At 42.2% G+C, this 115,376-nt stretch overlaps 2 protein-coding genes and 2 long non-coding RNA genes across 12 annotated transcripts; 2 read left to right on the top strand and 2 right to left on the bottom strand.

Moving 5' to 3' along the window:
- The first annotated feature begins 6,770 nt into the window (after positions 1 to 6,770).
- On the top strand, positions 6,771 to 14,271 carry LOC146403589 (uncharacterized). Its single transcript, XR_014804515.1, has 2 exons — positions 6,771 to 10,929; positions 11,151 to 14,271. It is a non-coding gene; the product is annotated as an uncharacterized LOC146403589 (long non-coding RNA).
- A 7,925-nt stretch (positions 14,272 to 22,196) lies between these two features.
- POC1B (POC1 centriolar protein B) lies at positions 22,197 to 112,720 on the bottom strand. 8 transcript variants are annotated; one of them, XM_084957614.1, is made up of 12 exons: positions 112,632 to 112,718; positions 111,554 to 111,638; positions 91,254 to 91,425; positions 85,870 to 86,049; positions 70,166 to 70,273; positions 69,929 to 70,044; positions 68,461 to 68,594; positions 65,826 to 65,894; positions 64,989 to 65,141; positions 57,210 to 57,290; positions 27,310 to 27,528; positions 22,197 to 23,629 (listed from the first exon to the last, which is right to left on the bottom strand). In XM_084957614.1, exons 3-12 carry the CDS (start codon positions 91,397 to 91,399, stop codon positions 23,525 to 23,527), a joined length of 1,311 nt encoding a protein of 436 aa, XP_084813740.1. In that variant the 5' UTR covers positions 91,400 to 91,425; positions 111,554 to 111,638; positions 112,632 to 112,718; the 3' UTR covers positions 22,197 to 23,524. The 8 variants fall into 8 exon arrangements, with proteins under 8 accessions (XP_084813740.1, XP_020948433.1, XP_084813739.1 ...); XM_021092774.2 differs by lacking the exon at positions 112,632 to 112,718 and adding an exon at positions 112,305 to 112,444; XM_084957613.1 differs by lacking the exons at positions 57,210 to 57,290; positions 112,632 to 112,718 and adding an exon at positions 112,305 to 112,444.
- LOC146403588 (uncharacterized) lies at positions 23,415 to 27,291 on the top strand. Of its 2 annotated transcripts, none has more exons than XR_014804514.1 (5): positions 23,415 to 23,792; positions 24,040 to 24,221; positions 24,656 to 24,796; positions 26,649 to 26,804; positions 27,089 to 27,291. It is a non-coding gene; the product is annotated as an uncharacterized LOC146403588 (long non-coding RNA). The 2 variants fall into 2 exon arrangements; XR_014804513.1 differs by having other exon boundaries at positions 26,936 to 27,291.
- GALNT4 (polypeptide N-acetylgalactosaminyltransferase 4) lies at positions 105,614 to 111,226 on the bottom strand. The gene has a single exon (XM_003360733.6). The coding sequence runs from the start codon at positions 110,970 to 110,972 to the stop codon at positions 109,224 to 109,226; it is 1,749 nt and encodes a 582-aa protein (XP_003360781.2). The 5' UTR covers positions 110,973 to 111,226; the 3' UTR covers positions 105,614 to 109,223.
- Positions 112,721 to 115,376: the final 2,656 nt, after the last annotated feature.

Genomic DNA, 115,376 nt, shown 5'->3' with positions numbered 1-115,376 from the left:
AGGCTTGTTGATTGGGTCCTAATGGAGTCTACAACCTAAAGGTATAAAAGATAGGATTAAGATGAAATTATATAAAAATTGGTACATTTATTTTGAATTAATATTGCAGTGCAGTATTGGTGGCTTACAATGTTATATCAGTTTCAGGTGTAAAGAAAGGTGATTCAGTTATTTATTTGTAATAGATCTATCCCTTTTCAGATTCTTTTCACACATAGGTTATTAGAGACTGTTGACTAGAGTTCCTTATCCTATATAGAAAGTTCTCACTGATTATTTTATAGGTAGTAGTGTGTATATGTCACTCCCAAACTCCAAATTTATCTCCCTTCCTATACCTTTCATCTTGGGTGACTATAAGTTTGTTTTCTAAGTCTGTGAATCTGTTTCTGTTTTGCAAATAAGTTTATATCACTTTTTTTAGATTCCACGTATAGGTAGTATCATACAATGTTGGTCTTCTCTGTCTAACTTACTTAATATGATCATTTCTAAGACCATCCATGTGGCTGAAAATGGCATTATTTAATTCATTTTTATGGCTAAGTAATATTCCATTGTATATATGTAGCACATTTTAAATACATTTTTCTGTCTGTGGACATTTAGTTTACTCCCCTGTTTTGATCATTGTAATAGGACTGCAATGAACATAGGAGTGCATTTATCTTTTTGAATTATGGTTTTTGTCTGGATAGATGCCCAGGAGTGGAATTGGTAGATTATATGGCAGTTACATTTTTAGTTTTTTGAGGAACTTTCATACTAATTTCCATAGTGGTCGTACCAATTTACATTCCCACCAACAGTGTAAGAGGGTTCCCTTTTCTCTGCACCCACTCCAGCATTTACTATTTATAGACTGTTTTATAAAATTTAAAACTTTTTCTGGGATGCATGTATCTACTCGAATTATGGTTGGAAATGGGTGTTGGATTTTGTCAAAATCTGTTTCTGCATCTAATTGAGATAATCATATGGTTTTGACTCTTTAATTTGTTAATGTGGTCTGTCATACTGATTGACGTGCTGATACTGAAAAGTCTTTGCATCAGTGGGATAAATCGCACATGATTATGGTGTATAATCCCTTTAATGTATTGTTAGGTTTGGTTTTCATACTTGTGTTCATCAATGACATTGGCTTATAATCTTTTTTGTCGTAACTTTGTCTAGTTTTGGTATCAGGGTAATGGTGGCCTCATGGAATGAGTTTGGGTGCATTCCTTCCTCTGCAGCTTTTTGGAATAGTTGCAGAAGGATAGGTATTAACTCTCCTTTGTGTTCCCCTCCCCTTTTTTTTTAAGCTTTATTGAAGTATAGTTGATTTACAATGTTGCGATAATTTCTGCTGCACAAGTGATTCGGTTGTACAAATACACACATCCATTCTTTTTCAGAGTCTTTTCCCATATAGATTATCACAGAATTTTGGGAAGAGTTCCCTGTGCTGTGCAGTAGGTTCCCACTGGCCAGTCACTTCATATACTGCAGTGTGCAAGGCCAATCCCAAACCCTCAGTCCTTCCCTTCCCCCATCCCCCACCAATCCCCTTTGGTAAACATAGTAAGTTTGTTGTCAAAGTCTCTGAGTCTGTTCCTGTTTTACAAATAAGTTCATTTGAATCTATTTTTTTTAATTCCGCATATAAATGATACCATATGATGTTTGTCTTTCACTGTCAACCTCACTTAGTATGATAATCTCTAGGTTCATCCATGTTACTGCAGTTGGCATTATTTCATTCTTTTTTATGGCTACTGTTCCATTGTATATATGTACCTCATCTTTTTTGTCCATTCCCCTGTTGATGGGCTTTAGGTTTCTGCCCTCTCTTGGCTATTGTGAATACAGCTGCAATGAACATTGGGGTGCATGTCTTTTTTCAAAACAGATTTCTCCAGATAAACGCCCAAGAGTAAGATTGCTGGATCATAGGGTACTTCTATTTTTAGTTTTTTTGAGGAACCTCCATACTGTTTTCCATGTAGTTGTATCACTTTACATCCCACCAACAGTGCAGGAGGGTTCCCTTTCTCTACATCCTCTCCAACATTATTGTTTATAGACTTTTTATGATGGCCAGTCTGAATGGTGTACGGTGATGTGTCTTTGTAGTTTTGATTTGCATTTTGTAATTAGCGATGTTGAACACCTTTTTCTTTCTTTCTTTCTTTCTTTCTTTTTTTTTTTGGCATCTGTGTGTCGTCTTTGGAGAAATGTCTATTTAGATCTTCTGCCCATTTTTTTACTGGGTGCTTTTTGTTTGACATTGAGCTGAATGAGCTGTTTGTATATTTGAAAGATTAATCCCTTGTCAGTTGCATCATTTGCAAATATTTTCTCCCATTCTGTGGGTTGTCTCTTCATTTTTTTATGGGTTCTTCTGCTGCGCAAAAGGTTTTGGCTTTAATTAGGTTTCATTTGTGTATTTTTTATTTTATTGTCATTACTCTGGGAGGTAGATCTGAGAAGGAATTGCTGTGGTTTCTGTCAGAGTGTTTGGCCTATGTCAGAGAGTGTTTGGCCTGTGTTTTCCTCTGTTTTATAGTATCCAGTCTTAACATTTAGATCTTTAATCCATTTTAAGTTTAATTTGTATATGGTGTTAAGAGAGTGTTCTGATTTTGTTCTTTAGCATGTAGCTGTCCAGTTTTTCCAGCACCACTTACTGAAGAGACTGTCTTTTTTCTCCATTTGATATTCTTGCCTCCTAGGTCATACATTAATTGACTATAGGTGCGTGGGTTTATTTCTGGGCTTTCTTTTCTGTGACATTGATCGATGTGTCTGTTTTTTTGTGCCACTACCATACTGTTTTGATGACTGTAGCTTTGTAATATAGTCTGTGGTCTGACTGTACCAGCTCCATTTTTCTTTGTCAGGATTGCTTTGGCTCTTTGGTGTCTTTGGCATTGCCATACAAATTAAAAAAATTTTTTTTTCCAGTTCTTTGAAAAATGCCATTGGTAATTTGATAGGAATTGCATTGAGTCTGCAGATTGCCCTGGGGATTATAGTCATTCTGACAATTTTGATTCCTCTAATCTAAGAACGTGGTATGTCTTTCCATCTGTTTTTATCAACTATGATTTCATTCATCAGTATCTTACACTTTTTGGAGTACATGTCTTTTGTCTCTTTGGGTAGGTTTATTCATAGGTATTTTATTTTTTTGATGTGATGGTAAATGGGATTGTTCCCCCAATTTCTCTTTCTGATCTTTTGTCTGTATATAGAAATGCGATTGATTTCTGTGTGTTAATTTTGTACCCTGCAGCTTTGCCAAGTTCATTGATGAGCTCTAACAGTTGTCTGGTAATATCTTTAGGATTGTCAGGTCCAGTATCGTGTCCTCTGCAAACAGTGATAGTTTTATCTCTTCCTTTCCAGTCTGGATTCCTTTTATTTCTTTTTCTGCTCTGATGACTATGGATAGGACTTCGAAAACTATGTTGAATGGAAATGATGAGAGTGGACATTCTTGTCTTGTTCCTGATCTTAGCAGGAATTCTTTCAGCTTTTCCCCATTGAGAATAATGTTAGCTGTGGGTTTGTCATATATGGCTTTTGTTATGTTGAGGTGGGTTCCTTCTTTGACAACTTTATGGAGGGTTTTTATGAGAAATGAGTATTGGGTGTGTCAAAAACTTTTTCTGAATCTGTGGAGATGATCATACAGTTTTGGTTCTCTAATTTGTTTTGTGTAGCACACTGATTGATTTGTGGATATTTTTTCTTAAATTGTTATTTCCTCAATAGGTTTTTTTTCCTACTGTACAGCATGGTGACCCAGTTATACATACATGTAAACATGCTATTTTCTCACATTATCATGCTCCATCATAAGTGACTAGACATAGTTCCCAGTGCTACACAGCAGGATCTCATTTCTAACCCATTCCTAAGGAAATAGTTTGCATCTATTAACCCCAAGCTCCCAATCTACCTCAATCCCTCTCCCTCCCCCTTGGCAACCACAAGTCTATTCTCTAAGTCCTTGATTTTCTTGTCTGTGGAAAGGTTCATTTGTGCTGTATATTAGATTGCAGATATAAGTGATATGATATTTTTCTTTCTCTTTCTGACTTACTTCACTCAGTATGAGAGTCTCTAGTTCCATCCATGTTGCTGTAAATGGCATTATGTCATTCTTTTTTATGGCTGAGTAGTATTCCATTGTGTATATATACCACATCTTCCGAATCCAATCATCTGTCGATGGACATTTGGATTGTTTCCATGTCTTGGCTATTGTGAATAGTGCTGCAGTGAACATGCAGGTGCATGTGTCTTTTTTAAGGAAGGTTTTGTCTGGATATATGCCCAAGAGTGGATTGCTGGGTCATACAGTAGTTCTATGTATAGATTTCTAAGGTACCTCCATACTGTTCTCTGTAGTGGTTGTACCAGCTTACCTTCCCACCAACAGTGCAGGAGGGTTCCCTTTTCTCCACACCCCTTCCAGCATTTGTTATTTGCGGACTTTTAATAAGGGTAATTCTGACTGGTGTGAGGTGGTATCTCGTGGTAGTTTTGATTTGCATTTCTCTATGAATAATTTTTTCATGTGCTTGTTGGACATCTGTACATCTTCCTTGGAAAAATGTCTATTTGCCCATTTTTCCATTGGGTGGTTGGCTTTTTTGCTGTTGAGTTGTATAAGTTGCTTGTATATTCTAGAGATTAAGCCCTTGTCCATTGCATCATTTGAAACTATTTTCTCCCATTCTGTAAGTTGTCTTTTTGTTTTCTGTATGGTTTCCTTTGCTGTGCAAAAGCTTGTTAGTTTGATTAGGCCCCATTGGTGTATTATTGCTTTTATTTCTGTTGCTTTGGGAGACTGACCTGAGAAAATATTCATAAGGTTTACATCAGAGAATGTTTTTGCCTATGTTCTCTTAAAGGAGTTTAATGGTGTCTTGTCTTATATTTAAGTCATTAAGCCACTTTGAGTTTATTTTCATGCATGGCATGAGGGCATGTTCTAGTTTCATTTATTTGCATGCAGCTGTCCAGGTTTCCCAGCAGTACTTGCTGAAAAGACTTTTTTCCCATTTTATGTTCTTGCCTCCTTTGTCAAAGATTAATTGCCCATAGGTGTCTGGGTTTATTTCTGGGTTCTCTATTCTGTTCCATTTGTCTGTAAGTCTGTTTTAGTACCAATACCACACTGTCTTGATGACTGTGGCTTTGTAATATTGCCTGAAGTCTGGGAGAGTTATGCCTCCTGCTTGGCTTTTGTTTCTCAGAATTGCTTTGGAAATTTTGGGTCTTTTGTGGTTCCCTATAAATTTTTGGATTGTTTGTTCTAGTTCTGTGAAAAATGTCATGGATAATTTGATAAGGATTGCATTGAATCTGTAGATTGCTTTGGGTAGTAGGGCCATTTTTACAATATTAATTTTTCCCACCCAGGAGCATGGAATATCTTTCCATGTCTTTACATCTTCTTTAATTTCCTTGATGAATGTTTTATAGTTCTTGGCATATAAGTCCTTTACCTCCTTGGTCAGGTGTATTCCCAGGTGTTTCATTTTTGGGAGGTGCAAATATTGCATTTTTGTATTCCTTTTCTAATATTTCATTGTTAGTGTACAGAAATGTGACTGATTTCTGGACGTTAATCTTATACCCTGCTACTTTGCTGGATTTGTTGATCAGTTCAAAAGTAGTTTTTGGGGAGTTCCCGTCATGGCAAAGTGATTAACGAATCGAACTAGGAACCATGAGGTTGCGGGTTTGATCCCTGGTCTCGCTCAGTGGGTTAAAGGATCCAGTGTTGCCCTGAGCTGTGGTGTAGGTTACAGATGCGGCTCGGATCCCACATTGCTGTGGCTCTGGCGTAGGCTGGTGGCTGCAGCTCTGATTCGACCCCTAGCCTGGGAACCTCCATATGCCGCAGGAGCAGCCCAAGCAAAAAGCCAAAAAAGAAAAAAAAAGGAATAAAAAAGCCAGAAAGACCAAAAAGAAAACAAAAAAAAAACAAACAAAAAACAGTAGTTTTTGGACTGAGTCCTTAGGGTTTTCTATATATAGTATCATGTCATCTGCATACAGTGACAGTTTTACCTCTTCTCTTCCTATTTGGATGCCTTTTATTTCTTCTTTTTGTCTGATTGTTGTGGCTAAGACTTCCAGTACTACGTTGAATAACAGTAGTGAGAGTGGGCATCCTTGTCTCTTTCCAGATTTTAGTGGGAAGGCTTTCAGCTTTTCTCCATTGAGTATTACATTTGCTGTGAGTTTGTTGTAAATGGCTTTGATTATGTTACGGTATGTTCCCTCTATGCCCACTTTGGTAAGAGTTTTGATCATGAATGGATGTTGTACTTTGTCAAATGCTTTTTCTGCATCTATTGAGATGATCGTGTGGTTTTTGACTCGTCCTTTGTTAATGTGGTGTATGACTTTGTTTTGCGTATGTTGAACCATCCTTGTGCACCTGGGATGAATCCCAAATGGTCATGGTGTATGATCTTTTCTATATGTTGTTGAATTCAGATGGTTAAAATTTTGTTTGAGAATTTTTGCATCTATATTCATCAAAGATGCTGGCCTATAGTTTTCTTTTTTGGTAGTATCTTTGTCTGGTTTTGGAATTAGGGTGATGGTGACATCATAGAATATCTTTGGGAGTGTTCCCTCTTCTTCAACCTTTTGAAAAAGTTTAAGGAGGATGTGTATAAGTTCCCCTTTGTATGTTTGTAGAATTCACCTGTGCAGCCATCTGGTCCTGGACTTTTATTTGTAGCAAGTGTTTTTATGATATATTCAATTTCATTTCTAGTAATCAGTCTGTTCAGTTGATCTATTTCTTCTTGATTCAGTTTTGGCAGGCTGTAAGTCTTGAGAAAGTTGTCCATTTCTTCTAGGTTGTCAAATTTGTTGGCATACAATTGTTCATAGTATTCTCTCATGCTTTTTTTGTATTTCTGCAGTATCTGTTGTGACTTCTCCTTTTTCATTTCTTACTTTATTAGGATTTTTTCTCTCCTCTTCTTGGTGAGTCTAGCCAGAGGTTTGTCAATTTTGTTTACTTTTTCAAAGAACCAGCTCTTGGTTTTAATGATTTCTCCTATTGTTTTTTGAATCTCTGTTTTATTGATTTCCTCTCTGATCTTTATGATTTCCTTCCTTCTGCTGACTTAAGGTTTTGTTTGTTCTTCTTTTTCTAATTCATTTAGGTGTTGGGTTAAATTGTCAATTTGAGATTTTTCTTCTTTTTTGAGAAGGCCTGTATTGCTATGAATTTCCCTCTGAGCACTGCTTTTGCAGCAGCCCATAGATTTTGAGTGGTTGTGTCTTCATTATCATTTGTCTCGAGGTATTTTTTAATATCCTTCTTGATTTCCTCATTGACCCATTGGTTTTTAGTAGCATGTTGTTTAGTCTCCTTGTAGTTAGTGTTTTTTTCTCATTTCTTTTCCTGTGGTTGATTTCTAGTTTCATGCCGTTGTGGTCAGAGAAGATACTTGAAATAATTTCTATACTCTTAAATTTGTTGAGGTTAGCTTTGTGCCCCAGTATGTGATCAATTCTTAAGAATGTTCCATGTGCACTTGAGAAGAATGTATATTCTGTTTTTGGTTTTTTTTGGATGTAATGTCCTGAAAATATCAATTAAGTCTAACTTTTCTATTGTGTCCTTTGGGATCTCTATTGCTTTACTGATTTTCTGTCTAGAGGATCTGTCCATTGATGGGAGTAGGATGTTAAAATCTCCTACTGTGATTGTATTCCCATCAATTTCTCCTTTTATGTCTGTTAGTATTTGTTGGAGGTATCTGGGTGCTCCTATATTAGGGGCATATATATTGACAATTGTAATATCCTCTTCTTGAATGGATCCTTTAACCATTAAATAGTTTCCTTGTCTTTTTTAATGTTTTAAAGTCTTATTTTGTCTGATAAGAGTATTGCAACTCCTACTTTCCTGTCTTGTCCATTGGCATGAAATATCTTTTCCCATCCCCTCACTTTCAATCTATGTGTCCTTTGCCCTAAGGTGAGTCTCTCATCAACAGTGGATTGTAGGCTCTTGCTTTTTCATCCAATCAGCTATTCTATGTCTTTTGATTGGAGCATTCAGTCCATTGATATTTAAGGTGATTATTGATAGATATGTATTTACTGCCATTTTAAACCTTGCTTTCCAGTTGATTCTTTGTTTCTCTTCTGTTTTTTGGTTGGATGGTTTCCATTTATGTTATGCTTGAGTACTTTTTCAGTTTCTCTGAATTTATTGTTTACTTTTGATTTGTGGTTGCCCTGTTTTTTAAGCATGTTAAGCCCTTTCTATATCTGCTTGCTTTTGCCTGATAGTCATATAGGCTCCGACACATCATTAAAAAAATTTTTTTTAAATCTATATTTTCTTACTTTCCTTCCCCACATTGTATGATTTCATTGTCTTTTTGTTTGTTTGTTTGTTTTGTTTTTACTATCTTAATGTTTAGATCTGTATGCTGGCTTATTTAAGTGACTGCTTTCCAACTGTGGTTTCCTCCATTCTAATTCTTCTTTTTCTCTTTTCTCTCTCTCTTTTTTCTTTTTAATTTAGAGAAGCTCTTTTAGTATTGCTTTTAGAATGGATTTAGTATTGCTGTACTCTTTTAGCTTTTGTTTGTTGGAGAAATTCTTTATTTCCTCTTCTATTTTAAATTATATTCTTGCTGGATAGAATATTCTAGGTTGCAGATTTTTTCCTTTCAGCACTTTAAATATATCTTGCCACCTCCTTCTGGCCTGTAGTGTTGGTGTAGAGAAATCAGCTGATAGCCTTATGGGGATTCCCTTATAATTAATGCTTTGCTTTTCTCTTGCTGTCTTTAGAATCCTCTCTTTAACTTTTGCCATTTTTATTATAATATGTCTTGGCATGCCCTGTTTGGGTTCAACTTATTTGGGGCCCTCTGTGCTTCCTGTATCTTGATATCGGTATCCTTTAGATTTGGAAAGTTTTCAAATATGCCATTATTTCTTGAAATATATTTTCAATCCCCTTTTCTTTTTCTTCTCCTTGTGGAATTCCTATTTTGCGTAGATGGGCCTGCTTTATATTATCCCATAGGTCTCTTATATTGCCTTCATTTTTTTTCATTTGGTTTTCTGTCCACTGTCCTGATTGGGTGATTTCCATTATTTTAACTTCCATGTCACTAATTTGTTCCTCTGCATTGTTCATTCTGCTCTTTATTGCCTTTAGCTCAGTTGGTATCTCTACAAATGAATTTTCTCATTTTTCTGTGTTCCTCCTTATGTTTTCTAGTTCCTTTCTAAAGGAATCTGCTTTGATGTTCATATCCTCTCTTAGTTCCTTCAGTATTTTCAATATCTCCCTTTTGAACTCAATGTCTGTCAGACTGCAGAGGTCTGTTTCTTGCCCTTTTTGGAGGTTTTAAGTTCTTCTGCCAGCATTCAGTTGATGTTCTGTGTGAGTAGTTTTACATATAAATGAATGTGCTTTTTTTTTTTTTTTTATGTGTTGTGGGAAAATGTCTGCATGACCTCTTACTCCTCCACCATCTTGCTCTGATTTGTGGATATTGAAAAATCCTTGAATCCCTGGGATAAGTCCCACTTGATTATGGTGTAAGATCCTTTTAAGGTTTTGTTGGCTTAGAATTTTGTTGAGGACTTTTTGTCTAGATTCATCAATGGCATTAGCCTGTAACTTTCTCATTGTATCTTTGTCTTGTTTGAGTATCAGGGTGGTGGGAGCCTCACTGGATAAGGTTGGTAGTATTTGTTTCTTTGCACATTTTTGGATTAGTTTCAGAAGGATAGGTGTTAACTCTTCTCTAAATGTTTGATAGAATTTACCTGTAAATCCATCTGGTCCTGGATATTTGTTTGTTGTATATTTTTTAAATCACAGTTTCAATTTCAGTAGTTGTGATTAGTCTGTTCATATTTTCTATTTCTTCCTGGTTCAGTCTTGGAAGATTATACCTTTTCTTCCAAGTTGTCTGTTTTATTGGCTTATAGTTGCTTGTGATATTCTCTTTGATCCTTGTATTTCCGTAGTGTTGCTTGTAACTTCTCCTTTTTGATTTCTAATTTTATTTGTGCTCATTCCATTTTTTTATGAGTCTGGTTAACAGCTTATCAATTGTATTAATCTTTTCAGAGAACCAGCTTTTTCTATTGTTTTCTTCATCTCAATTTCATTCATTTCTGCTCTGATCTTTATGTCTTCTTTCCTTCTATCCTCAGGTTTTTTTGGGTTTTTTTTTTGTTTGTTTTTTTTTTTTTTTTGTATTTCTGTAGTTGGTTTACATGTAAGTTTAGGTTGTTTTGAGTTTTTTCTTCTTTCCTGTGGTATGCATATATTGATGTAAACTTCCCTCTTAGAACTTCTACTGCCTCATCCCATAGATTTTCGATGGTCCTGTTTTGTTGTCATTAGTCTCTAGGTGTTTTTAAACTTTCTTTTTTGTTTCATCAGCAATTCATTGGTTGGTTGGTAAAATTGTCCTTCAACTGTTGGTGTTGTTTATACTTTTTTCTTGTATTTGATTCCTAATCTCATAGCATTGTGGTAATATGCTTAATATTATTTCAACTTTCTAAAATTTACTGAGGCTTGGTTTATGGCTCAAGATGTGATCTATCTTGGAGAATGTTTCATGTTCATTTGAGAAGAAACTTTCTGCTGCTTTTGGATGAAATGTCCAATAAATATCAATTAAGTCTACCTTGTATAATGTGTCTTTAAATTCTCTTTCTTTATTGATTTTCTATCTGAATGATCTGTCCATTGCTGTAAGTGGAGTGTTACAACTCCCCATTTTTTGTGTGTGTTATTGTTGATTTCTTTTATAGATGTTAGCATTTGCCTTATTTAGGTGCTCCTTTGTTAGGTTCCTATATATTTAGAATTATTATATATTCTTCTCAGCTTGAGTTCACCATGTCCATGAGTTTGTGTCTTTTCTTTTCTTTTTTTTTTTTTTTTACCCTTGCACTCCTAAATTGGAGTGGGAATTTATTTTTATTTTTTTTAAGTGTTTTTTTTTTTTTTTTTTTTTTTTTTCCCACTGTACAGCAAAGGGGTCAGGTTATCCTTACATGTATACATTACAATTACAGTTTTTCCCCCACCCTTTCTTCTGTTGCAACATGAGTATCTAGACATAGTTCTCAAGTGTCTTTTCTGTAGATAGGTTCACTTGTGCCATATATTAGATTCCAGATAAAAGTGATATCATAATTATCATAATGGTATTTGTCTTTTTCTTTCTGACTTACTTCACTTAGTATGAGAACCTCTAGTTCCATCCATGTTGCTGCACATGGCATTATGTTGTTCTTTTTTATGGCTGAGTAGTATTCCATTGTGTGTATATACCCCATCTTATTGATCCATTCATTTGTCGATGGACATTTTAGGTTGTTTCCATGTCTTGGCTACTGTGAATAGTGCTGCTATGAACATGCGGGTGCATGTATCTTTCAATGAAAGTTTTGTCTAGATATATGCCCAGGACACTGATTGCTGGATCATATATTCAGTTGATTGGTGGTTCTATATTCAGTTTTCTAAGGTACCTTCATACTATTTCCATAGTGATTATACCAATTTACATTCCCACCAACAGTGTAGGAAGGTTAGCTTTTCTCCACATACTCTCTAGCATTTGTTATTTGTAGACTTACTAATGATGGCCATTCTGACTGGTGTGAAGTGGTACCTCATTGTAGTTTTGATTGGCATTTTTGTAATAATTAGTGATACTGCATATTTTTTCATGTGCTTGTTGGCCATCTAGTATTTTTTCATGTGCTTATTGGCCATCTAGTATGTCTTCTTTGGAGAAATGTCTATTCAAGTATTCTGTCCATGTTTCAGATGGGTTGTTTGGGGTTTTTTTTGTTTCTGTTTTTGTTTTTTTGCTGTTTGAGATGTATGAGTTGTTAGTATATTTTGGAGATGAAGCCCATTGTCAGTTGCATTATTTGAAACTATTTTCTCCCATTCTGTAGTCTGCCCCCCCCACTGCTGCCTTTTTGTGGTTTCCTTTGCTGCACAAAAGCTTTTAAATCTGATTAGGTCCCATTGGTTTATTTTTGTTGTTATTTCTATTGCCTTGGGAGACTGACATAAGAGAACATTTGTATGGTCACTGTCAGAATGTTTTGCCTACCTTCTCTTCTAGGAATTTTATGGTGTTTGTCTAATGTTTAAGTCTTTAAGCCATTTTTAGTTTATTTTTGTGCATGGTGTGAGGGTGTGTTCTAGTTTCATTGATTTACATGCAGCTGTCTAGTTTTCCCAGCAGTACTTGCTGAAAATACTGTCTTTTTCCCATTTGATATTCTTGTCTCTGTTGTCAAAGATTAATTGACCATAGGCATCTGGGTTTATTTCTGAGTTCTCTATTCTGTCTATTGGTCTGTATGTCTGTTTTTGTACCAGTACCACACTGTCTTGATTACTGTAGCTTTGTTATACTGTCTAAAGTCTGATAGAGTTATGCCTCCTGCTTGATTTTTGTTCCTTAGGATTGTTTTGGCAATTCTGGGTCTTCTGTGGTTCCATATAAATTGTTTGTTCTAGTTGTGTGAAAAATGTCATGGGTAATTGCATAGGGATCACATTGAATCCATAGATTGCTTTTCGTAGTATGGCCATTTTAACAATATTCATTCTTCGAATCTAGAAGTACGCAATATCTTTCCATTTCTTTGAATCTTCTTTAGTTTCATTGATTAATGTTGTATAGTTCTCAGCATATAAATCTTTCACCTCCTTGGTCAGCTTCATTCCTAGGAATTTAATTTTTGGGGGTGCAATGTTAAAAGGTATTGTATTTTTATATTCCTTTTCTAATATTTCATTGTTAGTATACAGAAATGCAACTGATTTCTTAATGTTAATCTTGTATCCTGCACTTTTGCTGAATTCATTGATTTAGATTGATTAGTTTGAGTAGATTATATGTGTCCTGTGGCGAGGACTTCTAATATTATGTTGAATAAAAGTGGTGAGAGCGGGCATCCTTGTCTTGTTCCAGATTTTAGCAGGAAGGCTTTCAGCTTTTCTCCACTGAGTATTATATTTGCTGTCAGTTTGTCATAAATGGTTTTGATTACATTAAGGTATGTTCCCTCTATACCCACTTCAGTAAAAGTTTTGATCATGAATGGATGTTGGACTTTGTCAATGCTTTTTCTGCATCTATTGAGATGATCATGTGGTTTTTAGACTTTTCTTTTGTTAATGTGGTATACGGTGTTGATTGCTTTGCATATGTTGAACCATCCTTGTGACCTTGGGATGAATCCCACTTGCTCATGTTGTATGATCTTTTTTATATATTTTTGGATTTGGTTGGCTAAAATTTTGTTGAGCATGTTTGTGTCTCTAGTCATCAAAGATATTGGCCTATAGTTTTCTTTTTTGGTAATATCTTTGTCTGGTTTTGATATTAGGGTGATGGTGGCTTCATAGAATGTCTTGGGGGTTATTCATTCTTCTTCAACATTTTGGAATAGCTTAAGAAGGATGAGGTATAAGCTCTTCTTTGTATGTTTAGTAGAATTCACCTTTGAAGCCTTTGGTCCTGGACCAGAGTATTTTTATTACATATTCAATTTAGTTTCTAGTGATCAGTCTGTTCAGTTGATCTATTTCTTGTTTCAGTTTGGGGAAGTGAGGGAATGGAAAAATATATTTTATGCGAATTGAAAAGATAGGAAAGTAGGGATTCCAATACTCATAGCAGACAAAATTGACTTTAAAATGAAGGCTATAAAGAAAAAGAAGGACACTATTTAATGATAAAATGATGTATTCAAGAAGAGGATATTACACTCATCAATATATATGCCTGTAATATAGGAGCACCCAAATACCTACAAAAAAAATACTAACAGACACAAAAGGAGAAATTGATGGGAATAGAGTAATACTTAGAGACTTTAACATCCCAGTCATATAAATGGACAGATCCTCCAGACAGAAAATCAGTAAGGTAACAGAGATCCTAAATGACAACAGAAAATTTAGACTTAATTGACATTTTCAGAACATCCAAAAAAAGCAAACTATACATTCTTTTCATGTGAACATGGAACGTTTTCAAGGATTGACCATGTAACTGTGGCTAACCTCAACAAATTTAAGATTAAGAAATTATTTCAACTATCTCCCCTGACCACAATGGCATGAAAGTAGAAATCAACCAAGAAAAAGAAATGAAAAAAATCTGACTACATGGAGACTAAACAACATGGTACTGAAAAACCAACTGGTCAATAAGAAAATCAAAAGAGAAATTTAAAAATACCTCAATACAAATGATAATGAAAACATAACCATTCAAAATCTATGGGATGCTGCAAAAGAAGTTCTTAGAGGGAAATTCATAGTGATATAGGCCATCCTTAAAAAAGAGGAAATATCTCAAATCAACAATTTAACCGACAACCTGAGAGAATTAGAAAAAGAATAACAAAACCTAAAGTCAGCAGAAGGAAGGAAATCATAAAGATCACAGAGGAAGTCAATAAAATAGAGATTCAAAGAACAGTACAAGTCAATAGATTTGTGGTTGCCAAGGGGGAGGGAGGGGGAGTGGGATGGATTGGGAGCTTGGGGTTAATAGGTGCAAACTATTGCTTTTGGAATGGATTAGCCATGAGATCCTGCTGTGTAGCACTGAGAACTATGTCTAGTCACTTATGACAGAGCATGATAATGGGAGAAAAAATAATGTATACATGTATGTATAACTGGGTCACCATGCTGTACAGTGGAAAAAAAATTGCATTGGGGCAATAACAATTAAAAAAATTTTTTTTTTAAGTACAAAAAAAATCAATAAAACCAAGAGCTGGTTCTTTGAAAGGGTAAACAAAAATGACAAACCTCTGGCCAGACTCACCAAGGGGAGAGAAGGAAGTCACATAAACAAAATAAGAAATGAAAAAGGAGAAATCTCAATGGATACTGCAGAAGTACAAAAAAAAAAAAAAAAAACTGTAAGATAATACTATGAAGACTTATAAGCCAACAAATTTGACAACCTAGAAGAAATGGACAACTTTCTAGAGACATACACCCTGCCAAAACTGTTGTAGATTTTTCTTTTCTGCCTAGGGATGTTCCTTCAGTATTTATTGTAAAATTGGTTTGGTGGAGTTGAACTCTCTTAGCTTTTGCTTGTCAGTAAAGCTTTTGGTTTCTCTATCAAATTTGAATGAAAAAGCCTTGCTGGTAGAGCAATTTTGGTGGTCGTATTTTTCCCTTTCATCAATTTAAGTATGTAATTCCACTCCCTTCTGGCCAACAGAATTTCTGCTGAAAAATCAGCTGATAAACTTTGGGGTTTCCGTTGTTATTTGTTGCTTTTCCCTTGTTACTTTTAATACGTTTTCATTGTTGTTAATTTTTGTCAGTGTGATTAATGTGTTTCCACGTGTTCCTCCTTGGGTTTATCCTTTATAGGGCTCTGTGCTTGCTGGACTTGAGTGAGTGTTGCCTTTCCCAGATTAGGGAAGTTTTTAGCTGTAATTTCTTCAAATATTTTCTCTGGCTCTTTCTTTCTCTCTTCTCCTTCTGCAACCCATATTCAGTGAATGTTGGTATGTTTAATGTTTTCTCAGAGGTCTCTTAAGACTATCCTTACTTCTTTTTATTCTTTTTTTTAAGTTATTTTTTATGGCATTTATTTCCACCACTCTCCCTTCCAGCTCACTTAATTGTTTTTCTGCCTCATTCATTCTGCTATTGATTCCTTATAATGTATTTTTTATTTGTTACTGTATTTTTCACCTCTAATGTTATTTAAATCTTCTACTTCGTTAAACACTTATTCTCTGCCAATGCCCCCATCCTTTTTCTAAGATCTTTGATCGTCTCTACTATCATTACTCTGAATTCTTTTTCAGGTAGATTGCCAGTTTCCTCTCACCACTTCACTTATTTGTTCTGGAGTTTTATCTTGTTCCTTTATCTGTACCATATTTCTCTGCCATCTCATTTTGTCTAACTTTCTGTTAGTAGTCTCGTTTCCACAGACTGCAGTGTTTCAGTTATTCTTCCTTCTGGTGTCTGCCCTGTGCTAGATGAGGTTGGTCCAGGGGCTTGTGTTGGCCTCCTGGTGGGAGGGACTGGTACCTGCCCACTTGTGGATGGAGCTGGATCTCATCCCTCTGGCAGTCAGGACCATTCAAGGGATGTGTTTAGAGGCAGCTAGGGGCTCAGGAAGACTTTAGGCAGCCTCTCTGTTGATGGGTGGGGCCGTGTTCCCACCCTGTTCATTGTTTGGCCTGAGGCATCCCTGCAATAGACCCTGTAGGCTGGGTGGGACCAGTATTGTTCCCAAATGGTTACCTCCAGGAGAACTCAAGTAAATCAATATTCCCTGGGGCCTCTGCCCCAGTGTCCTTCCCCTTACAATGAGCCACAACCAGCCCTTGCCTCCCCCAGAAGACCCTCCAAGACCCACAGGTAGGTCTGACCAAGGCTCCTATGGAGTTACTGCTTTTCCTTGGGTCCCAGTGCATGTAAGAACTTTTGTACACCTACCAAGAGTGGAGTCTCTGTTTCCCCCCAGTCCTGTGGTTCTCCTCAAGCCCCACTGGCTTCAAAGCCAAATTGCTCTGGAGGCTCCCAAAGCCAGACCTTCTGCCTGGGAAGCCTGGCATGAGGCTCAGAATTCACTCCTATGGGAGAACCTCTGTAATAGTTATTTTCTAGTTTGTGGGATGCCCATCTGGTGGGTATGGGATTTGAATATACCATGAAAGCACCCCTTGTACTAATCATTGTGGCTCTTTTTTGTCTTAGGATGTGAAATACCTGTTTTGGTAGGGTCTAGTTTTGTTTTTGTTTTTGTTTTGTTTTGTTTTTTGTTTGTTTTTTTTTTTAGGGCTGCACCCATGTCATGAAGTTCTCAGTATAGGAGTCAAATTGGAGCTGTTGCTGCTGGCCCACATCACAGCCACAGCAACATGGGATCTGAGCTGCATCTGCGACCTACACCAGAGCTCATGGCAATGGCAGATCCCTAACCCACTGAGCAAGGCCAGGAATTTTTTTTTTTTTTTTTTTTTTTTGGTCTTTTTTGTTGTTGTTGTTGCTGCTATTTCTTGGGCCGCTCCCGCGGCATATGGAGGTTCCCAGGCTAGGGGTTGAATCAGAGCTGTAGCCACCGGCCTACGCCAGAGCCACAGCAACGCGGGATCCGAGCCGCATCTGCAACCTACACCACAGCTCACGGCAACGCCGGATGGTTAACCCACTGAGCAAGGGCAGGGACCGAACCCGCAACCTCATGGTTGCGCCACGACGGGAACTCCCAAGGCCAGGAATTTAACCCATATCCTCCTGGACACTGGATGAGTTCATTACAACTGAGCCACAATGGGAACTCCAGTTTCTAGTCTTTTTTGTCAATCGTTGTTTGGCAGTGAGTTGTGATTTTGGTGTTTTTGTGAAAGGAGATAAGCTCGAGTCCTTCTAGTCCACCATATTGTCCAGAATCCCACCCAGACTTAGTCATTTTTGCCAACTGGTGGGGGCAAAATGGCTTTCTTTCTAATTGGCTTACCTAGAAAGACTAGTTGATCCTTCTTTGTGAGAGTTTCAATTGAGAACCTTCTGCTCTTTTCTACACAACAGCCATTCTGTGCTCTCTACGCTTCCTGCTTCTTTCAGTTTTCTCCATGTATTTCAATCATATGCAGTCTTCTCACTCTGTAATTGCTACTGATTGAAGTGGGAATGCCACGGTATTCTTTGGTCTTCTTTGCTCCCAGTCTGATTCAGTCTTAGTAAAGCCACAGCTCCTATAGATATAGATCAAGTTTGGAGCATCCTACTTAACAAGGCTACGACGAAGCATTCTTAATACAGGCCAAGTCGGATTATCATGCATAAGGAGTTTGAAGCCAAGTCACATCAAGAGTGCTTGAAGGTCTAAGGTGTCTGGTTTGGAGAGGGGTAAAGGTAGGAAGGATGACTGTAATGTAGAAGAAAGCAGAGCGAGGAGTTCCCATTGTGACTCAATGGGTTAAGGACCTAGTGTTGTCTCTGGAGGATGTGGGTTCAATCCCTGGTTTCTCACAGTGAGTTAAGGAATCTGGCATTGCTGTAAGCTATGGCATAGGTTAACACCTAGCTCAGGAATTTCCATATGCTGCAAGTGCAGCTGTAAAAGGAAAAAAAAAAAAAGAAGAAAGCAAAGTGAGCAAAGAAAGGCCAGCGACAGCAGTTGGTGAGCTGCTCACCAATTGAGGAAGTGTGAGTGGTGGGCAAGGACAAATTCATAGGGAAACAGAAAGCTCTGAAAGATTTATGGAAATGAAGCCCTGAAAAGGGAGTTTTGTGCACAGTCGGGTTGAGGTAGGCTGGTGCAGGACTGGATTTCATTTCTCTCTCTTTTGAGAGAACAGAGTTTTCTTGGGATATTGCTTTTGATGTATGTTTCTTTACCTTGTAAGTGACTTATATTTGCTTTTGAAATATTTTGGTACTTTGGTTAAATGAATAAGTATTGTTTCATAATGACTTACGATCTTATTTGACCAGGTGTTTTGAAATCTTTTTGGTATTTTTGACAAACTTCTCAAATACCAAATTCTAATTGAAGTTCTTTTGACCTCCAGCTAACTCTGGGATGCTTCAAAGGAGCCCTAAGGCATCTCCAGGGAATATTAAACTAATTAAGCCTATTTGGTATGTTAAATTACTTGAAGCATTATCGAATGTTTGGAGGTAAACCTTCGATATACTATAGGGGTAAGTATCATTAATACTGATATTCCAAAATTTGAAATTTCTAAAAATTGTGATATGTCCTGGTATGTTATCAGTCATAATTCTAATTATTATCTTAAAGTATTGTATGTCAGAAATAGCCAAGTTTCTTCTCATTTGCATTATAATCAGATCTTTAGCCATGCCATTTTAAGTCTCTTTGTTGTTTAATCATTGTTTTACTCTGATGCTTTTATAAATTGGTTTTACTCTGATGCTTTTATAAAATGGACATCTTCAAGAAGATTCATAAAAGGACTTTTTCATAAATGTGTGCTGATAACTTTTGTATCATACAACTGAACTTGGGCAGGAATTAACAAAAGTAATTTAAAAACTGATGACTTCAAGCAGATCAACAGGAATTAGTCACAAAGAATTGAATGACTTGATAAGTATGACAATTTTCTGACTCCTGAAATATACTGGCTTTTAATCTTTTCCAGAAAATAGTTCCTCTATGCAAACTATGATCTATAACAAGTTGATAAAGTATACCTTTGTAAATGATGATGATGAAACCTTGGTCTTTTTCTCTCTACCTGATGCTTCCAGAATTTGGCTTCTCTAGCTGGCTCCCCTGTGGACTTGATGGCTTGTTGCAACCAGATTTAAACTAGTTATACGAATCACTGTTGTAATTTGCTCTCTTACTATTTTCAAAGTACTTGTACCTTGTGTTTCTCTCTGACCTACCATGACTTAATGTTACTAACTCTATTACCTGTGTCTTTTCTGTTTTATATGATCATTACTCTCACATTACCCAACATGTAACCAGGCCGCTGACAAAATTAATGATGGTTGAAAGTCTTGAGGCAGCTGATCACACATAATTCTACATAGAATAATGGTAACAGTGTAACTCTAGGTATGGGAAGAAGCAATAAGGGAAAACATTTACTAGATCCTAAGAGACTAGTAAGATGGGTGATGCGGAGAATTTTAGATGATCCATAGAGCCTCATCCAAAAAATGGGCAGATTGAATGGCATATCAGAGTCTTTGCCTGATGTAGGAATGAGCCTTCCTAGCACCATGGGACAAAATTGGTTATGAAATGCATCCCAAACAATGGTCGAATTTAGGACCAAGAGGAAACATTATGGACATAGAATGATGCCTGCCATTTCAGTAAATTAATAATGTTGAGTCCACCAAGCCATGAGCCACTGCAGCCACCCCTGACTGCACTGAGGGGATTCAGGATGGAGGAAAATTGGGTATTGGCCAGATACAGTTAAGGTGAATATCAAAGAAATAATTCAATAAGCCTAGACTATTGTATCTTTACGTAAGTACAAGAGTATTAAGTTCATTAACTTGAGATGTATGGTTTTCTTTAATAGTAATCTTTTGATATTCTGACCACCTATTCCCCCCGTCCCCCTTCTTTTTTGGCTGCCCCAGGACATAAGGGCCAGGGATCAGATCCAGGCCACAGGTGTGCTCTGTCACAGCTGTGGCAATGCCAGATCCTGTTAACCCAGCGTGCTGGGCTGGGGATCGAACTTTCATCCTGGTGCTGCAGAGATGCCGCCAATCCCATCGTGCCAAAGCAGAAACTCCTGTTTGTGGTTTTGATGTCGTGGGCTTTTTTTGTTTTTTTACAAAAACTCTTACATATCCTGACTTCTGTCTTACCTCTTCAGGAAGAGCCTCTCTGAGCTATCTGAGCAGCTGTATCCTGGACTTAAGTCCTCAGTAAGTCCACTGAATGAAACATAATTCTCGAGCTTTTTTTTCCAGTTAGTTTTATTTATTTTTTTGGCTACGCTTGCAGCATGTAGAAGATCCTGGGCCAGGGATCGAACCGGTATCTGACAACGCCAGCTCCCTAACCCACTGAGCCATCAAGGAATTCCCAATTCTCAACTTTGAAGTTGAGCATCTTCTTTTTCAGTTGACAGCTATCTGTTTCACTCCTCCTGGGAACAAGGCACTGTGCTAGGTGGGGAATCTAAAGATGACAGCACTTGTTTTTTGGGAATTCAGGCCACAGCGGAAGAGACAGAACGTAACTGGGTCGTGATCTGTGTTGTACCAGAGCTCTGCAGCGAGTGCATGGAGGGTCACAGCTTCACCGAGGTTGGTCGGGAAGAACACCTCTGGAACGGCAACAGGCGAGCAGGACTGGAAAGTGAGGAGGGATCCCTGGGGACAGAGCTCGGGGCAGAGTAGATGACAAGCACAAATGCCCTCAGGTGGGAGCCATTTTGCTTCTTGAAGGAAAAAAAGGAGACCTCTGTAGCCAGAGGGCAGCGAATGAGGAAGACCCCCCACCACACACACACCAAGGGGGGGGGATGGGGAGGGGAGGTCAAAGATGAAGGCGGAGGGGCCACATCAATACTGTCAAGTCTTGAGCTTTTACACGGAGGAAGATGGGAAAGCCCTGAAAGCTTCTGAGCCCGAGAGCCTCAGAACTATTGTTTTAACACAGGCTTTTCAAGAAGCAGTCTGGCCTGTCGTGCAAGGGTGACAGTGGGAGACAGTTGAGAGGCACTACAGTCATCCAGGTAAGAGACGCTGGTGGCCTGGGCCTTGGTGGCTGATGGAGGTAGGAGAGATGATAAGCTGTTTCTTACATCGCCATACGATGTGCGGAAGGAAGGGCAGGTGGAGGGTGAGACCAAGGCTTCCAGGATGTCTCCAAGGTGTCCAGCCTGAGCACCTCGAGGGAAGGCTAGTTGCCATTAATCACGCTGGGAGGACCAGGGGAAGAGCCGATGGGTGGGTGGTTGCTGCGGGCTGGAGCGCAGCAGAGGTTGGCTTTGGACATACTGAGCCTGCCTTCTAGGCCTTGCAGGTGGAGACATTGCTCGTGCAGTGCAAATAGAGCCAGGACAGACAAGGAGCTGGAATTTGATGAAGACAATACTCAAAAGCTTTAAAAAAAAAAAAAAAGTGTGTGTGTGGGAGGATTATAAAATCACCCTCTTGAAAAACTGTCAAGGCTTTTTTTATATTTATGTCACGACTGTTTTTATATCACTTAGAAAGATGTATGGTTGTAAGAGTATGTGGCAGCTCCATGTGGAGGAAGTGGCTCTAGCTGGTCAGGGGTTTCTAAAGTGTGGGCCTGGGGCCAGTAGCAGCAAATCTCCTGTGAGCTTGTTAGAAATGCAAATTACTGGGCCCCCCAGACAAGACCTGGTGAATCACAGCCTCTAGGGAACAGGGCCCGGGAAACGGTTGGGACGCGCGCTCCAGGGGACTGTTGGGAAGGTTAAAGTCGAAGGAGCTCTGCGAGAAGCTCAGTATTTCTAGATCTTCATCATGGAAAAAGAAACTTTTTTTTTTTTTTTTTTTTAAATGTAAAACGTCTTTATTGTTTGAAGCATAAAAAAAGTAAAAATTGGTATGGTATTTCATTTCTTAGTCTTCTTAGTGAGGTTATAAAAATACAATGCCACTTAGTCTTATATACTCTTGAAACTCTAGAAGTTCACACTTTATATAAAAAGGCACTTAAAACATACAATGAGATGATAAAAAACAAAACCACCTCATAAATACAATTGAAATGGCTTTGGGAAAAACTCTACATGTAGACACCTACATAAACAGGATTTCACTTTTTCTTTTCCCAAACGGAGACAGTATTTCCCCATGTGATGCCTAAAGGCATCAGAAACGCAGACTGCCTTCTCCTACCTTCTGTGCTCTTCATAGAGGTTAAAATGCAAGCTAAATTCCTTTTTCTCCAATTTACTCTCTATTTTGTTTAAGATAAAATTCTTAATTTGTATCCAAGATCTTTTTTGAATGTCTGGCTCATTTTCATTTTGTTTCAAATCACAATTGACTTAAAAAGAAAAAATCGGAGGACAGTGATATAAGTGCTTTTTTAAAGGACTTCTAGGCAGCTCCCAAAATCACTCGAGACATTTTTGAATCATGTGAACACACACATGTGTATGTATTTTTAAATACTGCTCTTGCATTGTCCTGGGTTTTGAGACTTCTAAAATCACACTAACTTAATTTTTGTAACCTGGGATCACAGGTTTGGGTACATGCCAAATCATTCAGTGCGTATTCATCTACGAAAGAAGATACGTGCACTTCACGTTGCTAATGCTTCATTTCTTTCAGGCTGGCCCAAGAATAAACAATGTATACCATGAAATCCAAGCCCACTGTCAAATGTCCTTACGCACGGTGGCTAATGAAAGGAAGTGTATTCTTGCTGTGGTACATCTGTGGTTTGGGAGCCTCATGAGATGGTCTTGCAAAGGCATAATAGGTAAGAAAGGAAGAATTTGAACTGAAAGAAATACAGGTCAGATCATTAACTTATTCTCTGAATAGAAAATGCTGTTTTAAGGTAAGTGAATTACTTCGTACTAAGGGTATTGCTCACTAAGAAATACATTGTTTTAAGGAATTGCCTGAAGATGGTCAATGTGAAATAACAAAATCCAGAGATGTGCTTACTTTTCCAGCGGGATTTGAACTATCAAGAACAACTGACATTTAAAATAATATGGGGGAAATGTAGAGCCACTTGAGTGCTGATGACTTTATTACGGCAGTCATAAATGGAAATGATTTGAGTTGGTCCTCAACATTGATTTGTGTGTTTAAATTAGTCCTTAATTATGTCTTTTCTGCCTTTTGTTCTGTTGCTCACCCTTTGGAGAAATGCCATGATAATTAGCACATGGTTGTGTTGCATGAAGCATCGTGGACTACCTTCCTGAGTATAGGTACATGGGTTCATGTCTCGTGCCTCTGCTCCTTCTTGGCTGTTCAACTCTGCGGTTGGATGGCACTGAAAAGCCTCTGCTGATTTTCAAGGCAGTCTTTGAGCTTATCCTCTGTCAAAGTCAGTCGCTGCTCCAAGATGGACACGGTCTGTAAAAAGGGGGACAGAATCATCAATGCCTGGTGACCTGGACGAGGAGCATAATCTCTGCAGGCAAGAGCCTTTTCAGAACGGGAACGCCCACTCTTGGGCCAGGAGGCTGGCTCAGAAATGAGCCCCAGAACTTGCTCTGCTTCGGCACCCTCTCAAAAGGTAAAAAACGAAGCATTCGAGGAAAGGGGGTGAGAGATCAGGCTTTGAACACATTTCTGAAGTCTGATCTTCTGAAGCATCCATGCCAGGGCAGGGGCCATGTGAGGCATGTGAAGTAGTATCATAGGTAACGTGGAATGGGGGGGCGGCTGGGGATGGAAGGCCACATACCTGCCTCTACTTGGATGGCATCACTGGTTATTCTATCCCAAACAATCCATGATGGACCATCCCTTTTCTACCCCAGGCAGCTGGATACTACTTTTACTTTGAAAATATTGCCACCCACTTCTGCACCCAGAAGTTGACAACAGCACCTCATAAGGTTGTCAGGAAGACTGAATGAAATAAGGCATGTAAATGCTTAAGCTGGTGCCAGCCACACAGGACTTAATGGATCTTTGCAATTCTAACTCCTTTGGCTCCTAAGTGAGTATATGACTACACACCCACCCACCCACACACACACTCATGAATCACCGATTTTAAATTTGGGAAATCAATTGTTTGTGGTATTGGCCATGTCTGTCTTCAGTCTTACATCACTAAGAAACATGTTTTACTATGAAATAGATTCAGGAATTGCGCAGAAAAACACCCTTGGGACCAGCACACAGTTCAAGAACTAGTACTCTAGCGGCCACCCCAGAGTGGCTTGCATGCACCTGCCCCTTCACGGCCACTATACTGACCACTATAATCACCTGTCTGCATGTCATTATGGTTTTACCTTTCAAGTATACATCCCTAGACACTCTAACTTTGTCTAATCCATTGTCAAGACTTGAAATAGCATTTAAAGTGTTGTAACCTACAGATCCCCAGCCTCTCCCTTTGTTTCTTTATCCTTTGTCTGTTGACAGGCTCAGGCCACTTGAGCTGTACAGCCTCCAGCAGTATGGATTTTAGGGATTTCATATTTGAGGTGAATTTGATCTGTTCTTCTTCCCTCTATGTTGGAAGCGAGATTCAGAGGCTTGATAAGACTCAGGTCAGAGCGCTGGGTGAGTCTCCTCTTGAGAGGGCATGATCACAGTAACACTGTTTGATTCTTTCTTGTGTGTGATGTTAGGAGCAACCCAATGCCTACATCTACCGATTCTTGGAAATTGCCAACGGTATTCTAATTCCATCATTTAACAAAAATGTTTTGGGATAATTTACAAATAAGAGACCCTTCTCTCATACATAATTTGGCTACCGGGTGGTACACTTCATATAGGGAAAGCAGGATAGAGGCTTGGTTAGTCAGTAAATTTCAAGATGATGAATTGATTCCCAGCTTCTGAAGGTAATCGGCTTTAAAACAATCATTATCTAATAGCTTTTGATCTCACATTTCATACTATATATAGGTCATGACTCACACATTAATAGCAATGCTAATTTCTCGCATGCCTACTATGTGCCAAGCATTTTGCCTGATACTTTCCATACATCATCACAATTCCACATGCAAAAGCTGTCAATGTGTATATTATCAACGCCTTTAACACTGCTTAACTCCACTTACCTACTACCTTCAATGTAATTTCACTTTATTTCTCATTATAATTCAATACAGATAGTTATACACATTGCAGCGAGGTTAGGAGATGTTTCAGTCATCTGTAGTGCGTGAGTCAGAATTTGTTTATTTTACTTGCTCTTTGCCTTCAGATTCATGCTGTTCCCATTTTGCAAGTGTGCTGTGCCTGCTTTCAACTTGCTTTCATGTGAAGCCAATTCTTCAATATTGTTGTAAATCTTTAATTTTTAAAAAATTTTTAAAGTGATTCATTTAACCTTGAATCAGGTAAAAATAAGACAAAATAGGTCACAAGGCTGACACACTACAGAATGGAAAAGATTTGTTTGGGAGGATTCCCTAAAGAAGACGCAACCCCAAATGTGACAGTGCAGGTGAAGCCAGGGCATGTGGGAAACAGGCCAACCAAACTAAAGCTGGCGAATCGGAGAGAAAAACTGCCTCTAAAGTAAAGGAGTGTCTGATAAACACAAAGCCACCTCCAGCACAATACTGCAAAGTGAAAATTAATGATTTTTTCATTGAACAAATCTTATGACTTCAAAGTCTCACAAAGCATGTTGTCACAATCTTTCTTGACCCACAGCCATGTCCCTTAAGTAAAAAGGTCCTGATCCATACACACACACACACACACATATATGGCCATACCCATGGCATACAGAAGTTGCTGGGGCAGGGACTGAATCTGAGCTGCAGCTTTGACCTACACCACAGCTGTAGCAACAAAGGCTCTAAACTCAAAACAGAATCTTAGGGGACCAGTGCCAGGGTCTCAGTCTATGGAGATGAGAACTGGACATGTGGCTGATTTTTAACTGGCCAGGTGTTTGATTATAATGCATAGCCAGGATTGAGAACAAGAATGAATGATTTCTATGCAAGAGCAATTTCAGCTGGAAAAGCTACTTCAATTTGAAATAATTCTGGAAAACTAATAACTGGGGACAATCCCCTGACAAATATTAGTATCCTCATTGTATTTGCCCAAGAGTAACAATAAGACTTCTTCCAAGGAAACGCTGAATCAGCAGAGCTGGAAGGGTCACCTTTGATGTATACTTTTTTTTAGAGCCTCGCTTGCAGTATATGGAAATTCCCAGGCTCGGGGTCGAATTGGAGCTGGAGCTGCTGGCCTACCCCACAGCCAGATCAGAGTCATATCTACAACCTACACCATAGGTCGCAGCAATGCCGGATCCTTAACCCACTGAGCCTGGCCAGAGATCGAACCCACATTGTGATGGATTCCAGTCAGGTTCATTTCCCCTGAGTTACAAGGGGGAACTCCCTGATATATACATTTTAATAGACTTTTTCCTTCACAGGACATCTGTATTTCCTGACCAAGGGGTGGAAGATCTTTGGTATGTTAGGGTCCATGGTATTCCTTCTTTGCAAAGGTAAACTGCATCAAAGGACTGTGTCACATCCCAAGAGGGAACTGGGAAAACCATCACCTCCAGAAGAATACAGCCATCCACGTAAGCAGCTTTGGGAATGAGGGAAGTTACATACTGGATGTGGAGAATGTATTTGGAGTGGAAACCTAACACTGCCCATATTTCAAAATATTCTAACCAAAATAATTAATCCCAATACGTTTTTCTTACAGCCCTAAAATATTTCTTTGATTATGTCTAAAACTGACTAACTACATTGCATCAAAAAGGGCAAAATATTACTGTCCAGAATCAAGTACACTTAGGAGAATGAAGTACCACCTCAGTTCTTCACAAAGGCTCTCCCACTGCCTTCTGGGCCTCAGGTGCCAGATACAGTACTGCGTGTGTGTGTGTACCACACACGTGTACGTGTATGCCTGTGTCTGGGCTCTGACCTCACCTCCGCAAGATCTACAGCAGCTCCGCAGAGCAAGCTTTGACCTTGGCAAGAAAGAAAAATTGTCCCCTGCTCTGCTACTCCTGCAACCTGCTGTAACCAGGATTGTTTTGTGCATCTTACCCCCAGGTAAGCATGCCAACCCACCTGTGTCAAAACATTGAGCTGTTCCATAATATGCTCCAAGGCGTCGGTCACAGCAAGCGGTATGCTTCTCTGGCTCTCAGAAGGGAGGTCGCTCATGTCTTCTGTTCTCTTTTTTGAGGCTGCAGGTGAACATTCCGATGACATGAGAGAAGGGTTCAAGAAACATCCGCAGGTCTCCTCACTCTTGTCGGGTAGAGTTCTAACAGTGGTTTCTGTTGCCTTTGACACCATAGGGAAAGACGGGAAGCATGATTGTACTTTTCAAGCTTGAAAACATTTACATATATATAAATGCTTATAATATGAAAGTCAAATATATTGTTTATACAACAATAAACAATATACATTATATATATAATTTAAAATATTCCTCTTTTCAAAGCCTAGCTTTCATTTAATTGTTCATTCTCAACTATAAGGAAAAAATGGTTGTTAGATGCTGTCTAATTCTTGATTTTAAGTCACATCCAAGTGGTAGTGAGAATGTGAAGAAACTGGAACTCTCGTGCATTGCTGGTAGGAATATAAAAAGGTCAGCCACTGTGGAAAACAGTTTGGCTATTCCTCAAAAAGTTAAAACACAGGAGTGGAATTGCTAGATCATATGGTAATTCTATCTCCAAAAGAACTGAAAGCAAGAACCTGAGCAGATATTTGTACACCAATATTCATAGTAAAAACAACCCAGTACCCATCCACAGATAAATATATAAACAAAATGTGGTATACACATACAATTGAATATTATTTAACCATAAATGGAATTCTACTAGATGCTGTATGAACCTTGAAAATATTATGCTAATTGAAATAAGACATAAAAACATGCAGTACCAGGAACAGGCAAATCCAGAGAGAGCAGAGGTGACTATGAGCTAGGGGGAGGGGAGAGAGGAATTGTAGAATACAATTGCCTAATGAGTACAGAGTTTCTGTTTGGAAAGATGAAAGAGATTGCCAAACAGATAGTGGTGGTGGTTACACATCGTGAATACACAAGATGAGTACACTGTACACTTAAAAATGAGTAAAATGGTAAATACGGTCAATTTTTCTATGTATTTTACCATAATAAAAAACAAAGTCCTCCAAACATATGGCAATGAAAAATCTGCAAATAAAAAAATCAAGAAAATAACACCATCTATAGCAGCATCAAAAAGAATAAAATGCTAAGGAATAAATTTAACAAAAAGTACAAGACTTACTTAAAGATTGAAATAAATAGATTGAAATAAATAGACATTTCATATTCCATGTTCATGAACCAGAAGACTTAATACTGTTAAGATGGTAGTAGTCCCCCAAATTGATATGTTCAGAGTCAATGTAATGCCTATCTTTTGAAAAAAAATTGACAAGCTGGTCTTAAAATGCATACATAAATGCAAGGAACGCACAAGAGCCAAAATAATATTGAAGGACAAAGTTGGAGCACTCAAAACATTTCCCAGTTTCAAAATTCTCTGCAAAACTACAGTAATCAAGACAATGTAGGACTGGTATAAGGACAGATACATAAATCAATGAATTAAGAGTCTAGAAATAGACCCTTCCATATCTGGTCAAGAGATTTTGGATAAGGTTGCCAAGACAATGAGAAAAGAACAGGTTTTTGTTTGTTTGTCTTTTAAGAAATAGTGCTGGGAAGACTAGATGTTTAAATTCAAAAGAATGGATTTGGGTTCCTACTTCGAGCCACACACAAAATTAACTCATAATTAAGTTTGACCCATGTTAAGAGCTACAACAATAAAAATCTTAGAAGATACAGCCACTATGGAAAACAGTATGGAGGTACCGCAGAAAACGACATATAGAACTACCCCTATGATCCAGCAATCACACTCCTGGGCATATATATCCAGACAAAACTTTCATTCAAAAAGATACATGCACCCCCATATTCACTGCCGCACTATTCACAATAGCTGAGACATGGAAACAACCCAAATAATCATCAACAAAAAGATGGATCAAGAAGATGTGGTACATACACACATGGAATACTACCCAGCCATAAAAAAGGACAAAATAATGCCATTTGCAGCAACATGGATGGAACTAGAGGCTCTCATACTAAGTGAAATAAGTCAGAAAGGGACAAATACCATATGATATCACTTATTTGTGGAATCTAATAGAGGACACAAATGAGCCTATCTACAGAAAAAAAACAAACTCACGAACAGATTTGTGGTTGCCAAGGGGGATGGGGAGGGAGGGGGATGGAGTCGGGGGTGGGGTTAGTAAATGCAAACTATAGCATTTGGAGTGGATAAGCAATGGGATCCTGCTGTATAGCATAGAGAACTGTATCTAAACACTTGTAATGGAACATGATGGAAGAGAATGTGAGAAAAAGAATGTGTGTATATATGTATGTGTGTTTGAGAGAGAGAGACTGGGTCACTTTGCTGTACAGCAGAATTTTTTTTTTTTTGCAGGACCACACCTATGGCATATGCAAGTTCCCAGACTATGGGTCGAATCAGAGCTACGGCTGCCGGCCCACACCACGGCCACAGCAATGTGGGATTCAAGCCACATCTGTGACCTACACCACAGCTCACAGCAACACCAGATCCTTAACCCACTGAACGAGGCCAGGGACCGAACCTGCATCCTCAGGGATCCTAGTCATGTTTGAGCCATGAAGGGAACTCCATGTATAGTGGAAATTGACAACATTGTCAATCAACTATAAAAACAATTTTTTAAAAAAACCTCAGAGAAAACATAGAAGTAAATTTTCCTCACCTTGAATTAGACTGAGCTTCTTAGATTCAACACAAAAAGTACAAATGATGAAATAATAAGTTAGACTTTATCAAAATATAAAATTGCTAATGCTTCAAAAAACAACATCAAGTGTGGGGAAACTGCATAGAATTGGGGGGAATATTTGCAAATCACATATTTGATAAGAGACTTGTGCAAAGAACATATAAAGAACTCTTACAACTTGAAGATTTTTAAAAACATTGGTCAAAAGATCTGAATAGACATTTCTCTAAAGAAGATACACAAATGGCCAACAAGCACATAAGACATGCTCAAAATCAGTCATCAGGGAAATGGAAATAAAAACCACAATGAGATAATACTTCATCTCCACTAAGATGACTAAAATAAAAAAGCTATAACAATTGTTGGTGAAGAGGTAGAGAAATTGGAATCTTTATATTTTGCTGTTGGGATTGTAAGATGATGTGGCTGCTCTGGAAAAGTGTGGTAATTCCTCACAATGTTAAACCTTCAATTATGATAACACAACAATTCCGCTCCGTGGTAATGAAATGAAAACATACGCTCATGTAAAAACTTGTACATGAATATCAGAGCAGCATTATTTATCGTAGCCAATAAAATGGAGACATTTATGCATCAAGATACTGTAGTAATGAGTGGAAAAACAAGCTGGTATTATCTTTACACTGACTATCACTTACCCACAAAAAAGAATGGAATACTGATACATTCTACAAACATGGTGAACCTTGAAAACACGAGGCTAAGTTAAAGAAGCCATAAATAAAAGCCACATATTTTGTGATTCCATGTATGTGAAATGGTCAGAAATCTATGAAGACAGACGGAGATTAGTGCTCGCCAGGGACTAGGAGGAGGGAAGAACGGGCAGAGATTGGTAATGGGTGTGTGGGTAACAAAAATATGCTAAAGCCATTTTTGGAGGAATTAAATATTCTAAAATTAGACAGTAGCGATGGTTGAACAACTTTGCGAATATTCTAAAAAACATTAAATTACACACTTTAAAATGGTGACGATTATAGTATGTAAATTTTATCTCGTTAAAATTATTTTGACAACAAAATCCCAATATATGTATCACAGAAATCAGAGAATTTTTTAAAATTTCAATTATTTTTTCTTTTTTTCTTCTTGGGGCTGCACCCACGGCATATGGAAGTTCCCAGGCCAGGGGCTGAATCAGAGCTGCAGCTGCTCACCTACACCACAGCCACAGCCAGGCCAAAGCCGAGTCCTGTCTGTGACCTACACCACAGCTCACGGCAACACAGGATCCCCCACCCACTGCGGGAGGCCAGGGATCGAACCGGCATCCTCATGGATACTGGTTGGATTTGTTACCGCTGAGCTGCAATGGGAACTCCAATTTTTCATTTCTAGTTATCATGTGGCATAGGAGACTTCCAGACAGAAGTTCCCTCAAACACGGCAAACAGACTTCTGATGATGACGGGATGAAGATAATAGCGGTGACAGCACATACAGAGCTTGCTGCGGACGTGGCACTGATTTGAAGGCTTTATCCATATCAACTGCTTTATCCTCACAATAATCCTACCAGGTATGTTCTGCTGTTGCTCTCATTTCACAAATGAAGAAACAGAGATACAAAGAGACTAACGCGCCCACGCCCACACAGGTAGGACACATGCATGAAACGCCACCAGCTATAAACTAAGAGATGCCGAAGTACTCTGGGTGTTATAACCTTGGGATCAAAGCCACGGTTGATCATCTTCCCAAGCATTTTTTTTAGGAAAATGAAAACGTTCACATTTCCCTCTGTCATAATCTTACCAGTTTATCATTTGTTGAAAACAGTAAGAACAAAATCAAAACCCCCCATTCCCAATTCAAGCTTATTTTAAGACAGGCATAAAGCACGTCTTAGTACCGCTAACCCAGCTGAATGTACCTGCTCAGGTTCCTTTTGTGTGTTCACTCAGTGAATATTTATTGAGCCCCCACAGAAGGGGGAGGCAGGATCCAGGCCCCTGCTCTGCTGATGCTTATGCTCTAGTGCCAGCAGTCATCTGGTAAGGTATCTTTTCTACTTTTCTCCCTCAGAGATTTATCGGTTTTCACTTTTGTCTTATTGCGTACCGGCCTGTGCTGTTCTCTACACCATTCCGGTCTCTGAGCAGACACGCTCTGCACCTCCAATTGTCCACCTTTGTCATGTGCCTAATAATGTTAGGGTCTGAACCTAAAAAACCTGAATGAGAATGACTTTTGGGGTTTGAAATGCTCATTAAAATCCACCCCCCCCAAAAAAAATATCCTATCACTAACACTATGAATTACTCAACCATGTGATGAAGAAAAGCAAAACTAGCATCAGAGATCACAGAAAAGCAAGTTCACATAAAGGATTTTGAAGGCCACTCGTTAGCTGTGCCCAGAGCACTCAAGACGTGCGTATTCAGGTTCTAGGGGGACATAGAAAACAACATACAGCACTTATCTCCCTGCGTCCTGGCTGGTGGCAAACACTGAAATGGAAGCAGTGTAGAAATGAGTATGGAATATATGATGGATTCGCCAAGAAGTCCTGTCTCCCAATCAGTCTGCGTTCCTGATCGCAGGCAGCCTCTCATCCTAAAATAATTTCTGCTCAAAGGACAGACTTTTTTTTTTTTTTTTAAACATTGCTCTGCCTTCCTAGCATAACTGAATGCTTTTAGATCTCCAGATTTCAGCTTAATTGTCGCATCTTCAGAAAAGTAATCCCTGACCTACCCCCAAAGAAGGTGGACTTCCCACTAACATGGCGTCCTCATGTCTTCCTCCGTAACTGATCAGAGGTGTCTTTTTGTATTTGTTCCTTGTCTACTGTTTACCTCCCTAACTAGACTGTGCTGTGCTTTCTCTTCTCACCACCATGCCTGTGGACTTAGAAAGTTGCGTGTTTTTGAATATGTTAACTGCTAACATGCAGAATTTATCACCATTCTTACAGATGGAAACCAAATTCTGCATGGCCAAGATGATCTTTTTTTATACAGATCACAACATACCTAAGTATGTATACACTTGGTCATAAACATCACTGGTCTTATTTCAGTAGCAGCGCTGGCTGTTCATGGGAAAAGGCCTCAACGTAATTAACAAATTGGTCATTGAACCCTGGGGGTTTGCAGTCAGGGTTCTTAGTGAAGAAAGGGCAACAAGAAATAGGCCATGAAAGACTTAAGGCCCTAGATGGTCTAGGAGAGAAAAGATCTCAATACAGCCTTAATAATAGATTTTTTTTGTTTGGGACCAGAAAAAAAAAATTTACTATCGGGGAGATGGGATTAAGATGGCAGAATAGAAGGACTGGAGCTCAACTGCTCTCCTAAAAGCATTTACAACCAAATACTGAGCAATCTTCAACCAAAAATTTGGACCGGAAACTTTCAAAAAGATATCCTACTCCAGAAGACAAAGAGGAGGCCACATCAAGAAGTAGGAGGGGCGATTACATGATATAAGCAACCCCATACCTCCCCGAAGCCCCACAGACTGGAAAGTAACTGGTTCACAGAGACTCACCTACAGGAGTGAGAGTTCTGAGCCCCACATCAAACTCCCATGCATGGGGATCTGGCGCTGGGAGAAAGAGCCCCCAGAGCATCTGGCATTGAAGGCCACTGGGGCTTGTGCGCCTGAGCTCCATGGGACTGGGGGAAACAGAGACCCCCTTCTTAAAAGGCACACACAGACTTTCACATGCACTGGGTCCCAGGGCAAAGCAAAGTCTCCAAAGGAATCTGGGTCAAAGCTGACTGCAGTTCTTGGAGAAGCTCCTGGGAAAACAGGGGTGAATGTGGCTTGTTGTGGGGGAAGACATTGCAAGCAAAGCTCTCGGGAATATTCAGCAGCATGCCTTTCTCTGGAGGTGGCCATTTTAGGAAAATCTGGCCCCACCCATCAGCCCTGGGAAGCCCCAGGCCAAACAACAATCCAGGTGGGATCACAGCCCTGCCCATCAGTAAATAGGCTGCCTAAACACCCCCCAGGCACACAGCCACCTCTAATCTCCACCCAGAGCCAAAGCCCCACCCACCAGAGGGGCAGGCATCAGATCCTCCCATGAGGAAGCCTACAGCAAGCCCCTGTATCAACTTCAGCCACAAGGGGGGCAGACACCAGAAGAGAGGCTACAATTCTATTATCTGTAAAAAGGTCACCACACCAAAAACCTATAAAAATGAAAAGACAAGAGAACTATAACTCAGATGAAGGAGAAAGGAGAAACCCCAGAAAAACTGCTAAGTGACCAGGAGATTCTCAGTCTCCAGGAAAAAGACTTTAGATTGTTGATGCTGAAGATGATGCAAGACATTGGTAATAAACTGAGGCAAAGATGGGTAATTTACAGGAAACGCTGAGCAAAGAGATAAAAGATAGAAAACTTAAGCAAGAAGAGATGCAAAATACAATAATGGAAATAAAAAATTACTATCATATGACACACAGAGATGAATAGAAAGGCAGAGAGAGGGAAAGATACAAGATCTCCATCCCACATTAGCCAATGGATGGATCTATCCTCCTGTTTCACAAAGGTATTGGATCTAGATATTAGCAGATTCTTTCCCACTGACCAAGCCTGCCTTTGCATCCTGTTTGTACAGGGAAAGAGCAATATGAACAGCTTAGGTCATTCATGAAATTTAAAAAAAAAAACTGAAAAGGAAAAATATATTTAAGATTCTGAGTTGTTAAAAGTCTAGCAAATGAGGCTACAGTACCTGCTGCTCCCAATATACTGAGGTTTCCTTCTCCTTCAAAGTTGCTAATGTTCCTCTTTTAGGTGAATGTACTGAATGCTGACACGATGCTAAGCATTTATCAGTGTTAAGTGTGCATAAAACATGATGCCTGCAAGCAAGGAGGATTCTCTATCGTGGGGAGAGAATTAAGACAGAGCAAGACCTAGATTCCCTGCAGTGCCTGGCACATCACTGGAAGTGAATAAATAAGAAACACAAGCAAACAAATGACTGTAGGAGAAGAACAAATGCTTTGGTAGTCCACAAAAGGGAGAAATCACATGTATTCCCTTACCTCTTATTTCTTTGCAGACACTTGGAGTAGGGCAATGATAAAATTTATTGATCCATTTAACAAAAGACAGCCTCTTATGGTAAGCATTGAAGCTGCAACAAAGAACAAGTCAGACATGGTACCTTCCTTCATGGAGCTTACAGTTTTCCAGGGGACCACTTCCTCCAAATGGGTGGCAGAGCAATCACCACCCTGAAGTTCTCCGTGGATACGTCCATGGCTGCCATCTCATAGATGGAAAATACAGCCTTACCACGTGCACAGAATGAATCTGAATGGCTGATGTAACCTTATTACTACAGGTTATAAGGACTTCACTTTCGCTCTGAACATATACAATAGGGAGAAAAATAGAGTTGAAAAAAATCCAGGACCAGATGGCTTCACAGTGAATTCAAACATACAAAAACTTATATTGATCCTTTTCAGACTCTTCCAAAAGATTAAAGAAGAGAGAACATTCCAAAGTACAGTTGATGAAGTCCCCATCACCCTGATACCAAACCACAAAGACTGCCAAAAAGGAAAATTACAGACTAATTTCTTTGATGAATATAGATGCAAAATTCTCACAAAATATTAGCAAACTGAATCCAACAACACAAACCTATCACCTTAAGGTTCTGAAGGTCCAGAAAGATTTTACAGCGTTAAAATCAAAGTGTCAGCAGAGCTGTGTTCCTTTGGAGGCTCTAGGGGTGAATCTGTCCTTTCCTTTTTCAGCTCCTCAAGGCTGGCTACCTGCATGGCTCAAGGCTGCAGCACTCCAACCTCTTCTCCCCCTGTCATACCTTCTTCTCTAACTCCCATGCCTCCCTCCTTCCCCTGTAAGGACCTTTTGTGATTGCACTGGACCACAAATCTAGGATCATCTCCCCATTTCAAAATCCTTAACTTTATCCCATTTGCTAAACCCCTTCTGCCACATAAGGAAACGTATTCACATATTCTGGGGATGAGGCAATGGACATCTTTGTGAACCATTACTCTGCCTCACATAAGAAATGAATATACAAAAGAGACCCTGTTGGGAGTTTCCATCATGGCGCAGCAGAAATGAATCTGACTAAGAACCATGAGGTTGCAGGCCTCGCTCAGTGGGTTAAGGATCCGGCATTGCAATGAGCTGAGGTGTAGGTTGTAGATGCAGCTCAGATCTGGAGTTGCTGTGGCTGGCAGCTGTAGCTTCCATTAGACCCCTAGCCTAGGAACCTCCATGTGCCGTGAGTGAGGCCCTAAAGAGAAAAACAAACAAACAAAACAAAAAACCCCAAAAAAAACCCAAAAGAGACTGTGTTGACATGAGATTATATTCCAATGAATGAAGAAGGAAACTATATAGATTTGTGATGTGAGGTCAGGTAGTAACAAAAGTTATGAAGAAAAATAAAGCTGGGTAAAATGTTACATCATGATTTAGCTCCATTGATGATGTATTTTTGGGGGGGGAGGGGAATGGGTAGAGAGTAAACTTAGGGCATGTTAAGTTTGAGATGCCTATTAGACTTCCAAGGAGAAAAGTCATAAATACAGGTGGAAATATACAATTCTAGATTTCTGTGTAAATCCAGGTTGGGGCAAGGGATATAAATTTGGGAATTAACAGAATTATATAAATTACCAGTTTTTATAAAGGATACAGATGAACTGCCAGGGGAAGAGGTACATAAGGCAAGGTGTGGAAGGGTACCAAGTACAGAAGTTTCCGTTCCCTTATAGTTGGGGGGTTTGGCATATAACTATTTGCAACCATGGGTCTATAATCATTGAAGGCGGAGCCAAAGAGAACGGTTGCAAAGCCTTTAGAAGGCAGGAAGAGAAGGAGCAGGAGAGGTGACTAGTGACCCAGGAGGTAGGAGGGATGCTGGACCAGAAGCCAATTAAGGAAAGAGCTTCTAGGAGGACAGAGTGATCACCAAGACCACATCCTTGTAGGAAGGCTGGTCTGGATGAATCACTGGGACCCTGCCTGGAGGGGAGTGGTGGGGCAAAAGCTTAATGGGAGCGAACTCAGAAGAGTGGAAAGCGAAGAAATGAAGACAGTAAATGCCTTTTGTTTGAGGAGTTCTGCTATAAAGGGAAGCAGAACAATGAGACAGGAGCTGGAAAGGAATGAAGGATCAAATAAAGGCTTTCCTTTTTAAAGATGGGAAACACATCACCAATGTGGGCCGGTGGAAAAGATGAAGCAGCAAGAGAGCAGCGAGGTCACAGGACAGGGAGGAGATAACTACGTGGCGAATGGGCCACTGGGCAGCACCGTGTGACCCTTGGAGTTACAGAAACAAACTAGGGGCGGATCAGTCAGCACGGCTGTCTAGTCAAATTCAGTTGCATGGTTGTGGGTAGCGAGTAGGCAGAAAAATAGATTTAACCAGGCTGAAGTTTTGGGGGTGAGCTCAATGCAGAGAGGAGGGGCAAGGGCATTGCTCGGGTGATGGACTGTAGAATCCAAGCCCAGTAAAGGAGAGGCACATGGACACAGAAGGTGGGCAGTGAAAAGGCGGAGGCTCGTGGGACTGGAGGCCCTCCCGGGGTGATGAGTGGTCGGAACTGGAGTACTAGAGGAAGTGGTGGCCAGTGAGTGGGAGGCTTTACACTGAGCTGACCATTAACACAAAAGATTCAGACAGTCTCCGAGTTCATCTGAGAAGCCTGACCGAGAGAGGAAGGCTGTCTTTTGGAAGTGACTCAGAGCGCTGCCCTGTCTTTGGTTCATTCCTTGAGATCAAAGACAGTGTTAACCAAGGACTGGATGGATTCATCAGAAAAAGAGCGAAAAGAGCCATGGAGTCACCCACATGGGGTTGTCACAGGTCCACAACACAGGGTTCGTTCTCCATTTCTAAAACTTGAGGACGTAAAGGCCGTTGGTCCTGGAGAAGAAAACCGCGTCTCTTCTACCCTGTTTCTGCACAGTAATAGTGTGCGTCCTTGTACACAGAAACCCTCCTACCTGATCAGGTCTGATGGATTTAAAACTATTTCTAGGATAAAATCAGAGAATGTCAAGTGGAATTTGTGTCTCCCAGACTAAATCTGTTGAGCTGAGAAAGGCTTTTGTTTATCCCTTGGGGAAAATCATACATCTTTGTCTCAAAGGGAGAAAAAGAGGCTTTGGGGATAAGGTTTTACTCAGGCTTTGATTTTTTCTTCTTCAAATCAAGTTGGAAATTTCATTTTTGTCAGATGTCTTAAAAAAACAACCCCCCCATTCAACTATCAACTAGAATATCTGAATGATTAATTCAGCGCCCTTGAAAAAGACAGCTGAGGCCACAAATCTGTCTTGGCCTTTAATATTTATTCTCATCTCTAGAGAAGCTTATTAATTTTGAAGCCATGAATAGGTAGGATACAGCTAGCACACATCAAATCTGTACAACAACCTCCTTCCATGTTTCACATCTTATACAATTAGGCAAACATAAACTACGAATCCCTTAAAGGAAGATTTGTCTCCTAAGGCCCTTTGCTGAGTCGAGAATCAGGCGCTGCCCTGGATAAACCTAAGTACAGACCATAATACTCAGTAAACTAGAATGAACTCTCTCTTCTGAGTTACTATAAAACTAAAAGATGCTATTTCCATTATTCTTAGCACTCTAGAAAAAGATAACGACCAATAAAACCTTCTGTAAATTCCAAAAAGAGGACAAGTAGCCATTGCATCTTTTGTGAATCCTGCTGTGCTAACCCCAAAGGCTACAGAGTAAGGGACGCGTTCCTACTATCTCCTTTGTATGGAACTCATCAAGAACAATTTATGCAGCATGCTGAATTGACGAGAGCAGAAATAAACCATTACATATAGTGATACTTCACTGTGTTCAAAAAATCAGCGCGCGTGTGTATGTGTGTGTGAATCTAAATTCTGAGGCAGGTAACAGCTTATATGGTACAATGATGTTTTTAAAAGATAGTTTACATTCAAGTAAGGATTACATCCTTGAAAAAGTTTGACTTGGAAAACCACACTTGGTTTACTTTCACCCACTTTGCGTCTCGGAAGGGCCATCTGTCCACCGTCCAGAAAGCCTCCCCTTCTTTGCATGTACCACGGCCATCAAGCGACATTAGTACAGGCATGAAAAGGAAATGCACGCTTCCCGTGACGCTAACATTTCTGAATGAATCTGTACGTCTCTTTTTATCAAATAACAACTGACCTTTTAAGCTCCAATGATGCTCTGTCAATGAAAAGACAGAAAGGATAATAAGGTAACACTCTCCCCCACCTTAAGAAATAAAGTAGATCCTTTTAGGATCTCTCTCTGCCTTCCCTCTCAGAGGATACCGCCACCTCGACTGCAGTGTCTGTCATCTCAGTCTACGTCCCTTTACTTTCATCACATAGGTAGACACCCCTAAACAGCAGTTTGGTTTTTGCGTGTATTCAAACTTCATGTAAAATAGTAGCATATCAGACCTCGTTAGTATTTTCTGTTAATCGACATTGTTGGATTTGTCCACGGTGTTTCGGGCAAGTCTACTTCACCAATTTTCAATGCCAAATAGTACTCCACTGATGGGCCAGAGGTGGCCTCGCTATCGTTACTGCTCCACAGTGAGCCCTCCTGTGCCTCCCGAACACAGGCGGCGAGTATAAACGTTCAGGCAGAATTCAACCAGATAGTGTCCCAAGTGGTGGAATCGACTTACTCTACAACAGGCAGAGGGAAGTCTCCCCTTTTTCTACAAACTCAACAAGAATTGGTTGTCAGACATTTCAAATTTTAACAAAAATACAGGCGGGAAATGGTATAGCTTTCATTTCATTGTGCATTTCCTTGATTACTGGTAATGGAGCATATTTTATGTCTACATTGATCATTCTTCTGAAAATTGCCTATTTAAGTCCTTTGTCCACTTTTTTCAGTTGGTCCACGTCTCTTTTTTTATAGTTTACATTTATAGGGGCTCCTTTTATATTACGGACACCAAGACCTTGTTGTTTATAAGTGCAACACATCCCCGACTCTGGGGATTGTCTTCATTTTTACTTTATGGGATTTTTAATACAAGTTTTTGTTTTAAATGTAGTTAAATGTATTAACCTTTTTCTTTTATGATTTGCACATTTTATATTTTGCTTAAGCCATCCTTGCCTACCCAGAATACATGAATATGTTCTTTGGTTTTCTTTTTTTTTTTTTTTTTTTCTCCCTCTGGGCCATACCCATGGCATATGGAAATTCCCAGGCCAGGGGTTAAATCGGACCTGTAGCCACCGGCCTAGGCCACAGCCACAGCAACGCGGGAACGTGGGTGAAGTGTGCGTCTGTGACCTACACACTTAACCCACTGGGCAAGGCCAGGGATTGAACCGTGTCCTCATGGGTACCAGGGGGGTTCGTTACAACACAGTACAGCATAGCGATGTAATATTTCTATATATTACAAAACGGTCGTCATGATACGTCCAGTTAACGCCCATCATCATGCGTCATTTACAGAGTGTTTTTCTTGTGATGAGACATTTTAAGATCTACTTTGCTGGCAACTTTCAATATACAAGAGAGTATTAGTAACGCTAGTTGCCATGTTATACACCACAGCCCCATGAATTATTTATTTTATAACTGGAAGTTTGTACCTTATTTATTTTGAAATGATTCTTATTTTTGCAATTGTAGTTGGTTTTCGGTGCTCTGTCAGTTTTCTACTGTTTATAGCAAAGTGATTCTGAAGGGTGGTTTTTCCACATGTAAGCCTTTAACGCATCTGATACTGACTTTGTTTGTGATTAAAAGTTAGAACTTAATTTTTTTTTTCATATAGCTAATTGTCCCAGCCACATGTATTGAACAGTCCATTTAGTGAGTAATATATCTTCCTGGTTCACAAAGTCAGGCCTTGCATATCCTGACCAGCTGCATTTGTGTGTGTCTGCTTATGTGCCCTCCGCTGGGGACTCTGTCTCCCTGTAACGAGACCTGACTCACAGCTGAATGAGTCCCCAGTCTTCACATTTCTTCAAAATTGTCCTGGTTATTTCTGGCCCTTTGCCCTTCCACATACGCCATCATATCAACTTTTTAGGTTTCATTAAAAATCTCACTGGGATGTTTACTGGAATTGCCTTGAGTTTGTAGATTTACTCGGGCACAACTAGTATCTTTATGATATTGAGCTTCCTTATCTACAAATGTAGTATTCAAAAACCCATGGAATATTTAATAAATTTTACGTTATCCCGTCGTGGAGGCCGCTCTAGTACTTTCTGTATCTTTTCAATTTTAGTATAATTGCTGTGAAAGCAACTACACCACCACATTACTGTCATAATAATGTACACAGCCAATCAAACCAACAAGCCAGATTTATCTTCAAAAAACGATTCTCATTATTTTTATGAAACATACCATTATCACAGAATCAGAAGGATTATTTGAAATAAATTTCTGAGAAACTATTTTCTGGGCTTGGCTTGCTTACACTCTGAGATTAGATAATGCCACTCCTTGACCTCTTTATGGGGCTATTTCCTATTCCTCAAAACTCTTTTAAGTGCAAAGTTCGAAAGAAGTGAGCTGTGTTAAAAGTCATGAGATATTTTTTAAAAAATTATACACAAAATAATTCAGGCTTTGCTCACTTGAATAAGACTAGCTTCCTTACTGTTTTAATAATATGAAGAGGCCAATTTTAAGGCAGGAATTCATTCGATCATTTAACAAAGCTACATTCAGAAAACTGGCAAGCTTTACAGAGCATCTTTAGAGGGCAAATATTATACTTATTTATTGTTCTATCCACTGTCTAGCATAATGTGAGCATTCTTGTACGATTAATGATAACTGTGATTACAACAGTAATGCACAGTCACAGCTGGGTACTGAGAACCACTCTTCTACTTATTGTTCATTACATCATTCAAAAAACAGAGAGTGAAAGCTTTCTATGTGACCTCAGGATACACAATGCACTTTATATTAGTTGACTTTAATTAGCATTTGCAAAATAATAAGGTCATTCCTCATTTTCCCCACATAGATACAATTTGCCCCTGTTCTAAACCTCTCTAAAAATTCAGTTTTGCTTCTTAAAGGCAATTAGCATATTTCCCTGCATTTCTGCTATCTGTGATACTGTGTAATTATCCATGCTAGCATATCATAGGGCAGTAAATGAACAGGCATCAAGTCAGCCAGACTTGGGTTTAATTTTGTCTCTTCCAGGTGCTGACTGTGTGACCTTGGGCAAATTACTTGCCTACTCTAAACCTTAGTTTCCTCATCTGTAAAATGAAGACAAGAATACTGGCTACACTGTAAGGTTGTTGTGAGAATACAGGTAAAGAATTTTATCTATAGTTTGTAATCGATCACCTGTTATCAATATCATCACTCCATGTCCTCTCCCCACTGCACTAAAGTCTAATTGCACCTTTCTAGAAGGCAGAAACCACAGGTCACCTTCTTTCAGAAAAGAGATCATACGGTGAGTATCTTCTGTGTGTAAGGCACACACAAAGCAATAACATCTATTGAATTAAAGATATTTCTCTGTCCGTTATATTCAATTAAAAAAAAAATTCTCCTACGTCTGGTGTCTCAAACGAATTAGTATGCTATTTAAGGGCAGGTGGTAGTTCAATTAATAAATGAAACAGTCATACTAAATAAATGCTGAGTAGTAAATGGATAAGCAGATACTGAATATACATTTTAAATGGAAATCACTGTTTAGCAAAGCCAAAACAAAACTTTAAGACATTTTCAGAAGTTTTTAAAAAATAGGTTTCCATTTTCAGGTACCTGAGAAATATATATATATATATATATATATATATATATATATAGAGAGAGAGAGAGAGAGAGAGAGAGAGAGAGAGAGAGAGAGAGTATTTTTAAAAACACTTAGAAAAAGAATGTATACATGTATGTGTGTGTATATATACATTAAGAATGTGTATATACATATATAAAGAATATATATATATATGAAAGACTGGGTCACAGTGCTATACAGCAGAAATTGACACAACACTGTAAATCAACCATAACACAAAAATTAAAACAAAAACAAAACAAAAATGCTTAGTAGACAAAGGCTCATCTGGTCTGATCATTTTAGTGGATGAAAAGTGATTTCCTAATAATAATATAGGAAGCCAATCTAATATCAAGCACTGAAATCTATGAATCTCACCTAAAATATTTAACCCATTCACAAAGATTAAGTAACTGGACATAGTTGAAAACTTATGGTACAAAATCTCCAGGATAAAGAACTTATGAGTAGAAATTCAGTACCAAATACTTCATCATAAATAACTGAAAATAAGATGCCATGTTAGCAGCATTACTGTTTGGTAGATACACTCTATTTTTCTTTCCTACATCTTTGCACGTAGAAAGATACGGGCGTTTTCCTCCTTTCTCATTTTGCTGGTGGAAGACACTCACAAACCAAAGGATAAAAATAATGACTGTGTTTCCAGAGAAAGCCTGACTTTCTTTCCCTCCTTCTTTCTTTCTTTTTTTCTCTCTCCCTCCCTCTTTCTCCTTTCCTTCCCCCCTCCCTCCCTTTTCTTTCTTCTTTCTTTCTTTCTAATTACCATGAGGGAAACGTCAAATAGTATCATAAAGGTATAAAATACTTTTCACAGATGTCATGAGTCAAAGAGAATATGAACTAGATTCTATAACTTTATACAAAGAGTGGTTAAGAATAATAAAGATTTATTTACACGAAAGACACCCACAAAGGAGTAGGCAGAAAATTCTTAAAGAGGAAGCTGTGACCCCATTCAAGCATGTCTGCTCCTTACAACCATGAAAGGCAACCAGTTTTATCTGCTTTGTATTTTAGTCACAGTATTTACCAAATGACCAGCCGTATTCAGTCTTCTAATGATGCTTCCTGATCAATGAGATGAGATTAATGTCAGTCACCTATTTATCACAATCATTACCGTATTTACTGTGAAGCTACAGATGAGGGATCCTCCCGTGGGACCTCAGGGCCTGATCAACGAAAGATTCTCAGATCTCTATGCCTGGACTTGATGCTCCATACCCAAGATCTGTCTCTGTCCCACCTTGGTAAATTATCTCCATTATCTATTCAGGAGCTCCACATTTTGGAGATATTCCAGATTCTTCCCTCTCCTGCTGTGTCTAATTAGTAAAGAGAAATTTAACTTTTTCTTGTCAAGATCTCATGACTCAGTCTCCTCGTCTTCATTGCCTGTGTTAAGATCAAGCACCCCTCACTCCTTATCTGGATTACTATGCTACTTGCCTCCTAATTCTCATGCCTCCAGCCTCACCTCCTCTTAAGCCCTCCTTTCTCACATTTCCAGAGCAACTGTTCTGACATGCAAACTTGCTCTTATCATTCTTTCTCCTGCTTAAAACCTTGCAAGGGCCCTCCTCGAATTCTTAGGGCGAGTGCACACACCTTCTAGTGGCATTCAAGATCATTCACAATCCCGCCTCATCTTCTCGCTCCTGCCTCATCTCTTGCTGTTTCTCAACCCCAGCCAATGCTACAGCCCCCCAGGAATGTCCATGGTTCCTTGCATTCACCACCCCGTTACTAAACTCTGTCCTTGTTCTCCCTATTGTCAGGCAAATTCTTAAAAGAATCAGCTCAAACATCGACCCCTTCTGGGAAGTTATCTCTGATTAAGTTTTCTGTCCCCAAGCCTAATTTTCTATCACTCACACACATGTACATGTGCGTGTGCTCACAAGACACACACACACACACACTCCTTATTTAACCATCCCACTGATGCATTTCCATAGCAACTATTATTAGACTTGGTCTTTCATTTGTACATTCTCTTTGCTTGCTATGTAATAGGTCTGCAGCAAATGCATTGAACAAAAGAAAGAACAATCTATCTCTTTGGTTACCCTGCCCCCTCTACTCACTGTTCAACCCACTTCATACTGGCTTGCATCTGCATTACTCCATCAAAAAAGCTCTCCAAAAGGTAACCAAAAATTTCTGCTATGTTCATCATTTAAAAAATCCTTCTCTTGGCTTTCAGCAACGCTGACACTTCCATCTTCTGGAAACAGTCCTCTCTTGGCTGCCATGATACCACATTCTCCCACTCCCTGCCTGGGCTCCAGCCCTCTTTCCAGTTCCCGGAGTGTAACAAGGTCCCCCCTGCGAGGGAGTCTTTGTACACACAGTCCCCTCCACCTGGAACACTCCAGGACTGCTAATCGTCTCACATCAGCTCCTACTGAAGCTTTAGACCAACGCTGTGCAAACTTCAATGTATACCTGGGGACCTTATTAAAATGCAGGGTCAGATTCAGTAGGTCTGGGGTGGGACCCAGGACTGTGCCTTTCTGATAAGCTCCCAGGTGGTGCTCCGACAAACCATTCATGGACCACATTTTGAACAGCAAGGTTTTATATCTTTGCTCAAATCACTTTTTTGGGAAAACTTTCTCTGATTCCAGCTTACCGACACTCCTGATTGAGTCAAGTGTCCACAATTCATACTGTCACTGTACCGTGTAACCTTCTATACCAGCTTTTGCTTATCATTATAACCGGCATCCATCCTCCTTCCTCCCAACCCCCTACGCCTATCTAGTGCCTGGCACGTTTCATTTTTGAGAAACGAATGAACAAAGTCTATTGAGCCAGCCCCTAACCCAGGCCGAGTCACCTCCCTGCATGATGCTGCACATCACAGGGTTCAGTGCCCTGAGCGCAGCTCCTGCAGAAATCCAGCTCATCTGGGGTTGGTCCTCTGAAAGATTTTCTCTTCCTGCCAAGATCCACTCATTTGGGGTCTGCAGAACTATGGCAGGAGAGTCATTAATTCCATACACAGCCTACCAGTACTCCAGATGTTCTTGTGCCGAGAGGAAAGCAAGCAAATCCTGGTGAAGGTGGTCAGACCCTCACCTCCTGCCCTGGAGTGAGGACTGGCACCAAGAAGGGTAGAAGCAGGGTGAAAAGACAAAAACACGGAGTACATTAAGATCTTCTTCCGTGCAAAATTCATTGTTTAGATTCCCATAAAATTCATTATTTTCTTACATTTAGGAAGATAATTTAGACTAAAAATACTGCAGGGAAAATTATATAAGTTAATGGCTGAATACAATAGCTAGAACATTTGCATGAAATAACTTGTGATGGGGATTATAATGGAAGAGCTTAATTGCATAAAACACATGACACTCAGAATCGCTGCCACGGTTGCTAAGAGAACTGCCTGGAAAAAGTGCCAAAGCAAAAACTAAAAATAAACAAATAAAACGCAGTTTGAGATAAAACCCCATGGATGTCATTTCTCTTGACTACTAACACATGAAAATAGTCATAGCACATAGTAACAGAAGTAACAAGATCTTAATGCTTGATTAAAATACTAATAATATAATACCTTAGAGAAAATTACTGATCTCTAAATAAAAAGTTTCAAATACATTTAAGGGAAGAGGTAATTTATTTTTATTTTTTTAATTTTTATTGTTTAAATTTTTGTATTACTCAATGCATTTATTACATTTATAGTTGCACAATGTTCACCACAATCCAATTTTATAGGCTTTCCATCCCACTAATTTATTTTTAAATAGAAATTTTTTTTCTCAATTCTGTTTGATAAACCTATCAGTATATTCAATGTAAAAATGGTGACATTTTAGAAAACATATTATGTGCTTAAAATTTTTCATGTCATTTAATCGTATATTAGAAAGAGATTGTTCTCCCTGAGTCGGGAGGAAGGGGGTGTGACTCTGAAAGATTAGTCCTTAAAATGTAAAACAGCCATAGTTTCATGGCATTTATAATTCAAAGAATATTTAATGAATTATTATAAACAATTTCTTAAAAAAGAACATAAGTTTTTAAACAGTGTTAAAAGCTTAATTTTTTTTCAGTATTTTTACTGTGTTCTGAATTGTACAGAAAGTACACAGAATTTTCTAAAAGTACAAATCTGGGAGAGTGTATTTCTTGGTCAAATTTTTCAACATTTTAACTGATTTTCCAAAGCACACAACCGTAATTCACTACATCTTAAAATAATGCAGTTCCAGTTCTATTTAAAACAGTAATTATTTTCATTATTTATCATCCTGAAATTTCCTTAAGTTATTAATTATTATCCCTAAAATGCATTTTTCTGAATTTAAAATAACATTTACTCTTGGTACTTTGCCTGATACTAGATGTCATTTAAAATCAATTTTTTAAAACATAATATCAACCCTAAAGAATAGACAAAATAGGGCACAGATTCATTTTAGTGAACCTGTAGCTTCAAACAGAACTTTCCAAGTGAATTACGAGTTATGTCTTTGAAAGTTCTGCCTATGGGGTCAAGGTGTAACACAGCTTTATTATGTAATTACTCCCAAAGAAGCGATGGGAACTGAGTCCAAGGAGCCATGAATTTGGAAGGACCAGATCCCTTGCAACTGTGGGTAGTTGTGATCTGAGCAATAATAATAGCAAGAGAGAAAGGAAGGCTGGAGGAGACAAACTCTGTTCTGCAAATAGGCGCACTGTTGTAAAAAGTGCCTCAAATCACTAGGAAAAAAAAAAAAAACCCAAATAATACAGGTTCAGACATGCTTTTGAGCCTTGCCCACAAGATTTCTAGCCCAATAAACAGAATATTTACCAAGGAAACATAACTCTGTTTAAAAATAAAAGTAAATGGAAAATAGGATTCACTTTATAAAAATCACACTGTAATCAAATGGTGGAAACTGAATTATCACCTATTCCACAAAGGAAATAATGCCGGAACACACCAGAATGAATAGAAATAACACCAAAGAAACCTCATGCACACACATAGTTCTTGCCACAAAGAATACTCTTTCTTAAAAAAATGAACAAAAAAATGAACATTAGTGATAGGGTGAGGGTGGGTTCTCTTCGGGGGAGAAGTAAAAGTAACTAAAAAGACCTGCCAAGGAGGTGAAGCTTCTACTCAATTGGTGTCGACCATCCTAATAATATTCTATAAAGCAAGTTTTTCACTGGCCCAGAATCACATTCAGAACCCCACACACTGGATTTAGTCATCGTTAAACATGGCATGGCTATGTACTCCACCTCTGGATGCACTATGCTTTTATTTGACTAATAGTCTCTTAAAGAACATATGATTTGTGTCGATCTTTTGTTGTGGTTGTCGCAAATAAGGCTGAAATAAACATCCTTGAATAGGAGTTTCTGTCTATACATCTTATTATTTCTTTAGGATGATCACTGAGGATCCAGCAGGAAAACAGAAACCACAACAGTTATTTTAGCAGACGGAATTTAATACAGGGAGCTGGTTAAACAGGTTTGGAAGTCTGCAAAAGCTAAAAGAGAGCACAGAGGTGAGAAGAAATAGTAAACACATGAAGCAACTACACTTCTAGGGCTGAACAAACAAAGGAAAGAGGTTGGTTTGTTAGAAACTTAGACACCCAGAGGCCCCTTGCTGAGTTGAGATGGTTTGTTCCCAGGAGGGAAGAGGAATGTTCATTAAAAAGACATTCTGCAAAGGAAGAGGAAATGCCTGGCATTCCTCTCCTTCTCCCCTTCCACTTAAAACAAACAACAAGTAACTCTTATGTGCTTCAGTAAAATAATCCAAACAAATACATGAAAAGCAAAAGAATGTTGCCACCATAAATGCTGAAACCCACCAAAACTCTGCAGTGATTTGGAAAGCAATGTATCACTATCTCAAGCAGAAGAGAAAGAAAGAAAGAAAGAAAGAAAGACAGACAGACAGACAGACAGACAGAGACAGAAAGACAGACTGACGGGATGAACAAACTATAGGAATTAGGGGGGAAAAGGAAGTCAAATTATACTGGAACATTCTTCAGTTATAAAAGTCATTTCAAGTCAGTCTTATTTTTTAAATGATAGTGGCTGGTGGGTTGGCTGGTTTAAAGCGGCAGAGTCCGGGGTGAGCTCAAGGATGCATGGTTTTGCACACCATATGGTATCTTCTGCTGATGCCTGACTACCTCGGAAAGTAAAAGTGAGGAAACTGAAAGACAGAGATGGAACGAGGCAAGAACCAGCGCTGGGCATCAGCAGCAGCCAGTTCACTCAGATTTTGAGGAGTTTAATCTCTCTGAAGCCCTCATACAATTTACATAACCTGACTTCATAAAGCACAAAGAGCTGACTGAAAAATCCACTTGAGCCGACGTGCTGTCTACTCCCACCAAATAATTAGCTGTCAGGTGGCTAAATAAAGGAGCAAAGCCACCCAGCTTCACCGAACGAGCAGCACCAACTAACTCAGATCCAGATGGGTGTGGATGCACAGAGCAACGGAAAGCCACGCTCACTGCTATCCGTGAACCTGTCGGACCCACACAGGGCATCCAGCGCCCTGGTGAAGCCGCCTCAGGTCAGCAGGAAGCTCATTACAGGCGGACGGGCCAGGAGACAAGCACTTTCCAGAGTCATTTCCTGTGTGAAAAGCCCGCTGCTGTTCCTGCATTCCTCAGGGTGCATTTCTTCTCATCTCAGAGGATGTTGCTCTTCCCCAGGAAGAGGAAGGACCCAGTTGTTGCTGGACGTGTGGGCTGCGGGCTGTCCCGCATTGTCCGCATGCCTGAGCCTCAGCTGTGGGAACTTGGGATGCAGCTGAGATTCCCAGGCCCGGGACGCTCGGATGATGAAGCCCTTTAGAGATACAGTAGCTCAGGAAGGAGGTTGGAAGGCAGGCAGAAATAATACCTGGAACTTCAGCAGCTCCAGTTCCCAGAAACCTGATAATGTTCTAAAGAAACCTGAAAACGCATTTACTCTGATGGGCTCCCAAAGAGCGTGTTTTGTTCTGAAGAGCCTCTCTCTCTCCATTTTATCAAGAAAAGTTTAAGTCCTAAATTACTTTTGTCAACAGGTTGTTATAAAGATCACTTTCACTGCAGAGATATTTAACTTGGACTATGCTTAAAAATTTAATTAGTATAAAATTTTTAGTAAAAGGAAACACTCATTAACATAAGCTTTCTTTCCTCACAACCTTGAAACTTAAAAGGAATGAAGCTCAAATTAGTAAAATTTCAGGAAAAAAAAAGTCATGCTCCTTTAACAGACTAAGAAGTTTTAGTTAGTTGGGTTTTTTTTTTTTTTTTGATAATCCCCAAACACATTTTTTTTTAAAGGTCAGCTATCACATTCACAACTGTTGGTAGTTTTTATACCATATGGGTCAAAAGCAAGGAAGCAACTAATCTGGAAAGAGTCTCTTTCTCTCTAATGCTTTCTCCATTTCTAAAGTAACTTGCATCTGAAAAAATACAAATGCTGTGTTTTCTATTCTAAGTTTATTTTTTCTTATTTACTTCTGTTAATTATCATCTATGTCTTATTTTTTAAATGCTTTCACACTTTAATTACTTCCTTTCAAAGGGCAATGGTATACAGAGTTCCCGTTGTGGCGCAGTGGAAATGAATCCGACTAGGGACCATGAGGTTGCAGGTTTGACCCTGGCCTCGCTCAGTGGGTTAAGGATCCGGCGTTGCCTCGAGCTGTGGTGTAGGTCGCAGACATGGCTGGGATCCAGTGTTGCTGTGGCTGTGGTTTAGGATGGCAGCTGTAGCTCCAACTCAACCCCTAGCCTGGGAACCTCCATATGCCACTAGTCCGGCCCTAAAAAGCAAAAAAAAAAAGCAAAAAACAAAAACAAAAGGCGATGATTTAAAGTTATTTCTCAACCCAGATAAGAATTCCTTTTTTACTCCTACTAAGCATCATAGAGTTAAACTTCACTTTTAGAGTCAATGGATAAAATAAATAAATACATAAATTACTGGACCCCACGTGACACATTCACTATCATTTGCAATTAAGACTAAAAGTAGATGGTACCAGCCATCAGTCAGTCCAGGGGAGGATTTTTATAAAATGCCTCTGTTCATTCTCTTTCAACACTTGGAGTGGGGAACAGGAGAAAAATACGGAGGGCCACTGAACTAACATGTAAAGATCCCATTAAAAGGTCTGTTTCCTAAAGCCTAGTAAGCGACAGCGAAGTGACAAACACATCTAGGTTCAGAAATCATATGCACTAAACCCACAAATCAAATGCTACTTTATAAACTGCTGCAAAGTTTAAAAACCTAAAAAAGAACTTCACCTACTTCCAAATTTAGAGGCTGTTTATATGTCAAGTCAGGAATGCCAGCATACGGAAAAGCAATGTAAGCAGAAGGTTTGTGTGACATGATTTTTGTTGATTTTCCTGGAAAGGTAAAAGGGCTATGTGGGGACAGTACACTGCATATGACCATTTTACACTTTTAAAGTAACACATTTCAGTTTTGAGACATTGAGGTTTGCATACACTGTGTTCTTTCAAGCAAGTCTTTCCAAATCTTTGCTTATATAAGCAGTTGGGAACTGGAATAACTCTCAACTAGTTACGCAATGTTGTCTAGTAACCAGGACGAACTGTTGCCACAACAGCCCTGGAGATATCCTCTCTGTATCTGCAGGTTTACTCTCAGTATGTCCTTATATGTTGTCAATATGTTAATATTTTCAGATAGCATATACAGCCTCCATTTGAAAGTGGTTAACTGTTTTCTTCCTAAAAAAATAGGCTGATGCAACAATATTTCCAAAAAGGAATCCAGGGAACTTTACTGAAAAATGTGAATCTAAAGCACTCAGGAAAGAGAAGTATGTTTCAACACTGTGCCTCTCAGGGTCTTCAGTCTCTTAAGTCAGTTTTCCAGATCCGAGAAAAGAGGACAGCAAAAAAAAAAAAAAAAAAAAGTAAGTCTTTTTTTTCTCTCAGCAGTCCCTCCGGGAAAGTGGTGCAGAGCCAGGAGATAATCTTGGCTGTGCTGAGATTACTCAGGGCTGCACCTTACTGTCCCCAGGGAAAGGAGATAGGGAATCCCACAGCTGGCATCCAATCTGTCAGGAAATCCTCTCGGCCCTGCCCTCAAAATATATCCAGCATCAGATGACTTACCACCACCCCTTCTGCCACCACCCTGGATCAAGCGACTACTGCCTCCTGCCTGATGATTTCATTCGCTTCTGAACGCGTCTCTTCGCTGCCCTCCACACGGCACCCGCCCCAGCTGATTCAGAGCAGAGCCAGCGCGACCCTGTTAGAACACGCATCCGACGTGGCCTCCTGCGCAGGGGACCCTCGGGCTTCCTCCCGCCTCCCAGCACTGCTCCACCGGCCTGGACAGCCTTCCCAGACACTCATCCGACTTGCTCCCTTCACTCCTCCAGTTCCCCACTCGAGTGTCACCTTCCATGGGACTCTCGTCCCAGCCAGGCTCTCGAAGTGCACCACCCTTCTCACCTGACTTTCGTGCTATTATACGTTGTGTTGCTTCTCCCGACTACACTAAATGGTCCATCTTTTTCAATCTGTACTTTGCTTCTTCTCCCCCCACCCCATGAGGATATAGAATGCAGGCTTCTCTGGGGCAGGTTATTTTCTTGTTACTCAAGAAGTACTAACTGGGAGCCAAAAACATGCGTGAGGGAGTGTGTTCCCAGAATCCTACCACCGCTGCTACCCAGTGAGTCAGGCAGTGCGGAGACCCTGCATGAGACGGATGTCCTCGCATTATCGTGGCATGTACTACGTTTTCAGTCACTCCTGAGGCATATACTTATATGTTGCTTTCTTCACCTGGAATTTTCCTATCCAAATCCTACCCATCTCTGGTCAGGTCAAGACTGGTCAAAGGTTTTCTTCCAGAGAGGTCTTCTAGTTTCCTCTAGCCACTTCGAGGCCTTTTCTGAATACTCCCGTGTCAACCTTACATTTGGCAAAATCATGTACACTTGGCATCTAGGATACTGAAACGGCCACTTACTTCTTCTGCTACTATTTCTCCCCGGCTAGGCTGTACGTTTCTTGAGGTCAGGCAGCCAGCCTGACCCCTGTCTTCAGTATCTCACGTAATGCCTCCATGAAGTAGGGCTTAAATATTTTGACTGATGACCTTGACTTTCTTCCATGATGTAACTGCAAATTCTCAGTTTATTGTGAACAATTAATTTAACTGAAAACGATCCCTAATTCTAAAGACAGACATAAACGTTACATTCATACTCTATATGGTTGCCAGCAAGAAAACTAGAACACGCTCTCAAATCTCAGAGAAGAGTCCAAGGTTTGGACAGCCAATCAGAGGAACACTTGCGAGACTGTCCATTTCACTTTGTTCATTTGTAGGACAAATAGTAATAAAATACTTAGGAATAGGGTTTACCTAAGAAAAACAATTTTAATAATCCTAGAGTACTTTAAGTAAATTTTGTTTAGTTGGTATTAAAGAAAACACCACTTTATAGTAGGACACAAGAGAAATCCCTGTCTCGCTTGCCTTTGGAGGAAAGGGGCTGAGGGTGTGGGAAGGTCTGGGATACCCTGTGTAGCCACATCACATGTCGATGCTAAGACCAAATGCCCTTGTACAATTCTGATGACAAAACCTTGGTCTGGAGTCCCCACTGTGGCTCAGCAGAAACGAATCTAAGATCCACGAGGACACAGTTTTGATCCCTTGCCTCGCTCAGTGGGTTAAGGATCTGGCATTGCCATGCGCTGTGGTGTACGCAGGTCGCAGATGTGGCTCAGATCTGGCGTTGCTGTGAGTGTGGTATAGGCCAGCAGCTACAGCTCCGATTCAATCCCTAGCCTGAGAACCTCACAACGTCATGGGTATGGCCCTAAAAACATGGAGAGAGAGAGAGAGAGAAAGCAAGAAAGCAAGCAAGCAAGAAAGCAAGCAAGCAAGAAAGGAAGAAAGAAAGAAAGGAAGAAAGAAAGGAAGGAAGGAAGGAAGGAAGGAAGGAAGGACCCAAAAAACCAAACACCTTGGTCTATTTCTAATAGAATAAATGAAAACATTAAAAGACTCAATGGGAATCTTGAACTAAATAATCTTTGGAAGATCAGTAGATAACAAGTGACAATGTTATTGGAACAAGATTCAGAAATTTGAGATCAACATTTTTAAACTATGTCTATGTGACAGCCAGTACATCCCTTTACAGAAACATTTTTTTTACAACAAAACTTTAAAAATGCAGATTGGTAACAGTTTATTTTGATCCTGAAAGACTGTATCAAATTTCCTGCCTGGCATTAGAGACACAAGTGCACGCCACACAGACAGCAACTGTGACACTGTGTATGCTGGAATGAATTCTCTGTAGTAAGGAGGCATCAGAGCATAGACACCAGTACACACTCATCTCCACATCATCTGGATGTAATATTAAAGCAAGTCCAACAGCAACAGAAGCCAACGATTTCTTCTATCATAACGAACCTGCTTTTATCCCGCAGGAAATTTCACAAATTAAGGTCTAAAGAGTGATCTTTTTCTATCTCATCTTGAAGAAAATGAATTTCTAAGGAAACTTTCTTCCAGTCAACAAAAATCAAACAAACTCCCAAAGTGAAAAGTAGCCACAATAACGAGAACCAAAACCACCTTTAATTACTGCTTTTTTGAGCTTCCAATACGTCTCCAGGTTTTGAATTTATAACCATATGCAAAGTTCAGACCACAATAGTGCTTCATGCCAAAATCGCCTTTACAATGATCCTTGATTTGTTGTGCAGAAGCAAAAGAAAAGCAGCCAATAGTAAGAGGAGATTACAGATTAAGAATTACTTACCACTAGATTAAAAGAAAGGCAAATCTGTACATGACTTCACTTTAGTTTTCTAACCACTTGTCTCTGAGCTAAAGCAAGGATACATACATTGAAAATTCAAAGGAAAGCTCTCTAGATATTATACATAAAAATCTAAATGCACAGTTCCCATTGCAGCTCAATGGAAATGAATCTGACGAGGATCCATGAGGACGCAGGTTCGATCCCTGGCCTCACTCATTAGGATCCAGTGTTGTCCTGAGCTGTGGTGTAGGTTGTGGATGTGGCTCGGATCCCGCGTTGTGTGGCTGTGGGTAGGCCAGGAGCTGCAGCTCTGATTCGACCCGTAGCCTAGGAACCTCCATGTGCCGTGAATGAGGCCCTAAAAAGACCAAAAAAAAAAAAAAAAAAAGAAAGAAAGAAACAAACAAACAAACAAAAAACCCTAAATGCTTTATGAGCATTTATATCTTCAGAAAATGGTATTGGTAAAATAAATAAAATCAGGATTCTCTATGGCTTGCCTGGAGGCAAGCAGCTAAAACAAACAAACAAAAACTACTTTCCTGGGACTCCACTAGCCAAACCAATTTATAGCAAACGAGTTTTTGTTTTCTGCATTTTCTTGTTTGTTTTTATTTTTATGTGGCATCAAGCACACAACTCAAAGGAACCGTGGGGAATCTTTCTGTAATGCTTATATATTGGGTTGAGCTGTGGGAAATCACTGGTGCTGGATTGTTTTTGCCTACAAGCTGGCAATTTCAAATAATTCAGCCTAACGTTATCCCTTATATGGATACTAACTGTCTTCTTTGGTCCTATTATTCTGTTTTGTAACACAACTGCAAACGTGTCATGTGTTTATTATAAGAATTGTCTCCTTGAAATCCCACATACATTGTATGCCTGAGTTAGGGTCGTACAGCGCAGACACTTGACTATGACACTGCTGCATGACCACCCAGGGACAGACACCCTGCTGTCACTTGCTGGGTGGCAGTTATAACCTCCTCCATTGCACACTATGGAGAACACCTGGATCGCTCAGGTCAATGAGGCTTTGCAAAGTTTGAAGGGTTCTGGCGGGGAGAGAGAGTCTCAGAGCACAGAACAAAGGCTTTTGATGATCTCTGATATCTTCTAGGCCAGAAACACCCAAGTGTAGCCTACCAACCACCTCACAAGGAAGCAGCACATCTCAAAACAACCTATCTTTTGCTCCTCTCACTACTGGAACAAAAACGCAACTCACCAGAATTTGTACATTTCAACAGCATGCCTTTTGAGTAGTTCCTCAAACATAAAGGTATGGAGCACCTACTATAAGCCATGCACTGTGGCAAGAATTCAATGTCTAGTTAATTTTTTATGTCATTAAGTTATTAATGCAGGGAAACATTTATAAAGTTATTTTTAAGCACAAAGAATGTAGAGATGAGACCACAGATTCACGTAAGGTCCTAGGTGTCCCCAATGATTCTTGGGCTTCTCTTGGACAATCAGCCCCCACTCGACCCCCTAGCTGATTTCCTGTCTTTGGAACCTCTCACAAGTGATCTAGGAGTCTTCTCTGCTGTGGAATTAACACTGAAAAGACCCTTTAATAAGTAGACTTCTTTCTGGTACACGACAGACTCAAGGTAGGCTAGTCCTCTTCAGAACTCCTCTACACTGAATACAATTCTTGGGATCCACTGCAGAGTCTGCACTGTTGTAATGCCAAGTGTTTGTTGCTTGTTTGTTCTCTTGTTTGGCCATGTATTAATAATTTACCCGACACACTGGACAATGCTGACACCATCCCAGTGGCGTTGCCGAAGACCACACCACTTCTCCCGTTCGATTTAATGTCTGGTTTTGCCCTGACCAGCAGACTCGATGGCAGAAACAATCTGCTTTGCAAGGACTGAGCACAGGCAAAATGAAAAGCTAAACTCTCAATTTCTGAAGACGTTGGATACACTGAGTAAATAAATTATATGTATATAGTTTTTTAGAACAGCATTGCAAGTGTTAAAAATACCTCTTAATTCCTGTATTATCCATCAAGATAGATGAACAAAGAGAAATGACTGCTTTTCTTTCAGGTTCTAAGGAGACTAGACATAAGTTTAGCACCTTTTGAAGGCAATTACCAAAGAAGGAAATCTGCTATGAGACAGCAAGTGAAATGTCACACAGGGCGGGCGGGGGGGGGGGGGGGGGGCGGGAAGCACCTTAGGAAATGTGACAATGAGTATGGATTCCACTGTGCTCAAGGTTGTCCCATTAAAGCTTCTGGAAACTGGCGAAGCTCCCCCTTGTGGCTACTTAGATACACTGTAAATACAACTTTTTGAACAAGGCTTTTTCTATGCTGTCAGGCTATTTAGCCCATTTGTTTTCTTCTCTCCCACATACTTTTTAAGGAAAATAGAATGTGACAAACAATTAAAACACCACTCAAATGCCAAATAAAACTTACTGTAGTAGAATCAAAAGAAAGGATGTCCACAACAGGGGGAGCGGAGGTCTGCAAATCGATTACATCAAGCTTTGGATTAATCTGTGTACACACGTTAAAAAAAACTAATATTAGATTTTTATGCCGTAAGAAACCAGATGCCATCTGTAACAATCTAGGGGGTATTTCCTAATATATTCTAAAACTAAAATATAATGGTATATTCACTAATATGGATACAAAAATTTTCACTAAAATATTAGTCTATCAAGTCTAATATATAAGAAAAGATCATCCTAACCCAGACGAACTTATCCCAGGAATAAAAAGCTGCTTTTACATTAGAAAATAAGTGAGATTCATCTACAAAGGGGTTTTAAAAATAAAATAAAATGACCCACCTCAAAAGATGCAGAAAAAAGTCCTAGCCAGTTCATTAAGATAAGAAAAGGAAATAAAAGCATTAAGAGGTAAGAATTTGAAGAGAAGAAATAGAAATTGTCATTCATATGTAATTATATAAAGACATCTCCACAGAAGCTACTGCTAAATCATTAAAACAAATAAGGCAGTTTACTAGATCCAAAATCAATACAGGAAAACCAAGTGTATGTCTGCATTTCAGTACGCAATTAGAAAATGTAAATTTTTTTAAAAAATCATTTACAATATCATAAAATTTTTAAATACATCAGAAAAAACAAAGATGCATAAGACATCTATGAAAAAAAAATAAAACTCATGTAAAGTCAATAAAGAAGTTTCACAAAAATAGAAGGTTGTACCATAAAGAGCTCAGAAGCAGAGCCCTGTATATACAGAAAAGAAATATAAAAGAAAAGCGATGTCACAAGTCAGAAGAGGAAAGATGATTTTTACCTGAGAAAACTAGCTCAATAAATGATCCCTGCCTAATATTACATACAAAGATGGACAGCAGATAAATTAGATACCTAGAAGTTATTTAAAACTGTAAAATTTATGGGAGTAAATGTAGGAAAATATCTTTCTGGCTTAGGGTAGAGAAAGGCGTCTTAAACAAAAGCTTCGAAAAGGAAAACCAGAAGGCAAAAAAAAAAAAAAAATTGATCCATCTGATTACATTAAAATTAAGGATTTCTGTTTAACAATGGAAACCACAAAGTTAACAATCAGATGATGGAACAGGAAGAGATTCTACGTCTAAAACTGAAAAAGGACAAATAGCTAAAATATATATAAGAAAAACCTACTAATCAACGTGCAAAGAATGGCAATCCCAAGTAAAAATTATAATCTAACAGTTATCTAGACTATGGAGAGATTTTCAGAAACATTAGCAGTAATTAGAAAAGGAAAGATTAAAGCAAAATGCTACTTAATACCCATTAGATTGCAAAAGCTAAAAAGCTTAGTGATGCTGACACTGTTTATAGCAACAAAGTTTGTAATGGCAAAAATGAACACAAATCACAGTCAGAAATCCCTAAATGTTCATCAAGAGTAGAAGAGATTCACAAATCACGAGAATTACTACTGCAGTAAATTCACTGGGATCCTATACAGCAGTGAAAATGAATGAAATTCATATGAATCTCAGGATTTTAGTGTTAAGTGAAAAAGCAGGCTATAGAAAAATATATGCAGTATGATTCTATTTATATAAAGTTTAAGGGAATTCCCATCGTGGCACAGTGGAAATGAATCCGACTTGGAACCATGAGGTTGTGGGTTCAATCCCTGACCTTGCTCAGAGGGTTAAGGATCCGGCGTTGCTGTGAGCTGTGGTGTAGGTCGCAGATGTGGCTCAGATCCTGCATTACTGTGGCTCTGGTGTAGGCTGGCGGCTACAGCTCCAAATAGACCCCTAGCCTGGGAACCTCCATATGCCGTGGGTGCGGCCCTAAAAAGAGAAGAAATAAAATTTTTTTCAAATAAAGTTTAAAATTATCCAAAATGAAAAAATATCTAATCACTGATTTAAACATTTATAGTAAAATTAAAAAGAAAAGCAAGGGAATAACCAACTAGGGTAGCCACTGACTCTGAGGGTGGTTATTTCAGAATTCAGAGAGAAAAAAAAAGAGAGAGAGAGAAAGAAAGAAATCACATGATCACTAATTATTTATTGAACATTATGAATACAAAGATGTAAACAAGGGCAGCTTAAGGAGTGGAACTCGGTATCAAATAAATGGTGCCAAAAGTAAGTGCCCTGGTGAACCTCAAAGGAGAAACTGTTGACTGAACACTTGGTGAGAAAGGCTTCCCATGGAGGAAACGGAGCCTGAGAGAGTTCCTTTTAAAAAGGTTTAGAAAACAAAGAGAGAAACAGAGATGAGGGTACGTGCAGCTCGGGGCATAGAGGCAGAATGCAGACACGATACTTGTGCACAGGGCAGCAGCAAGAGAGGTTGGCGAGGGTCAAATTGTGGGGGTGACGGAACGTGGGAAGGCCCAGAAACACTGGAGGCTCGAATGTGCTCTAAGAAGATTACTCTGACAGGGGCAAGCAGGGTGTCAAGAATAAAGCAGGGAGAACAGTGAGGACAACACTGCAACGGTCAGGGACTGTGGTAAGAAGGGCTGAGCTGATGCTAAGAGGAGTGGAATGATTTAAACAGCACTTATCAGGAGTTCCCCTGTGGCTCAGCTATAATGAATCCGACTAGGATCTATGAGGATGAGGGTTCGATCCCTGGCCTCGCTCAGTGGGTTAAGGATCTGGCGTTGTCACGAGCTGTGGTGTAGGTCGCAGACGTGGCTCGAATCCTGCACTGCTGTGGCTGTGGTGTAGGCCGGCAGCTGTGGCTCCAGTTCAACCCCTAGCCTGGGAACCTCCATATGCTGTGAGTATAGCCCCCAAAAGCAAAACAAACAAACAGGTAGATAGATAGCACTTATCAAGTTTAATGAGTAGAGCTCTAGCTTTGGAAATATTAAGCCTTTTTTATATTTATCCAGCCAGTTGTGTACGAGGGAGAGATGTACACGCCCAATAATTGCCACCCTGCAGTAAAAGAAGGAATCAGAACCATGCAGGACTATCTGCCCAGCCTGCCAGCACTTATGTTTCTGGCCGCTCCTGGAGCTGAACGCACAGCCTCCTTCCTATCAGCTCTGAATCCAGAGTTGAGGCAAAGGTGAAACCTGAGGCCGACTCACTTTTCCTCTCAATCTTGAGCTAGATGGCCAGAGGCTTGTTATTCTCTTTTCTCTACTGCCACCTAGTGTAGACATGAAAGTGTTTCCCAATGAGAAATAGAATCTGGTTTTGCCATCTGAAACGGCAGCTGCTCCAAAGGAATCTAAGTCACATGGAAATGGTCAGCATCTCTCATAGAGAAATCCTTGAGCTTCGATATCTTGCCGAATTGTGGCAGCTGCTGCCACGTGCGTTAAGATGAAGCAGGAAATTACTACTAAGTAAAAGCTTACGGTCTCCTCCATAATGAGCATGTGCTGAGGTAGTGACACGTGCATTAAAGTTCTTTGCAGGCTAACCTCCGAGAATATTAATAGGACCTTCTAGCTCTCCATTTTGATTAAAGGAAAGAACCCTTCACTAACTACAGGGGCCTTGAAACAGAGGAGGCTGCCTTATGGGAAGCTGAGTTCTCCGTCACCCAGCAAGAGATTCATGCATTCAGGCAAGGGAGGGTGGGGGTACATGACCTCACAGATGCCACCCCGCTCTGAGGTTCTGGAGTGTCCATCACGTTGAGGCGTCCATGAGCTCAAACCCTGCTCCTAACAAATGCTGAAGGACAAGAACCATGCCCATCTTGCGCACTGCGGCATGCTCTAAAGCTAGTACAGGGTCCAACACGTATTATCTGCTAACAAGATGAAATTAAATTTTGATTCTAATGAGGCACTGCATCAAGATCGTTGAAGGTACAGAAGAGAACCAGAGTGAATGGGTTGAAATTCTCATACCGCCACTTTAAGATTTAACTCACATGCGCCTCAATTTCTCATGGGATGAAAATGGTACTTATGTGACAGAGTTTTTAGGATGATTTAATGACAGTTTATGTAAGGCAATTAGAATAATGTTGCATATGTTAGATTATTATTACTGCTATTATTATGATAATGTAATCTCTAAAGAACATTTCTAAGGCCCAAAACAATATAGACATATACCACTGCTAGAACTAAAACACAAAATTGGTAGAAGAGTGGTTATTTTTATCATAAATTATGTTTTCACCTTTATAGAAGGTTGAGATAAAAGCTCAATCTCAGAGTCCAAGACTCAAATGGATCGCTTATAGTTTTTAACCATGAACCATGCCCTGACTACTACAAATTATTATTGTTTATATAATAACTATTTGGTTATGTTAAAGGAAGTTTTCCTTCTTGCTGAATATTGTACTGAATTTCCCATGCAATTTACAGACTAAGGTAATCTCAAGTCGCCATTATAAAATTAGGAGCCATCAAAACAGTTACTTTATTAACAAAAGCTTTTTAACTAACCATAACCCCTTCTTACAATATTTTGTAATTCTCCTGCAAGAGCTATTTTAATGCCTTTCTATCATCAAGATCTACCACTATCCCTTAGAATGGCTCTATGGCCTCCCACCAAAATATGCAGAACAGTAGGGCACTGCTGGGAGAAAAGTGACAGACACACACACTAAGTTAGCTCCTCCGGAAGGAAGGAAAGCTGGGTTTTGTCTGGGGGCTGGACTGTGCAGTGTAGCTTGTGACGGTCTGAAGAAGACAAAGTCCGCGTGAACAGGTGACACTCCATTGCACAATCCAGGCAGGGTTAAGACACTTTGTTTGGAAAGTGGGCGTCTTTCCCACAAGAAAGAACCTGCTCTTAGATGTTGATTAAGATGGAGTGCCCGGGCCAGGAGCCTTGCAAAGACTTGAGGTTAGATACGCAGAAAGGAGAGGGGTCGGTCTCACAAGGCCGAAAGGACTTGGTGCTTCTCGCCTTCTTCCCCGGGGCCTTCTTCTCTCATTTATTCTAAAAGCAATTGGGCGCTCACCCGTTCTGTCCATGTAGGAACTGGTGATTTATATTTGTACTCAGCTGGTTCCCAAGGCCCAAGACGTCAGAACCTTCCAACAAGTGGCGTCATTAAGGCTGGCAAACAAGTGGCTTTTGCAAAAGGCTGAACATTTTTACCCAGAAGACTGAGATTATGCAATGCAGATGAGCCTCATAGAAAACATAATAAAAGACAAATCATAGGAATGCTATGTTATCTTCAAACCCAGAAATGAAATACTTGTGGTTACTGTAAAAAGAGTTAAGGTGGCGAAATTAGATCATTTAGACGCCATTTCTTTTCTATCTTCTAGTGATACATTTTTATTCTTTTAATCAAGAATTCTGACCTCAAAAAGAGAGTTGCTAGATTCCAAATATTTCTAAAATAATATATAAGTTGACCTTGACTAAAGCTTTGAAAAAAATCTAACCCATCAAATTTAGTACTTCAAAGTAAAATTTGCTAATCTTAAATCAACACAGTACAACTTCTATTCTGATTCATACTATTCTATTCCAAGTGATTTTAGAAGTAATAGTCTTTTGTCTCGACGAGGGTTTCACAAACATGAATTTGAAGTCTTTAAACATAATTCAATATTTCACGATTACTTATTTATAATATTGAAGATGTTCTCTGTCCAGAAAACTTTACACCCTCGCTTTGTTATAAGAGATTTTAAGGGAAAAACAAAACCAGACAAAACAAAATCCTAGCACTTCTCTGGCATTGCACACCACAAAATCTGAATTTTGACGAAGCTAAGTCATATTGCACACTTAATTTAAGTGGAAAATAAGTATAAAGTTTCCAGGTAGTAACTGATATGTACTGAATGTTCAATACTAGTACTTACTGGGCACCTAGCAAAAACCAAGCCTTCTGCTAAACATTTAAAAATATATATACAGAAAGTGGAGTTGTAAAGAATACGAGTACAATCAGTATCCTGTCAGGACATTGTTCTCATCCCTCTCCTTTACACGAGCCATCCTGAGAGCAGCAAATCATAATTCATTGTTTACGCTTAGGAAGGCAGATTAGTTCCTCTAATCATCTGCCGGGACCAAGGAAAGGGAAAGAAATGGATTACAGCTCTTTAAGAACTGGTCCCTGATCCCTTAGGCCTGGAAACGGAATGATGTATTCTGACATTCGCTTTCTCAGAAGCAACATTTTCTAAAAATTTCTAGGCAGATAAATGACAGATACGACAATTGCTCCTGCGACTTCCTCCCCGTCCCCACTCAGTGAGTATGTGGGGGGGTGCTCAGGATCACTAAGAAAGTATGCAGAGGCTGACTTTCTTAAGGCAACAAAATTCAGTCCAGCATTCAAGATTCCGTGCAGAGAAACGGAGCTGTAATTCTAAGATGAAAAGCCGCACGTTAATGGATTTTTAAAGTGTGTATGTGAAAAATACGGGTCGAGAGTGGCTCTGCACGGCCTGGGTCACCTTGACCTGGCCATACAATGCAACCCAGCTGGTTTTACTGCCTTCTGGAGGCACTGTCAGAGCAGAGCTACTCAGACAACTTGACATTTTTAAGAAGGCTGGGGCTGAGGGTACATCTCAGAGAAAGCGGCCTGAGTCCTCAAGGTGGGGGCCCTGTGATGTCTCCGAAGTTATCACTGAATCCGGAGTGAGGATACAGGCTTCAGCCTACAGCTCTGTCACCTACCTCTCAGCAAAGGCAAGTGGCTGAGCTGATGAGAGGGTAGCAGCAAGGCTGCTGATCAGGCCCAGCTAAGCCACAGAAACAGTAGATAAAAAATACCAAGAGTCAAAAAAAAAAAAAAAAAAAAAAAACCAAGAGTCAATAAAACCTGCTTGGGTAAAACAAGAAAGGACAATGCAAAATAAAATATATTTCATATATGTTTTATATGAATGCATGTGAGCACGGGGAATCAACAAATCACAGGGAATCAACGGACAGGGGAGAGGGAGCCAGAGATCATGAGAAGGGGTCTGGAACCGCAGTGTGAATAACACACTTGAGGCAGCTGTGAACTGCCACTCAGAAATGATATCCTAAGAATTCAAAACATCCACTGTAAAAGCAAAGAAAGACTCTGCCAATGATGGGAAAACATTCAAATGAACAGATAATAGTGATTCCTGGTATCAGCTCTTGCCAAGAGAAAAGAGCCTAAGAAGGGTCATGCAAAATGGAAAGAAACAGACCAACACCAGCTAAATATATGGCAAAAGTGAATTTTTTTTTCTTTGAGGAGAGTAGAACATTTAAATCCATAGGACCTAAGGGAACTGGTCAACAAAAAGTTACAGCTAGGTAAATAATTATTACTTGAAAATATATGTTGGCAAACATACAATGGTCTCAACTATTAGGATAATTGCTTACATCTCTTCTTTTTACCATCCATAGATTTTTTTTTTTCTTCTTCTAGAATAGGGCTTCAAGATACCTATTTCAATAACCGTTATAAAAATTCTGCCCTGTTCTCACAACGGCCATCACAAGAGCTCCCTAAACCCATCGAGAATATGAAGCTTTACCATCTCCGGAGGCCTTAGATTTGATTCCTCATTTCCCATCATTAATAACACAGTCTTAAGTTGTATTTCCTAGTCTTCAAGAAGCAAATATCAGAGACTTTAGCGCGATTACACATTACTCTGTAGTTTTAAGGTACCAGTGAAAGTAACTGTTTCTTCAAGTGCAGCTGCTTTAAAGCGAGACCAGGTCTTACACAGTTAATTTCGAGCATCTGGCTGACCCACAGCCCCAGCGTGTACACTTAAAACTGATGGGACAAATATGCACAAAGTACTCACCTGGACAGTCTCAGTTTTTCCCTCGTGGGGATGTGGTGTTCGTGGGTAGATATCAAGAAGATGTGGCGGTGAATCAAAGTGTAATCTTTTGAGGTTTCTTTTAATAACATCTTTACAATTCAATTCATCAAAGTTAGTCCTCCATAATAAGACCTGTAAGAAATGAATCAGGGTGGCAGTTAGTGATTTGCATGTACACATAGAATTGTCTCTCAAAATAGTCAAGAAGGCTAGATATATGTTCCAACATTATTATGTCTCAATGCTTTTTTTAAGGGTGGTACAGAGAGATTTAGCATTTCAAATTGCCCCCTTTATATACGCTTTAAAATTCGTATTAAGGAAGTAATTTTTTACCTTAAAATCCTCTTTTTTTTCAAGTCCAAAATCTTATTTTTGGCTTCGTTGTCCACCTTATTCAGTGACTATGGCTCTGACTGGCTTTGGTCATTTCAAATAAATGCTGATTTGCCATATAAACAATTTAATTTATCATCCTCAAGAAGGCTAACTAACATTTGAAAAACAAGAAATGAATAGGCAATAATTTAAGTGAAAGGGCCATACCAATGCTGGGCATCCAGTTAAGCATCAGTTTTACGTATAATTAAGTATAAAGATGAGCAAAAGAAAATAAGTGCTATTTTAGTTCCCCAAACCATCAGAACTAGCACTATTTCAGCTATGAAATAGCAGACTTCCTGGCGCTAAATTAAAATACGACCTCATTGATAATCATCTTAACATATATAAAATATTGGTTGCAAAAGTCTTGGCCAAGGTCTCTGACGCCACTCCTCTAACCAAATCAGAGAGGGAGCCGACAGACTTACAAACCTGTGCATCTGCTCCTCCTGAGGTAAACAGCTCTCCGCCTTTTGAAAACGAAACAGTGAAGACAGGCCCCTAAGAAATAAAGGGAGATACAAGAAAAAACTGCTTGGTAATATGTTCTCATGGCCCAGAGGGCTGAGGGAGTATTAATTTTTCATCCTAATTTATACAGATTATTTATGCAATAAATCTGAGAGAACACATCCAGCTACTAGCAACTAAGGCAGACAAAGGAAATCAAAGAGCCAACCCAATTATATTAAAACATGTATATATGATGCTAAATCAAAGAAGAGACTATGAAACAGGAAAAAACACACTTCTCTTCCTTTTAGGACAAGCTTAAGCGTATGTACGTTAGTAAGAATTTTTGTTAAGATGTTCTGGCCTTAGATTCTCTCTATATGCTGCAAATCACTAGTAGAAACACAGCGATAACTCCGTAGGTGCTGTGAGTCTCTATAAACAAAGGTCCGTTCCTGAGCTCCACAGGCTTCACTGTGGGCAACAGCGCGCCGTTCAGTTTCAAGAACAGGACATGGACAGGAGCAGAGCTGTGACGGATGAAAACTGTACCATGACTGTTAGAGTGATGAGCTGGAGTAAGAATGAATGGCTGGAGGCCACTAGGAAGCCGCTAAGATTACCTGTGTGAGAGGGAACCCGAGAAGGTGAAATTGAGCAATGGCTGTAGAGCTGGACGAGTCATCACATGACTTCTAGGTCAATTTTTCAGTCGAGATTAAAGTAATTATTTCTCATCTCAAAAATATTAGGACACTGTTTGTTTTTTTTTTTGCTTTTTGCTTTTTAGGGTGGCACCCACGGCATAAGGAAGTTCCCAGGCTAGGGACTGAATCAGAGCTACAGCCGCCAGCCTACACCACAGTCACAGTAACGCAGGATCTGAGCCGTGTCTGTGACCTACACCACAGCTCATGGCAACACTGGATCCTTAACCCACTGAGCGAGGCCAGGGATTGAACCTGCATCCTCATGGATGCTGGCCAGGTTCGTTAACTGCTGAGCCATGAAGGGAACTCCCGGTATACTGTTTTTAATATGTCCATCTGGTACAAGAAAATTTGGGAGGACAACGTCTTATGTTTTTCAAGTAAACCATCCCACTGACTCAGCTTATTATAGCTTCATCAACACCTTCACCTCCAGCCAAAGGTAAAAAATTCCATCTTCATGTGTAGTGTTTTGTTTTTTTTCTCCTAAATTATTATGTATCTTTTTCTCTATTACTCCGTATTTCTTCCATGGATATTTTCATCCTTGGCCACTGTTACTGGTTGTTTATCCTAAATCCAGGGATACACAAGTACCTGACTGGTTACTATCTATTTCTGCTTCACTCTAACACGGCTGCAGAACAAATGATAAAGCACACAGGAAGTCTGGCAGGATATATGGAGGCAGAAAAAAAAAACCCTTCTCCCCTAGATCACAAAGCCCATTCTATTTCTGGACATAAATAGCTTATACTTGGTTAAAAGGAAGTATCTAGTACATCTCATTTTTATAAAAGAGGATGCATTCTAAAAAATTTAGAGAAGTTTGAATATTTACCCAGAGAGGAAGGATAGTTTTTATACTTTAAAAAGATTTTATTTTTTTAGTTTTTCTTCTATTACATAACATTATTTGCATGTGTGCGCGTGTGCGTGTGTGTGTGCGCACGCGCGTAATTGAACAGGTTCAATAAATAGCACCCCTCTTCCCTACTGTTTTCTAAACCAACTGAGAAATAAGACAAAGAGATATATATATATTTCTTTTTGGTAGGGCCACACACGTGGCATATGGAAGTCCCTAGGCTAGGGGTCAAATCAGAGCTGCAGCTGCTGGCCTACACCACAACCACAGCAATGCGGGATCTAAGCCACATCTGAGACCTACACCACAGCTCACGGCAACACCAGACACTTAACCCACTGAGTGAGGCCAGGGATCGAACCCGCATCTTCATGGAAACTAGTTGGGTTCATAACCCGCTGAGCCACAACGGGAACTCCTCCCCCCCCCCCCATCTTTCTTACTGATGAAGACTTAAAAACAGAGAATGTGGCTTTATATGTGGGCAAATGGGCTTCTAGAACTGAATCTCAGAATGAGTCAGATTTGAGTGCCCGGTCACAGGCAGGACCGGACGGAGGCAGGCCTCCCCATGAGAAATATCAGAGGGAACCAGGGAGGACAGGTTCCCGAGGGCAGAGGGCCCCACTTGTCCAATTTCTCCTTCTAAAGTCACCAAACGGGGTAGCGCAGGGAGGGAGGGAGGCGGCGTGAGAGGCTAAGAATGTCGGAGCTGGTGAGACGCCTCCACGGCTCGGGAAGATCACCAGGAAGGAAAAAACACATCTGTCACCGTTTAACCCCATCTGTGCTGCATACTGATGAAAGTGGCAGTGGAGACTGAGTCAACGGCCACTGAAGACAGACATTCGCTTCGACGAGAATGACATTAAATAATACTGCTAAGGGTGGCTTCCAGAGAAGCAAAAGTAAACAATGAAAAAATTATGATAGCAGCAATATGTTACACTTGCAAAAACAATAAAGCCATCGAATACCATGGATCAAAATGTTTAAATATATATCATTTAGAAAACAAAAATGTTAGTGTCCATACCGTATGTCCTTGAAGTGTATATATGAGCCTTCCTTCTAGGAGATCCAGAATCTTAAGGGTACCATCGGAAGAAGCAGTGATGAGGTAGTTACCCGAAGGATGGAATGACACACAGTTCACTCCACCACTGTGAACTGATGTGTAACATAAAAGCAGAAAGTTCAGAGAATAATACTTAAGTCTAAAGATGCCCCTTAACCCTATTAGCAATTCTAGGTTGAACGCAAGAATCAGTTAGAGGCAATGTCTAGCCAGTACCAAAACTCCATATAGCCCACTTAAAAAAAAGGAAAAAAAAAGTAGTTTCACATCAAATAGCTAAAGCTTCCAGCTCATGAGACAGATAGCTTTACCAATGAGCATGTGTCATGGAAAGACGATCTTATTACCCACTTTCCTACAAAATCCTCAGATACATTAACAGCGTCAGCAGCAACTGATTACACCCCCTCATGTAAGACAGACAACCTAACCGCCAATGAAATGGTTTTTTTCACTCTAAACATTGATGTATTTGTCAATGCAAGTATAACTAATGCTGGATAAATACTAGGGTGAGGCTGTTAAAACCAAGCTCGAGGTGAAGGGAAAGCCCTACGCATGTGACCAGGGGACAAACTCAAGGGTTGTTTGACCCGTTTTGCGTTGGCTGGCGGAGGCCTTCAACTAAATTCAACCACCAATCAATTAATGGCTTGGGAAAAGGGTGAAGAGTATTGGAGGTGTGTTTGGAGAAGGGCAGTCTGGCCAGCTTGAGAAGTCACTTCTGAACCCCATTCTTCCAACAGGAGGCAGTCTAACACAGCGGTCAAAAGTTTGTTCTACAAGGTACTTTGTGAAAATGTACCTTGTAAGCAGAAAGACCCGTGTCGGTTCTAGCAATTATTCGAGCGCGTTTCTTAGTCTCTTGAAGCCTCGATTTCTTTATCTTTGAAATGGAGGTTATAATAATACTTCTCAGGCTGTTGTGAGGATTGAGCAGTGTCTGCTACGGGGTAGATACTGTATTTATTAGGAAGGGACATGTGGATTTAATATCAACCGAATATACACTAAGAAGTCAGTCCGTGCCTCTTTACCCTCACGACATAGGTGGTGTGTAGTTGCACGTCAAGGACTGCAGGGTGCTGTTTACTACCTGTTATAAGCAACTACTTGTAACGCCTTCTGAGGCAATTTCTCTCCTGGGCTTTTCACACAAAGCATAACCAATGTTTGAAAATCTCACGGTAATTTCTTCTATTTTTACAGATCTGTTATCATTTTAAGGTCTTTCCACCGCCCTGTGCACTCTGGCATCTACCCCAACTCGTGGGACCATGTTCCTGCTGGGGGCTGATGTCCTCTAATCCATTCAAAGGCAGCACATCTCTCCTTACAAGGGTCGCACTGAGAAGGTAGCCTGTCGGTGTAAGAACTTCCTCGAGAAGCCCACTCGACAAGTGAATTTTGTTGTGGGCAATGTTACCTTGATAATGCTGGAGTAGTTTGTTCACTCTTATATCCCAGATTTTCACGGTATGATCAGAACCTGCCGAGGCTATGCACGTACCATTAGGGTTAAAATCCACAAAATTGGCAAACCTAGAGGAAAGAGTAAGATGACCTCATGCTTCCATTTCTCTTCCCTCTCATTTCTTTACTTGAATTGTGACAATTCACTGGCAAACGAACCCCCATAAAGGCAAAAAGAGAGAAGACTTACCCTACAAAATCTGAGAAGTTATTAACACACTGCTTATTTGTGGTATCCCAGATTTTAATAGTTTTATCTTCACTACATGACACAATCAGTCTTCCATCAGGTGAAAACCTGCAAAGCATAAAAAAGATAATTTTTGTGGAAGGCTCCTAGCAAGCACAATCCCCCCTACCCCCATCACTATGTAAAAGTCAGGCTGCACATATTAAATACCATTCACCACTGCTGCCAAACTATGCGGCGAAGTCATATTCTGTTACCAACATCTTTCCAACTAAAAATAAGCACAACCAATGATGCTGACAGACCATGAAAAGGATCAAAATACATTTTCTAGACTAACCAAGTTTCTTTTAACCTTTTATTTAAATAATTTAGTCGTATGCTATCTGTCCTAGGTCTGCACAGCTTTCAAGCCAAGTCACCTTGTTTTTTTAAAGGTACTCTTTCTTTCCTTTCTTTCTTTCTTCTACTTCTGTCATTTTCCGGTCTTACCCATGTGACCTAAGAAAGCCTTTATTATTCATCCTGCAGAAACGCTTTTTCTAAGAAAAGGACTGGTGTGCTGAGAATTAAAATTAAATGATATCATCAACAAAAGAACCAACTCCCTAAGCCTGTAACTTCCTGGACTTGGGGAGGCCAGAGAGCTCCGATGGACTGAAAATAGGACAACTCATTTATACAGAATTGAAGTTTCTTCACGGACACACCTATTATCCACGTGCCCCATTAAAAAACATATGAGAAAACTCCCAGGCATCTTGCCTACTGCTTTCATGCCCTCGCTCCCTTTAGGATCCTTTCCAAGGTTCTTTCTCCCCTTAAGGGCTTTTTTAGAATAGAGACAGAAGAGCAGAAGACCAAAGAGAAAATGAAAAATTTTGGTCTATTAGGGAACTATGAAGCGCATGTTGGCTACTAATATTTTAGCAATAACAACAAAAAAATTAAAAAGACAGATTTAGGTCACAGACTGATTATGCTTCAGTTGTATTTGTAGCTTCCCTCTAGGCCCAGATTACTATAAAGTCATCTGCTAAGGGTGTGGATTATAATTGAAGGTTTTTCTTTTTGTTCTCTCTCACGGTCCCCTCCCGAACGCCCTGATCTTAAGGCTGGCCTAAAAATAATTATTCCTAACAAAAACTTTCAATCTGGAATTTATGAATTCACTGTATTTAAAAAGGGACGTGGAAGGATAATTAAGGTCTGTGTGCAATAGTCTTTAAAAATTGAAGAAAATAACCTTGCAAGGAAATCCTGTACACTGGCTAACTGTTCAGCTTGATTTTATAATAACATAACATATTATTGATCTTTTCCTTTAGAATATGTGAGGAAGATTCAAATATGAAAGACAGGATTAGAGAAATGCTCCAAACAGATGAAATTTATTTTGTACAGACCCTAGGGAAGAAAAACCTCTTCAGTATCCCCATGAAAACAAACTTTGCATGATAATTGCAAACAACTAAGGCAAGAAATCAAATTGTTTCTTATTAAACTGTCTTTTAAAAAATTACTTAATGTGAACAGCTAACAGAGAACAGTTCTAAAACATGCCTTGAGTCTTACATTTTAAAGCAATGATGAAAATGCAATCAAGTGGAATGATCAGATTAAAAACCAAGTATAAATATACCCACCCTATGACAATATTGGCCAACTATCGCCACCACCACCACCACCGTTACCCTGCCAACATTTACGGAGCATCTATGTCCCAGAAGGGTTCTTAACACGTTACATTCAATCCTCAGAATCACCCTACAGAACAAGGGCTCTTGCTAGCCTCCGTGAACAGAGGAAGAAACCAGGGCTCATACTGCCAGTCACGCAACCAGCACCTCTCAGCCACTCTGCTGACGTCTCTGACAGAAAGGAAAGTTTCTTCTGCTGGCAAAGTAGAGCACAGGAAGCTCTGTGTGGCTTCTGTGTAACCACAGAAAGTTCTAAAGTGGAGGGAAACCACAGGGCAAGGCTCTTAGGCGGCTATGTGACTGGGCTCTGCCTGACAGGCTAACCGCTAGACTAACTTCCAATAAAAATCTGTGTGTGTGTGTGTGTGTGTGTGTGTGTGTGTGTGTGTGTGCTGCCCTACCCCACCAGCGTCCTGGAGGAGTTTATGGGGAGAAGACACATTCACTGACTCACTCAAATATTGACTGAGCACCTGCCAGAACCAGGCACTGGGCACTGTCCTGGCACATAAGGGATATTAAGATGCATGAGACAGATACCCTCCCTGAGGGGGGAGGGCACAAGTAATATAACTTTAGATAAGGATAACAAAAAGAGTTTGGGGAAAAAAGAAAAAAAAAAGGTGCCAACTTGTTGCCAGAAACAGGATTTGAAAGAAAAAGGATCTGAAAGAAACGTGTGAACAGTGAAAAGACCGTGTCCTGACCAGATGAAAGTTCTTCCCGAGTGGGAAGGGCTGCAGCCTGGGAGAAATCTCCCCAGCGCCACAGACATGAAGGGAGTGTCAGCTTCCGAGGAGTGGGGAGCGGAGGAGCTGCCTGGGAGGAAAGAAGCCGGTGCCAGCTCTGCAGGACCAGAGCGCGGCTCGGGGCCAAGCCCCCCGCCCTCGCTGGGCACGGTATGGCAATCCCTGCATACACGCTGCAAGCCTTTGCCAGGGTTAAAAGCGAGGATGGTGGTTTGTACCTTTTCCTCCCTCTTCTTTTGAATGAGACGTATCAGAAACAGGTGAGCACCAATACAACAGGCTCTCTGGCCAGACTGGGATCAGAAAAAGACTCAAACGACATCTAACGGGATTATTAATTTTAAGAAGAGTAAGAGGATATAAAATTTCTATTGTGACGTTAATAAATCTCTAACTCTCTAATTCACTACCACCCAACCACCTTTTGAAAAGCCCAGTGAGTGTGTCGCCAAGGTGGATATTACATTAGTCAAAGTGACTAATGGATCAGGAGACACGGACTTTCTGTAAGGCGTTGAGAAGTTAACTGCACGACTTACTGTTCAATCTCTTAAAATGTATTGGAACTATTTGGAGAAGATGAGGAAATTCTTGAACTTTTTTTCTAGAAAAACTGGTTCACGTATCTTGAGAGTAGCCCAAGTTATATAATAGGAGTTCTTTAACTTTGACTCTATGGAGTTCCTGAAACAATATATAAAATTATACCTGGAGTTCCCCTTGTGGCTCAGTGGTAACAAACCTGAGTAGTATCCATAAGGACACAGGTTCGACCCCTGGCCTTGTTCAGTGTGTTAAGGATCAGGCATTGCCATGAGCTGCAGTGTAGGCTGCAGACGAGGCTAGGATCCCACGGTCCTGTGGCTGTGGCATAGGCCAGCAGCTGCAGCTCCGATTCGACCCCTAGCCTGGGAAATTCCATATGCCGTGGGTGTGGCCCAAAAAAGGAAAAAAAAATTATATTTCCATAAGTACAGTCATTGAGTTATTTGTTCATAGTGAGACAAACAGGTCCATGAACCCTGAGAAATTTTAAAGAGCTTTCAAAAGAAATCAAAATTTTCATTTAGCTATTTCTTATCGGATATTAGACTAAATATTAGAAACACAATATATCACCACATTGTACACTTTACACTTATACAAGTTTATGTGTCATTCACATCTCAATAAAGCTGGGGGGAAACAAAACACAAGGACACACAACCCCCACCCTAGCCAGACCCTTAGCTGCATGGAGGCAGGGCTAAGCCATCTGAGACGAGTTTGGGACTCAACCGTCAGCCCTCCAGGCAGAAGGAACAGAGATCCACTTTGGGAGTTAGACATGCCACACTGAGGAATTAGATATGGTCCCTGAAAACCAACCTGCACTACAAGGGCTGAAGGATATCGATTTAGCATCCAATTTCAGCCACACCCAGCAGTTCGGACTGTGTGGAGGATAAGAAAACAAGAAAAAACAAAACAAACAAACAAACAAAAAAAAACAAAGTGAGGATAGACAGGGAATAGTAGGAGAGAAGGAAAGAATGAAGGAGGAGTTCCTGTTGCGGCTCAGCAGTAATGAACCTGACTAGTATCCATGAGGATGTGGGTTCCATCGCTGGCCTTGTGCAGTGGGTTAAAGGATCTGGCATTGCCATGAGCTGCAGTCTGAGTACCAGATGCGGCTCAGATCCTGTGTTACTGTGACTGTGGCGTAGGCTGGCACCTGCAGCTCCAATTTGACCCCTAGCCTGGGAACTTCCATATGCTGCACATGGCAGCCCTAAAAAGAATAAAACAAACAAAGAAAAAAGAAAAAAAAGAATAAAGGAAATTTAGAAAGAAAAATATTCTCAAAAAGATTGAAAAAACACCCATATATTTCTGGCCCTCAAGGCTCTGAGACCAGCGTAGGCACTGTTCTATGTCCCCTAAGACACAAATCATTGGTAAGAGCTACTCTGAAGCCAGCAGCTATTCAATAGGAGGCAGCAGCAGTAAAAAGCAGTGAAATAAAGCTTCCCAGTCAGTTAAGAGTCCCGATTCTAAGGCCAACTTTGCAAGTGTCTGACTGTGTAACCTTCTAAAAGTCATAACCATTCCGGCCACCATCTTCTGTTTGGATAATGAGACGGTTTGGTTTGCATTCAGGCCTAAAACTCTCAGAGATTCATTAAAAAAAAAAAAAAATTGGCAATTTCAGAGTTTGCATTGATGGGATGTGGGGTTTACATACTAAAAGTAGAGTTGAAGGCAGTAAGCAAAACCTTTATGTTTTTTACAGTGTTGGTCAGCTGTTAGACGAGAAATCATGTGACGATTGCAGTAACAGGAGTCATTCCTATAACTGCAGAGAGACAAAAGGCAGATGAGAGATAAAAAGGGCTAAGTATGCCCTGAAACATGCTAATTATTGCTGGGTCCTTAGCATCGACATGCCCGGACTCCTCTCGTGGCATCTCCACCCATAAGCACAACTGTCTGCCAAGGATATCCTGCAGGCACTTAGGACTTTGTCCAAATCTGAACTCGTCACCTCCGTCCCCAAACCTTTCCTTCCCCAGTGCTTCTTTTCTCAAGCCAGAAACCTAAAAGTCGAGCTGGATTCCTTTCTCCGCCACCGGCCGCCACACTCCAATCCTTTGTCAGGTCTTGTCTCTTCAAACCATACGAAGCCTTGCTGGCAGTCCATTCCCCAGAATCAGTGAAAGTGATTTTTAAATCTTAAATAATGGGTTTTTCTGATTAAAACCCTTCAGTGGTGTGACATTTCCCTTGAGAAAAAGTGACATCCTCACACGACTGCTTCCCAGGGCCTCTGGGATCTAAATCCTGTCTCTCCTCATCGTAGCACCTTAGCTCTCCCGATACCAAGGCCCTCCCCTTGCCTCAGGGGTTCCCTCACATGCGGGTCCCTGTGCTGAAAACGCTGTTCTCTACTCTTTGCCTAGTTGAAAATACCGAAGAGGCCTTCACTCACCCTTCAGGTCTCTGCTCAGGATCCCTTCCTGAACTTCTCTTCCAGAAGTTTTGCTCCCCAGTGTGTGTCCTGGAGTAGCTCACGATCACACGAGCATTCTGTCCACTTCCCTGAGAGAATGTAAGCTCCACAGAGGGAGAAACCACGCGTGCCTCCTTCACTGTGGCAGCCCCCCGACACAATACATGGTATGGAGTAGGTGTTTAGTAAATACGTAGGGCAATTGAAAAAACGTTCGAGGGAATTGAAACTAATTTAATATTATAGCCAATAAAAACTGATGTTTAAAATCTTTGCAGTTTTTGCACAACATGAACACACCTAATGCCATCGAATTATGTGCTTGAGAGTGGCTAAGTGGCAAATTGACAACAATAAAGAAAAATCTCTGCAATTTAGATGATCTAAGAGCACTTGCAGTACTAACAAAAACTGAAAATTAAGGTCAGATTTTCCCCCTAAAAATTAATGCTAAAAAATCATAATATGGAAAAGTTGTCTCATTAGCCCCTACTTATTATTTATTTATTTGTTTATTTTGCTGCACCCTCAGCATGTGGAAGTTCCTGAGCCAGGCATCAAACACATGACCTGAGCAGCTGCAGTGACAATATCAGATCCTTAACCTGCTGCACCACAAGGGAACTCCCAAGGCTCTACTTATTTTTGATGAGGTCACCATAAAGAAACACAAGTTGGAGTTCCCGTCGTGGCTCAGTGGTCAACTAGGAACCATGAGGTTGTGGGTTCCATCCCTGGCCTTGCTCAGTGGGTTAAGGATCCTGCGTTGCCATGAGCTGTGGTGTAGGTCGCAGACTCGGCTCCGATCCTGTGTTGCTGTGGCTCTGGTGTAGGCTGGTGGCTATAGCTCTGATTCTACCCCTAGCCTGGGAACCTCCACATGCCACGAGTGCGGCCCTAGAAAAGGCAAAAAGACAAAAAAGAAAAAAAAAAGAAAGAAAGAAAGACAAGTTATCCCACAATATACATTATATTTTAAAATATGGGATTATAAAAATTTTAAATTTTAGAAAAATTCTTCCACTAAAAATAAAGATCTCAATTGCACATGGAGATATTTCAAATGATATGTTTTCTTTATTACTCATTAAAGACGAATTGCTCGTTTTAAAAAACATAGTAAGTAAAAAAGTCCACAGTGCCACCATCCAGACTAAATCATTCAATATTTTGTGGATGATAGGTACTTTATCTTTTGTTTATGTATGAGCCTTTTATATTATGAGTTCTGAATTTTGCCCCTAACCCTATATGTAAACATATTTTCACGTCATTATTTGCAAATATTCCCATTTTAATAGCTACATAATAATCTACATTTATTTAACCATTCTTCATTTTTTTGTTTTTATGATTTTTACTTTTTCCATTATAGTTGATTTACAATGTTCTGCCAATTTCTACTGTACAGCAAAGTGAGCCAGTCATATATATATATATATGTATATATTCTTTTTCTCACATTATCCTCCATCATATTCCATCACAAGTGACTAGATAATGTTCCCTGTGCTATACAGCAGAACCTTATTTGGAAAATTTGGTTATTTCTAATTTCTCATCATATAAATCACACCGAAAGCAGTTATCTTTAAATACAAAGCTTTTTCCTTTGAAGACAAAAGAGTATTGATTTAGGATAGATTTCCAGTTGTGGAATCACTGCAATAAAGACCCCGGATATATTTTGCAAACTGATTTCTAAAAAGGCTACATATCTTTTAAAGTATAAACATATCTCCCAAGAGATGACATATCTTAAACAATATTTCTGTGATCAAAATGCATGCTCATCAACAGTCCAAAGAACACAGCTATTCATGTCTTACATTAACGGACACACTATCTCTGTGTCTCGTGGAGTTTGTCTGGGCTCCGGAGACAAGCCATAAAAAGCACTGGGCTCTGAGGCAGACAGAAGTTTAGTTACCTAAGTCCACCGCACACTTAAAATTCAAATACTTGAGGGAGAAATAATTGTTCTGCTGACCCTCTATATTCATTTAAATACACTGTCCATACATTGGGAGGAAAAGCAGTATCACTTAGAATATTTTTAATGTTTAGTGGTTTAACTCATCCACTGATTTTTGCAAATGATGGTGTGCAATAAAGATCTAGCTTTACATCCGCCCAAACAGAAATCTCATTATCTTAACTACATATGAAGTAACTAATATATTACATATTTAATATTATCCTAACGTTTTAAATAACTATTCGTCCACTTCCCTACGGATCAGAAAACATATACAGATCTGCATCTGAGCTTTCTCTGACCTATTTTCCTAAGCTGGTGGCAGGATCACCACATTGTTTTTTTCTTTTTACGGCCGCACCTGGGCTAGGAGTCGAATCGGAGCTGCACCTGAGGCCTCTGCCACAGCCTCAGCAACGCCAGATCCAAGCGGCATCTGTGACCCATGCTGCAGCTTGCAGCAACCCCGGATCCTTAAACCACTGAGCAAGGCCAGGGACTGAACCCACATCCTCAGGGACAATATGTCGGGTTCTTAACCTGCTGAGCCACGATGCAATGGGCATTCCCATGGCCGTCATATTTTAATTCTGATAGCTTTATACTGTATTCTAAGAGCTGGCTGGATGAGTTTCTTCTAATTTTTTCCTGTAATTTTTTTCTTGACTGCTCTTGCACATTTAACTGAGCCATACAAATTTTGAAAATGACTTCTCGTTTTTCCACTAAATTCCTTTGGCAACACTTGCTGTTAGAAATAAAGTTACCCTCCGTAGTTATGTACATAAAACGCATTCAAAGGTTAATAGTAGTTACCCGCAGCAGCAACCCCAAACACTACGTGCAAATGTGTGAAATGGCTTTGGGACACACCCTGTACAATTCCATCATCATCCGTAGGAGAAAACAACTAGGCTGTGAAGGCAGTTAACAGCTGACATTATTCCCACTCATTAGCTTGTTCAACGTTCGGGAGGACTCTGTGAGGAAGGTACCCCTGTGGGTGCATTTTACGGGGGAGCAGACGATGGCCCAGAGGAGCTATGCTTCCAGGAGGGCATGCACCGGGTGACGGACACCCCATCAGCAGAGAGGAGGTACCCAGCAACCGCCGAGGCAAGAGCCAGAGTGACCATCAGTCATGGTGCCCGAGCCTGGCCCGGGGGAGAGAGTTCCTGGCCAGCAGGAGGGATCACGCAGGTTCCTTGGCAGGTCTGGATATGAAAGGCAGGGGCTCACTGCCTGATCCTAACTTGAGAAAACTGCCCATCAGGATTCTTGCCAACAAACCTTTCTCCTTACTTTCGAGGCCCACGGAGCCCCTCTTCTGACGTGGCTGGCAGAGGAAGAAGGTCCTGACAAGGCAGGCAAATGCTTGAGCCCCTCTGAAAGTTATAGCACCATCCCTGTGAAAAGGGACAGTGGCCTCTGGCTCGTGTTTCAGACCCTCCTCCACTGATCAAGCCTGACTCAGTTCCCCTGGAGCCTCCTCGCCTTGCAGAGTGAAAACAGGACTTCTGATCTTTCAGACACGTGGAAGAAAGTCCTAGACTAGGATGACCTCATTATGGCTAAGTTCTCACAGGAAGTTGCACAAACACTGAGAGGCTGGGCCTGAGCGGTCATTTCTCTCTCAGGCTGGGCCTCTCAACTCTCTTGGTCTCTAACTAAAGATAAGCCTCCAAAAAGATCGTAATAAATGCGTGAGAAAGAACTCAGGCTCTCAAGCACTTACACAGCCAGTTGCCAGAAAGATGCAGTCCTTATTCATTAAATTTAACCAAATTATTTCTCAGGAACATTCTTCCAGAGAGGCCTCTGCAGAATTCCACATGAATCACTCACTCCAAACAGTAACAAAACTGATTTTTAAAAAAATCCTCAGAATCACAAGGTACCAGCAAGATAAAGGAAGTCCATTAAGACCAGCTGTGCAGAGTGTCAAAATTATCAATCTGAACAGAGACAGAACAACAAAAAAGGAGTGAAGACACATAAATATTCCTCATGCATAACATGCATGTATAGTACCCCTGAATTTGATATAAAAAAATGACTTTTTTTTTGAAGAAGCCCATGAAAACTCCCACCAAAGCTACCTGCACAACTAAAGGGGAACATGCCATTGATTCATTCACACTTTTGCACAGCTCTTCTGAGCCTTGCTCATGCCACGACGAACACTCTGCAGGATCCCTCACCCGGTCTCGGACTCGAGACGGACCTCGCCCCTGGTGTCTGCCTCACCAGCTTCCTCGGTCAGCCCATGTCACTTTGGTGGAGCGGCTTCTTTCCCAGCGGCCACATGTCAAAGAATATCTCCCATCCCTGTCACTTTCTATCTTGTCCTACTGGGTTCTTCTTTCTTTCCTTTTTTTTTTAGGGCCACACACGCAGCATATGGAAGCTCTCAGGTTAAGGGTCAAATTGGAGCTGCAGCTGCTGGCCTACACCACAGCTACAACAACGCAGGATCCAAGCCGCATCTGTGATCTACCCCACAGCTCGTGGCAACGCTGGATCCTTAACTCACTGAGTGGGGCCAGGGATTGAATCCGCGTCCTCATGGATCCCAGTCAGGTTCGTTTCCGCTAAGCCACAACAGGAACTCCCCTACAGGGTTTTTCTGCAGAGCACAAATCACTAGTATGTTTGACTGCTGTTTGTCTCCCTTTGATGGAAGGAGCTCCATGAAAGTAGGAATTCTGTCTGTTTCACTTTCCGTGGTAGTGACAGAATTCAGAATAGTCTCTGGCATGAAAATACACAATGAATAAGGGAAGGGAAGCATCAACTGGCAAACAGACCTTATTAACAGGGCAACGTGGTGGCATAAAGGAATCGAAACAGGTTTGGCCCCGGAGACTATGAACCAATTCTTAGAGGAAGAGATGCCAAGCAGGAAGTTGAAGGGAGGGTGGAACGGGGGGCACTCCAGGTATGGCAGGCAGCAGGCGGGAAGGCATAGGACACAACAGAGCACTGCACATATGTGAACCCTGTGCAGCTGCTATCGCAAATGGTAAAAGGGACAGAAGATGAGGTGGTAACAGAAGGCAGAGCAGATACATACGTCAGGATGACTACGCTCAGGCTTAACCTGAGGATCAGCACAACCGGATTTGCATTCCACAAACGTCTCCTTGGAGGCAGGAGGGGGAAGAGGGAATACAGATCTGTAGTCACGGCGAATAGGCGTTGACTGTGAAAGTCTCCACAAGGGACAGTGATGATGAAAACTACAGCAGTGCTGGGCTGGAGATAAAACAGGCATCACGAACGCACGAGACTGGAGGCAAGGATCACCTCCACTTCTTCAAACGCACGTTTCACTCTCACTTTCTATGATATAAGGTGCCTTTTTTAGAAAGTGAGAGGGAATATTTAAGGGTCATGTCTCCCTCTCCCTTCCCCAAGCCTGTGCCACCTGCAAACCCCCCACCCCTGCCCGCCTGCCCACACATGCACACACACACACAATCCCAGGTATGGCTGTATCTAGAAACCAGAAATGAGAGACTAGTCTCTGCCTCCTCTCCCAACTCCTCTGAAATAGGCATCACTCTCAGGTCAGTTCCTGGTGCACGGTGTCCCTTGGTGGTACAGGTTTAAATAAGCCTCAAGGAAGTACTCGCACAGCAAGGGTGCACGGTTCCAACAAGACTCACCCACCTGCGCAGGAAGGGGGCTGCTCTGTTCCTGAGGGCAAAGCTGAGCTGGGCCTGCAGCTGGCCTGGAGGTAGGGCCACTGCCGCACACAGGGAGGGACTGTGGGGGAGAGCTGGGTCCCCCAGGAAGACTTGAGCACTGTGACCAGAAAACAGGGAGCGGATGCCAGGGAGACAAAGCACAAAGCTCCACCATCCCTTTCTTCTCTTGAATTAAGGGAAAACAACATTTTCCAAGGTTCCTCCCCAACTCCGGGGCTTCACCTTAGCTGATAATGCTCAGCTGGCAGTCTTAGGGCCTCATTCAACCCAAACGCCGTGACCTTGCACTTCTGACCCTCACAACAGTCCACTTGGAGGAGCCTCACACCCCTCACTCCGCGCAGAGGCTGACAGCCGCGAACTAACAAGGTAACAAGGTGGTGCAGGTGGACACACAAATCTTGGACCATCTCATGCCAACCCTCTAAATGCCAAGTTTGCTGGCTTTGAGAATGTGGAATTTATTAGATATCGAATATAAAAATAAACCCATCTAAATAAAGACCCAGAGAGCTCTCTATCCCTCTCTAGATTTTCCCACTGGAATCCCTACAAAAATATTTGCACACACACAATGGCTAGCAAAAAAATGCAAAGCTTCCAGAAACGCCACGCTGACGAAGGCTGATGATGGGGTTGAAGGAGCTCATGATTGGAGGAGCCCCCTGCTTGTTCAGCCGTCCAGATCCAGGCTGACCCTTGGGAGTCTGCCTTCTTCCAGATTCCAGGCCCTCCGTATTCCCTGTCTGATGAAGTCCTAAGGCCTTCCTCATCAGGCAGGACCAGAGCCTTCCCGCCCCCTCTTCTGTCCTTCCCACTTCTCGTGTGCGGCCAAGGCTGAAGGGTTCAGTTGACAAAGCACCACCTTCCTGGGAGCCCCGGTGCTCCTCCTGCTGCCTCCCTCCGGGAGGGGGGGGTGGTGGCGTGGGGGGGGGTGCCACCTGCTCCCCATCTGATGCGTCCCTGCTGCCTCCTCGTCTCCCTCCCTCCTCTCAGTCTGAGGCTTGGACTGGCTCTTTGGACCTTTCCTCACACAAGCTTAGGTCAGTGCCGCACTTACACACTCGCTTATCACTGTGTGTATCATTTTCCCATGGGACACTCCCTTTTATAATGATTTGTACCTTTCTGTCCCCACAGCGTTATAAAAGCTCCTTGAGGCTAAGACTTTCATCTCTCCATACTTAACTCTCAGCACAGCTATGTGGCTCGTATCAAGGGTTCTGCTTTTTAAAGGATTGTTTTGAAGATAAAAATTTCACATTACTGGCACCCTTTCAACCTTTCATATGTTCTCTCTGACATTAGTGTCATGTTTGTTTCTTTTTTTTAACATTCATATTACACATAAGTATTTCAATACAAGCCAAGGAATAAAGTATTTCTTAGAATTTACTCCAGGAAAAACTACTCTTATCTGAACAACTTGATAGGATTTCTTCTTGCTATTAGAAAATGAAAGTATGTCAGTGGCCATCATTCCATTAGCAGCTTGGCTGCAGGGAATTCTGTCTACACCTCCTGCCCCATGCGCACTAACCAAGGTTCCGTGATTCTGGACAGAACAGTTTCCCCACCCCTTCCAGTGACTGATGTGTCCACAGGTATGTGAGTTATTACAAACTGCTTCACATTGTCTTTGAAAGGAAACAGAGGTAAAGAGGACGCAGTGGATAAATGATAGGTTTTTGTTATGAGTCAGAATGTACATGACGTGTTCTGCCTTGAGAAGCTAAATCGGCATTCAGTGCTCTTGCTTCTGTTCAGCCCCCTGATGAAGGTAGGAGAAGCCCTTCTCCTTAGCAAACATGTGGAGCCACAAGACGGGCCTGCGCCTCTGCTCGCCAGGCCCCAGCCACTAGATGACACATCTCTGTCTGCCTCCTCTTGTTCTTTACAAATCACTTTATAAATCACTTTATAAATAAATACAAATGATTTGACCAGCCTTTTGGGACCATCACACATGTCACCACCTCCTTAGATGGGGAGAAACATTATCAATTCAAGTTACATAACACATTTAAAACTAAATAAGAACGGGATAGAGCAGGATGGCTGAGATTTATCTGGTGATTAGTACGTGGGTGCTCTATGTCTATTTCCTCATTTTCAAATACCGTAACAACCTCGGCGGCAGGTTACTCTCATCATCCTAACTTTACAGGTTAAGAAAACTGAGGCATGAGGAGTTCCTGTCGTGGCTCAGTGGTTAACAAACCCGACACGTATCCACGAGAACATGGGTTCGATCCCTGGCCTCGCTCAGCAGGTTAAGGATCCGGCCTTGCTGTGAGCTTGGTGTAGGTCAAAGACGCAGCTCAGATCCCGCATGGCTGTGGCTGTGGTGTAGGCCAGCAGCTACAGCTCTGATTCGACGCCTAGCCTGTGAACCTCCATATGCCACAGGTGTGGCCCGGAAAAGACAAAGAAAGAAAGGAAGGAAGGAAGGAAGGAAGGAAGGAAGGAAGGAAGGAAGGAAGGAAGGAAGAAAGAAAGAAAACTGAGGCATGAGAAATTAGGTGCTTTCCTCAATGGTCACACAGCTAGTAGGTGGCGAGGCTGGGCCTATATATTTAGGTCCCAGGTCCACGTTCGTACTCACAGAGCTACATGGCATATATACAAATACTACTGAGATGGCCAGAGGCCAAAATAATGGAGCCCTTGAGAAGGAAAAAAACACCGACTAAACGTATGGCCTTCGATCTTTTCTTAGTCTGCTCAGACTCATTACCATAAAGCACAGTCAACACCTCCTGAGAATAATGCCCCACTGAGAACACAACAAGGGCTGTGGACTGTGCGGCGAGACAGACAGAGCTGGGCTTAAAGGCTCACTCCGCCACATCGTGGCCGGGGATGCCTAGCCTGCGATGTCCCATGGTGGGCACAGATCCAGGGCACTGCGCAGCTCAGAGCACCCCCCCACCCCCCCCTTGTGGTCACCTCTGTAGCAGCCCCCTTCTTGTGAGAAGTGTCCCCTCTCCATCACCAGAGCTCATTTCAGTGTGACTCTGCCTCCCCGGCCCGGGGAAATCTGGACAATGACACTATTTCACTGCCTGGCGAGGAGACGGGCACAGGGTCCTGGCTGGGCCGGACGCACCCCCCGGTACTTTTCTAACTGGAGCTGAGTGACCCTCTTCCTCTCTGGTCACAAAGCTGTGAGGACATCAGCTGCGAGGTGGCGGTGGCCTCAGGGCCAGGGTGTCTGAGAGAATAAAGCTGGCACATAAAGGGGCCTAGAGAGTCCTGAAGGTACTGCGTCCCTGTCTGGTCTCTCATTACCAACGCCAAGGTTATCAAACACATCGGCCAACTCATCCTCTTAAGAAGGGGGAAAAAAAATGGGTTTCTGCCACGTTCAGCAAGATGAGTTCTAAATTTAACTTTGAAACTCAGTTTCCTCATCTGTGAAATGGGAAATTTAAGGCAACAGCCTTTCCCTCCCAGGCCAGTTCGGATGAGGAAATGAGATCTATTTTAAGTACCCAAGCAGCCTGTCTCAGGAGTTGAGGGCTGCACGGCTGTGAGCAGGCGTTCATAGCATTTACAATAGCACCTGTCCCCAGAGATTCCCTGTCCCCAAAGACGATGGCGTTATTCTTGGTTCCTCTCTTTCTCATCACATCCAGCACGACAGCCAGTACTGTTGGCTGTAACTTCAAACCACGGTGACCCTTGAGCAACACGGGGGTTGGGGCGCCCACCCTAATCATGGCCCCAAATCCACAGGTAACTACAGTCGGCCCTCCGGATCCCGGGTTCCTCCGTATTTGTATTTTCCGCATTGGCGGATTCAACCAGCCTGGGTTCGCGCAGTCAGCGGGTATTTCCTACTGACAAAACAGCCACACATACGTGGAGCCCTGTAGTTCAAAGCCGTGTTGCTCAGGGGCCAACTGTACAGATGACCTAAACTCCACCTGCTTCCTGAACTCTCCTCAGCCGTGAACCTGGACCCACCCGGATGAGAGCTACTGCGAGAGCCCCCGATGGCACCTCCTGGCTCTGCCCTGACCTTCAACAGCCCGTCCTCCCCGTGGCGTCAGCACGGTCTCATTCACCGGCGAGGCAGAGCGATCAGATCAGCACACGCAAGGGCTGTCGACGGTCGGCTGGGCTGTTCCTCCCTCCGAGCCCCTTCCCCACGTGCCCACGCTCTCTGCCACCTCAGCCTGCGTGCTCGTCCTCGCACGGCCAACCCAGCTCCCGCTGCCTTTTCCCAAGATGCTCACTCCTTGGCCTCCCTCAGGGCTCTGCTCAAAGGCCACCCCCCTGTGAGCCGAACACTCTGCGGAAACCAGCAGCCCCGGCTCCTGTCCGGCTGTTTGCTCCACCGCATGCAGCCATCCTCTGACCTGCTGCACCTGGGGTCCCATGTTACCATCTGTCTCCAGAAGAGAAGCTTCATGGGAGCAGCAGTTTTTGACTGTTGGGTTTACAGTTGTTTCTGGCACAGGGCGAACTCACAATAAATATTTGCTGAATGAAAGGATGAATTTTCTGAGGGGTTGAGGGGCAAAGATGGAGCACAGCAGGAAACAGAGGTGGAACCTTTACGGGTGCACTTACTTGGCACAGCGCACCCAGTGCGTGTGTCGGTACAAGGAGTACAAGAAACGCTGGCGGTGCATGTTCCATACTTTGATGGATTTGTCTTCAGAAGCTGTCGCCAGAAACTGGCCATCGGCTGAGAAGTCCACACTTCGAACGGGAGCTGTGTGAGCTTTAAATTCAGAGGATTTCCCTCTCCTGGAAGTAAAGAGTTTAATATTGATAGCATCCGATTTAATTATAATCAATATCTAATCAATATGCGCACTTTAAGACATTCAAACAGTTGAACTTTTGTAAAAACTGGCAGTAGTTCCCTTGTGGCCCAGCAGGTTAAGGATCTGACATTGTCACTGCAGTGGCTCGGATCACGGCTGGGGGGGCGGGTTCAATCCTTGGCCCAGAAACCTCCACATGCTTCAGGCATGCCCCCCCGCCCCCCGCCACCAAAAAAAACAAAACAAAACAAAACCAAAAAAAAACTGACAGGAATGTGAGAAGGCTGTGTTGTGCTGTACTCCTCATCAACACTGTCCCAAGCTGGTTTGGTTCATTAAGGTCACGGCTGACAGGCAACACGAGAGACCCAGGTGGACCCCACCCCAAAATTTATTTGTTGAATTTGTTTCACTTGGAAACTAGCAAATATTTTGAACCAATCTCTACATGCATTCTAGGTACCTGTGGTTCCTCTAGAGAAGGCAATATATAGTTTAAACTGCAAGCTAGAAAAGCTCCGATTTATCAAATGAAGAGCTCTAAGGCCTGTTTTCAAACAGGGGTCACGTGGAAGTTGTGCAAGGACAGTCTGGTTTGGGGAGGAGGAGATGGCCTCGGCGTCACTTGCCTCCGTACGGAATGTCCGTGGGTGGCCTGACTTTCCTCTTTGCACCCAGCAGCACAGGGAATGGAGATCCCCGGGGCGAACCGAAAGCCCTGCTCAGCCCTGGGCCCAACTTTACAATCACAAGCAAAAATCAAACAGTAATGACATACTTCAGTTCCCAACAGCTTTGAAATTTCAGATAAAAAGACGGAGAGGAATTCCCGTTGTGGCACAGTGGAAACGAATCTGACTAGTATCCATTGGAATGTGGGTTCGATCCCCGGCCTCGCTAGGTGGGTTAAGGATCTGGCCTTGCCGTGAACTGTGGTGTAGGTCACAGACTCGGCTGGGATCCTGGGGTGCTGTGGCGTAGGCTGGCACCTGTGGCTCCTCTTTGACCCTTAGCCTGAAAACTTCCGTGGGTGTGGCCCTAAAAAGAAAAAAAAAAAAAAAAGATGAAGAAGATAATGCGTGGGCTTTAAGGAGAAACAGCAAGAAAAAATGTTGAAATAATGAGGGCAGGCTAGTACTGGAGTTACATGGTGGCATTTGGAAAATGCTACTTTGTGTCACTTCCCAAGGTGCTTTCACTTGATATTACATTTAGACTTAGTAACTTTTCCATTCAGAAAATCCTATTTATACAGGTGATGCCTCACGGGGAAAGTGGCCACAACTGAAAAAGATTAGGCAGCTCCTGCCCCTCCGCCCCCCGCATCTCATGGGTCAGCAAACCTATTATTTAGCACTAGCGAGATCTCCAACACCTCCTAAACAGCTTTGAATCCCTCCTCTTCTTTCTATCCCGGCTACGCTCGCATTAAGTTAGCTACACCCTCAATATCCTTCACCCAGATTACTGCAAAAGCCTCTTAACCGGCCTCCCGCTCTAGTCCTTTAGCCCCCTCTGGTCACCTACACACTGTGCTTATGGGGTCATTCCAAGCATGCAAATCCCAGTGTGAACGTGTCCCAGGCTGCTCTCCAAGGAAAAGCACACTGCCCGAGCTCTTTGGCGAGACATCCTGCCACGCCGCTGACTTTGGACCCTCGCAACAGTCACACTGCTTCAAACACGCCTCCGGCTTGGTACTGAAGCTTTCTTCGCCTCACCTCCTCCCCCTACTCCCGAAGCCCCCTCCCCGGACCAACCCAAAGAGGCTCCGTTTTGCTTATGACGTTACATAGTATTTTTTGTTTTAAAATAGACCAGTTTCTCTCCTATCAGGTAGTCATTTTTTTAGGACAGGAATGATGATTTAGTCATCCCTCAAAGACCAGCATCTAGCACAATGTCACGCATGTAAAAAGAGCTCAGTACGTTTTGTTCCATTCTGCTGGGAAGAGTCAATACTTCATGCTTCGGACTAACCCTTCCGGTCATCTACAGAAGGTACTAAATCTCCATCACCTGATTTATAATATTGCACCAGGAATAACCGAAATGAACATTTAAAAAAAAAATAGGAGGGAACGTGCAGGGACTAGTTCACTGAGGTCTCAAGAGAAAGTTCTATGAGCAGAAACCAGGAGTACAGTGTGGCCTGATCCTAGGCATACGACCAAGAGAAAACAAAGAACAGACTTGGCACCTGCAGTGAACAGGAAGCCAGGAGACAGTCGGTGTTACCAAACTTTGCCCTGATCTTTGGTTCTGCACTCCACACTCCAGGATGCTATCCTGTTTGCCTTCTTTCTACAAGCCCCTCCTCTGGCCATAGGCTGGCTCCACTGCCAGGTGTGGATCCGGTCTCAACAGGAAGCATCTAAGAAAGCAAGATAAGAGTGCCCTCTTTGTTGTGCTGCTGCTCGACTGGTTTCTAGTTCCTCACTTTGCCTTCAAACAGGTTTTCCACCTCCCACACACTCAACTGCCCCTTCTGCCTGAACTCTCCCAACTGACCACCACGACAAACTTGCTCCTGTTCTTCTTTCTTGGCCTTCTGGTCACCAGCTGTAATGTCTGCTCATGTGACTGCTCACAAGGAAATTGAGCAGGACCCTGGGGGGCTCCTGGCCACAGGACTTTCTGTATCCTCCTTTTCTTGTTTTGAGGGAATAAACTTCAGCCTCCAGGACCTTCCCTGAGTTCCAAAGGGCAGATGCAAACAGTTGCTAATCAGGAAAGGGAGGAAGAGTCAAGAAACAAGAGTGCAGCCTTGGGGCAGGGCCCTGGTTCCTTTTCAGGGAGTATACATAACAGTAACTTTGAGGTCTTCTTATAGATAACAATAGATAGATAACAATATCTATCTATTGATCATACATAACAATATCTTTTAGTACAGAAATAAAACCCCAACAAATGAAAAATGTTAGGAAGCGTTCTTCACTCCTGGACCACCAAAACTCGCCCTGGGGCCACTAAACACCATGAAAAACTTGCATCCACCTTGATCCTTATCTGTGGTCCTATTTTCTGCTCCTGGAACTATAAAACCACCTCCTGTTCTCTCCCCGAGGAGGGCATAGTCTTTAGGGCACTAGCCTGCTGTGGCCTCTTTTGCTTGGCAAAGCAATGAAGCTATTTTTTTCACCTTTGCCCAAAACCCTCTTTCAGAGTTTCTCTTAGACAATGGTTTTGGCTACAACAACTCCTCTCATCACTGTGCACACGCACCACCCCTCCCCACAGGAGGTGGAATCCGTCGAGTTCTCCCTTTGAATCTTGGCTGGTGCTGTGACGTCCTGTGATGCACAGAATGTGGCAGAAGTAACCCAGGACAAGTTTTGGACCCAGCATTTAAAAAGTCTAGAGGCATCAAGTTTTAATGCCCTAGAACCCAGCTGCCATGCTGTAAGGAAGTCCCTGTGCTCCTAGAGGAAGGGCACACACAGGACCAAGGGTCCCCTGCCAACAGCCAGCAACAAGGCTGCCGGCACATGAGAAGGCACTGGACCTGCCAGCCCAGCTGCCAGCTTAAGAGCCAACGTCAATGGGGCAGACCATCTCCTATAATTATAAGAAATGATAGTTCTTGGTTAGCTATTAAGTTTTGAGGACCGTTATGCAACAAGAGACAACCGATTCACCGGTTTCCTTCTTCTTGCCATGACCCACCATTGCCCTGGCCTCACCACAATCCGGTTTAGGAAGATAAACTAAAGACGTCTACACAGGCCCGGCTGTCACACTGAGACGAGCCAGTACAAATTCATGATTCAGGGTGCTGTTAGCTCACCCACCCTCTGGCAGGCTATTCACTGAGACGTCCTTCAATGAGCAACGGGAGACTGAGGCTGTGCTGAAAATAGGAAACCACTAGTCAGACTCCCAAAGTGAAAGGTCTTAGAAAATGCTTTGGCTTTTGGCCTCCAAACCAGTCTCTCTCCCTTACAAATGCCTCTCCATTGCCGTCGGGGGTGTCATGAGCACACATCACTTCCCTTCAACAGTTTTTGCTACCTCGGGATAATGTTCTGATTTCTCAACATGGAGTTTCCCTTGGAGGGGAAAAAGTGCCCACTGGTAGGGAGGTGCCCTGGAACTTCTGTTTGTTTGGGCCTGTTCAGTTGCATGTCGCCAATCCAATCTCGCCACCATAAAGCAAAGGAAAACACTCCCCAAAGTAGCTATGGGGAGAAATGGATGGGATGTGTGGGATTTGTTCTAAAAATATGTGCTCCAGGCAAAAAAAAAAAAAAAAAAAAAAAAAAGTGGAAGGAAACAGATGACACAAGACTGATAGAGCGCTGACAGCAAATGGAGCCGGCTGAAGGTATGGTGGAGAAGGAGCTGTTACGCTGTCCACTCTCTTTTCATCTATAGTTCATATTTTATATAACCAAGAGTTTAAAAACTTTTAAAATAATCAAGGCTCAATAACTGCTTAAAATATGGAGTTCTCTTGTGGCACAACGGGTTAAGGATCCAGCACTGTCACTTCAGCGGCTCAGGGAGCAGGTTTGGTCCCTGGCCCAGGAATTTCTACAGGGCACAGGTGCAGCAAAAAAAAAAAAATCATTGCTTAAAATAGGTAGGCTATCAGATAGGGTTTGAAGACCCTCTTACAGAGAGACTTGCCATGACAGGATAGGACTGTGCACAACTGGGTGTATACATTTGTCAGCAGTTTTCTCTAACAATACAATTCTAGAGCCCAAAATGAATGGTATGCATCAAAGAACAGCTCCAGCGCAGGAATTTTTAACAGAGATTCAAAGTCCCGTAAAGGACCCACGAATGGGTGATAGTAGGTTAATCAACTATCAAGTTCTCCTTGGGCTAATGTCTGTCTCTCCAGAGAGACAATCTAAAGCTTACCTCAGATTTATAAAGGGACTGGTGGCCACCACCCTTCCTAACCTACCCCTCAAATGAAGACATAACACATCTATTTCCACAGTTAGAAACAGTTTTCAAAGAGAAGACATATTTACGACTGAAAGAGGAAAAACTAGCATGGGATCATTTGACTTTATGACAAGGGCAGCCACCTCTTTTGTGATTTCAGACGGAAGACGTGCAGGCCACTAGGGAGCCTGGGTATTCAAAGAAGGGCACAAGCACCAGCCTGGCTCCGATTTGCTTTCGCATCTCTGAAACCAGCGCACAGCAGGTGTTCATTTCTCTTACTTATCAGGAATCCAGAGTCGAACGGTTCTGTCTCGTGACGCAGATGCCAATAAGTTTCCCAGAGGAGAAAACTGCACGCTGGTTACAACGTCCTTGTGACCCACATATCTGAAAGCTCTAGCTTGCGGCTTGAAACTCCAGAGCATGAGAAAGGTATCCCAAGAACCGGTAGCTGTTAAGAAAGAGAAGGACAAAGCCACTGTGTGTTAAAACACAATGTGGGCGGGCCTCAGTACAATGGGCAGCATCTCTAAGAGCAAGACGTCCATCCAGGTAACACAGACCAGGTAATGGCAAAAACACTTGCTTAAAAAAAAAAATCCAAAGCCACATCACTAACAGGCAGGCTTGGCTGTGTCCTGTGCAGCCACACAGCAGGATTACTGGTCCTTGTATTTGGTTAGAACTCCCTGACGATGTACCAGAAGGCAGGACAACAGAGAGACACAGACTAGGGGTCACCTCTGTCTCCCTCAATTTCTGTGTCACAAGGACTAAGTGCTTTTCCTGCGAGGGCTGGATGAGATGATTTTTTAAAAGACTGTTTATGTGGCGATAACTTCACAGTTACAGAACAGTCACAATGAGAGTATAAAGAACATTGATCTACTCTTTACCAGACCACCTGTTGTCAGTATTTTGCCTCGTCTGGTTTACAATTTGCTCCTGTGCTCGCTCACTTTTTCGGTCCACAAGCTTATGTGTGTACACACAAACCTTTTTTTTCCTAAGCCATTTTGGGGAAAGCAAATACATCATCATGGCACCTTTACTCCTAAACACTTAAGCGTATTTTTCCAAACATAAAGATAGTTCTCTTCTATACCAATGGTATAGTAATCAAATTCAGAAAATGCACTATTGACAATACTCTCATCTACCAGTTTGTTAACTGACCAGAAATGTCTTTCACGGCTGGATAAGGCGATCTTAAAAGACTCTTTTGGTCTGTTATGCTATTCTACAATTGATAAAAGGATCATGTGTTTTAGACATTAGCTTAAGGCTTTAAGAAAAGGAAAACAAATGGAAGCAATGGTGGAAATAAATGCCTTAGACAAAACATGAAGAAATAAATAATTCAAAGACAGATCTAATTCTTGCTCCCAAACCAAATTTTATAAATGCATGTAGCCCCAAATAGCCCTAATGATAGGAACCAGGTCAATGAGAATCACTAAATCACTAGATTTAGAATGTCTGGAAAAAATACAATGTTAGAAACTTGAAATACAACTAGTGTTACTATGAGAAGGGAAAAATAAAGTCACTGAAGGAGTTCCCGTCATGGCTCAGGAGGAATGAACCTGACTAGGAACCATGAGGACGACACAGGCTCAATCCCTGGCCTCGCTCAGTGGGTTAAGGATCTGGCATTGCTGTGAGCTGTGGTGCAGGTCGCAGCAACGCGGCTTGGACCTGGCTGTGGCTGTGGCTGTGGCTGGCAGCAGCTGCAGCTGCAATTCAACCCCTAGCCCGGGAACCTCCATATGCTGTGGGTGCAGCCCTAAAAAACAAACAAACAAACAAAAAAAGACAAAAAGAGTCACTGAATATCCTCTAAGTCCCTCTGCCGTAGATAAAATTCATCTGGACGTGGCCTGAGCATTGTTTCCACATAAAATAAAGTGAGTTTATCAGCTGTATACTACCTTGTTTTTTTAAAGTACAAAAAGCTGATATTCTATTACAGCTTATCATATTATTAAATAAAGCAGGGTTTGAATTATCTTGGGCTAATGTGGACGAAATAGGGAAAACAATGAATTATCACATGCATTATACTTAGGACTCTATTTCCGTTCTAAGGTAAGCTACAAATAAGATCCAAAAAGGAAATAAGACACAATCTTACCCTCAAGGAATCACAGTGGAGTAGAAGGAGATAGTTCATGAGTAAAATTACACTTTCCAGAGGACTTTCATTTATTTTTTTCTTCCAGTTTTAAGATTTATATCACGAAATGATTACAACGGATTTAAAGAGCATCCATCATCTCATATTTCTCATTAAAGAAACAGAAAAAAAATTCTTTCCTTGTGATGAGAACACTTAGGATTTACTCTCAACACCTTTCATAGATAATATACAGCAGTGTTAATTAGATTAATCATGCTGTGCATTATATCACGAGTCCTTATAAGGGGAAGCTTATACCTTTTATTCATATTCTTAGTGTTACACGCGTTGGTTGGTGATCCTTTCCAAGGACTGGACATTCGAGCAGAGACTTGAGTCAAACGAGGAGCGATCCAGGCTAAGACGTGAAGCCAGAGCACCCTGGGCAGAAGGAACCCCACGTGCGAGAGCCTGAGCCAGCAACGCACTTGGCAGCCTGAGGAATCGCAAGGAGACAGGCGTGTCCGCAGGGGTGGGGAGAAACAGAGAACAAGGGCTAGAAGCCCGAAGGAGGCGGATGCTGGCAAGGCGCCACGGTGAGAGGCGTGTATTCCACTCTAAGCCATCGAGGGAGTCCGAGCATGGGGACCTGGTGATCCAATGTAAGAAAACTGCCACTCTGAGAGCGAGCAAAAGATGGTCTTTGCCAAAAATGATGCTGGGTCACCTGGGTATTCACAAGGAAAACTATACATTCTGACCTCCGCACTTTCTGCCATACACAAAAATAGTTCCATAAGGACTGCAGCTCTACATGCGACGGGTAGAAGAGCACGCTTTAGAAGAGAGCTCAGGAGAGTACCGGCATGGCCACCGGGTGGGCGGTGACTGCTGAAGCCAGACGTGAAAATTACTAAGTGACTAAAGTCACTGAAAGAAAAGAACGCAAGGGCGCACGACGCCAAAATTAAGAAAACTTGGTCATTGAAAGACATCACTAAGCAGTGAAAGGCGAGGCACAGAGAGGAAAAAGATACACGTGCATCCATTGTATAGCACAGAACATATAAGGAAAGGCAGGAGAATACAGCAGGCAAACAGGCCAAGGCCTTCGACAGGTACTTGGTAACGGAGGATGTTCGAATGGCCAATAAACCTAAGAAAGGTGCTCAAATCTATGACTCACTTGTAAAGTGCAAATTAAAACCACAAATGCGGCAGTGCTACACACTCCTTAGAAAGGCTACGAGAAAAAAGATAAGGAGCCCCAAATCGTGGTGAGCACGTACAACGGGAGCTTTCGGATCGTGCTGCTGGTGATAAGCACCCTGGGAAGACGCGTTTATGTTTACTGACGTGCACTGGACACGTACCATCCGACGCAGCAATTCCACTCCTCGGTGGATACCTACGGAGATTCTCACACATGCTTAGCAGAGGATGTGCAAAAATGTCTGTGGAAGTACTGTTCAAAGCAGACCACAACCAGAAACCCAACTGTCCGCCAAAGGAAAAGGGAAACATAAATTGTGGTGCACTCCTACTGTGCACCTACCATGCAATTACATTTCACGGAGGTGAAGTTCGAGAAGAAGCGACGCGTCCGTGGGCCCACGAGTCGGCAGAGCGAGTGTGGGAGGCGGGGAGGGAGGACAGGGGCTGGAGGCGGGCTTGGCGAGATGGGCCCGACACACCTCGAAAATGCAGCCAGTTGTCCAATTCTAGTGGCTAACTTATACCTCAATAAAATGTTCCGACAAAACAAACAAATAATCTCACCCCGGCCGTTGCGTGGCTCACAGTCGGGGGAAGAAGGGAATCAGTGCGGAGGCTGTCGGGACGATGCAGCCGAAGCTAGAGGCGGCTGAAGGAGTCGTCGTTAAAACCAGGGTATAGTGTAGACGCAAGGCCATGAGGCCTGCAAACGCATCAGATGCGAGGGGGAGAAAAAGAAGAGAAACTAGAGATGCCTGGCTGTTTGGCCTGGGCAACCAGGAGAACTTAAAGACATTTAATGAGATTAAGGCATTTAAAGGAGTAAATGAAATAACAGTTGTAACTCATGTCCCTGGCACATGGAAAACACTCAAACGTAGCTGTCATCGTTTTCGTTTTTCCTTTTTGTTACTGTCAGCACCAGCCATCTAGGTAACGTACGAAAGCCTGGAAACCGCCTGGAAACCGGGCAGGATTACTCGTGCAGCGAGTCTACATACAGAAAAGGGGGAAGGTTCTTAACCCAGAGAGAAGGAAGTGAAAGGAAGCAACCAGAAATGGACTAGGAGGGGCAAGGAGATGGGGGGGTGTCCAGGAGTTCAGGGCGTGTTCCAAGAAGGTCAAGGGCTGCGTCAAGGGCTCAGCAGAGCTTCGGGAAGATCAGGCCTGAACAAGACTAGGGACGTAACTTGTGGGGTCCGGTGTGAAATGTGACTGTGGGGGTCCCTGTAGAAAAATGATTATGAATTTCAAGACAGTGATATCAGAGCATTAAGCCAGTGTGGGGCCTGTGCAACGACTCAGCTCATCTGCCCAAGAAGCCAGCCCTGGGCCCGAGGAGCAAATGCTGGTTTTGCATTAAGACCTGTTTGAGGGAAGTAGTGGGATCAAAGCCGGAATGTCGTGGGTTGAAGAGAAAATGGGAGGAAGGCAATGGAGTGAGTTAATATTCTCAACGGATTCATGAACTCGGTGAAGCTTGACAGGGGTCCCCAGTACTCCATGGATGACAGGGAGGCAGGCAGAGCGATAAGAACAAGAGGGTGACACAGGACTTCGGCCTGCACATATTTTGTCAGAAGAGGACAGGGACATCTCAACCAGAGCGGACGCTCAAAATCTCACTTCAGAGTTAATGGCTATAAACCCACGTTGAAGCCACACTTGCTATTGCTGAGCGTGAGGCCTACTGGATAGAAGCGCCGGAGAGAACAGGATGGACAGACGGCTTCCGAGGACAGGGCCAGCTGAACCGCAGGGAGAGGTGGCACGTGGGAGCCCATCACTTAGGAAACACCAGAAGCAGAGACGTCCCAGTTATAACTGTGTGGCTTCAGGAACACTCTTATGTTTTCTTCCAGATTTCAAGAAAATGGCAAAAAAAAGACTACCAATCCACGAATGCATTCTCAGGAGAAACTATGAAAACGGACACTGAAGTCTCCCTCTTACTTCCTTAACCTTGCCCCACCAATCCTCAGTGCCATGTACTAAAGACATTGAGGATTGTCGTCAAGGCTGTGCAGGGGCAACTTGCCATTTGCTTTCCTACATTTCCAGCGAACCGCGCCCTCTGCAAACACTGCCACAGCATTTAAAATGTCAGAGCTCGTACCCAATCGTCATCTGAAAGGTCTATTCTGAGATAAACTATCAAAGGGAGGAAGTTAAAAGTTTAGCTAGTAAATCTAACCATTAAAAAAAAAAAAAAAAAAAAAAACTTGCTTATATTCCACAACAATAATCTATTGTTTCAAGAAATCCTCATTAGGAAAAAAGAAAGGACAAAGTCCACACTCACCTACAGGCCAGTTGTGTCTCTGTAGGTGACAACAAAGAGCCTACTAATGGTTTGATCTCCATAGTGTCCAAAAGGCCAACAGTTCCTGTGTGCCCTCAGGGAGCTCTAACTTTCTTTAGTCAACCAGAGCTCTCTCCCTCATTGATTTTAACCACAACCAACTACAGTTCATTAGAGGTTTGCTCTGGAAAGAATACCTGTTTCGGGGAAAGAAATGGTAGTGCCTCCAACTTTGCTCCAACAGGTTGTTAAATTATCTTTTCTACTGGTAATCAATGCATATGCTACAGACTTCTCATATTACAAGATTATTCACCAGCCCCCAGCCACCTGGCTCCCCTTCCTAGAGGCATATTGAATAGATTCGTTTAAGCACAGAGGAGGGACGATACTCATTTTCTTGAGTATCCTTCCATGTGCTTAAACAAATATATGTCTAAACGCGTTACTGTTTAGATCATTTTTCTTTTCTTCCAGTTTTATCGGGATGCAACTGACACAAGGGCACTGTGGAAGCTGAGACGTCCAGCATAATGACTGGACTCTCGTCCTTCAGATGATTACCACGCTAAGTGCAATGAACATCCATCACCTCACTTGAAAGAGCAAAAACATTATGTCCTCGTGATGAGAACGCTCAGAATTTACTTTCACATACAACATGGAACAGTGTTCATTATATTTTTCATGTTGTACATCACATCTCTAGGACTTTTTTTTTCCCTTATAACTCGGAGTTTGTACCTTTGGACCACCTTAATCCATCCAATTCCCCTTCTCCCCCTTCCTCTGGTCACCACGGATCTGCCCTCTTTTGCTATCAATTTGATGTTGAAGTACATCTGACATGCACACGACACCGGGTTAGTTCCTGGTACACGACATAGTGATACGGTATAAACAGAAATCTGGCAGGCAGAACTAAGAAATCAGATATAAAAAACTGTACCTGCCCAAACGTAGAAATAAAGATATTAAAAACCATGAGTTCATATTAATTTCAATTCCAGTCTAACAGTAGAGAATACATTCCAGCCTTCCTTCTCATATTTATAACTCCCTTCCCCCACAGTGAAAAAACCTGGCTCAGGAGTTCCCACTGTGGCTCAGTGGTCATGAACCTAACCAGTATACGTGAGGACGTGGGTTCAATTCCTGGCCTCGCTCAGTGGGTGAAGGACCTGGCATTGTCTTGAGCTGTGGCGTAGGTCACAGATGCAGCTTGGATCCACATTGCTGTGGCTGTGGCATAGGCTGGCAGCTGCAACTTTGATTCAGCCCCTAGCCTGGGAACTTCCATATGCTGCAGGCTCGGGCCCTAAAAAGACAAAAAAACAAAAAACAAACAAACAAAACAACTAGCTTACATTACACTCAATGTATTTTGTGCAAGTGTAGAGAACACAAACGATGTCAGCATCACTAACCCACCCCACTGCCAAAAGCAATCCTGCCAAATAGAGTTCGGGCTACAGTTATCCAGCCTCCCTTTCAATGTTGTCGGACTTGGGTTTACCCTTGGTTAGAAAGGACCCACTTCGGTTTGGGGCATGCCCTTTCTTTCAGGTGTGGTCCTACTGCCTAAGGCCTGGCCTCCCAGGTGTCTGGCCTGAAGTGCCCTCAAGTGCTGAGCGAGATCTCCCCTCCGTCTGAGCAGATCTGCAGGGGCATCCAGCCAGGCACGGTCACTGGCATCACCATTCTCCGCTGGACCTCAGACCCTCGACTGGCGCCTCAGCCAAAACCGTGGCACAGCAGCCTCCAGAACCATCTGATGCCACCTTCCCAACTCAGCAGGGACTTCTCAGGAATCCTGCTACGCACATTTCAGCCCTGAGACAGCCAGAACTGAGACCTCCTCCGCCTTAGCTCAGCCAGGCTGTCCCCACTTCAGCTCTACGTCTCTGCTGTGCCGTAGAAGAAAGTCCCCAGAGAAAAAGCCAAGGCCGTGGAGGGGGCGGAGGGCACTCGCCTTGTGCTCCCTCTTGCAAGGAGCACCACTTTACCCTCTGTTGCCCAACGCCTGGAAACAGCTGCTGCATGTTCTGTCTCGTTTCACAGTCGTTTTCAGCTGGAGGGCAAGTATGGTTACCAGTTACCATCAAGACTGGAGGCAGAAGTCGGACTTGGTCTTTTCTCTCTCTCTCTCTCTCTCTCTTCAGGGCCACCTCTGCAGCATACAGAGATTCCTAGGCTAGGTGTCGACTCAGAGCTGCGGCTGCCGGCCTACACCGCAGCCACAGCAACGTGGGATCTGAGCCACATCCTGTAACCAACACCATAGCTCACGGCAATGCTGGATCCTTAGCCCACTGAGTGAGGCCAGGGATCGAACGCGTGTCCTCATGGTTACTAGTCAGGTTCTTAACCCACTGAGCCACAACAGGAACTCCAGTCTTAGTCTTCCAACAGCAGCACAGTGTTGTACAGTGTGGCTGTACCCTGACAGACTTGCTCTGTCTACCTGATTTAGATGGTTTACTGTCTTGTGCTTTTACAAACGATGCTGTGATGTACCTGGGTCATTTCTGACATGTGCAAAACATCACTGTGATAAATCTCCAAGAGAATTACTGATGGGTCAAAGGGTGCATATTTTAGAATTTACTAAAAAGATCTATGTTCATAAAGTGGGATTATATCCCTCTTAGGCCTTTTCATTCCATAGTCCAGAGAATGCTAATAACTCAATCACCTTCAAGGAGAAATTCTTGAATTCTTCAATTATTGCTGAAGTCCCTCAATATATTTTCTACCCCCATTACGTCCTGCTTTAAAGGGCACCCCCAGAATGGAACTCCGCTCTTCAGTCTGAGGGCACCACGATTTTGAACTTTTTGTTGCCTTTCCAGGTTCATGCTGGTCTTTGAGTCACAACAGAAACACTGGACCGTCTTCTTCAGGGAAATAAAAACAAGGAAATCGTCTAAAGAAATCTACAAGAAGGAGTTCACTATAAATATTTTTTAGGAAGAGAAACCTAATTCTCAGACATACACATCCACAGACCCAGACGGAAGGAAGACTGTTTTATACAATGACAAGAAGATACCCTCATCGCAATCAGAAAAACTTTAATATCCCGTCGAGGACTTTCAGAATTAGTTTGTTCCATCCAAGTTCCAGGAAAGAGTATAATTAAGCGATGGCACCAACTTAAAATGCCTCTGCCCTGACTGAGGGAAGACGTGGCCTGCTTGCTGACGCTAAGTAATCAGCTTACTAGCCTAAGCAGAGTCTCAAAGGAGCTGCGGGTGCTTTCAACATAATCATCAGTAGTAACAATCTGGGGAAATTTAATGTATTCAAATTCTATATCCCAAGGAGGGCTGACAAGAGTCCCAACACAAACCCTTAGGAAGTTGTCGCTATGGGCCAAGTGCTTTTAAGAGCTTGGAAAAACCTGCTTTTATGTAATTCTCACGACAAGGAGGGCGACGATCGCTACCGCTTTTCTGGATGTGGGCACGAGGCTGGGTGAGGTGAGGGAACTTGCCCGTGGGCACGCGGAGGCCAAGGAGGAGCTCGGGGTTTAACCCAGTTCTACCAGCCTCTGAAGTCTGGGCCTCTCACCAAGAACCCAGGGCTTTGAGAAGAGCTGGGGCTGATCCCCGTTGGAATGACGGGGGACGCTGCTAAAACATGTGTTTCTAGGAAGTTATATTCTTTGGAGTGAGACCCAGGAATCTGAACTTCCGCAGTTCAAGTCTGATGTTTGTGGGACTCGGAGAGACACCGCACTCCACGACAGCCTCTCGGGGCGTTCCCAAAATGACGTGAGCACTTGAGAGTGATTTTGAAAACCATGACAGGAGGAGGAACTTCAGTAATGCAACCACACAGGATGCCATCAAGAACCAGCATAGGTCAAGAATTTCTGGCAAATTTTTATTATGGCTTCCCTGTGAGGAAAACAAATGAAAAATTCACAATCTCATTCTGCTTCTATTCCGTCAGAAAAAGGAAAAATAAACTTGTTCTACACCCTCATTTATTCCTATTTAATCTCAGAGATTACATAAGTAACGAATGCATCAAGGACGGGCTAACCTTGAATGCAAAAGGAATACAAGGTGATAAGGTCAATGTTAAAATACGTAGTTTTAAGTGGAAACTTCTAAAGTGCAGCCCAGATTGTGCAAATCATATGAAAGTGCTTTTTAACTCTCCTGATGTTTGCATAAACTTGAGTGTGGCTCTCTGGGGCAACGGGCCTAATAGAAGAGAGAATGGCTCCAGAAGCCAACTGGAAATCGGGTTTAGCCAGGCTCTGCTGCTTGACAGTTAGACAGCTTCAGCAAAGTTACTGAACTTCCAGTTTCTGTCTCCATAAAAAGGGATGACTTTTTATGGGTTATTGTTTTCTCCCATCTTCTCCCCTCTGACCACCTCCCAACCCATCCTGTGACACTCAAGAGCCTGCCACTTTCCAAGGGCTACCGTACTTTCGGCGGGTGTTTCCTCCAGCCTGGCTGCTTCCTTTGGTCATGGCCAGGAGTCAGGTCTTAAGCCGCTCTGGTCATCAACCATCCTGCACTCACATCCAGGATGCTCCAGAGAGCCCCTTAGCGGATCCTGGTACCCAGGCCTTCTCTCCTTCTACCCCTGGGCCAGAGACGCACCCACTGTAGGATTTCCCTCATTCACACACCTTCCTCTCTGCAAGTCTCTCCTCCTATCTGGACTCTGCTTGAGGACACCAAGTTCCCGGAAACCCTTTCAAGCAACAATCATTTCCTTTGTCACTGCCTCAGGTCCGTCTTGCTCTCCATTCCAACTCCTGGCATCATTAGTTTTGTTCAATAGATCTCTCAGCCCTAGGACACATAAGGCATGGTGGGTGGGGGAAGGGTGAGTCCTAAGTAACAAAATAGGCACAGTCTCTAAATAGGGAGCTTAAGTTTCAGTGGAGAAGAGAGAGACAAAGCAACAAGCAGGCTTTGCATATTTTAAATTGTGCTAAGAGACATGAAAGACAAAGCAGGATGTCAAAATGAGACCTTCGTGTGGGCATAGAGTACCCAGTTCAGATGGAGGGCTGAGTGGCATTTTAAGTGGAAGACAAGAAGGAGCCAGCCAAGTGGAGTGAGGTGGTGAAGAACTTTGCCCACCAAGGGGACAACCAGGCCCCTCCAAAGACCTTTCCTTCCACGCTTCCTCAGCAGCCCACCCATGGTCACACCTGGGTCTTGTCACCAGCACAAGGAACACTCCCCTGATCCCTAAGTGGAACCCACTCATCCCGACACCACGCCTCCCTTAGAGCTTGCTCGTCCAGTCGCTTCTGCCTCATCCCGAACTCCAACCCACTGACCTACCCTCTCCACTGAGGCTCTTGTTCACTCTCTTCATTTCTCTCCCCAGTTGATAAGACTCATTTCTCTCCTTATCCAGTTTATAAACCCCCTCTGACGTGTATATTCCATCCTGACTTTGCTTCCTTCCTTCAGATTCCCCCTGGCAAAATCCCCGTGACTCTGCCTTTTCTGAGACTGTGATCTGTGCCAGTGAGAACTGCTACACACACTCCCAGAAGGATTGGGAATGCCATCAATTCGCTGCCCCTGGTTTTACATGGATCTTCTACACGGCCCAGTGGGGCGCAAGAGCACCTCCCGACTCGCCAGTAACTCTTTAATATCCTCCTCTTGTCTCCAACATTTTTACCCCATACCTCATACCTTGACTTTCCTGATACCCTACTAGACTGGCTTTCCCTCCTATTTCAATGACTAGTGCTTCTTTGATTCCTTTGCTATTTCTTCTTCTCATCTACAGGAATCTATAGGCCCCAGCAACAGGCCATCTGCCTTCACTGTTCTATGTCCTTCGCAGGTGACCTCATAGAGTCCCACGACTTTTAAACATGATCGGTAGGCTAGTTCCTCCCCCGCCTCCCCCATCCCAGCCTATCACCCTGGTTTGAAGACCACCATCCGGATCCGAACCCATCATCTCCTACTGGTGTTCCTCTAAGAGCTCCTAATTGACTTCTCTACTCACAGTAGTTCGAGCTCCACAGAGTAACCAGAGGGATCCTTTTCAAGTATAAATCAGGTCGCCATTCCTTTAAAATCCTTCAACAAATTTCCAAAACTCTCAGAACAAAATCCTCAAACACGGCCTCTGCCTTAGTTTGCTGTGGCTGCCACAACAAATAACCACAAACTTGGGAGTTTCCGTAGTGGTTCAGTGGTTCACGAACCTATCATCCATGAGGATGTGGGTTTGGTCCCTGGCCTCGCTCAGTGGGTTAAGGATCCGGTGTTGCTGTGAGCTGTGGGGCAGGTTGCAGATGTCTCTTGGATCCTTTGCTGCTGTGGCTCTGGGGTAGGCCAGCGGTTGTAGCTCCGATTGGACCCCTAGCCTGGGAATCTCATGCCGTGGGTATGGCCCTAAAAAGACAAACAGACACACACACAAACAACTAACCATAAACTTGGTGGCTTAAAACAAGAGAAATTTATTCTCTCACGGTTCTGGAGGCCAGAGGTCAAAAGTTAAGGTGTTGGCAGGACCACACTCCCTCTAACAGTTCCTGGCCGTTTCCAGTTTCTGGTGCCTTCGGGAGCCCCTGGGGCTGGTGGCTTCACCATGCCAATCTCTGTCCCTGGCTTCGTCTGGCCTTCTCCTCTTATCTCTTCTGTGAGTCTCATTTTAGGGCCACCCCGATCCTTGATGACATCTGCCAAGCTCTTTTCTTTCGAATAAAGTCATCTGTACAGGTTTCAGGGGTTAGGACATGGGCCTATCTTTTGGAAGGATGGTCACCCTTTAACCCACTGTAGCCTCCAAAGACTTAGACAAGCTGCCTCTGCCTCCTCCTGCAATTTCACCTCCCAAAGCTCACTTTTCTCCTCCATTTACAGGCTCTACCCATTCTGGCCTTTTATTTCCTTGATCAAGGACAAGCTCTTTCCCACCCTGATTTCTGCCTGTGCTCCTCAGTCTCTAGTCTTTGCCTAACTCCTCCTGCAGGTGTTGAGTGAAGTCTCACTTCCACAGAGAAGGGTTTTTGACTCCATGAACTGAAGTATGTCTCGCCAGCCATCATCCCTCAAAGAATTCTACTTTTTCTTCCCAGCATTCAATCATTCTCCCATTTCAAGCTGTACCTGCTCATGATTTGCATGTTTGTTAATATTTGTCTCTATCACTGGACCATGAAGTCGTCTTATCACTGTAAGAGACACACCTGTTTTGTACACTTCTGAATGTACAGTCAAGCACAGGACAGCCCCTGACACACAGCAGAATCAACTTAAAAAAAAAAAAAAAAAAGAAAGAAAGAAAAAAAGGACCACTAAGTAGCATATACTATTCCTTTCTTGAAGAGGATCGGATAAATCTAAGTAGCTGCGTTAGAATGATGATTAGACAGCTGAGGACACTGCTGGCCTGCAGTAGATGCCCCTCCAAGGCCAGCTGGGCACAAAAGGAAAAGGAGAACCCAGTTACTAATGAGTTAGGAGGACCTCTCTAATCTTCAGTTCTCCATGGACAATTATACTCTGGGAACTCATTTGTCTTTTGTCTTTTCAGGGCGGCACCCATGGCACATGGAAGTGACCAGGCTAGGGGGCGAATCGGAGCTGCAGCTGCTGGCCTACATCACAGCCACAGCAAAGTGGGATCTGAGCCACGGTCTGCGACCACACTACAGCTGCTCATGGCAACGCTGGATCCTTAACTCAATGAGCGAGGCCAGGGATCGAACCCACATCCTCATGGATGCTGGTAGGGTTCATTACCATTGAGCCACGAAGGGAACGCCCACTCATTTCACCTTTTATAATCATTTTTCTACCTCCCATTCCAATGGAGTGATTGAGGTTTTTCTGAAATTTTAGGAAAAACTCCAATACAAACCGACGTCCCGCTGCAGGCTAATACTAAGCTGGGAGGTTCACAATGATGTCTAACTTCCTTAATTCTGCTGAATTATAGAATGACTCAAGCATTAATAATAATACTGCTGGCCCGTTTTAAAGTCTAGCATGCCCAGAGGGACAAAGAAATGAGCAATCTGTTCTGAGACACGTGAAATTCTCCAATCTCTTTTTCTCCCCTGAAGTTTTTTTTTAACTGAGATACAACTCACACATCACAAACTCATCCTTTTAAAGTATACAATTCAGTGTTTTGCCCCAAACTGTACAATCGCTATCACTATCGAATTTCAGAACATCTCATCACCACCACCACAGCCCTCAAAAACCCATCCTTACGAGCAATTCGTTCCTCCCCCAGCCCCTGGCAACCACTAATGTTCCGTCTCTATGGATTTTCCAGTCTTTTTTTACATTCATGAAACTGAAACACACAGAGCTGAAATGATTTGCATAGAGTTGCAGTCACTTAGAAACTTACTCGCAACACTGTATTACTCATTATTAACAAAATCATAACCCACGCATTCATAGTAACTTTTTAAAGTGTATATAAAAAAACCAAGAAATCAGTGTAAAATCAGTTTTGCTTGACCACACATATGCTAAATGTGCTATAAGACATCTGATATATTAAGCGGAGCCCTCAGACCAGCAATGCTCTCGCAGTGTCGGGCCAGGGAGCGGGAGGTGCTGATGGGCGGGAATTGCACTTAGGGACAAGGTGACGCAGAGAGAAGGTTGAGGGAGGCGTGAGGCTCTGCAGTCTATAGGACAGACATATTTCTTTTCAGCCCAGGTTTTGAAATTTGTGCTAGTGTGCTCAGGTGTCCACTTTCTTCCTTTCGAGGTGCCCCCAATTTCTCCCAGAAATCTCTGGTCATTTCCAGTTTGTTTCTGGGTGGTTAATGAATGAATGCGAACTGCAATGTTCAGAATACCTGCTGGTTGATGACACCACGCAAAATAAGACATGAAATTCGACTTTAGTTTATAGTCTATTGCCTGCATTGTCAAATAGCTTAAATAAGCACAAGCTTAACTTACTCCTGTTACCAGCAATAAATATGTACACACGAAGAGTGATCCCAGAGACTAAAACCAGCGGAATCCATTTATAAAAATAATTAGGTACATATTTTATTTTATATGTCTTCATCAGTGTTGCAAATATCATAAACAAGATGAAAAAAAGGATGGAAAACACTCATCACACATCACACAGAAAAAAGTTCATTGTTCAAAAGAGATGAATCTGAACCTCAACATTCTTTGTGCTCTTTTAAAATATTATTAAAACAGTAATTCAAAGGGACAAACAAGTCAAAACTACGTATTTTATTAATTAAAATTAAGATCCTAAACCAACTAAAAGTATACCACTTAAAAATAACCTCTTATTATCAACCTAGAAAAGTCTGATTTGTCATCATGTAATAATAACTCAGGAGCCTACTACTAGGTGCATAGACAAATTTTCTTTCACAAACAATTCTTTTGAAGTAGAGAGACCCTATAGATGACTAGATTATCATTTTTTAACTGGCTGCAAAAAATGCCTAAGTAGATAGTCAATCTATTCATAGAATTGAATATTAAATAACATGGTGACCATTTAAAGTTGAAACTTCTTGTCTACCAAATTTTTTTACTAAAACTGTTTTTAAGCATGTAAATTAACTTAAAAGATCAATTCTTAATTATCTACAGCAAAAAAGAACTTTGGTACCAATAAATTAGAAGTAGGGAATCAAAATGTACTTTGTCGTTTTACAGTGTTTTAGGAATTAAACTGGAAATGCGCATATACGAAAATGTGAACGTCGTGTTCATTTGATACCTACATGATTGTGAGGAACAAAGAGCCCACCTATTCTGAATTAATGATATAAAGAAAACACTAGCCTAAAATTTCTTCCAAAAAGATTAATGGGGAGTTCCCGCTATGGCTCGGCAGGTAAGAACCCAGCCTAGTGTCTGTGAGGATTCGGTTCGAACTCTGGCCTCAATCAGTGGGTGAAGGATCCAGTGTTGCTACAAGCTGTGGCATAGGTCACAGATGTGGCTCCATCAGGGGTTGCCGTAAAAAGATTAAAAAAAAAAAAAAAAAGATTAATGGGTCACACCCTGCAATTTAGGCAAGAGATGAATCAAGAATTAAGTGCTTTATTTTTCAATGCTCCCTCTCCTTTTTGATAGGAGCAATAAGATAGCAGAATAAAAATAATTCCAATAGGTTCTCCCACCTGATAGGAGGCTAAGAAGAACAACAAAATAAATAAAAAAGAAAGAGTGATTTAAAAACCAAAAAGGCAGGGAGATCCCACCAAGGTGCAATGGGTTAAGAATCCGAAAGCAGGAGCTTGGGTCACTGTAGAGTCGTGGGTTCCATTCCCAGGAGCTTCAGTGGGCAAAAGGGTTTGGCATTGGCCCAGCTGCAGCTCAGATTCAATCCCTGGCCTGGGAACTTCCATATGCTATGGTGTGGCCATCAAAAGAAAAAAGAAGGCAGACCAAGCAAGGGGTGAGGTGGGTTTAGGAGAATACCTGAGGCCAGTCAACCCTTTTGCAAAACTCAGACCAATACTGTAAATCCTTCCTAAATCACACCCAGGACCATGCACATTGCACAAGAAATTTTCACAATTCTTTGCTATAAAACATATAGAAAGTTACTAACACATTTTAATTTTAAGAAACAAAAAAGAAACAAATTCAACATACATAGCAATTTTTACTTTTTCAAATGATTATCCTAAAAACTTTTCTTAAAATGAGATTTGGCAAAGTTCCTACTCTCCAAGTCATCAAGTAAACACTGAAAACAACTTATGAGTACTATAGACTGATTCTTTACGGAGGACACATTTTTCATAAATTTAGACCAAAATGAACTAATTGGAATTTAATTCTAAATTCAGTTTGTGATTTCTGGATATAATACTGGAATAAAACCAGTAAAAAAAAATAATTTTTCTTACGTATGTTTACCTCTCAAATACTTTAGTTTGGGAAATATTCATACTCTTAGCCCACAAGATTACTTTTAGAGTTTGAAAGGTGACAGATAAAAACCAAAAAAGGAATTCGGTCATTGTCAAAATAAAATGAATACGAACACTGACCACAACAACTCTCTACTCAATCCAATAAATTAAACCACTTCAGTCGAGCTCAGCTCACTTGCATTTTTAAAACCATTTTTCTCCAGCTTCATAACTGGACTGAACATCGCTCCACACCAGGGGGGAGATAAGCGTGTTGGAAAGATGGCAATGAATGAAACACTTCAGCGCTGGAAGGAATTGTCAGGAGGTGCTCTGGTGCCCGCAGTTTACAAAGAAGGAAATTGAAGCCCAAACTGAGTCACCTGATCAAATGACTTGACCAAAGTCACGTTCCTCGGATGACCCATTCATTCATTCATCCATTCTGTTACAGTCATACACCCACAACTACGGACAGCTGCCTAAATATCAGGCTTAGGGCAAGTTGCAGAAAACAAGGAGGGAGGCAGCTTCCACCACTGCCAAGGCAATCTTTCCCCCCACTTTTTAAAAAAAAAAATTGTTTTAAACTTTGGCCACGGCATGCAGAAGTTGCCAGGCCAAGGATCGAACCTTGTAATCCAAGCAGCTGCAGTGACAACACTGGGTCTTGAACCCACAGAGCCACAGGAGAACGCCTCCCCTTGTCTTCTTAAAATCATTCCTGAAAAAGTCCTAATCTGCAAGATCTCCTAGCAGAGTTCCACAGCCTTCGTAGAATCCGGCCCACTTTCAGTTTCACACATTTCAGTAAACACAGTTGGCCTCTATTGTGTTTATTTTAAGTGATGAAGTGTTTACTTTAAGTGATTAAAAGTTAACAAAGACAAGCACATTATTCTGAATGAGTCCCTCTCCAATACATTTAGAGCTTAAGGAAGTGCCATCAGAAAATGCCCTAAATACACAAATAAGTTCACAGAGAGGACAGCTGACAAAATCAGAGTGATCTGAGGTATCGATAGAGATCAGTTAAGTCCAACAGCTCAAGTTTGCCAAGTGCGGAAGGTAAATAGCTCCCATTTCATTCAGCACTGGGTACAGTTTTCTGAGATGCAAGTGTGTTAAAAAGACCTCCAAACTCACGTTCAAGTTCACAACAAATGACCCATATGTCTCAGCCAAGCCTTTGCCCTTAAGATGAACTTTCCTTGATTTCTATTTGAGTAAAGGACAATTAGAATAAAAAAAGAGACAAAACCTAAAATTTAATATGCCAGCTAAAGGAAACTCAAATTCTATGTACAAACAAAACAGCAATAGCACAAACTGCACTTTTTTTTTTTTTTAAATAGGATGTGTCCTGTGAACTTACCCATCAACCATAAACCATCCCTCATTTTGCCTGTACGCTTACATTCTCTAATATCATGTCTGGCCCTTAAATGTTTTGCGTATCTCAAGTCACAGTCAACTTTAAGAGAAGTAGGAGGCCACATCGACAAAGCTCTTAAATAAAACAACCCAGAAGTAAGGCACTTTGAAATATTAAACAGCAGCTGTCTGTGCACCCAGTTTCAGGGTTTTATACTAAAATGATCCACAGCTTTTACGGAGCTCACAGCTGTAGGTGACCACGGGGTGAACGCTGATAAAAGAAAGCTTCACTGAGGCCCTCTGAAGGCTGACTTTCCTGAAGCTGTGCGCAGTTCAGGTCGAAAGTGCTGTTGTGTTCTTCTACTTCTCAAACTTCCAGATTTGATTTTTATCTGCAGCATCACACGTTCTCATCTGAACATCAGGTCGGCCCTCAGGTGTCCGGTAAGCACTGAGACACAGCCCCGAGTGGGGATGAAAAATGGTTCCATCTTCTTTAAAATGCCAAATAATGTTGGTTGGAATAGGAGACCCGTCTTTGGGACAATTCTGCATCCCCACGTGATTTTTTTGTTCAGGCACCTCTGCACATAACTCTGTCACGGAATTAAACCTTATTTCTCGGTTTGAAGTATATTCAAAGAATTGGTTGCCTCCTTGGCCGTGGCAGCCAAAGAGTGAAAGGTTAGCACCTGTGGGGTTGTTTTCAGGAGAATTATAATCTAAACATTCAGAAGAGATACCTATACTGCGAATAGCCCCATGCCAGCCTGGCCTGTCCTCTGGAACATGTAAATTCGAAAACACGTTTTTCAAATACCAGTCAAAGCTCTTGCATCCCAGCCGCTCCCGGAGTAATTTTCTTTCGGAAATATCTCCGTAGGCTTCCTTCCGGGCTGGAGGGTTTCGATTGTAGAAATGCTCTTTGTACTCGTCCATCCACACTTCCGCTGCCCGAGCAGTATTCTGCAGGAAGTTGGGCCGAGCATACGGTGCCCGCTTGGGGAATACGTGGCCCACGTGGGAACACGGGTGGATCTCCAGTTTACCTCCACACTGCCACACCCTGAAAGACAGCTCGAGGTTCTCACCTCCCCACACTTCCATCCCAGTGTCATACGTTCCCAGGTACTGAAAGTATTTCTTGCTGACGGCAAACAGTCCTCCAGCCATGGTGGGCGATCGGATAGGGTCAATTCTCGATTTCCGCCGGTCCCTTTCGTGTTTGGGGACAGAATGCCACTGGAATGTTAAACGCCAGTCAAAGCCACCAATCATAGGCTCCCCAGTCTGCATATAGAACTCAAAAGTATTCCAGTCAATGGTGTCTATAACAGGACAAACGATGGCTGTTTCATCTTCAGCAATCCTTTCCAAAAGCGGCTCCAACCAACCCGTATTACACTCACAGTGACAATCCAGGAAAGTAAGGACATCCCCAGTGGCAAAAGTGGCCCCAATCAGACGAGCCCTAACCAGCCCCTCCCGCTTATTTGTTCTAATCAAGCGGACTCTATCGAGATTGCTGATGTAAGTTTCAAGTTGTGTCTTCAAATAAACCCTGTCACTCAAGTCATCGACTAAGATGATCTCCTTCAAAAGGACGGCGGGAGACGTTTCTAACACACTGTGGATGGTGCGGAGCAAAGTCGACCAGGCTTCATTATAGAAAGCGATGACAACAGACGTGGTGGGAAGTCTCCTGTAGTCAAACTTCTTGGATTTGCATTCGTACATTCTTTTATCCTCTATGTGGCGATGCAAGGAAATCCGATCACTGAGGTAAATATTAATGGCATATCTCTCAATGAGTTCTTCCTGCTGCTTCAGCTCACCCTCGTTGAGCTGCAGTTTGCTGCCTTTCCCCCACTCCCCAAGTGCATGAGAATCTGCAGGCGGCTTCTCATACAGCGGGCGAGACAAATCCACTGCTTTTTTCCCAGAGTCTGAGAGCTGTCTTGACCCCCTCTCCCTGGCGAGACCGGCTCCCGCCGAGGCTTGCAAAGTGGAGACGGAGAGTTCCACCAGGAGATAGGCCACCGTTAAGAGCGCCAGCAGCAGGCAGCTTTTGCCTGCCCACGTCCATCTCACGGCCATCCGGATCCTCATGGCTGGGGCACGGACGCAGCCACCAGAGTCACCACGCAGGAGAAAGGCTTCGGACCCGAAGAAGCTTGAGTTCCCGTCTCAGGTGGCAGCGAACTTCCGAGCAGGTCCCTCCGTGCACGTAGACGCTCGACTCCCTTCCAGCCACGGGGGCTTCCCGGGAGTCACCTGGGACCTCCCGGTGGTCGGCCTCCGATGCAGCCCCAGCTCCTCTCTCCCCACTTCCTCCTGCTAGTCTCACAACTTTTCACAAACTCTCCAGCCAACACCCCACCCTCCCAGGGCCGAGGATAAACCCCTCCCCTTCCCACTTACTCCTCCTGGTGGTTGGTTCGCGAAAGTCGTCGGCCAGGCCCAGGCCTAGAGGCGACGCCGCGGGGAGGGCTGGGGGCCGGGGCCGAGAGGACCGAGGTGGCCCCGGTTCCGGCCCATTCTGGCTCCCACTGCGTCTGGGGCCGCTCTCAACACCACCTCCACCATGGGTCCTCAAAGGTCCTCCTGGGGGCCAAGCGTGGACAGGAGGCAAGGGTACCAACCGCTTGAGCGTCTCATCACAAAAAAGAGAAAAACAGAGTAAAACTTACCAAGTTGTTTGCCGTTGGGACTAAAGTCCACGGAAGTGATCGCGGCTTTATGGCCTTTAAAATAACGCTCCAGAACGGGGTCCTCCTGGGAAGGGAAGTTGGCAGATTTTGAAAGCAGGTGCAGACCTTGCCTTGGGGAGGGTCGGGGATCAACGCTGTCCCCTCCCCCGCGGGCCGGCCCGGGCCCGGCCACATCTGCGGCGGGGGTGCGGAGCAGGAGCGCCCCGCGCGGCCCCACGAGGCTACCCCAACGCGGGTGGGCCGAGCTCCAGCTTCCGCGCAGAACCGGCGAAATCCTCCGCTCGCGCTCCCAGGACCGAGCGCGCGCTGGAGACCACCCGGGCAGCGCCGCGGGAATGCACGTTCCGGGGCCCCTCCCGCCGGCACGCAGCCGCAGGTGCGAGGCGGGGCCCGGGCTTCGGTGCTTTAGAAAAACCTCCCAGGTGATTCTGACGCAGGCGCTCCACGGAAACCCTCAGAGAATTCTGGGGGCCGTGGGGCTGCCCGGGCCGTCTGAGCGCCGGGACTCGGGGGGGAGCGCCCGGGAGTCCGGCCAGGGCTCTGCGCGCCGGGTGCGCCAGCGGCGGAGGTTGAGTCGCGGGCGCCCTGGAGCCGGGGGCAAGAGGCTAGCGGCTCGGGAGCCGGCGGAGGACACCTGCCTCCATCTCCCGCCAGGTGCGGGCGCGGTCCTGACCCGGCCCCCCAGCCCGCAGGACCGGCTCCGGGGAGGTGCACCCCAGCCCGTCCTTACCGGGGCGGAGGCCATGGGGGGAGTGGTCGGTTCCCGGCTCCGGCCCGCGGGGGGAACCGGGGGAAGGGAGGGGATGGGGTGGGAAGGGGGACCGTGCGGCGCCCGGAACCGTCTGCCTCGAGCGGCAGCGCCTTCCGGTCACTACAACAACGGCGGCCCAGTCAAACCCCGCGCTCCAGGCTTGGCCAGTCGAGCTCCGAGGCTCCGCCGGCGCGGTAGAGTTGGGCCTCCGCCAGCGGGCAGGCGGGACGCCCCGCCCCTTTCCCCCCGCCCCGGGGGGAGGGGGGTGTCAGGTGCCCCCACACTACAAAGCCAACGTTCACTAACACCTGCGCTCCCCGCGGCTGGACGCTGGAAGGAGAGTAGTAACTGGGATGGAAAGGAAACCCAAGGGTGGGAAAGAGGAATGAGCCTGTGATCGATGCAATCAGCGTTCTATTACAAGTTAAAGAGACAGCGCGCGCGAATTTCAGCTTGTTAGGACGCGGGAGGGAGTTTGATCCTAAATGGGCCAGCTTGCTATTTATTAGTATAGGCAAAGGAACTAAAACTTTGAAGGATAGATTTGAATTTACTTCATCATTACTTTTCACACAATGTCTGGCATAATATAAATGTAAATGCTGCGATAAACGTGAATGAATGAATGAATGTTCTTACACCTAATATTTTTCTGCTGTGTGTTTCTATCCCAATCTGCTCCTTTGCGCGTGTGCTTTAGAGCAGTAAATTGAAACAGGAGCATATTTAAAGCCTTTAGGAAGACTGAGAATCATTTTTTGTTTTGTTTAAATTATTGTAACTATAGTAACTATAACCATTTCACATAGTAACCACAGCTATCTCTACAGTAGGCTTTCTTACACATAGTATCATTTGAGCGTCAGCGACACCACGAATTGAGAGTTACAAAATGTAACCGACGTTTACAACTTATAAACTAGATGATTAAATATTTTCTTAAATGTTTTTACATAGAATTGTCAAAGATCACACAAAGGCAGCACTTCTAGTTCCAAATCCATATCCTTTTCTACCCTGCCTGAAAGCGTGACGGACTCAGCTGAAAACTACATTAAAAGATTCTTGGCAGCTTGAGACCATGTAATAGACCGCAGCTGGTAAGATAGCGCTCTATGCAAATGAAAGATGTAATACACACTAGAATTACAGGATCTCTATTTTTCCAGTGACAGGATTATTTTCAGTGAATACCGTATACACCAATTAAGCAAACAGGAAATAGCTTTAGACTACAGTATTAGTTTAAGTATACGTAAGTTGAATATCTCCTGTATATTTGGCCCTGAGAAATACATGAATATGGGGTGGGATCAAGAGCCCTGCAGATGCAATAAGCCCCTTAGGTGATTGTCATGAGAATCTCAGCTGTGTACAATGAGAAACATCGCTCTAGTCTAGGCGACGTGTCCTCTGTCAGTTAAAATATTTAAACCTTTTCTCCAATTATCAAAAAAAAAAAAAATGTTTTCAGCTGAAGAGAAGAAAAAAGAATTACATAGTGCCCTGTCACCTGAAAATTGACTTTTAAAAAACTTATCACCTGCTATGATATGCTCACCACACAGGTACCCTTCTAAGTAGTTTTTTTTTTTTTTTTCTTTTTTATGGCCACACCTGCAGCCTATGCAAGTTCCAGGGCCAGGAATTGAATCTGAGCCTCAGTTGTGGCAATGCCAGATCTTTCAACGCACTGCACTGGACCAGGGGTGGAATCCACACCTCCACAGCGACCTGAGCTGCTGCAGTTGGATTTTTTTTTTTTTTTTTTTTTTGCCACACCAGGCTAGGGGTCAAATCAGAGCTATAGCCCCTGGCCTATACCACAGCCACCACAATGCCAGATCTGAGTCTACGATCAATCTACACCACAGCTCACAGCTGAGCAAGGCCAGGGATCAAACCTGCGTCCTAATGGATGCTAATCAGATTCATTTCCACTGAGCCATGACGGGAACTCCCATGTTGTTGGATTCTTAACCCCCTACCCACTGCACCACTGGGAGGTGGATTCAGGGAGTGGGGAGCCATGATGGGAACTCCTCTCCTAAGAATTTTAGTAGAGAAATAATATTATCTTTTCTTCTTCCAGTTTTATTGAGATATAATTGAATTATAGCACTGCGTAAGTTTAAGGCATACAAGATAATAATGCGACTTTTATACATCATGAAATGATTATCACAGAAAGTTTAGTGAACTTCCATCCATCATCTCATACAGAAACAAAATGAAAAATATTTTTCCTTGTGATGAAAACTCTTATGATTTTCTCTTAAGAACTTTCAGATATGACATACAGAAGTGTTAATTATACTAGTTATGTTGTGCATTATATAGAGAGGATCTTTTTCCCATTTCCATTTTACAGATGAGGAAATTGACCTGAGGAGACACTCGGGTGCTTAGTCACAAGCACATAGTTAGGAAGTAGCAGGGCTTTAGGTTCTACTGGGTATTTCCAGACTCTGCCTCTTAACCACTAAGTCCTGCTTCCCTTATGCGGTTGCAAGTGTATTATAAAACGTAAAATTCTGTATCCTACCTAATGCTTTGCTAGTAAGTTTTACAAAAAGAAAAAAAAAAAAGTAACATCTCCTTTATTTCCATTCCACTGTCCTCATTTATTATTCCAAACTGCCCCTCCCATGATTATTTTCTTTATTTGATTTTATTTCTTTTTGCTATTTGTAACATTTGCAAACAGCAAAAGCTCAGAGGTGGGCATTTGGAAATGTGTCCCAAATTAGTGTTATTTTTTCTAACCCCAAGCCAGTTAGAGTTCACGTCATTTTACTCGCTGTAGTAATTATTTTGGACCCCCTCAAATTGCAAGTTTATTCATCTGAATGGGAGCCACAATATTTCATAATATTTAAAAGTCTACAAGGTATCATTGGAGGCCAGGTACAAAGGTAGGGCAAAACTGATTCTTTAATTAGCCCTCCCTCTCCAGATGCCTCTCAAATGAGAGTGAGATGGACTGAGAGTTTGGGCTTAGTAGATGCAAACCACAGCATTTGGAGTGAATAAGCAACAAGGTCCTGCTGT

Source organism: Sus scrofa, chromosome 5 (assembly GCF_054392235.1).
Source record: "Sus scrofa isolate SSC_HxYL_T2T_F1_AM1 chromosome 5, Sscrofa_HxYL_maternal_Yorkshire_Landrace_v2.0, whole genome shotgun sequence".
Classification (NCBI taxonomy): domain Eukaryota; kingdom Metazoa; phylum Chordata; class Mammalia; order Artiodactyla; family Suidae; genus Sus; species Sus scrofa.
Note: the sequence above shows the minus strand (reverse complement) of the source record. Positions and strands in the feature narration are given on the sequence as shown.

What these genes read in the sequence shown, in the direction of transcription:
- GALNT4 (XM_003360733.6), bottom strand. Translation starts at nt 110,972, where the DNA reads ATGAGGATCCGGATGGCCGTGAGATGGACGTGGGCAGGCAAAAGCTGC.
- POC1B (XM_021092774.2), bottom strand. An exon ending in ACTACTCCAGCATTATCAAG is followed by an intron (nt 68,595 to 69,928) that starts GTAACATTGCCC and finishes GTTACACATCAG; the next exon opens with TTCACAGTGGTGGAGTGAAC. An exon ending in TTTCTTTTGATTCTACTACA is followed by an intron (nt 27,529 to 57,209) that starts GTAAGTTTTATT and finishes ATGGTGTCAAAG; the next exon opens with GCAACAGAAACCACTGTTAG.